This window comes from Candoia aspera, chromosome 1 (genome assembly GCF_035149785.1).
Source record: "Candoia aspera isolate rCanAsp1 chromosome 1, rCanAsp1.hap2, whole genome shotgun sequence".
NCBI lineage: Eukaryota > Metazoa > Chordata > Lepidosauria > Squamata > Boidae > Candoia > Candoia aspera.
This window is the reverse complement of record NC_086153.1, coordinates 182,314,893-182,459,071: the sequence shown is the minus strand read 5'-3', so window position 1 is coordinate 182,459,071 and position 144,179 is coordinate 182,314,893. Positions and strand designations below refer to the sequence as shown.

The 144,179-nt window shown below is 38.7% G+C and overlaps 2 protein-coding genes across 6 annotated transcripts; one reads left to right on the top strand and one right to left on the bottom strand.

Moving 5' to 3' along the window:
• The first annotated feature begins 32,517 nt into the window (after positions 1 to 32,517).
• GLS (glutaminase) lies at positions 32,518 to 108,821 on the top strand. 5 transcript variants are annotated; one of them, XM_063318056.1, is made up of 18 exons: positions 32,520 to 32,889; positions 48,116 to 48,212; positions 48,571 to 48,692; positions 49,022 to 49,151; positions 51,877 to 51,956; positions 53,988 to 54,151; positions 62,144 to 62,202; positions 71,805 to 71,837; positions 72,450 to 72,508; positions 73,982 to 74,048; positions 75,416 to 75,466; positions 76,424 to 76,600; positions 76,962 to 77,093; positions 77,610 to 77,702; positions 101,533 to 101,594; positions 103,517 to 103,593; positions 103,669 to 103,732; positions 106,896 to 108,821. In XM_063318056.1, exons 1-18 carry the CDS (start codon positions 32,552 to 32,554, stop codon positions 107,050 to 107,052), a joined length of 1,962 nt encoding a protein of 653 aa, XP_063174126.1. In that variant the 5' UTR covers positions 32,520 to 32,551; the 3' UTR covers positions 107,053 to 108,821. The 5 variants fall into 5 exon arrangements, with proteins under 5 accessions (XP_063174127.1, XP_063174126.1, XP_063174129.1 ...); XM_063318057.1 differs by lacking the exons at positions 101,533 to 101,594; positions 103,517 to 103,593; positions 103,669 to 103,732; positions 106,896 to 108,821 and adding an exon at positions 79,120 to 80,259 and having other exon boundaries at positions 32,518 to 32,889; XM_063318059.1 differs by lacking the exons at positions 101,533 to 101,594; positions 103,517 to 103,593; positions 103,669 to 103,732; positions 106,896 to 108,821 and adding an exon at positions 84,481 to 84,872.
• Positions 108,822 to 108,863: 42 nt separating this feature from the next.
• On the bottom strand, positions 108,864 to 143,760 carry STAT1 (signal transducer and activator of transcription 1). Its single transcript, XM_063318062.1, has 24 exons — positions 143,666 to 143,760; positions 141,058 to 141,186; positions 140,073 to 140,217; positions 139,081 to 139,179; positions 138,758 to 138,847; positions 137,997 to 138,075; positions 136,421 to 136,512; positions 133,942 to 134,093; positions 133,234 to 133,392; positions 132,230 to 132,322; positions 131,071 to 131,130; positions 129,071 to 129,100; positions 128,890 to 128,980; positions 127,284 to 127,322; positions 126,292 to 126,375; positions 123,727 to 123,825; positions 122,875 to 123,010; positions 121,035 to 121,084; positions 119,723 to 119,817; positions 118,469 to 118,608; positions 114,573 to 114,758; positions 112,932 to 113,004; positions 110,907 to 111,003; positions 108,864 to 110,511 (listed from the first exon to the last, which is right to left on the bottom strand). The coding sequence occupies exons 2-24, from the start codon at positions 141,183 to 141,185 to the stop codon at positions 110,488 to 110,490; spliced, it is 2,241 nt and encodes a 746-aa protein (XP_063174132.1). The 5' UTR covers position 141,186; positions 143,666 to 143,760; the 3' UTR covers positions 108,864 to 110,487.
• Positions 143,761 to 144,179: the final 419 nt, after the last annotated feature.

Here is a 144,179-nt window from a genome sequence, read left to right as displayed (position 1 = left end):
CTGAAATTAAAAGCTTACTTTGGTATGTACTGTATATGGGGGGGAATGAATAGCTGCTCCCACCCCCACCAACAAATATACTTTATTTGCTTGAATTTGTACATTTTACTGGACTGTGCTGAGCGACACACAGGGAAAATAACCTCCAAACAATACATGGAAATCTTGGTTCAACCAGTTTCTGTTTGAAATCCTGAAGGGGAAAAAAATCTCATAGGATTTTAAATGACAGATTCATAGTGATACCCTCACTGGGTTCCTTCACTAATCACTGAAGATTTTTTTTTCTTATAAACAATGTATGAATTCCATTGTGTCAAGTCACATCAATCATCTTGAATGATTTCCTTGTCATGTATTCATTAGAGAGGGATCCACATCAGGGTGATTGTCATGAGTAAGGATGGTGAGCAGCATTTCTTGGTTTTCTGAAGACATTTCTAAACGTATCTCCTTAATTGCTTGTTCCTCCCTCTTTCGATGGGAGTAGGAGTTTGTTAGGATTGATGTCCTAACGACCAGGAAACACACTGAGACATGGAACTGGTCTCTAATATTTATTGCTAGTACTTAACAGGAATCCTAACAAACTGAAGAAGCGTGGGAAAACCCAGACATATAACCCCCAAGGGTTAAGGCGGTCCCAATCTGTGTCTCTTTGAATGGCTGAACAATTCATCAGTGCTACGCATGCGCTTGACAGTCTGGATGGGAGCCCCCTGCTCGCCATCCTTACTCATGACAGTGATACTCACTACAATGATGAAACTATATTGGATGTCAGATCAGTAGTTTGCATAACAATCATGTTACATTAACTGATCAGTCACACCATTGGAGACTCAGATGTGAGCAACAGAGTTCATAGATTGCATTAAAGATCATGAGTTTGGCTTAGCAAGTTGTGTGAACTTGGCAAGTTGTGCCTTATTTTTAAAAAATACATGATTAAACAAGCCAAAGCTGAGCTTGCTGTATGGATCAAGTCAAAAACTTGGATAGGATCTTTCTGTGTGATGCCTTCAAAGCAGAATCTTCCAAGGCTGGCCCCAGCATAGATTTCCTATGGGGAAAAGCCTCACCTCCACAATTCAGCCTAAATTTAATGTGCAGGATCCCAGATTTAGTTCCTCAAAGCTGCTATTAAAGGACCTCTAATCGCAAGGAAAATCAGGAGAGAGTTTTGCCTTAACTATGGAGAGCAGCAAATAATAACAACAGCAGACAATATTAGACTAGAGGGACAAATAAGGTTCATGTGACATTTTCATAACTGAATCGCTCTGAGTCTAGGAGAACCTTCAGATATGTTGATCTTCACTGCAATTATGGAAGCATCGTCCACATCCCACCTTTCTGCCCCAAATGGCAGAACAACAATGGCAGAGCAGTAATGGAATTCAGATAAATTCAGGATGATTGTTGAAGCATAAGAACAATTACATGAAAAGCATTTATTTAAAAAAAAAAAGATGCAGCACCCAGTTGACCTTGTCCCATCATATACTTGGATGGGAAAATTCCAAGGAATCCCAGGCTGTAGGCTCAACTGAGAAGTCTGAAAACCTTCCCAAAGAAGGCAGTGGCAACCCCTTTGGTGAGATTGTCAAGAATACTGTGTGGATGTAGTGAGAAGTCAAGCTCTATTCAAGGGCATCTTTACTTGGTGGCCATCCCTCCATCTTTTATCAATGAGATATAGTTTAACCCTCTATTGAATGAGAAAGTACCTCTTTCCTCAACCTCCCACCATTTGCACTGGTTGATCCTGTAGGGATTTTCTGTATACCCATATTGCCCTTTTGTTTGCTGTCTTGCTAAATTAAAAAGGGCCCACACTGAGAGGTCTAAAAGCATGTAAGACAAATGTTTGGGGATAAGGCTACTTACGGTGGCTATATGTTACCTGTAGTATTGCCCATATATACTTTTGGTAGGTTTCCCACAGGTATCTACAGTATTTGATTAGTACAGGAATGGACTCAGTGACCTATAGAATGATAGAATGTATGGAAAGGGACATTAGATGTCATACAGTCTAACTCCATTCACTGTGCAGGAATCCATTGAACTAGCAGGTGTCTCTGCAACCCTCTTTTGAAAACTTTCAGAAAAGGGGAGATCATCACTATTCTAAGTTAGGCTGTTCCATTGCTTAGCAACCTCCAGCTGAGTCAAGTTAATTAAAAGCAAAAGCAATGATGACATGTTCTAGGCTGAAACTTAAAATAAGGGAATGCTGCAAAGGAGTATTTAATACAGGTAGTCCTCATTTAATGTCTATTCATTCAGCGACCATTCAAAGTTATGATGGTGCTAATGAGGGGTACTTATAATGGGTCCTTGTAGTTGCGGCCATTGCAGTGTCCCGTGGTCACGTGATCACCATTTGCAACCTTCACAGCCGGCTTCCAACAAGCAAAGTCAATGGGGAAGCTGGCAAGAAGTTGCAAGTTGTAGTTGCATGACTTCACGCTTAACAACTGCGGCCTGAACTGATGAGCTTACATCATAAGTCAGGTGCAGTCACATGACATTTCACTTTAGAACTGTGTCACTTAGCGACAGAGTTGCCAGTCCCAACTGCAGTCAATAAGTGAGAACTACCTGTAAACTTGATTGTGAATGACAATGATCTATTATAAAGTGGGATTGGAATGCATGTTATATATCTTGGCATTAAAGAAAGTTTGATGAAAAGGAAGTCATAAATGCTGTGAGAATATTGTAAAATGATACAGTATGGCTGCAGGTATGGATGATATTTATAACTGAATAAATGTTGAAGTAAGGATATGGTTTGTGTATGGGGTGGCTATGCAACTTTTTAACATATGTATGAAGGTTGCATAGATGTCTGATGATTGGAAGAACATGGTCATTGTATCTTATACAAATGAAAAGGCAGCAAAAGTTAATGCAAAAATTGCCAAGGGAGATTGTTTCAGTGTGCCCAAGGTAATGTATTGTTGAAATCTGATTGAGAGGGTACAAAAAATGAAAATGAGCAAAATTTGGAAGGAGCAGTAAGACTTCATGCTAGTCCGGGGATAAAAACACCGCACTTTTGCTCTTTAGCAGCTCACTGGGAATAAATGTGGACTGCATACAAAACTGAGTGACCAACACAAAAGAAATATGTTGAGGTGGCTGGTACATACAGAGAGAATGAATGAGGATCAAATTACAAGATAAGTAGATGAAGAAGAGTGAATGGGTCAAGAGAAAGGGGAAGACTAAAAATGCTGTGGTTTCCTAACTGGTTTCTCAGCCCAGGTCTGTTCTCTTCTCTTTTTGGATATGGGTTTACTCTTCACCAGTTCTGTTTTCAAAGGTTACAGTCAGCCACAATAGATCAGGAGACTGGTTGCACCTTTTCAAGCTAACAAATGTTATTAAAAAGCATTTGTGCTACCAGACTCCTTTTGATTTGTGGCTACCATACACTGACATGGGTCTCCTCATAGAAAGTCAGCAGCAGCAGTGGGGTTGCTAGATCAGAAAAGCCCTTGGTCTGATCTTCTGCTGAAGGATGCTGCAATTCCAGAGTGTTCCAGTGTGTGGCTTCTGTGAACAACAGATGGTTACTTCTAAAGGCATGGAAACATTATAGCTTACATAACTATTATGGCATTTAGAAAATCAAAGATTTTGTGAATAACCAAGATGACTAAAGGAATAAAAGTTGTAGATATATGGGATAAGTGTTACTAAACTACTGTATTATGATGAAGATTCCGCTGCTTTGCCAACCTGAACCATAAAGCCAGATCGTGTTCCAGATTAGTTCACTGTTTCCTCCTCAGAACTTGCTAAACTAATGCTGTAATTGAAAAATAGAAATTTCTGTATGGGAATATCTTTGTTGAGAGTTTAAAGATAAATTTTGATTTCTGGTGCATCCCACTGGCATTCTGATTCTTATTTATTTATGGAGGTGGTATGTTGCAGATTCCCAGAAATTAGAAATATTGTGCCTATCTATAAGAAAGGAGACAGAACTGATCTGGCCAATTATTGCCCAGTCACAGAGACATCTGCACCAAGCCAGATTTGGTCAAAATGATGAAACCTGCATCATGACGTCATGATGCAAATACCACCCTTCCAACTTTGCATCCCATCTTAAACAAGTAGAAGAGAAAAGGAATTTGCATTGCAATGTTGCAATGCACATATTGTCATTTGTTCCCCCTTGTCCCCCTGTGGACACCTAGGGTTTGATGAGTTTGGTTAACAAATTAGATGTGCAGCATTTTTACTGAAAATGGATAGAATGGGCAAATACATTGTCAGATAAGCAAACTGGGTATAGGAAAGAGAAATCCATGTCAAATCAATGTATTATTCTTCATCACATTAAAGCTCTTTATGTGGCTTTTGACTTGATCCCCAGAGATAACTTTGGTGGAAACTGGAACATTTCTACATCAATTGACATCTGCTACTGTTAATTAAGATACTACAGAATGACATCTCAGTGCAAGTTGGATGCGTTAGTAGGATAGCTTGTCAGCTCCTATCCTTTTATAGACTGGAACAAGAAAAAGATAGCTCTAGGCATATCTGCCATGGTCACGTTGTCCTCTCCTGGAAAATAGAAATCTGAATTCAGCCATACTTGTCTATAGTTGATGCATTTTGTGTTGGGGATACAGCTGCAGAAGCATCCACTCTTTGCACCATTAATCCCACCATTACAAGGGGCATTAAGAGTAGAAACAAAAAACATGGACACTCTTTTTGTTCTCTGGCTCACCTTCATGTTCTCACCACTGCAAGAAGCTGCCTCCATAACTGTTGAGGGGACATTTCTTCATGATATTGCCTCCATCTCTTACCCAACCCACTGAGAAGGCAACAAAAAGTTGTCTTTTAATTCCTGTGGTGTTAAAGTGATGTTTTTGCTCTGATCCCAACATAATTTTTTTGGTATAGGCAATCTTTTGTTGAAAATACTGGGGACAATGAGGTCAGGGATCTGCTCAGCTCCTACTGACCACTTACATTTGAATGCAGTCTCTGTCTGGTTGTGTCCCTCTATGCCCATTTCAGCTTGGACTGGAAGAAAGACTGAACACCTGACTTGTGCCTTCTGGATCTTTTGTCATCAAATGGGCTGGGTTCTACACATTCACATATGCTCTACTAAATACAGACCTCAGTGAATGAATTGGAGAATTCCACCCAGGGTTACCTCAATATCTGCCTTAAAGTTTGCTCGGTGGGGTCTTTCCTTGACAAGTATAGGAAAGGTGTGGGAAGCAGCAGCCAGTCTAGTTTTTAATCCTCATGCATTGGTTAATTGGCTAAGCCTATTTACTCAGAAGGGACTCCTACAGTATTCCGTAGGGCCGATTTCCAGGTAAATAGGAACAAAACCACAACCTTGAAAGCTTAAACAGCCCAAACCAATTATTCTCTCATATAGATATGGTTGGCTTTTCAGATACTTTTCTCAAGGATAATGTTTATTTAAAGCACCTTTTTTTTTTTTTAAAAAATGCTGTTTATCCAGAAAGGGTGAGTTGTAATAGTGTTTTCCAATTAGATCGGTGTCTTTTAGACACCATACAAAAAGTTGAACAGAGGGTAAGATGGGAGGAAAAGAAAACAGGCTGTGTTTGGAATTCAGGCACTGTCCTTAATGTTAGGAAGTTCTTGTAAGAACCAGATTGAATGGAAACAGTTCAAGAAGAGGCAAAACTGATCAGCCACCTTGCTAGAATGCACTCCAATGTCCACTTTCCCCCCTCCAGCATATAAAGTAGCTGCTACTAGATGAGAGAAGAAAGGCCATGTAGAGCTGTACACAAAGCCTATGGGAAGCACCTCTCCAGATTTCAAGATTTCAGAAATTTTCATCTCTTTTTTCCCCTTGTTATATGATAGTGAACATAAACTGCTTTGCATATCTTAAATTCATTGCATTATGCAATCTGAAAGGACTACAAAGAGCTTTTAGGCCAATTCCTTGCCAAGAGGGAAATCCGTTACTTTATTATTATTATTATTATTATTACTATTATTATTATTTTGCCAAAATCCTCCATTAGAGCTATCTCCCACACCGTCTAGTCTGCTGTAAACAGCTTGGACCATTAGGAAGTTTTCCAGAAATGAATGAATAAATCAATACATCTTGTAACTTGAAGAAATTCTTTTTCTTTTTGTTTGTGTAATATAGCAACCAAAATTATTATTATTATTATTATTATTATTATTATTATAATATTTATCCCACCTTTTGTAATATAATATAATATTACAAAAGGTGGGATAAATATAATAATATAATAAATAATTTTATTTAATACATAAAAAATATAAATAAAATACCATAAATTGAAGAAAAAGAAAATGACCCAGCTCCTTCACATCCTTCTCTCCAGATGAACTGGGTGTATATTTAGCATTTCTGTAAAAATTTGATAAAGGAAAGTGTGAATACACGTTTTATGTGAACACACACTTTGGAACATAAATATTTGAAGCTCATCTAACATCTATAGGAAGAAATACTCAGATATAGGAGGCATTTTTCATCTTTAAGAGGTGCCTTGAATTAATCTTGGTTGATTTTACGTGATGCTCTACTGCCATGTAGTGGGGTGATGATGAAACTGGCTATTTGGGTTTTACATATTAAACTATTGTGTTGCTGTGTATGCATAAGTCATTGAAAAGAAATATTATTAGAAGAAGTGGCTGATATCATGCAATGTAAACTTAATGGAGAGAGGATATGTTGTTGAGGATCATATCTCATTCATCCTATGAGTCATACAGTCCTTCTCAGCTAACATTTTTAGAGTGGAATCCACTGGAATACTGATAGAAATCTTTCAAATGGTGGAACCAGGAGGATGCCAAGTTCATGCCCCCAAATCAACTCCCAAGAATTAGAAAGCCCTCCAGAATAGAAACTGAGTACAGGAGGGAAGCCACAGGGGAAAGAAAGTAATCAAAAGACCCATTAAATAAGTAGACTTGTACTCACACAATCCCAGATCCCACACCATTTTCTAATCTCCTAATGATACATCTCAATTCTGACAATTGGAAGCACCCAGACTTTTTGCTCAAACGGAAAAATGTAGAACACCATGAGCAACAATAATAGCAACACATAGATAGGCGGTTTTGCTGGATTGTCATTCTGTACTACAGTATGTGTTCCTTTGTGTTATACTTTCCCTAGATGGGATACTGTTTAGAGACTGACTAATGGATAGATGGATTGATAGATGGATTGATTGATTGATTTTTAAATTTGATTTGATTTGTATGGCCACCCATCTCACCTAAGTGACTCTCGGCAGCTCACAACAGTTAAAACAACAATCCAATAAAAATCAAGTTAAAACCCAATATACGAATATATAAAACATTGATAACCACTTTAAAACACAAATAATCATGGTCAGTGGCCAAAGTCCATCCTTGTGTCAAGCTCAACAAAGCCACTGTAAAAGCTCCCCACCATTGCCAGACCCCAGGCACAGTGGCAGAGCCATGTCTTCAGGGCTTTTCTATCGGCCGGCAGGGTTGGGACTAATCTTAGTTCCAGGGGGATGTTATTTCAAAGGGCAGGCACCATGGCAGGAAAGGCTCCCTGCCTGGGTCCTGCCAGATGACACGTCCATAGATGGGACCTGTAACATACCTCTCCTGCTGGACTTGATGGGATGGGTAGATGGAACTGGGGAGAGGCAGTCCCTCAAATAACCTGGTCCCATGCCATATAGGGCTTTATAGGTCATTATCGGTGCCTTGAATAGAATCTGGAAGTATGCTGGCAACCAATGCAGCTTGTGGAGCAGAGGTGTAATCTGCACTGATTGAGGAATGCAACTAATTGTCTGCACCACTGCATTTTGTACCAGCTGCAGCTTCTGGATGCTCTTCAAGGGCAGCCTCATGTAGAGCTTATTGCAGTGATCAATTTGAGAGGTGACCAGGCATGAGTGACTGTGGGCAGAGCCTCCCAGTCTACCAGCGCACAACACAAAGTTGCACAAAGGCCCTCCTAACCACGGCTGAGTGCCACCCCTTCCAGAACCAAAGATGACACCAGAACAGGACCTCAACAGCATTGCTTAATTCACCAGGGGCAGAGACATAAAACTGGGTATCATCAGCATACTGATGATACCCCACCCCCATGGTGATGGATAACCTCACCCAATGGCTTCATGTAGATGTTAAACAGGAGCAGAGAAAGTACTGAACCCTGTGGAACCCTAGAAATCAGGGACCAAGGGTGGGATCTCTTGCTCCCAATCAACACTAACTGGAACCAATCCCGGAGGAAGGAGGAGAACCAGCACAGTACAGTGCTGTTCACCCCCAACTCCCAGAGTCAGTCCAGAAGGATACCGTGGTCAATGGTATCGAAAACTGCAGAGAGGTCAAGAAGAGCAAGGATGGATGCGCTACCCCCATCCCACTCACACTAGAGTTTATCCAAAAACATGACCAATGCTGTTCCAGTCCAATACCCAGACCTGAAACCTGTCTGAAAGAGGTCCAGATAATCCATTTCATCCAGGATCCTCTGCAGCTATTGCATGACCACCTTCTCAACAACCTTCCCTAAAAAGGGAAGGTTGGAAACTGGATGAAAATTGTCCAGTATGGTTGGGTCTAGCAATGGTTCCTTAAGAAGGGTGCAAACCAATGCCTCCTTAAGAGACAAAGGGACAACTCCTTCTCTCAAGGAAGAAATAACCACCACTAGAACCCAGCCATGTGTCACCTCCTGGGAGACTTTTGCTAGCTAGGGGGGGACATGGATCCAATAAGCAGGTGGCCAACCTCACAGTCACGAGGACTCTGTCCACTTCCTCTGGCCCAACAAGATCAAACTCATCCTGGATAACAGAGCAGGACTGCATCCTGAGCACCTTCAAAGGACCTCCACTTAGGCTGGCATCCAACTGGGAGCTGGTCCAAGTGACTTACTATAGTGACTAGCTCAGTTTCATGGGGTTTCCCTTAAACTGCAATGAGAATATTGTTTAATGCACCAATATATACCAATCCCTTTCAAAAGCCTTCCTTTAAATGTTTCTCCCATTGTCGACAGGATAGAAGAAAAGGACTGCTTAAGTCCTGCACATGAACAATTTTCCTAGGAGGTCTTACCTGGTGCCTAGTCTAATATTTTTTGGCACTGGGCAAAGCCATTTTACTTTTATCCTGGCCATCTCTCTGTATTTTCTTTGTAGCTTTATGCTGATTGTCTGTGTTGCTGTTCCTTTCATTGTATGTTTTTTTTTTTAGCTGCTCCAAAAATATTTTCACTGGGTGACAGGACATCAGATTTTAAGCTAGATCAATAGGGGTGGAATTGGGGCATGATTTAAGCATTTGACTCTCAATTTTAGAGTCTCAGTCCAGGAATAAATGAGACCTTTATCAACAATAACAGCAAGAAGGACAAACACAGCAGCAGGAATGTAAGGCTTGTCAGGGTGTAGATGTGAAATTTTCATTTAGGTCTTCTCAGGTTTTTGTAGATCACTGTGGCTTGACTCAGATTAAAAAGCCAAATCCTTTACCCTTTTGGTCAAAAACTGAATTTTAATCTGATCTATTTATTACTGTGGAATATGGAGGCCTGTTACAAGAGGTGGATTAACTAAGGGTCATAGTAGGACAGCAATAGAAAATCTTATTTTCTCAGCCAAATTAGATGTTACATAGCAAATTAATGTCCCCTGGCTCCCTTCCCACATGTAACACAGATAAATGGTCCCACTCTTAAGAGCTCATATTTCAATACCTATATTCCTTTTTGTTTTTTTAATGAAGGGTAGAAACTTGATGGCTTTTTTGGCATGACACATTCAAGTGTCATGTGAATCCATAATCTAGTCAACTAACTCATGGGGGTTGCTTTTAGTCCCAAACTCTCCCCCATTGCCTGTGTCATGTGAATAGGCTAAGGCAGTCAACAGATTGTTAACTTCGTTCCTGATTCTTAAACAAATTCCTAGAATGGCCCTGCGAAAATGGGGCTCTTCAGGCTAATGTTTCTTGAGGTATATTGGTCCCTTGCATCACCAAGTTGCCATGCAAATCTTTGTTGAGACAATTCACCTTGGCACCTTGACCAGTGCTGAAGCACATGGAGCAAGGGAATTACAACAAGTGCAATGGCAATGCCCAAGTGTCTTGCAGCAATGCTTGCAATGGCAATGTCTTCTGCAGCTGCACAGACTTCCATGCTTAAGGTGCTGCAAGGCACAGGATCACTGATGAAGGAGAAGCTGTTGAGACACCTTGATCTGCACAGCCCTAATATACAGCTGCAGCTTCCAACAGAGTGACAGCATGGCCAGGTGGAGGTAACAGCAACCAAACAAGCATAGCCAGCAACCACGGCTAACCATCAGCCAGCAGAGGGATCAGCCTATAGCTAAGCATGCAGCCAACACTTCCACCTACAGTACTCCAGATTTCTGGGCACTGTATGCAGCCCAAACTAGTGCCGTGGTATCAGCTTATCTTTGTGAGGTACTCTCATGATCTGGCTATATTTTTAGGCAGACGTTGGCCAGCACCCTGAATACTGCAAGTACTACATACATGTGAGACTGGTCAACAAGCTAAGTCCTGAATTTGTAGGATCTGAGGGGTTCAGTTAGGATCCTAACCTGCATATATCCTTCGTATGAAAAGAGTATTGCTAGCTTGGCTAAAAGTAATCAGGCACTAGGAATTCTCAGGCATGCTGAATGCAGTAAGCACTACCAAGCTAAGTGGAAATGTTAACCTCAGGAATGTAGACTAGTAGTCTGCTAAAAATTAATAATTAGAGCTGGGAAACTCAAGGCTTTTAGATAGTGGCTATGCTAAAAAGACATTTTAAAATTGATTGTTACACTACTTCAGGGTTTCTCAAGAAGGATCCCATGGAACCCTAGGGTTCCACAAGAAGTCACTAGGGGTTCACAATTTATTAAAAAGATTATTTCAAATTCAGGCAACTTCACATGATAGAGGTAAATTTCATTCCTTATTTTTAGTTTAAGAACACTGTTAATGCATATACTGTATACAGGCCCACACATGAAACAAATATAATCATTTTCTAACTTCTGGTCTATATTTGAGCCTGAACGTGCAGAGGTTCCCCAAGGCCTGAAAAATATTTTAAGGGCTCCTCCAGGATCAAAAGGCTGAGATAGGCTAGACTACTTTGTTTAAACAAAAGGATCCAATGCATAGGGAATGTATTACCTCATTTCCCCACTCCTTATTACCCCTTCCAATATGCATATAAATTAACCCAATCAGTAAGCTTAACCTTAACAATCACATTGATGGCTATTTCCTTTCATGTGAGAAATAACTATCTCTAGTTTTTTACTATAACTTTTAAAATAAAAGAATAATTTGCATATGGCTATAAAGTGGGCTTGTAGCTCCACCCCTCTTTAGGCTTCTTCATTCTGCCTCTGGTGCCAGATCTATCAATAAATCCATTTGTGCTTCACATAATTGTGTCTGGGCCTCCAGTTCAACGTACCCTGAGAAAATTCTCTTTCACCTACTCTTGCTTAGCTGGCTCCTTAATGAAAAGCTTTTGGTGCAGCTGCTGTCTTTGCTCTTGACCAGTGTTTGGAAGGAGATGTTCTTTTCAAAACAGAATGTTGGGTGTTGAAATGAGCCACTCTGCCCCTGCCTCTTTTCTATTTTTATTTTTGCCTTGGAGGGTTTTTTTTTTCAATTTCAGTTTTATTTTCTTCTTCTCAGTTTTATTTTCTTCTGATAAAAAAAAAAAGGCAGGATATGTCAGTTTCTTGGCCATTTCTGCAGCAGCTGGAAGCACTTCAGGAATGTCCACCACTTGATAGACTGAGTCATCTAAGCCTGCATACTGCTGATGCACGGGAGGGAATTAATTGCCATGGGGAGCAGCTGACTTTGTTAGTGATGTTGTCAGAATGGAGTCTAGATGTCAGCTTGCTTTAATGGATTGTAAGCTATGAAACTTAGAGTTCATACTGGTGTCAGCTATACTGAAGTCCAACTCCATCATGGGATTGTGCCATCCCTAATCAGTCTTCTTGGGATCTTTCCCCCACTACTGAGTTATCCATCCATCCTTGGGTCCCATTCAATTTTCTGTCCCCATTGCCGATCCCTATTCTGCCTCTGTTGTAGCTGTTCTGAGCCAGTATCAGATGAAGTCTGATTGGTAAGCATACCCCCCTTATAGGCAAGCAGATTGGTTTTCTCCTCCGGCTTTGCTGTTGTCCCCTTCCAGAATGCAACTAGGCAGTAGGGAAAGTTCCCCCAATTGGGGCACTGTGACGAAAACAGAGAGAATCTGGCTTGGAACGCTCTTGGAACTCTGCACTCTGCTTGGAAGTCTCTTGGCTGGTTTGTCTGCCCTTCCCCTGGCACCCCATTTCTGCATCTCCCAAACTTAAATTAATGTGGAGTAAATAAACATATGGGAATACACCAGAGCAGAAATAGAAGGGAGGAGGGAGGGAGGGAGGGGAGGGAAGGAACAGGAGAGAAGAAAGAGAAAGCTCTGCCATGACTGGTCAACAAGCTAAGTCCTGAAACTCACCAGCTGCTGGGCAAACAGTTCTTTTGCTTCATGGGGAAAAAGCTATGGAAACACAAATACAGGAAAGCTGGCAAATAAGCAATAAAATCAGTACACCTCTTCCAAAACTTTTATTCAAGACTAGTTTGATAGACCCCTGGGGAGGACATTTTTGGCAGGACTCCCACTTTTTATGAAACTGTGATATTGCCTAATCTGTGTGAATCCAGCCCAAGTGGTTTATTATACAAGTTACAGCCAGTTTGGTCTAGTGGTTAAGGCAACGGGCTAGAAACCAGGAGATTTTTAATCCCGCCTGAGGCGTGAAAGCCGGCTGGGTGACCTTGGGCCAGTCCCTCTCTCTCAGCCCAACTCACCTCACAGGGTTGTTGTTGTGGAGCAAGTAGGAGGAGGAAGGAGCATTAGGTATGTTCGCCGCCTTGAGTTATTTATAAAAATAATAAAGGCGGGATAGAAAAATAAATAAATAAATAAAATAATAACCGGGTAATTGTATTTATTGAATAAACCACACTCATAACACAATGTGTGAACTACTGCAGTTCTAAAAGTCCTGTAATGGATAATTCCTTATCAGCTCATTGGTGATGGTATATTTAGCATTGTAAACAATTATGAATTAAAACATCTTTTTGAAAAAATAATGATATTTCGTAGTTTGGGCTGTTTCCCCACTAGAAACCTATAGCATTTTCTAGTATCACTCAGCCACTGTTGAGGAAATATAAAACCTTTTCTCATTACTGTTACGGTGACCGTTTTATCAGCACAATTATAGTTGGACGTCTGCAGAAGATGCTGTAAGCTACCAGTGAAGATCTTCATGTTGCATTTACTTTAACTTTCCTCAGAATGACCCTTCAGGAATGCAAGTCAAGGCTTTGGGCGTGAAAGGTCTATTTGGGGGTGGAGAAGCCTTGGCTGGACTAGTTCTCACAGTAGACTGAACGTTGCGTGATGTTTCTGTATTTGCAGCTGACTCATGTGCTTTGATTTGCTCCTCCAGAAAGCCAGGCAGCGTTCTCCATGCCTGCAGAGGAATCAGAGGAAAGACGTGAAACCTTTCTGGCTCCTGAACAATCACAACAGCAACAAACCAAGCCCAAATCAACATTAATGTTGAGTTCTATTCTCTCAGCTTCAGTGGCGCATGTATATTTTGTGGAGCTCTGGAACATTTTTTTGATTTTTTAAATTCTTTTTGGTGAACAAAAATAAATCTCTTTCTCTTTCTCTTTTTGAACTGCTTCTGTGGAAGAGAGTAAACTTTATCTCTTTCCAACAAATGTTCTACAAAGAAGGACAAGGTCAGGGCAGGAAATAAGTCACTCCCAAACAATGATGTGAAATATTATCAAGTAAAAAGCCACAATAAGAAAAAGGCTTTGTTCTCTCTATAAGCTTTCTGACTGGGTAATCTTATACATGTCTACTCAGAGGTTATCCTCCTGTTGTCTCCAGGTATCCATATGGGGAGGTAATATTCTGTCTGATTCATCAACAAAATCCAATAAATTGATCCTCAAATTACATGATCAGAAACCAGATTTTAATGTGCAAATCAATTATGCACTGCATTATAATCCCATGTGGGATTATAGGGGTATGGGTTATAGGACAGCTATGTTGTCCCCCTCCTCCACACAGGAGGATCAAGAGAGATATTGACAGGGTTCACACATCATGGTTGATTTGGATTTGGTTTAAAGTGTTGTGTGAATCCAACAATCCAGTTGCAGTTAAACAAACCTTGTTTTAGCACAACATGCAATCTCAGTCATTTTTGCCCAATGTTCAATGTGTATATCATCTCATCTTTCCTTCTTTGTAACATCAAATAATGTAATATTCTGGTTTGTCTATCAACATTCTCTAGGGGGGTACAGTTGCTCTGTTTCTGTCTGCCTAATTTTATATCATGACCTGCATTCTTCAGTCAAATGTATTAAGTCTGCCTTTTTGACTCTGGAAGTCTCCCTTTTACCTACATCTTTTCTTCTTCTTTTTTAAGGTCAGTGCCTCTTCTTTCTAGAAGTTTCCTGAGGATCATTACTGATACATGCAAAAGATAAACTTTGCCAGGACTGAGTTGCAAGATCAAACAGAACTTCCTACAGGAGCTCATTTTCTCTGCAGGTTAATTCCTGTAATTTAACTGTAAGAAGGCAAGCAAAGACAAACAGTGGAGTTACTAAAAAATTGCCACACCATACTTTGATTGAATTAAAATATACAGTATGTGTCTTTATATGTGTTCACCATGTATTTTACAGCCATGATTAATCACAGTGCTTAAGTATCAGAGCTACTTATTATATTGTTATTAATCGGCACTGATTTTGATCAGAGTGTGGTGACAAAGTGAGGTATGTTTAATTTTCTTGAAATCTGTGGAATATAATGGTTAGATGGAGTGATCATGCTTCAGTTTCCATTAGCCAGGAAGTTTAGTGGTTGACTTCAGGCTAATCATTTTGTCTCAACCTAATTTTCCTCACAATGTCTTTATGAAGACAAACCAGGAGGAGGATCTAATATCTAATATCTATCTAATACAGAATGGTGTAACTATGACAACATAGGCAATCCTTTTCCTGTGGCAAGTGGGATGCTTTGAAATATGATTAATATTTTCCTGTAGAAGGAGTCAGAGTCACATATCTGTGAAATATATTCTGTACAGGTTCTTCTTGAGGTCAGTTACTTGCTGGATATTTTGACTCATACCTCCCAGAGCTAATGAACTTCAGTGTGGCCACAAACTTTACAAAGAACAAAAGGAAATCACATTTTTTACATTCATTAAACATTCAGAGTTGCCAGCCTGTGTTCCGGAGTCTGCCTGTTGCTCCCAGGCCCTCTGAGAAGAAAGAAAAGCCTGTAAACAAGAGAAAGAGGGGGAAGATCAAGATCAGAAAGGGATTTATTTCCTTCCCTTTCTGGACCTCCTGCTCACATCTCAAGATTAGTACATAGGTTACGTCAGAAGCAATTGTCAAACAAGAGTAAAGGTATAGGTCAGAGTGGTTGTCAGTCCCTAGCACAAAGGTTAAAATGATAGCTCCGTGGGTTTAGGAGAAGAGACAAATGATGAGCTGAGTAGAGGGAGCTTGAGGGAGCTTGCTGGATGTGGAGAGGAGGCAGAAAACTGAAATTAGTACTGTATGTGCAGGAAATCCTGTGGCAAAATTGGATGTGAGGCAGGATTCTTTTGCATTGTTTATGCTAGAAATATCTTATGATGTGCTCATCCTGCATATACCACCAGTCACCAGTGATCAGAAAACTTAACCTTAGGTGGATACCAGCACCCCTGAAACTTCTCACCACTTTAAAGTGTGGTGTGTATGCAAACAATTCAGTAAAGCCAAGTAGAATCTAAAAACAGATGAAAGCATCTTCAGAATGAAAGCAGTGTAAAAGCAACAAGAGGATAGCAGCAATTTTAGGGTTACAAGTGCAGATGTGTTTTTGAAACTGAAATACTTAAAATATTGTACAGTGTATGCAAAATAGAAACAGAGATTCAGTTCTGGCTGGTCAGAATATTTTGGTTTTCTAAAAGGTCTCTTCTGGTTCAGCTACTTATCTACTCTTGATGGGATTATTTCTCCCTACAGTGGCTCTCTTCTAAGTATATGTCTTTTCGTGTGTGCGTGTGTGTGTGTATATATATATATATATAGAGAGAGAGAGAGAGAGAGAATGAGAGAGAGGAGGTTTTGATCCATCTTAGTCTTATGAAGTCATTTATCAATGTTTTGAGATGTGACTGCATTTATTGATTTAAAGTATAAGCATGGGTGCAGAAGGGCACTCAGTGGGCTGTGTGTATGCAGGCCACCTATTATTCAAAATAGTGCCAGTCAGCGTATGTTATGCTGAGTGCTTGCAAATTTCTCTCCAGTTTTGTCAATAAGTAATATGTGAGCTATCAGACCTATTGAGCTGTTGCTTCTGGAACCAGTTTTCAAAAAGTTCCAATTTGCAAAAACAGAAAACCTCGAGCATTGATATATTATTAATATTAGTAAATAGGAATGAATAAAATAGAGAAAAACCATAAGCATGAGGAAAAAAACATGTTCTTCAGTATATTAAAGGATATACTCCTCTTAGATTGTGTAGGTGAAAGGTCCCCTGGGCAAGCACCGAGTCATGTCTGACCCTTTGGGGGGACACCACTTTTGCAATGTTTTCTTGGCAGACTATAGAGCGGGGTGGTTTGCCATTGCCTTCCCCAGTCGTCACCTTCCCCAGAAAGCTGGGTACTCATTTTACCGACCTCGGAAGGATGGAAGGCTGAGTCGACCTGAGCCGGCTACCTGAGAATCCAGCTTCCGCTGGGATCGAACTCAGGTCATGGGGAGAGCTTCAGTTGCAATACTGCCGCCTACCACTCTGCGCCACAAGAGGCTCCTCTTAGATTAGATTGAAGAATAACAAATTGTGTGTGAGTCATTTTCACCCATGATAAATATTGAATGCCTATTTGAACTGTTACATATTATTTGCTCGTTCTTAAGTTTATTTGTGATACCCATTGCTGTTTTATTGGAGATAAGACTTCAGGGCTAAAAATTTGCAGAACCTAACTGAAATCAGCAGGCTGACTTCAGAAATGAAATCCACACACAAATGTATCTCTAACCCACAGCTTTGCAGTATCTTAAGTGATAGAGCTACAGACAGTATTCTTTATCTCGTTACATTCACCTTTCAGGAATTCCCAAATGCTGATCTAGCATTAAGTATCCTGTTAGCTTCATCCTAAAGAAACTGCAAATTGTGAGCCTGGTGCCAAAGTGATCATTTAGCTCAACTGAGTCTTTTAAACCTAGCTTGATTAGTTATGAGTTCATTGAGGAGAAAGCTAGTCTAGATGCAGTTCACTGGCAAACTATTTAGGAATAAACTGATATCAAACAGATAATCTGATACTTGTTTTCTTCCTTGGGTCATAAAGTTAAAAATACATTTAATTTAATTCATAACTGTAAGAATCACTACTTCTCTCTTTGAAAGCACCTATATATGGAAATTGTTTCCTGCTCTTTGGACAATCTATACTGTTGGGTTGTCATTGGCAGGCAAGCTCTGAGATCACAAAGATATGTTAGAAAGACCTTATTGTATATAATTATTGTTAGAACAAGTGAAAGCATAAAATCAAATGCTTAAGGATGAAATTATGAATCAAAGACATTGACTTGGGAGTTAACCTCATAAAATGCAGTAGCACATATACTTTTTAAGGTTCAATTTTGGATTTTTGTTGGGGAATCCAAAGTTTAAGTAGTTGATGATGTTGCAGTTGCCCAGCTAAAGCATGATGATGGTTATGATGATACTATTATTACTAATGTATTAAAATGTCAAGTTGACACTTCTATCTGCTTCATGAGTTTGAGGCAAAGGAGTTTCACTGCATATGTGATGAAAGGATTCTAATTTGGTTAGATACAATCCCATAGCCTTATTCTTGGAGTAAACCTTATTTACTCAATGTGACATTTTAAAATTTCATTGGTAAGTAAGTGTCAATACCAAAAATGCTATATTAGTCTAATGTGGCAGCTAAAATCCATTCTTTTAAAATGTATATCTTAAATATCTTTGATTAGGCTGAATTAAGCTAGTAATAATTTAAGCACTGTTCTACAAATCGTATGAGGAAGTACATCCTAATCCATAATCTTCTACACCCACTTTACCAGATTGTTCCCCTTTTTGAGTCTGTGTGTTGGACTTCAGTTCTCATAATGATCATTCAGCATGACCAACAGATTATGAAAGTTAAATCATAGGGTAGTTCCAGACATATCCTTTCTGATGTCCAGGACTTTTAATTTCACATCTGCATTGAAGCAGGACATGTGAGGGCAGATCTGACCATCATTACCATGAATGCTATGCATACATCAGAGCTGTGAGGAGTGCTTGAAGTGAATCAGCACACAATCAGAAGGTGCCCTTCCTGGCCAATAAGTAAGCAGAGATGCTTCAACCAATTTGTGTTGAGCTGCTGACCAGTAATCAAATGCTTCACTCTGCCTCTTTGTTTTCTCATTAAAAAAACAAAACAGTAAAAGATAGCAAACAGCAAGCTTTTCCTTTGTCCACCCTGATGGCACATTCCCTACTCCTTTGAGTCTTATGTTGTACCTCTTCACCAGGAGACGATGCAAGAGCTGGGAAGTAGGATGCGTGAGACATCCTTAGTAATGGTCATGCAGGCTATCCAGTTAAAAGACAATACTGTGAGTTCCCACTGCTTTTGTAGTGACACAACTTACTGCTTGCAAAGAGAAATTCCCCATTTGCACAAAGCCTCACATCTTCAGCAGAAAACAGCTAGGCCCAAGTGCAATGGTGACTGGTCAGCAACAGCATCAGTGTCAGGTTATTCTATAATGTACCATTCACACACTATTTGTTCTCAGTTATTTAAAAGAATCATTTTTCAACCAAACTACCTTGTTTACCTTGATGCCCTTCTTTGCCCATCTTTTAAAACAGGTTGATAGGCAGAAGAATTTCTGATGATGGCACTACACTTGAGGACCTACCGGATTTATAGATTGGGTATATTTGAGTCCTACAGAAGAGTCCAGGCATCACAGTAATTCTCACTGGATGACTTCTAAAGGCTTTATGGGGATACTCGATAGACATTCTTTTTAGTGCATTATTTTTATAACTTTTTTATTTTAATTGATTAGTTTTGCTCTTTAGCTTTTATTAGTTAATTGTATTTTAATAGTGTAGGATTGGGGGTTTTAAAAGATTGTAAGCTGATTTCATAAGGCTTTTTGTCTCATGACAGCTTGCCTGCATTTTAAAATAAAAAGTAAATAAGCTTTATATTTTGAAGTTGATGATAGATATCTCCCTCTGGATTGTGTGGGGATTTTTTATTTTTTATTTATTTTTTTGCTGCACCAATCTCTTGAACCCCCACTGTAATGGAATAATTATGTAGCAGTGTGAATGATTAATCAGGTCAGGCCTGACTCCTTCTCCTTGCTATGCTTTGGTCAATGTCATAAATATTCAGTCATCGACAGAAGTGCTCACGCTTAGGCATGATTTGGAAGATCAGAATCTTGTTCAAGCATACATGACCTTAAAGTGCAATGGAGCATTGGGCGATGCTGCTGGTAGCAAGCTAGAAACAATCAAGAATAGTAGGTATCTTTTCCCCTACAGAGAAGAAATGAATATCTTTTAGAGCATCTATTAGTCATATGTGGCTGTAGTCATAGTCTTCCAAACAAAAGTAGCCACTGGAAAGAAAAGCAAGATTCATGCTCAGAGTTTGTAAAATGTTAACCTTTAAAGTCTGTGGTAGATTTTATTCTGAGTTCCAAGGATTATCTACATTTCTCAAGCTGGTCACTGGCTGAAATAAAGTTCCATCCATCCATCCATCCATCCAATCTATCCATTCTTCCTTCCCTCCTTCCTTCCTAAGCAAAGACCAACCTTCTCATATGATTCAGTAACTGTTATTTCCATTAATAAAATGTTGATTTTTTTTAAAGAAAATGTCCAGCAAGATGCAAAAAGTGTAGCTCCAAGAAATCATGTAACTGCAAAAGAGACATTCAAGTCATGCAAAAGTTGTATTACATTAACTGATGCAAAAATTATTGCTTAACTGTAAAAATTTACATTATAGATCGATCGATCGATAGATATTCATATTCCTTTAGAATTGATCAAGAATACTATTTCTCCTCCTCCAGCCAAAGGAATTCCTTGAAGATTCTCCAGGCAATATACATTAATCATTTTATAAGACAAAGGAAGTCATTTAAGGTCATAAAACTCTAGAGTTCAAAAGGACCTAAGAGATCATCAACTCCCTGCATGCTGCAGGATTCACTACATCACCCCCAATAAATGACTATCCAACCTCTGTTTAAAAACCTCCAGTGAATGGGAAGGAACCACTCCATGTGGTAACCCAGTCCACTCATTGACAGCTCTCACTGTCAAGAAGTTCTTCCTAACGTCTAATCTATATCTACATCTTTGAAGTTTCATCCCACTAGTTCTAGTCTTACCCTCTGGAGCAAGTGAGAATAAGTCCAAACCATCTACAACGTGACCGCCCTTCAGATATTTGAAGACAGATGTCATATTTCCTCTCAACCTTCTTTTCTGCATGCTAAACATGCTTAAGCCTTTTAACCATCCCTTGTAGGATTTGGTTTCCAATCCTTTCAACATCTTGGTAGCCCTTCTCTGGACTTGCTCCAGTTTATCAATGTATTTTTTAAACTGGGCTCTGCAGAACTGAACTCAGTATTCAGGTGAGGCCTGGCCAATGCAGAGTACAGTGGGATAATTACTTCCCATGATCTAGACTCTACATTTCTCTTGATGCTCCTCAAAATATTGTTGGCCTTCACTCCAGCTGCATTACCCTGTTGGGACATCTGTTAGGCTTTAACTGTTGGGTCATAACTTTTGGACATACAGTAACTAGTCATATACATTTTTTTGCATTATGATACAGGCAGTGGCTGATGTCAGAAATATGTAAACACAATGTTCTCATCAGACAACTTACAGAACAAAGTTACACAAATCTGTGTAATTTGTGTTTGAAAATATCATTACAGTAGAGCGGTCAGTCTGATTCCAAACAAAACACCCGCCCAGAGCAATGTTATGATAGGAGGGGCTTTTAAGCCTTAGGAATAGCAGTATTATAATTTCTTTGCCATTCAAGTGGAATCACATTTTTAATATACAGTATCTGCCCACATAACAGGTGAACAATTCCTGTATGTATGTTTGTATATCTTGCCACATGCATCCCATCATGATCTCCCCAATGATGTGAACAAGACACAATGGATTTTCTTGGTCTAAAATATGTAATGGGAAAAAAATGTCATTGTGCCATGCTGCTGTTTCTCAGCCAAAACACACATGCACACCTAAGCAATGGCTTCCTGTCAGTTGTGACACAGTTGCAGGAATAGCCACTGGCTCATGATTAGTTGCCTTTCCAGCACTATTCATGCCCCTTGCCTCCAACCTGATTTTTAATAAAAGGGATTTTTTCTTTTCAGATTCAGAGGCAATAGTGAAACCTTCAGTGTCCAATAACTAATTCTGTTTCATCCTGTTGACAACCACTTGTATTTCTTCTGGCTAGGAAACAGTCAACCGCAAGCTAGCACAATTAGCTGGTGGGAACTGTGAGGAATATATCTTTCCCCTAAGCGCCATGTCCTTACTTTGCAGCAAGCAAATACATCCACAGCACTCTTATAATTTGCTGGAACATTGCCACAACTGAGGAAGTACTGATAAGTAAAAGCAGAGAGATGGGGAGAAAACAGGTTACTAACCAAGTACAGTTTGGATAGGAAACCAAGCATGCCTAAAAGCCAATGAAAGTCAATACCTAGAAAAGACATATCAGCGCAGGGCATCTATCTGAAAAAGGAGTGCAATGTAGGAAGTGTTTTACAGTACTCTTTTGTTGGTTTTGTAAAGGTATCAAGAAACTGTATTGCCATTATTACTGCAGTATTCCGGCAGAGACCTGAAATTGTTTGAAACATTTTGATTAAAGGATGAATATATTTTGGTCACAATGAAAACTGCTATATTTGTGTGGACAGCCACCCCAGTTAGGAAAAGGATGGCCCAGAGTTTACCAGCTTAGCAATACATATACATGACACTGAAGACCAATTAAATATTACAGCTACATAGACACATCAGCAAAATTTAAGGCAAAACGAGAGCTTTGAAAGGAGTGTCAAAAGATTACTTGCAGGCTTTGTTCACATACAACAGCATTTTGAAGGCTAATTTGTCTAAAACCAATGTTAGCTTACCAGATGTAATCTACTTTTATATACACATTTAAATCAGTCTAGGAGTACAGGGTATCAGTGTAGGTCAAGTCGATAAGATAAATTTATCAATGTTAAACAAGAACTTTCCCAATGAATGGACTGTGTGACTGTCTCGTGTGCAGAATTGTTGCTACAAGAGTTACCTGTCATCGCTGTATAATACTTTCTCAAAGACATCTCATTGGATAGGATGCAGTAGGGGTTATGGTTATGGTTTGTTTGTTTTTACTCATGTCTGTTAATATTTTTAGAGTTTTGCAATGTTGGAAGTAATAGGATAAGCTTAGTTAACATACTCTTCCAAGGACTGGAGCTTCCTCGTATGTAAGATAGGCCCACAGATTTTAACTCCTCGTTGGCTGGCTATATCATCAAGATTGCTGAACCCAGGAGGAAAAAGTCCAGCATAATCTTAGCTTGCCAGGGCAGATGAAATAAGACAGCCAATTTGGTATTATTAAGCTAATTCAAAATATTCATATCTTTTGCCTCCCATGAACTTGATGCTGCTCTAATTCATTAGCCCAGCTAGGCCAAAACCAATTCCCTTGCTTTAAAATGTAAAACAAATCTTTCCCCAACTAAAATGGCACAATCTCAGCCTGAATAGCTACATAATTCAAGGTGACTGCTTGCATACATCTAACAATGATTGTCCACTTAAAATTACACTTGTAGAAAAGGTGGTCAAGATGTTTCCAGACAAGTTGTTTACTGTGAAAATGTTCTGGCCCATTCATGGAATTGGTGGGGGGGTGTAGGGAGAGGTCATAGTCTTTTACCACATACACTGTTCCTTTTCTTGCCATAAAAATGTGTTAAGGAGAGAAGGTCAGCATAGCTGCATCATGGTTTGATTGGCAGGGCTCCATCTGGAAATACCCTAAGCCAGGCCAGCAGAACTATCCATTTTTGTCCCAAAGCCAGAAACAGATAATTAATCACTGATTTTTCTCTTTCCCTTTGCCCAGGTTTGGATAGCAGTGTGATAAAAGCAGAACACTTGTTTTTTCTAAGAAAGACATTTATATGTTTACAGGCATTCCGTTATTATAGTTACAATTTAGAAAGTTTTGTTAAATTTTAATGACTTACACTGTGACCCACCTAGGGTACTTTTGAATCCCAGCTGCAGAATGCCTTCCTTCACCTGAGAACCACTGATCTAACTTAGAATATGGCACTTTGATGAACCTATCAAATTCTAACAAAGCTTTCACAAAGAAGTTAATATGGTAGTTATTAATGTGTCCAAAATTATTATTCAGGAGTGATTTTTTTCATTGAAGTATCTGACCTGGAACCAACAAGTCTTCAGCAATAAGACTGCATAAAGATAATTGAAAAGCCAAAGAACTGATATGAACATGTACATGAAGAAAATTCTTAATTGTAATTGAAGTAATAAAACAAATTGTTAATTCAGACTACGTCCAAAGACAGGGTGATAAAAAATTCCATGGCTCAAGTTTGAAAAAATGAATAAATAAAGTGACAGGGAATAAGGGTTGTAGTCTGCAAGTTTTCACTTCTCAATTAATAAACAAAATAGTAATAATAATAATAATGTGCTGCATAAACATCTAAAAGTTTGATATACAGATGTCTAGAAGAATCAGATTCTTAAGCTTTGGTAGTCAGGGTTGGGTTAGGTAGGTGTCTTCTCAAAATTATAATTCAAAATTAATTTTTGCTAGAGTGCTATGGGCGCAATCCTTCTTCGTTTTAATGAAAACCTTTGAAGGGTTAAGACTATGAACAAATATTCATGGGGCAATAGATAATGTTAGCAATGAGATAATATTTTAGTATATCATTCTGGGGTTTATGATATTGAAAACTGAAGCTTTTTCCTATAGTATGTGCAAACTACAAGATATGTTTTAGAAAAACTCTAAAATTAAGTAATGGATTCAGGGATGTTTTAGTTTGTAATCAACAATTACATTTTAGAAAACAGCACTGTACATTCTTCTATAGTCCTAACCCTAGCATTTCACTGGAAAATCAGTATGTATGTCCATCAAAGAGAAAATTTACTCAAAGATAATTGTAGTATAATTATAGTTAGCATGTTATCTAAATTATAAACCAACAAAGGAGTCTAGATGGACACTTTGCTTAGCCATTTGTATTTGATATAGCAAGGTGGAGAACCATTGGCCCTTTAGATGGGACTACAGATCCCATCATTCCTACAAATTGGTTACGTTGCCTGAAGCTGATGAGAGTTGGAATCAAGTAATATCTAGTTCCCTATCCCGCTGGAGATGATTTCTGAAAAACCTTACTCCTGTGCTGTGAGGAATTAACTTAAGGCTACCTAATAAAATTATAAACTGGTCAGTCAAAATAGTATCTGTGATACTCCAGAAAGACAATTTTTAAGTGTATGCAGATTTCTTGCACTGCAGTGCTATTCCTACTTAATCAGAATTATGCCATAAGTTGGGCATCCCAACATCCGGGGGCTGGTGGACACATTGGATTTAAAGATTAGGTTCTACTCTAGTAGGCACAATCAGTGACCCAGTATCTATTTACTTGAAGGCAAACTAGTGCAGTTGCTCCTGACCACCCCTACTAGGCTCTTTACCATTTCGGAATACTTTCCTGTTCTGCGCAAGTGGGCATACATCCCAACAGACCCTTGGACATAAGGGTGCCCTTATTTGTATTCCATGAGGTTCATTTCCCAGTAATAAGTGGGCATAGAATAGCAGCTGTCTTTGCCATGTGTGGTTGTATCTGAATATAATTGCCTCCGCTGACAAATAATATCCTGGGGGTAATGTCCAATGATACAGCTTTTATTTCTTCTTTTTCAAAATCTTTTTCTAACTTAAGCATTTAACTGATTTTAAAGGTAATTCCACCAGAATAAAGATACAAGAAAAGAAAAAACAATGGCTAATAACACATGAGTAAAAACATGATAGAAAAACTTTTTAGTGACACATTCTCCCCTTTCCTTCTATTGGTTTCCCCAACTGCTGACCACAACCTAAATATTTGTACTTTACGTTGAACATTGAAGGCTATTGCTAGTATCTGCTTAAGTCATTTCATCTGTTATTTTTTATGGATCTCATGGCTCTTTTCCTAAAAACCATCTTCCAAATGTCTAAATTTGCCTTGCTGTGTGATGGGTAGTAAATACAGGATCCATTCCTGCTTAAATTTCATTAGACTTCTATTGTGGATATATACTGTTTTTACACTTTTATTTGTTCTTTTGCACAAGGACTCCTCATTCCTTCCTTCATATATCCTATTTCAGTCTGGTTATTGGACTACCTTTCCAAATGTTTGCTTCTGATATGTAATTGAGGTTAAAATTGCCATGGTTACTGTTGAGGCTTCTGTTCTCTTTCCCCTGAGGAATCTGTTGAAAGGAACCATTCCCAGAAGAATTGGAATAATTCTGCCAGATAATTGTAATTACTACCAGAATTATGTGTACGTGTCTCTCTCTCTATGTATAGTTTTCATGGTGCAGAGCTAAAAGCAACTTCTAATATTAATATGCCCAGTGCATTTACTGTCAATATCCCCCTTGATAAAATGGATTTGACTGATGGATTCACATGTTCTGACAGCTATGTTCCACACTGAATGTGAGGCAGACTGCTCAAAATAGCAAAATAAAAAATTTGTATACCCTTTTCAAGTTACTTACTAGTTTCTGCAACTTTCTGAAGATTTGTCAAATAGATCTGTTAAGCAGATTTACAGGTAGTCCTCGCTTAACTACCACAACTGAGACCAGAATTTCGGTTGCTAAGCAAAGCGATCATTAAGCAAATCTGACCCGATTTTACATCCTTTTTTGTGGCAGTCATTAAACAAATCACCATGGTCATTAAGCAAACCACATGGTCGTTAAGCGAATCTCACAGTTCCCCACTGATCTTGCTTGCCAGAAGCCAGCCAGGAAGGTCGAAAATGGCAATCATGTGACCACAGGATGCTGTGACAGTCATAAATGCCAAATGCCCAAATTGTGATCATGTGATTGCAGGGACACTGTGGCAGTCATAAGTGTGAGCACTGGTTGTAAGTAGTTTTTTTCAGCACCATTGTAACTCTGAACCATCACTAAATAAATGGTCATTAAGTAAGGACTACCTGTATATTTTTTGTCCATCTATTATTGATGGCTATGCCAGAAAGACCTCTTCCACCTTTTTTTCCTGTGTTTTTCACTAATGAGTTAACAGTATTTTCCTTGCGCTGCAAAAGTAAAATGAAACTCAACCAAGGATAATTTGCAGCTTGGATTGCATCGGTCTGTCTGTGGATTGGACCCAGAAAGTCTTCCCTGCAATTAGAAAAGCCCCTTCCATCCTCCAGAAGCTTTTGGTCCAGTGGAATTCCATTGATGGACTGGAGGATTTGGCAGAATTAACCAATTCCTCATTTTTATGGTAGCTCCTAAGTTGCTGGGGGACTCTCTCAATATTATTGGATGCTAGTGTGATACTGAACATGAAAAAGGAGGGGAGAATTAAGAAAAATTACCTCACCTTGCCAATTTTGCTCAAACTCTATTCAGGGAATGCTTCTGATGTGGGGAAAAAAGTGGGTCCAGCTTAGAGTGAAGGATAAATGTACAGTTCATAATTCATAGGTGATGTGGAATTGTACTATCAATATTAAAGCCTGTGACGCTTATTAACACATAGGTGATCCACACAAATTAGAATCATGACATATTAAATAAATAGAGTCCAAGATGGCCTGACTGGTAGAAAGTTATGAATTTTATACATTTGCCCCATGGAACAAAGGGCACTAATGTTATCTCAGAAACAGTTGAGCCATTTCCATATTAATCCATACTACTGGAAGTCTGCGTATACAGCCTCACTCTCTTCCCTTTAGGGAGGGCTGAGAGATGAACAATGGCTGAGTCCCCTGGGGTCAGGGCCGCAACTAGCGGGGGGGCAACCAGGGCATGTGCCCCGGGCACCGTGCTGGGGGGGGGCGCCAAAATGGGCGCGGAATCCATGTTTGCCCCGGGTGACACAGACCCTAGTTGCAGTCCTGCCTGGGGTCACCACATCCTCCTTTCTTTCTGTCCTGCCCAAGTGCCAGTTGGTACACCCAGGTTCAGCTGCAGCCTCTAGAATCATGTTATCTATGAAGAGATGTTGAGGTTGCCAGTGAAGGGGGGACAAATTCATCATTGTCAGGAGCACTGCCTCCTTCTCCTGCCCATGGTGGTTCTCCATGTTTAAAGATAAACAAGTACTTTGTAGCTGTTTTTTGTGCACCACTTCTTAATGCAATAACCCTTTTCCTAACCTGATTCCCGTTTGTTTGCCCTATTCTGGCTTACTAGGTTGGAACTTTGGCAGAAGCCACTATTTCTCCCAAATTTTCTCAGAATGAAGTTGTAGGTGGCTGAAGCTTATTTTGAAGCAGGTACCTACTTATGAGAAGGTTCCCTGTTCCAGAAAGTTTGCACTCTGGGCTTCTGCCTAGGGGCTCCTTCTATTTTACCTCTGGTATTTCTGTTTTATACCATTTAATTGCATTGGGGAAACAATTTTCCCCCATTATTCTTCTGACCTGATCATGCATTGGAAATTATGGCCATTCATCTGGCAATGCATTTTAATTCTTGGGGTAATATGAGTATAGGATAGCTAGGCCCAGGAGTTATCATAACTATTCATAGTTTTTCTATTTACATAAAAATGCCCAAATGTCTTTCTAGCAAAAAGGAAGTTCAAGAGGGACATACATGGCAACATTAAGTTAAAACATTAACTTATCTGATGTAGTACATTATATTTGCATTAAAGCTGCAATTGCCATAGTGCACAAAGCCAGTGAAAACTGCTCAAGGGACTGGAACATGTGCTTATTCTGCCATGGCTATGTGGTCTGTCAATGCTGTGAGTCAATACAAGTGTAAAGTGCAAATAGCTTCCTCTTAACAAACAGTAATCTGTGCTAAAGAGCACCATTTATTCCACATGTTTTATAATATTTTATATATGGAATAATTCTCAATAACATTCTGCTAACTTTAATTAACTGGAGATTATATTTTTCCTAACAGGGCTGTCTGCTTTATAACAGGCAAGAAGCAATTTGCTGGCCTGGAGTTCTACATGGTCAATACAGGTAGTCCTCGCTTAACAACCATTCATTGAGTTTTGGTTCAGACTTACAATGGTGCTGAAAAAACCAACTTATGACCAGTTCTCACACAACTGTTGCAGCATCCCCACAGTCACGTGATCACAATTTGGGCACTTGGCAACTGGTTCGCATTTATAACCATTGCAGTGTCCCATAGTCACGTGATCACCATTTTCGACCTTCTCGGCCAGCTTCCAGCAAGCAAGATCAATGGGGAACTGTGTGATTCACTTAACAACCACATGGTTTGCTTAATGCTAGCAGTGATTTGCTTAATAACTGCTGCAAAAAAGGTCATAAAATTGGGTCAGATTCGCTTAATGACTGCTTTGCTTAGCAACTGAAATACCATTCTCAACTGTGATCATTAAGCAAGGGCTACCTGTACATTTCCTTTCATATTCTTACTTCTGTATTATAAGAAAAAAGGGGGAAAAAGCCTATTCCAAAACCACAAATAATATATACAATAATATTTCTAAGTGTATGTAGGGGTGCGTGGGAGGTAATGCTGATAAATTATTTTACAGATGATGACTGATGTGAGGACTTAAAAAAGAAATACTCAAAAATAAAAAGGTTTCATGCAAGTTTAAAAACATTACTAGGTAGCACCTCACATTGAAGCAATCCAGAAAGAATAAAGATTTGTCTGAATTTTGCAGTCTAATTTCCATGTTCCATTCTCAATTTTTTCCTGATTAAGGAAATGACTTCATATCATCATACACATCTTTTATGATATGGACCTGTTTGCAATCTGCTGATGGACTATGAATTTTTAATTGTTGGGTTTTTAATCTTTGTATGCCCATACTTCAGGAAATAAAGCCAGACTGCTCACTTGAGGGAATGATATTAACGGCAAAACTGAAATACTTTGGCCACATAATGAGAAGACAGGACACCCTGGAGAAGGTGCTGATGCTAGGGAGAGTGGAAGGCAAAAGGAAGAGGGGCCGACCAAGGGCAAGATGGATAGAAGATATTATAGAGGTGATGGACTCGTCCTTGGGAGAGCTGGGGGTGATGACGACTGACAGGAAGCTCTGGTGTGGGCTGGTCTATGGAGTCACGAAGAGTCGGAAGCAACTGAATGAATAAACAACAAAATGCCACCCAGAGTTACTGTTGTGAGATGGGTGGCCATAGAGGTTCTTGAAACAAACAAAAAAAATCAATGGCACTTAGTGATATATGCTCAGATTTTATATTTGGTCCAGTCTATAGAAATAACAGTAAAAGCTTCTGCCTGGCTTCCCTTAGTATGCAGCTTTGGGTTTTGTAAAAAGATTTAACTGATAGGGCCAATTTATTCAGAATTATATATCGAGTTCAACATGAAAAATGGTACAAACCTGAGTAATTGAATCTGAAGATCAACTAGCAACTTTCATTAAATTAAGCCTTATAATTGTTGGCCTGGCACTGTGGTCTTTAAAATGATGGTCCCTCTTTTCAACTTAGTTGACTAATTTGAAAGCTTTTCAATAAACCCAGGTTGATGTTAAGTATTGGATATTTATTTGATCAATTTCTCAGTCCAGATAACAGTCCTGGAATTTCTCAGTAGACCCTCATCCAAGTCCTGACCCTGTTTAGCTTCTAGGATCAGCCAACACTGTCTAGATGCCTAATTGCGTATCATAATTATTGTGTGCATTGATTAAAAAAGAAGTCTTACTTATAAAAAATGGCTAGATATATCATAAATAATCACTACCATTGTTTTTGTTTTATTGAGCTAGGGAAGAGATTTCATCACGAGGTATTGTTAATTATTGAATATTACCAAAAATTACTGTTGCCAATGGCTATGAGTCAACAATTTTATTTTAATATAGTAGAACATATCAATACAGTTTCTCCTTTTCCCCAGAAGGTGGCAGCACATTTGGCATGCTTTGAAAGTAAAACTGTAACCATGGTAACTGTAGCATAGTGTGACATTACAGCTGTTCTTTCTATAACACATTTTAAATCAGAAATAGAAAGTGCTACATATGTAATATGTGCTCAGATTAACACCTGCAGAAAAACATTAACTGTTTCTGATACCAAGATGTCAGCCCCACTACATAAAAGATGTCAGCCCCACTAGGTAGACCAGACCAGAAAATCAACTCTGCAGGAAGACTCAAACCATACCTTATTGAGTTAGCTATAATAACAGAATACAGTATTGCAAATCTGCTTGTGTTTTACTTCCCCCCGCACTTATAGCCTGGTTAATCAAGGATACACCAGCCTGGGTCTCTTCTGAATACTAACTTAAGGAATGTTTCAGCCCTCTTTGTTTATATAATGGTTCTTGCCTATTTCCCTCAAGGTCATCTTCCTGACTCTCTACACCAGGTGATAAACCAACATGAGATTGTGGACGTGCTTATTTGCAGTTTGTCTCAAGCTTTTTGCCAAAAGTCTTCTACTCCGTATATACAGCAGAATATTTAATACACCTTATGCCTGTAAACTTCGTCCCAGAACTGTATTTTTAAAAGTGGATGAAATCTGACACTTCTATTCTGCTTCTAAAGGATTTTCTACCTCTATTTCCAGACCAGCGAAAATCTGATCATTTAACAAAAGGTAGGGGGGAGTTTTAGCTAAAAAGAGAGAATAAAGTGTTCTAAGTATTATCTTCTTCTACTCAGTACCCTGTAATATGCAATATTACACTGTTCAGCAATATTGAGTAATATGCCCCAAATTTGCTCTTATCCCTGACTTTATAAAAGACTATACAGGAGACATTAAAATATCCAGTTGCTGTAAAAGTAATCTAACTGCAGTTGGATCCTAAAAGTGTCTGTCCAGTCTGCCTGCCTGCAGTTCCCCTGCTGGTATGTTCCGCTGGGCTGACTGATCTCCTTGGAAGATTTCTGTCTACCAAGTAGGTGGGAGTCTTCTTGTTTAGGCCTTTTTGTACTCAGTACTTCGACTTATCACCCTGCTCTGCCATAATCTTTCCCCAAAGTGATGCCCTCCAGACATTTTGTAGTACAATTCCATTATCCCCAGTCAGCTCACTTTTACAGCCAGATAGCATGTGTGGAGATCTTTTACCTGCAGCCGAAAATTAAGATTATGGAAGACAGTCTGCAAGGATAGAGTCTCGGGTCGCCTCTTAATGACTAATTTATTAGGGCATCAGCTTTCATGGATTGTAGAAAAGCTAATGCTACCATAAATGTAACTCTTGAAGGTGCCACAAGATTTCCCCAGCTTTCACAGCAATAAATAGGCATGATTACCTATCACGGTAATCATGTGGGGAATGGAATGCAGGGCATCAGGGACAGCATGGGTCAAGTATTTTCCCCTGACCCTGAAACTCTTGCTTGCCCGTCTAATCTTCTGAAACATTTTCTCGTGAAATACTTTGTTTTTATTTTCTCCTGTCCCCAGCGAAATGATGACCCAGAAACTTTACCATGTACAGTATTCCTGGCTTTAAACTGCATGTAACTTTACCATGTATTCATTGCCTCCTCTTCAGAGTGTGATATTAAAACAATGGTTCCCTGCAATATATTCCGCTGAAGGAATCGGCAGGAGCAAAGAGGAACCCCAAATTGGCTGGACGTCTCCCTCTGCTCCGCTCCCCTCCTCCCCCTCCCTTTCGCTCGCTCTCGCGCTCGCTCGACAGGCCAGGCTCCAAGTGCGCCACATCTTCCAGTCTCTGGGAAGGGCGGGGGGAGAAAGTGCTACTCTAAATGGACATGCTAGATGGCCAATCTCCTTGGAAAGCGCCCGGCGATTATGGCAGCCGCCGCCCAATGGGGTGGGTCCTGAGGCGGAGCCAGTGGGGTGTGAGAGTAAAGCGCGGTGGACTGGTGGCGGCGGAGGCACTTCCTCTCTTCCCCGTCGGAGCTGCGAAGCCGCCGGGAAAGGCGAGCGACCGCGGGGAGGCCGAAGGGCTATCATGATGCGGCTCCGTAGCCCCGCGCTGCTGAGGGACCTGCTGTGGCTCAGCCAGACCGGCGGCGGGCTTAGATGCTGCCATCGCCCGGCGCTGAGGTGGTTCCATCCCGCTTGGCCCGGGGTGGCCGGTGGCCGCCTACCCCTACGGCTGATGCCCGGGGGCGCCGCCGCTGCCCGTTCCTTGTGCACCGGCTCGGAGGGCATCCTGGAGGAGCCCGGCAAGGGCCCCCCGGCGCAGCAGCCGGCGGCCACGACGTCCTCCGAGATGCCCGCCTCGGCCGCCGGCCAGAATAGCCACAACGCGGGCGCAGGCAAGGAAGCAGGCGGCTTGGGGGAAAAGTGAGTGGCGGCAGCGAGGGGCGGGCCGGGGCCGTTGGCGGGACCGAAGGCCAGCCACACGGAGGCAGAGGGAAGGATGCTCCGGGCTCCCGGCTGCTAATAGGCGCATGCCTGCCTGTGCAGGCGTCTTCCTTCCGTTGACATGTGACAGGATGCTGCTCGGTAAATGTCAGGACGAGACAGCCACCGATTTGTGGGGGTCCCCCCGCGGTCGGGTAGATTTCTAGGAAAGCAGAACTGACGATGGGGCTGGGAGGTTGCCACGACAACCGTCCATGGCCATGCGGGGTGGGTGGGAGTTTCTTTACCATTCCCTCCTTCCTTTGATGCCATTTTTTCCCTTGGAGATTAAAGTCTCTTCCACTCTATTCAAAGCAAAGGGGTAGGGAGACGACTCAGTTGTGTTTTGGACATCATCAAGGAAAAAATGACCATTGGAAGGACCCTCTGGGCATTGATTTGAAGGGCTTTCTCTTACTGCTGGATAATTCCAATTAATTTATTTGCATCTTGAACTCTTAAGTTAATGGGCATTGAAACTGGAGTTTGAGAAACTTGCTATGATGCTTTAGTTTTGCTATATTTTACTTTTAAAATTAAACACTGCTATTATTTATGTGAGAATGTGTATTTGATATCTAAAATGCTTAGATATGTTATGCCTTTTAGCTAAGGGTCATAAGCTGATCCATGAAACAGGCCTGTACAAGGGTTCTGCTATTGATGAGAAATTGTCTCCCCATCTCTCCAGCACGGTCTGTCACTGGAGAACAGTGATGGGTTGACCTTTAACGTATTTCAAAATCCTTTGTAATTAATTCATAGCTCTGTTAAGAATTTTCTGACCCTCCCATAACAATCATCTGAATAGGGGATGGTTGGAGAAAGGTCTAAGAAAGAGAGAGAAAGGTCAGTCATATTCACTTTAGTACCTTCTGCGCCTTGCTTCTATTTCCACCCTATAATTTGTGTGTGCTCCTTCCCCCTAGACTATTCATAACAAAATGCAGTTTTCCTAAGGTTGAGGGAGGGGGGAACCACTTCCTGCCATACAATGTACAAGAGAGAATTGTATGAAATAATATGTTGGCTGAGTTTTTTAGAAGAATTTTCCTGCTGGAAAATTTATATCATTTATATTTGAGAATTAAAGTGTAGAGTAAGATAAAATAATTACAAAGCATTGTATCCAAAATATTGGATGTAGCTTTCAAAGCATCTTCAAATTGAATTAGTCATTTATTAACTGTTAGTCTCATTTAGAAAAGAGATACATAGAAATATCCTTAAATGAATAGAGTCTTGTTAAAAGTGCCTCAGAGGTTTTCTGTTTTTCTTCCCAGGAAAGCACTTTATAGCAGTCAATGTTTCTGAACAGAGGAATGTGCATTTTAATTATTGGCCCCTTCATATAAAATATGAAGCAGGGTTTCATTTTTCTTGGGGGGAAAAAAGGAAAAAATCAGTCTAAACCACTGACAATCAGTAACATAAATATTTCTGTATTGATCAGTATTTTCTAGATAGTACAGCTTTAAAATTAAAAAACTTTCAAAATTAAAAAGCCAGTTTGGTCTAGTGCTTAAGGCAATGTGTTAGAAACCAGGAGACTGTGAGTTCTAGTACCGCCTGAAGCTTGAAGGCCGGCTGGGTGACCTTGGGCCAGTCACTCTCTCTCAGCCCAACTCACCTCACAGGGTTGTTGTTGTGGGGAAAATAGGAGGAGGAAGGAGTATTTGGTATGTTTGCCGCCTTGAGTTATTTATAAAAATAATAAAGGTAGGATAGAAAATAAATAAAAAATAAATTTTGTTTTTATTTCTTTCAATGAATCTACTTAACTATGATTGCAATTGCATATAGGTATTTCTGGGATTCATCTTTAAATGGTTTACAAACCAGCTCATGAGCTGTGTTACATCTGAGGGGGAGGAAAAGCTATATTCTCAATTTCTTCAGTGCAGTTAATGATAGAAAATGGCTTGGGTGCAGTTAAATTTGGTTTGAGACTGTAACACCACTAACAAAACAGTGAGAGAAAATAACAAGTTTGTTAAAATTTCCAGGAAAACTATATTGGTTTTGGGAGAATCATAAGGCTTAAGGATTTATGGCCTTTGATTTGATAATTAGATGCAAAATTATGGCAAGGAAACTTAGAATTATAGAGTTGGAAGTGGCTGTTTAGAGTACTGAGTTCATGCTTCTGTGGGAATCCAAGCTACCATATATACTTGCAGATAAGCTGACCCTCGAAATTTTTGTATGTTTTAATTTTCACAACTGGCTTATCTGTGGGTAATCCATGGATTATCCATTTTTCATGGTATTTTGGTTAAAAATTTGAGGGTCAGCTTATCCACACATGGGCTTATCTACGAGCATATATAGGATATACAGGTACTTTTAAAAAGCATTACTGTATATACTCATGGATAAGTCCATACACAGATAAGCTAAACGGAATTTTTTGGGTGTATTTTGGCACCTAAAATTCTCAGCTGATTCGCAAGTATATACAGTAAAGGCCTGTCTAGCCTTATCTGAATACATACAATGAAGGAGAGCCCCCCACCCCTCTGGTTTTATTATATTGTTTTAATAGAGTGTGTGTGTGTGTGTGTATAAATAAATAAAAAGGTGTACCTGTTAGTGAGAGGTGATGAACTCGTCCTTGGGGGAGCTGGGGGTGGTGACAACCGACAGGAAGCTCTGGCGTGGGCTGGTCCATGAAGTCACGATGAGTTGGAAGCGACTGAACGAATAAACAACAAAAACCTGTTAGTGAGATTTTTTTTAGGGGCCTCAATGCTATTTATGTTACAGATTGTAATTTTGTTATCTATTTGCCACCTAGAGTAAATTTGGTAGATGGAAAGCCATTTAAATATGTTAAATAAATGAATAAAACCCAATACCAACAAAAAAAATAAGTGGCAGTTATACAGTGGAGACATCCCCCTCCCCTTTTTAAAAAAAAATTGTGTGCCTTCAAATCAGTGTTGACTCCTGGCGACCGCCTGGATTAGTCCCTGCACTTTTCTTGGCAGGTTTTTTTGGAAGTGGTTTGCCCTTGCCTGCTTCCTAGAGAGAGAGTGACTTGCTCAAGGTCATCCAGCTGGCTTTGTGCCTAAGGCAGGACTAGAACTCACTAGAACTTAAAAACTCTAGATAAGATAAATGCGAAAGAAAGAAAGAAAGAAAGATCACAAAAAAGATAAAAAATATCCATAGGTATTAATGAAATTAATTCAGTCCCTAAACATATCATTAAATCTAGACCATATAGAAACATTTTCTTCAACTTATTTTTAGAACTCAATGACTTTTCAAAAATAAGTAGTAGACTCATGTCCTGAATCCATTCTTTAAAATTAGGAGGACAAGTTTCTTTTCATTTATGTAAATTTATCCTTTCTGCCATGCCCCAGGCTGGATAAAGCCAAACCTCTTTGTGAAATAATGAAGTTCAGCATCACATTTAGGTTCTTAATTATAATATTTCTTTACAAAATTGTGCTGATATATGTAATAATTTGAAACCAAAATGAAATTATAGTTGGACAAGATCAGATCATATGACTTAAAGAGCTTTCAAATTTCATACAACATGAGCACAAACTGATGTCCAACCCTAATAAGAATTTCATTTTTAAATCATACAAAGTTTCTTAACATTTATTCCTATTTTAATTCTCTAAAACTGGATATTCTAGTTCTTTATTCCACAGTTCAGATATAAAGCTAATACTACCTTTAATTTTCCTTTTTAATTCCTTATACAATTGGATTGTTAGTTTCTCTTCAAGTGCTGCATTTCTTACGTATTCTAGAATTGCTAGTACCCTGCTGCTGCTAAAGCATCCAGGCCATTCTGTTTAATACATTTCAGTTGTATATACTGCTTAGCAAATGTTGTGAATAAGTTTTATTCAAAACACAATCTCTCAAAGTCTTTAAAACAACCCATTAGAAATCAGTTGATTCAGAGTACTGATCCATTGATTGGCCCAAGCATTCCAATAAAATATTTTCCCTGCTATTTTCAGATTTGGATTATTTTACAGTGTCAGTTTTTCATGTGATTTGGGATCAAAATGTAAGTACTAATCAATTAATGAGCATATCTGCTTGGCAGTTTTCAAGGCTGGAAACAAAGATACTTGTTTGATATACTTGGATCTAAAATTTCAGAAGTATTTTGCACTTACTCTTCAGGTAGACCCAAACAGGGGAATATTTATAAAAGGTCTCATTCCAGAAGAATATGGATATTAAAATAAAAGCGTTTGAAGAGAAAATTAGACTCAGGTTTTTCAATCAGTGGGATGATAAGTGTGAGAGTGGGAGGTCCTGCCTTATTTAAAGAACAGAATTCTAGATATTCACTATCAAAGTCTGATCTTCATAACACAGGTGTGTGGAAGTGTGTCATGGCTCGAAGAAAAGAGACTTCTGAGGACCTCAGAAAAACAGTTGTTGATGCTCACCAGGCTGGAAAAGGTTACAAGACTATTTCCAAAGAGTTTGGACTCTACCAGTCCAATGACAGGCAGATTGTATACAAGTGGAGGCAATTCAGCACCATTATTACCCTCCCCAGGGGTGGTCAACCAACCAAGATCACCCCAAGAGCAAGGCATGTAATACTCTGGGAGGTCTCAAAGAAGTCCCAGGGTAACATCTAATGAACTAAAGGCCTCTCTTGCATTGGCAAATGTCAATGTTCATGAGACCTCCATCAGGAGAACACTGAATAACAGTGGTGTGCATGGCAGGGCTACAAAGAGAAAGCCATAACTCTACAAAAAAAACATTGCTGCCCATCTACAGTTTGCAAAAGAGCTCGTGGATAAGCCAGAAGGCTATTGGAAGAATGTTTTGTGGATAGATGAGACCAAAGTAGGACTTTTTGGCTTGAATGAAAAGTGTTATGTTTGGTGAAAGGCAAACACTGCATTCTGGCATAAGAACCTTATCCCATCTGTGAAACACAGTGGTGGCAGTATCACGGTTTGGGCCTGCTTTGCTGCCTTTGGACCAGGATGGCTTGCCATTATCGATGGGACTATGAATTCTGAATTGTACCAGCAAATTCTACAGGAAAATGTCAGGGTATCTATTCATGGACTGACAGTGGGTCATGCAGCAAGACAAAGGCCCAAAACACACAAGTTGTATGACCAAAGAATGGTTAATAGTTAAGAAGAAAGTTAATGTTTTGGAATGGCCAAGTCAAACCCCTGACCTTCATCCTATGGAAATGTGGAAGGATCTGAAATGGGCAGTTCATGTGAGGAAGCCCACCAACATCCCTGAGTTGAAGCTGTTCTTTAAGGAGGAATGGGCTAAAATTCCTCCAAGCTGCTGATCAACAGTTATTGGAAATGTTTAGTTGCAGTTATTGCTGTCCAAGGGAGGCACACCAGCAAAGGTTCACATATTATTGCCACACACAAATATGTAGCTTTGGACAAGTATAATGTTGCTGACTCTTGTTGAATTGGGTTCTCTTTATCTAGTTTTAGGACTTGTGTGGAAAGGAGATAACATTTCAGGTCATATTTATGTAGAAATACTGCAAATTCAAAAGGGTTCACAAACTTTTAAGCGCCACTGTATCTGTCTAAAGCATCTAATAGGGAATACTTCTTACAATAAACATTAATCTCAATGTAATACTTATTTTGATAACTTTAATCTTGCCTCAGAGACTTAATGGAAGTTTTAATCATCAAATTATGTCTACTGAAATTGCATCAATACATTTAAACATGTTTACGTCAAACTATTAAGATATATTTTGAGAAAGTTATAAACCCAAATAGTGTATACAGTCTCTACAAAAATTGTAAATCCTAATCTCTTGCAGTAGGCTGGAGATATAGTGTGCCCCAAAGACAGCAAATTAGATTTTTTTCATAGTTAATAGTGTAATCCGAGCATAAACCATATTGCTGTATAATGTAAATAAGCTTTGGTAGTAGCATTGAAAAATATCCAGAATAGCCATAATACCATCAGCAAATAAGAACAATTTATATTCACTGCTGAGTGTCACCTCACCCTTAATATCTTGAGACTCACTAATAGAAGAAAATTAAAGGCAGGGGGTATCATTGGCAGGTGTCCCAATATAATTTGATAGACTGAAAGATAAATCTACTGGGTGAAAATAATAAATTGAAATCCAGTGAGCAAAAGATGGTAGAAACCAGTATTTCTTGAATAGCTGTAATATAAGCCTCATAAAATGATAAAGGAAATATGGAGAGAAGATGATTGATTGTTGACCTGCAACAAAGTCCTAGAAAGTTTATGAAAATTCTGTACTATTCAACTGGAAATTCATATCAGTTTTTAAGATTGCTGTTAAACATAATATTGAGTATCACTAATACAGCTTTCTCCAATCCACCTCCTAGGCCACAGAAAGAGTTGTACATTAGGGTAGAATATGTCTTTCTTGCAACATGATATCAGGCTGTAATTTTAACAACTTGTTGCAAATTTGTCTCTTTTTAAAAATCTGAGTCAATTTACATACTGACTACTATAAGTACTGTACTTCCTTGTAGACAAAATATTTTTCAAGGTTAGTTTCCCAGGGTTAGAGACATCTTCCACTATAATCTTACTAAAGAGCAAGTACACAAAGAGAAAATGTTAAAATGGTGAATATAGATCTAAACTGAAAGAAGTTAAGCATCCAAAAAAGAAAGTACCCACCCCAATTGTTCTAAAGTCAAAAGAAAAGTATAACTCAGTTTTAAATGTCCAATTTGGCTTGGGTTACTGCCCCCCACTTTCCCCCTTCCAACCTTGGGAAGAAATACATAGAATAGAAATGCCCCATCAACTATTAAAGAAAAAGGAAGATCTGGATAAATCATGATTTTGAATCTATAGTATTTCAATTTAATAGCTTGTCTTAAAAGTTGTAAAATATGGTCAATGTACTGGACTTCAAAAATTTAATATATAAAGACACAAATATATATATATATATATATATATATATATATATATATATATATATATATATATATATATCCCTGTAAGAGATTGCCTCTTGCTTTTAATCTGTAAGTATTAATTACCTCAAGTTTAACATCAACTGGCAAAGAGAAGAGTTCCTGAATGCATTATTCCATATAGTTTAACAAAGCCTTCTGCCACTCAGCATCTTGAAGGTAGGTTAATTATTTTTAAATTATATCTGGTTAATTGCCCATGTACTTTAAGTAGTTCCGTTTGTAGAGTAAAATGAATTTATCCTCTGAGGTCTTAATTCTGGTTTCATGAGAAATAACAGGGATTCCCTTGAGTGCTTTCAGATCTTTATCAAATGTAGGAACTTGAGCTTTCATGATTTTAAGGTTACCATGGATCCCAGATATGCCAGTTTTTAAAATTTAAAATTTAGTATTTGTTTAGAAATGGACTGTAAGTCAATGCTAGTTTTCCGTTCTTACTAGGAAAGCAATACATTGGAGTTAATATAGTTCTGTCTAATCCATTGACTTGAAGAAGGAGTCATTACCTCTTCCTCTCTGTCTGGGATTGTCCCGCTTTTTTCCCTCTCCATTATCTGGAGAGTATCTCTTGCCTTGAGATGATTTAGGGGGAGCTGTCTTCTTCATTTTAGGAGGCATATTGCTAAAATGTTATGTCAGAGTTATTTGAAGCAGCCTGAAAGTGTTTGAGCATAAATAATTTACCATTCAGCTATCTATATGAGCAATTCCATCCACAGGATCAGAGTGGGGTAAAGAAAGCAACTACCTAGGTAGCCATGAAAGCTAAAAGTCCACTATCTCTCTGGGTAATTAGTTGCATTGTCAAAGTCCTCTTGTTGATTTTTTCCCCCCACCTTCAATTCCAATCTACCTTCCTGTACCTTAAATCCTTTTTTTCTACATTCCACAACAAGAGTGAATAGGTTTTGACCTTCTTCTATGTGACATTCCCACCACCCCACCCCCAGTTGTCTTTTGTCAAGGCTAAATATTCCCAGCTTCTTTAATCCGTCTTCATAGGACTTTGTTTCTAGCCCCTTAATCATCTTTATTGTCTTCCTCTAAATCCTTCTTAAAGTATAGTGCCCAGAACTCAACATAGTGTTCAAGTTGGGGACTCATCAAAGCAGAATGAAGTACAATGATTAATTCCCTGTGATTTGTAATCTGTACTTTTGTAGATGGAGTCTAAACTAGCATTTGCCTTTTTACAGTCACATCACACTGCTGAGTTATATTCAGTTTGCAATCAAATATTAATCTGAGTACTTTTCACAAGTACCATGACTATCCCATATTTCCCATCATACCCGTGCATTTGATTTTTTTACTGAATGAAAAACTTAGGATTTGTGTTTCTTAAACTTAATTCTGTTACTTTTAGCCCATTTCTCTAACCCAGCCTTTCTCAACCTCTTGACCCTGGAGGAACCCTTGAAATATTTTTCAGGCCTTGGGGAACCTCTGCATATTCAGGCTTAAATAGAGGCCAGAAGTTACAAAATTATTGTATTTGTTTCATGTGTAGGCCTATAGATATGCATTAATAGTGTTCTTAAATTAAAAATAAAGAATGAAACTTACCTCTTTAATGTGAAGTTGCCTGAATTTGAAATAAGTTTTTAAATAAATCATGATCTCCCAGGGAACCCTTAGTGACCTCTCACAGAACCCTGGTTGAAAACATTGCTCTAACCTGTCAAGATCATTTTGAATTTTGTTTCTCCCCTCTAATACATTCAATTTCCCATCCAATTTTGTGCTGTATGGCAACTTTGATAAGCATTCCCTCTATCTCTTCATCCAAAGCAGTAAGAAAAATATTAAGAGTGTTAATACTACTTCCCAACGTGATGAGGAACTATTGATGAGCATTTTAGTATGATTTTTGAGCCAGCTACATGTCTACTGAATTATCATACTGACAAGCTCACATTTACCTGGTTTGCTAATCAGCATTTTGCTGAAGTCAAGATATATTATTTCTACAGTATAGTTTTCCCACATCTATTAAGGAAATTAGCCAATCAAACACTGAAATAAGATTAATTTGACAAGATTTATTCTTGATGCTGACTCCTTATAAATAAATAAAACATTTAATCAATTAAATGTTTTAAATGATTATGACCTGCTCTAGAATCTTTCCAAATACTGTAAAGATGGCAGGCTAACTGATCAGTAGCTTGCTGTATCTTCCTTTTCCCTATTTTTGAAGATAGAGACAACATTAGCTCTCCTTCAGTCAGTTAATGGCACTCACCAGTTCCCTGGGATTTCTCAAAGGTATTACCTAAGAATTTGGCCATTCCATCACTTTCTTTAGTAGTCTACACTGAAGTTCAATATCCACATTCTGTTAGGCTTTATTATCTATATATTTGTATACATTAAGAATTCTTGAGATCAACCAATAAATTCAGATATATAAAAACCCTGACATCTCAGACTCACCCCTAAAGTGTTTTGGTAAGTATTTGATGTTGCCCGAATAACTTGAACACTGGAGTTCTGATACCTCAAGGTGGAATATTTTATTGTTATACATTCAATTAGCTTATGCTTCCTAGTATTCAGCTTAACTTTGTCTCGTAATGGACTTGAGATCCTGTTAGATCCTTCATCTTTAAATCTTTCTTGCTGTTCTTTCATTTTATTATTGTGTTTTTTTCTTGTAATGCTTTTCACCTAGTTGAATTCATTATGCTTTCTCTATAAGGTATACTTTCTAGAGAATATAACATTTTTTTAAAAAAAATCATCTTTTTGTGTAGTATGAATTCAGTAGCATACAACATAGCATACAACATTAATCCTGGAAGAATGCTGATGAATAGCTCTTTGAATGTTATATTGATGCATTTTATTACTGCCTTATGCACGTAGTACTTTGAACTGTATAACTTTCTTACCAGGTTTCTTTGCTACACATTTCTTATATTTGACAATTATATGTGGACCTAAGTCAAAATCTTGCTAAAGACAAAGCACTGTAAATTACAGTATTGTATTTCCCTTGATTATTATATATGCTGCTTTATTCGAGTGCTACCTGGGCTGGATTGGTATAATTTTGCTTTATTCTAGCTACCCTGGCAGCTTCTAAATGTGTGGGGGCTGGCAGCTCCATTACTTTCACATATTTTTGTGTATTGAAATGGAAGCAACACTATCATAATCCTGACTCACTATGGTTAATTTACATTCTAAATGTTATTCAAATGAAAGAATCATATGTTTACAAAAATATTTCTCTATTAGATATTTCTAGTACTCTAAATTCATTAATATCTGATGTTTAAAAATATATTATTATTGTACATATTGTTTACATATCTCTAAGGAGTTTTTAATGACTATACTGAAATAGTTTATTAAGAAAATAATACAAAATTATATATTCTAATCTTCAATTGGAATTAATTTTACTGGATTGACTTGCAACTATTGAAAAAAAGATTCCACTGAATGCACCTTATTTGCATTTCAAATGCATTCCTAAAGCCTTGTGTTTTGGATGTATAAATATTTATAGTTACAATGACTTTCAAAAAAATAATTTTTGAAATTTTCCAGTTTGATCAATATTGTACCCGTATATTATGTGACTAAATTTTTGAAAAAGTATGCTTTTAGGAATGGAAACATTTCAGCAGAATTTAATAGTAGAAGCTTTCCAGTATGTATCTGTCAGGTTCCCAGTTTCCTTTTCCATGTGGATGTAGATATAATTGTGCCTACATTCTACCCTTTACTGTTAGTTCTGTTATATTCCCCCGTGGCAGCACATAAATATGAATAATCTCTGCTGAGGTTTGTGGAAATCTCATTTACAAGTTCTCTAGAAGAGATTCTTTTATGCTCTAGCATACCTTCCATTTTGGTTTATCAAACTCTTGTGTGTACAAGGATCCAGTTTAATGGATTTCATATGCAATGGATCAAATTTGCTTTGGATGTTATCCTCAAAATAAGGAATATGTCCATTATTCAGAGTCTGTCCAGATCGTCGTTGGTTCTGCCCATGCATTGATGTTTTCTGTGTAACCCTGCACTGCTGCTCACCTTCTTCCCCCTGAAGACAGAGATGGGAGAGAAGGGACCCTGAATTGTCCCTTTTGCCTTCTTAGTTCATGTGGTCTGCTATCTACATGCCATGTTTCAAAAGCAAAACTCTGTTTCCTTCCATTCATTTGGTTTGACTCAAGTTAGAATGAAAAAACTATCTTCTTTCTTCTTCCCCACCTCACATATTTTTCCCATATTTTTCCACTTTTAGATTTAATGGACATAGGGCTTCAGCAGGTGTCCCTTTCTCCCAAATAATCTGTTAAATTGTGGTTTCACTGTAACAAGTTTCAAAATTAGCCTGTATTAATATTTACATTAGAATTAGAAATCTGTATTATAAATTTTGTAATGTAGCAGTTTGCCAGATGTTTATTTAGAATGTTCACTGCAAATGAAATTGTATATAGATAAAATAGATAAAATGTTCCCATGCAAATTATTCTAAAGTTTAGATATAATACCACCCCCAGCAAGCCTACTTGCTTACAGTCTGAGGTGAGATCAGGAAGGGAAGTTGCATTAAAAATGCTAAGTTAACCCAAGAAAAATTAGTTGAAGTAGATTACTTGAAAAATAATATATTGTCTAGTTCTGAATACGATTCAGGGTTCTTCCTTTTTTTCTCCTTGCCTGTATAGGAATACAGCACATCTACAGTACTGTAGTTATTAACCTGGGAATATAGTACATAGTAGAGCTGTGTATGCTTTGAAAATGATAGGCAAGCTTGTTGTGGACCTCACATGAGCACAGCACCTCTCTGTCGATCATTAAATCAGACTGTCTTTTTTGCAGTTTCTGTGTGAAACTTAAAATGTTTTATCTCCCCCGAGGCCTGTATGGCCTCTGTTAAGACCTGCCACAGATGTTGGGTTAAAGATGAAATATGAACCTGCTAATTTTAATAAAATTGTGACATAGTAGAGGTTGTTCTGCTCCCTTGCTGCAATGCTTTTATTGTTATTCTGTTTTTTCCTTGCTGAAAGAGCCAGTTTGGTGTAGTGGTTAAGGCACCAGGCTAGAAAGCGGGAGAATGTGAGTTCTAGTCCCCCCTTAGGCACAAAGCCAGCTGGGTGACCTTGGGCCAGTTACACCCTCTCAGTCCTAGGAAGCAGGCAAGGGCAAACCACTTCCGAAATCTTGCCAAGAAAGCTGCAGGGTCTTTCCAGGCAGTTGCCAGAAGTCAACACTGACTCCAAGGCGCGCGTGCATACACACACACACACACACACAAAGCCAACCAAAGTTGTTGGAGAAAGGGTGGCCTTAGAAATTGACTGAATAAAAATTATAAATAAATTGAGCAAATAAGCACTTCTTCCTAATCATTTTAAGCATTACAGTCCTAGTGCTTCATTGCATGTGTAAAGCTCCTTTCAGTGCCTTTTTTTTTCCTGGAAGAACTGCAGTCCCAACCTCCATTCTATTTTGAGAATACATTATTTTCAAATATTTCTCAGTCAACAAGCTTCTGTTGTTCCATTCCAAGTGCAGATTTGTTTTGATAAATTGATTAACTTGGGAAAAATATAAGACAGTTTCACGTTTCCTCTCCCCCCTGACCCAAACCAATCTCTCTTTCTCAAATAGTATTAAAATTTGAACATCCATTTGAGATACTGTACATTTGGAAATATGAGGACTGATAAAAGGAATTTCCTGCCCTTAGATGTGTGATGGCTACTGATTACAGTACGTTGCAGAGGACTATTATTTATTCGTTTGTTTTCTATCCTGCCTTTATTATTTTTATAAATAACTCAAGGTGGGGAACATACCTAATACTCCTTCCTCCTCCTATTTTCCCCACAACAGCAACCCTGTGAGGTGAGTTGGGCTGAGAGAGAGGGACTGGCCCAAGGTCACCCAGCCGGCTTTCATGCCTAAGGTGGGACTAGAACTCTCGGTCTCCTGGTCTCTAGCCTGTTGCCTTAACCACTAGGCCAAACTGGCTCTCTTATTATTAGACAAATTCATGGCAAATAAAGCTATCATAAGCTACAGTACTAGTTTTAATGGCAGTAAACTGGTTTCAGAACCAAAGGCAGCATGCTTTAAATATCAGTTGCTAGGGAGCATAATTGGAAGTGGACAGTTGTTTTTATGTTCTGCTTGTGAGCTTTCTTGATGCATCGCATTAGGAACTGTGTGGCACAGAAAGCTGAATTGATCCTGCAGGATTGTTGTTAGGCATAATCTTTATTTCTCAGCTCTACTCACCATGGAGAGGGACACAGAGAAAGAAGGTAAAGTTGCTCAGGTTTTGCTGCCATTAGTGAAACTGGAGTGGATGGGTAGGGAGAGGGGTATGAATTGAGAAAAGACATTTGTATTTAATTAAATTAATTACAATGTATATGCTGGTCTATGACCATAATAAAGATTTGATTTGATTTGATGTATATTTTATTAAAACATTAACTGGGTTACTATCCTATGTAGCATTTTGAGATTGTAGTCGGATACTTCCTTAGAACCCCAAATGTGTTTCTGAGCCAATGTGATTGTCTAAAACCACTCAGTGTGTATGCTGTTTTCAAAATACAGGACTTTCTAGTTCCTGAATTTTATAGTCTTTTCTGTTTGGCTAACATTGACAGCTTACTAACAGATCTTGATGTCTCAGTATTAGCTTAATCAGTCTTCTGTGGCAATCTTTGTCATAAGGCCCAAATTTGTTATTTCTTTCCTTGGCTAAAGCCATAGTTCAGATGCTCTCAGCTTTTAGAAAAAAAATGTTTAAACAATTTTATTTCTTAATATAATTCAAATTTGCTATTTTGGAACTTGGTTCTAGTATAGATTGTTACGTCACAACTCTCATTCTGTAAATTAAGAACTGAGATTCAGAACTTTAAAATTCACTTTATGGCCTTGTAATGGATGTTTGAAGGCCAATATTATCTTTGTTGTACCAAAGTGACTTGTCGTGTCTTACGGCTTCAAATTAGCTTCTCTCTGTATTTTCTCAGTATAGACTTTGCAGTGAATAAACACTCACTTCCACGTAGTAAAGATAATGGTTACAATGCCATGTCCACTTTCTGTCTTAGTTCTTTTTGGCTTATGCTGAATATGTATTTTTCTAAGTATTTAATGATGCTAAAACACTGCTGTTAGGCTAAACAAATATTACATAACATTATTGAGCTGTGAAATAGGGGAAGAAAAAGCTTATACTGCAGTTTAAACTGATAAGCTTTACCCAAGATAGTCCATTTGAGGTATTTTCTGTAAATAAATTGAATGTTTGCCATGTTCTCTGTAGTTCAGTGCCATAGCTAAATACTGGGCTAATCTGGTTGATTTAACTGCAACAGATGTGAATGATATATAATCTGTAAGGTTATTTAAAAAGTATTTTAAGAAGTTGAACTAAACCTTAATGTTTGAACACTGGAGGTTATAAACATTTCTTAAAAGTATATGATGTATATCTGTATTAAATGTTCTATGGAATTTAAAGTTTATAAATTAATCTTATATTTTTCTGGTTTTTAATTAAAAATCACAAATTGCCTCTTGCATCAACTAAAAAACCCCAAATTCATAAAACGTTTTTTGTTTTAGTTAAATTATTAGCCTTAATCTGTGAAGTTTTAGTCTTACGTTTTCTGTACTTGAGAAATGTATCTGAAGTCTGAGTACTTTTTCAGAACTGATTAATATATGTACCATTAAATATTAAGAAATATTAACAGACCAGAAGAAAACTTTGTGTACAACTTAGTTGTATTTTTAAGTTACCTGACAAGCAGGCACTGATTGAAAGGTTGAACTCATGTATTAAATTGGAAATGAACTACATAGCAAAATTTTGTTATGTTGGCAATACAGTAACTTGTGTCTTAACTTGATGGGAAGAATTAGTAAAAATGTTCATGGAAGAACAAATACAGTACTTAAGTAATCATTAATGATACTTAATTCTATGTATATGTGAAACTATGTTTCACTGTAGGATTTATGTTCCATTGTGTGTGTATGTGAAAATGTGTTTCACTGTAAGATTTAATTCAGAATTTGCATAGGAGTATATTTTAAAGAATTGCATTGATGAACTTTTACAAGTATGAACAACTAAGAGTGTGACCAACTAATACGTGGTTTCTCCCCATGTCTTTGTTCTCCCTTAGTAAAACAAAGCAAGGCCTGTTGCCGAGCTTGGAGGATTTGCTCTTCTATACTATTGCAGAAGGACAAGAAAAAATACCAGTTCATAAGTTCATCACAGTAAGTTTTTTTTTGTTTCTAATAAATTATACACTAAGTAAAATAGCCAAACCTCTTTTTATTTTTGAAAACAGTATATAAGACAGGTTTGCTAATGATCAGATAACAGGAAGGTTACTAAAATTGAGTGTTGTTGCAGAAGTGTTAAGTTTTAAAGAAGGCTTTACTATCACTTTACTCACATGGTCAAATTGAGGGAGCGTGGCTATATGTATTGTAAAGCAAAACACTGAAAACAGAACTGTCAACTACCTATTATACTTCATTGGAAAAGAAGATCAGATGGGAATCAGAACCAATGTTACCTGAATTAGTGTTTAGAACAAGAAATATTCGTGATACCTTCTTTATTTTACAGGCTTTAAAATCTACAGGTTTACGCACATCTGATCCAAGACTGAAAGAATGCATGGATATGTTAAGATTGACGCTTCAGACAACATCAGATGGTGTCATGCTAGATAAAGATCTCTTTAAAAAGTTAGTATTTTAATTGATTTGCTACAGCTTGTTTATAGCATGGAATAATGAAGCCAGTAAAAAGTGATGTAAATGAGCAGTGATCAGAAATAATTTTCAAAATACAATTCCCCCACATCTTATTTCAGGGAAGGAAGAAGAGCACAGAGGAGACCAAAAGTATGCATTATCTCAGTAGTGGATATCTTTGTTTCACTAAATTGTATCATGGGATACCAATCTATTGTCTAGGTTTTAGAAGCACTTTTAGTACCTCTATAGTGAAAGGCAGTTTATTATGATATTATGGTATTTTCACTCATGTAATAATAATTTTTCATATTTTACAGATGCGTCCAAAGCAATATTGTCTTACTAACGCAGGCTTTCAGGAGAAAATTTGTCATTCCTGATTTTATGTCATTTGCCTCTCATATTGATGAGTTATATGAAAATGCTAAAACACAGTCAGGAGGAAAGGTAAGTGTCATACTGAAAATAATTTGTGGTGATACAAGGGTGTCAAGCTGCAGTCCACAGGCTGAATTCAGCCTCTAAGAACCTTGTTTGTACTCTTCAAAACATCCTGAGATCACCAAAATTTTGTGAAAAATACAGAATTTTTTCTGTGTGGTTTTCATTGATCTATGGACTCGTGGACAGTTTTTACAGATAGTCCTTGCTTAACAACCACTCATTCAGTGACCATTCAAAGTTACGAAAGCACTGAAAAAGGAAATTTACAACTGGTCCTTGAAGTTGCAGCCATTGCAATGTCCCCACGGTCATGTGATTATGATTCCTTAGAGGGGAGATGGACGGTGATAAAATTTGACAAAGAAAGAGAGAGAGAGAGAGAGAGAAATATATATAAAGACACGACTTTCCCCCTTCATCACAAGTAAACAATTTTAGTGACTTACCACCTTCTCTTCAAATACAACAAATGATCTCTTCCCATATCTACAAACAAATCCATAAAACCTCATCATTTAATGTCAGCAAAAGTCCATTAAGGGTTACCAGAGATAACAACATTATCTCTTTTACCCTTGATCAAATAAACCAACTTTATAATCCTTCCTTTTACTTCTAACGATCTTGATCTTTAGTCCCTTCAAATAATGTCCTAGAACTTGATTTCTTTTCATTTTTTTCTTTGTCCCTTCTCATAAAATTCTTCACAGCTTTAACAAGCCTCTGTTGTAAATCCAATATAGGAAAATTATCCATGTCACTCTCTTGGTTTGACATTTGTATATCCCTTTTAATTATTAAGACATCAGTCAATTTCTTTTGTATGTCCAGTGTAACATCTTTTTCCATGTCATTCTTGTAGTCTGTCATTTTTAAATCCACTTTCATATCAGTCTCAATCATATCAGATAATACTTGTTCCTCTTCCATAGTATCTTTTAAACACCGTCTATCTATAGAGGCAGATGATCTTAAAATTAACTTTAATTTTAAGGTTGAGGGGGTGAGGTCCATTGTTCAAAAATATCCTTCAATATGTTCAATGTTAAAATATTTTGCTTTATTCTGTATTAGTAAGTCAAGTTGGAGTGTTGTTCTCATTTAATTGTAATCTTTAGTTCCTTCTAGTTCCCTCCAGAGTCCAGTTTTTAAAGTCTTACATTTTTTTAAAAAAAAGAATTCAAACCAAAAGCATTTTCCCACAGAAAGGATTCTTTTTAATTAATTCCAAAATCTTATTTCAAATGTATCTGGACCTTTAGTCCGTTTGTAACTTTCAAAAAAGTTTTAATCACCCTTTTTCTGTTTATTCCAGAAAAAAAATTAAGTCCTTAAAATTGTATTTAAAACTTCTTTTGCTAAGGACGGAAGGAAACTCACCTGGTGCTGTAAAACTTGTCGATCCAAAGGTTCCTAATAGCTGAAAAGCAGTTAACAAGCAATTTCCAAAAGTGATTAAGAAATGAAGTATGCAAACCCAGTGTCCTTTTAAAAGGCACCAGCTGCAGTTTGAGCAAAAAGATAGCTATTTCCTCATCTCCGAGAGCTCTAAACCTGCCGGAGACAGATGTCTTGCAGTCTCCTCATGGGGAGCAACTGTCTGGTGCTCTTGTGGGCGATCTCACGTCCTCTCCTTGTCAGAAGAATTACAAAGAGCTGGTCTACTCACTGGCTCTTTGTTCCGTCTTCAGTTCACCATTCCTTCCCCAGAAGTCTGAAAATCTTCATTTCCAAATATTATAATGAAAAATAGAATTTACCGACTTACTAGTACATATAAGTACTTTGGCATTTTTTACTTTATGAAACCACCGCAAGTATTTGATAGGAGTATAAATACTTTGAAGGTTAATATATGATTCAAATGCTGTATATGGCAGTATCAAGAATTATAAGTCTGTCAATATGCAATAATCTCTGGAGTCATATTAAAAGCAAAGATGCATTTCCAGGGCAGGGAGGATCTTATTTGTACTCACCAACTGGTTCGGAAGCTTTGGCATGCTGTAATTGTCAGTTCTTGGGTTTAACATACTACTTGTGCCAGTGACTCTTGCATTCCTCCTCCTTAGCTTTGGCCTGGTAAATATAGGAGCTCCTGTAATACGTTTGGCGTTCCTCCCACTCTCCTGAAGGGAGTCTTCTGCTTGTCACTATAGGCTTGTTTTGTCTGGATTGTCTGCATGATACCTCCGCAACTAGTATGCAAGCTTAGAGTGGTTTGGAATTAGCATGCTACATTTTTTACCATGGTTTTAGGAAGCCATTTTGGGCCTATTCACATAAGTTAAACTATAAATCATGCCTTATAAAACATACTAGTTGGGATCAAATATTGACTGCACCCATATCAAACTACATTACTGTGATGTGTAAAACTCGTCATCGAGTGGCACATGCAATTGGGCTGATAATAGAGATAGTAGAGATTTGACTGTTTGCAGATAATTCAGTTATACGCTTGCGGAAGAAAAAGTACATCTAACCTCCAGTGACCTCTTAAAACTAGTTTCCGTAAGCTTTACCCTTTTTCGTATAAAGTAGGCAAGAGCAAAACTATAGGGACCTGGGTTTTTTTGTAGATCCTGCTTAAAATAATTTGGGATAGCTTGCGGCAGAGGTTAGGTAAGCGTTTTATTATTTTAGTAGCTTTTTAATAGCGGCTTTATATATTTGTTATTTGTAGCTATACAATCTAATCATTTTACATTGGCCTTGTTTTGTGTAGGTTGCTGACTATATCCCACAACTGGCTAAATTCAGTCCTGACTTGTGGGCAGTGTCTGTTTGCACAGTCGACGGGCAGAGGTATTGTATCTTAAATATCTGAACTGACCAAATAATTTCAGCTATAGAAATAGAAGCAGAAACTACCTTTAAGGGATTACATTTGCTACAAGGTAGTTCTGCACAATCCATGATGTACTGTATGTTTCTTATGGTACTAGATGAAAGACATAATTTTTAGTTATGTTCTGCTTAAGGCATTCCCATCTTTAGTAGAATATAGGATGATACTTCTGAAGTTGAGACTTCCTTTTTTGAGGCTATTGTTTTACATTCTCTATTTCTCAAAACAACATCGCTATTAGGTAACTTGATTCTGTGCTTTCATGCATTGAATAATCCTGATTTAAATGCACAGTGCTATGCTGAAATGGTTAATATAAATTAGAGTTTTATAATCCATTGCCAGAGGTTACACAAAACTCTTTTTCATGCACCCATAAATGGGTTACTGTGATCCCTTGGCCCCCTTTGTGATTTAGTGATGTTACAGATATTGCTGGATTTTTTGACATGCCCAGTTTCTGCAAGGCTGTCAAGCACAGAGTTATACTTTTCACAAGGTAAAACTCAGTTTCTGACAAGAAATGGATTGTTGCAAATAGTGCTGACTAATTATCTTTGGAAAACGTGTTTTAATTCTAAAAAATAGAAGATGCAGTGGAATTAGGAAGTACTTGTTAAGGAGGAGTTATGACAGACTTCCATGAGCTATGAGAAATGAAAATGTATCTTGTCCACTTAATATTTCTAGATATGATCTGGTTTCACAGGCTCTGAGCCACATTACCCTGGCTCACCAGAGCAGGTCTTGAGAATGAAAAAGGTGTCAATGATGTGACAATGTTTAAAGGAGAAATTAAAGCAGGAATTAACATGAATCTAATGTAAATGCTCAGTATTTTGCCATTCAGAGCTTCCAGCATACTGTATATTATGCAATTCTTGAATAGCCACTCTAAAACCATAAAGCTTTATTTCCATAAAGATTTGAAATAGCACTTAATCTAAACATATTCTTTTTAGCTTGAACAGATATTTTGTACAGTCTGGAGAAAGAAATTAATTTTTTATTGTTTTTAATTATAGAAACTCTCATTTGCTTATGTTTTATCTTATTTAAACAAGCTATTTTAAATGTCAATCTCTGCTGTTCTATATAAACTTAACATGTTAGCATATTTAGCAAATACAAACAAAAGCTAATTTCCTCTATGGATATCGAGAATCAATACCATCAGAATTAAATAGGATAAAACCAAAATCTGTAGAGTGTTACTTAAATAAGGGATTAACATGGGAAATTTTAAATAAGAAGTTTGAGAATTGTAAATTCACTGATGGATGCTAACACCTCATTGCACCACATTGTGCAAGTCGAATTAAATCAGTAAAAACGTAGCCTTTGAGATCATAACTAGTGGCCACAGAGGTCCTCCAATTGTCTGATCTGTCGTATAAAGTAAATGCTGTATCTTATGAAAGAAAGTCTCATACTAGAGTAAGATCATATGTATAAAAGTATTTTACTTTAACTGGCTGAAAGAAATTACTGTTCAGCTTCATTGGATGACCACAATTTCGGATAATACGATAAAGGACAATAATGTTTCTCTCTCCACATTATGCATGCTTCCATCAAGTGATACAAATCCCATATTCTTTTTACTAATATTTTGTTTTGTTTTGTTTTGTTTTATTGCTGAATGTATACCCTACCTCTCTGTTTGTACCATCCAAATACTCTGGATATTAAAAAGATAAATTAATTATGTATTTATAACATCATTTGCTTATGTTTACTCTTAGTATTGCAAGTCTCTCAAATAATTGTTCAGGTTTTGCTAAGGGGTTTTACTTTTGTCATTAATATGGTAGAATTTGCTTCTAAACAGATGACGTTAATAATGAACAGATTCTTACTAGGTGATCTTTTGTATACCAGTGATTCATAATAGAATCTTTTTCTAAAACCTCTGCCCCAGGATGTACTTTTTTATTTCTCAGGACAAGTGTGAGTGAGACCATACTAAGACCGTATTTATTTTACAGGCATTCGGTTGGAGATACCAAAGTCCCATTTTGTCTTCAGTCCTGTGTAAAGCCTTTGAAATATGCTATTGCTGTTAATGATCTTGGCACTGAGTACGTACACAGATATGTTGGTAAAGAACCTAGTGGATTAAGATTCAACAAATTGTTCCTCAATGAAGATGGTAAGTTATTACCATTTCTTAATATTTTACCTAGTGAAATAGATTAGTGTGTGAGAGAAGGAAGAATTATCTATGGAACTTTCTCCAATATGGCCCATACAGTTTTGTAGATGGTCTAACTGAAAATCCTTTACGTTTAAGAAATGCTGGGAAATGGATGAAATGCCAGATGACCGGAAAAGGGCAAATATCCCTATTTCAAAAAGAAAAAACAAGACTGTCCAGGGAAATATAGACCAGTCAGTCTGACATTGATATCTGGAAAGATCTTAGGATAGATTTGAATATTTTAAGAACAAATCTTGCCAGATTAATTTATGATTTTTTTTAAAAATTGATTATTTGTTTGAAACATTTAGGGAACAGAATAAATAACTACATAAAGAGAAAAAAAGGTGGAAAAAGACGTACTGGATGAAGAATACAATATCAATAAATAAACGACTTACAATTATAAAATTTAAAATTCATTATTTCATTAATTCATTGTATAAGAACTAGATTCATTATATCACCTTAAGAAAGAACTAAAAATTTCTGTAAAACTCTGGACATAATGTTAATGTTGACATCACCACTGTTTGTCATTGTTCCAAAAATAAATGCACATAATCATGCAAAGAAAAGGAAAAGAAAAGAAATTGAAAAAAAGAAAAAATAATAGTTAAAATAAAATAAATAATAAAGGAGAAAAAAATCAGTAAAAACAATATTAGGTTCTAAATTCCTTCTCATTGTACCCAGCTGGTGATTGCCTCAAACTATTTATGAACATTGAAATTACTTATAATTACTGTCTTTATGTCAATTATTTCCCTCTGATATCTTTGGCAAAGTGTCTCTTTTCTAATGTTGGGCCAAATTTGTCCTCTGGCCATCAGCATGTATGTTAATAAATTGTGATTTTTTAAAATTTATTAGTTCTGGAACAATCCTAGGTTTTTAATTTTTAATTTATTTTTTCTGGAACAACCCAGGTTTCATTTTTTTTAATTGGGCAACTTTCTTTGTTGACTGGGAATGCAGTGGACATAATATAATCATAATAATATTGATTTTAATGAAGCATTTGATAAATTACTCTGTAATATTTTTATTGATTTATTTGATTTATTTGATTTATATTTTAGTTACTTACCTAGAGTTGTAAGGCTAAATGGCCTGAATGGAACCGTAGCTGGCTTGAAAGCAACTCAGAATGTTTATGAAGAGTTTTTAATCAAATTGGCCTTAAATTTTAAGAGGAATGCCCCTTAAATTTGCAATGCTACAAAACTGTATGATACTAATTCTCTAAAGGACATTCAAAAAGGTTGTGATAGGTTAGAGAAGTGGACAAGAATAACAGAATTAAACATATTAGAGATAAATGCAAAGTTCTTCACTCAAAAAAAGAAATCAGATGAGATGAAGGATACCTGGTATATCAATAGGACATAGGAAGAGGATCCTGGAATTGTAGTTTGTTGCAAATTTAATGACAGTCAGCAGGTGATGTGGCTGCAGAATGGGCAGATTTAAGCTGTATCAATAGAAACAAAGTTTCCTGATTCTGGTTAGTAATTATTCAGTCTGCATTGGTCAGACCTAACCTTGAATATTATGCCTAGGTCTCAGCAGCACACATTAAGATATTATTTTGTGCCTTTCGAGTCAATGTTGACTCCTGGCCAATTCTTGAACAAGTCTGCAGTTTTCTTGACAAGATTGTAGAAGTGGTTTGCCATTGCCTGCTTCCTAGGGTTGAGAGAAAGTGACTGGCCCAAGGTCACCCAGCTGGCTTTGCCTAAGACAGGACTAGAACTCACAGTATCCTGGTTTCTAGTCTGGTGCCTTCACCACTACATCAGACTGGCTTTTTATACCTTAAGAAGATTTTAGGAAATTGAAACAGGTTCAGGAAAGAACATGACAGATTATTGGGGGACTAAAAATAAGTCTTATAAGGAGAGAATGAAGCAGTTGGGAATGCTTAATCTTTACAAGAGAAAACTTGAGGGAGTGAAAACACTTTTTAAATAACTGGAAGGATGTCATGAAAAAAATGGTCAAGACCCATTCTCAAGTGACATGAAAATGGATTCAAGTTATAGGAGGGCAGATTCTGATTGAATGCTGGAAAAAAACTTAATGAACTGCTATTTGCATTTTGTGTGAAAGGTCCCCTGTGCAAGCACCAAGTAATGTCTGACCCTTTGGGGGAATGCCGCTTTCGTGATGCTTTCTTGGCAGACTATAGGGGGGTGGTTTGCCATTGCCTTCCCCAGTCATCACCTTCCCCAGCAAGCTGGGTGCTCATTTTACTGACCTCAGAAGGATGGAAGGCTGGGTCGACCTGAGCCGGCTACCCAGAGAGAATGCAGCTTCCTCTGGGATCGAACTCCGGTCATGGGGAGAGTTTCGGTTGCAATACTGCCGCCTACCACTCTGCGCCCCACGGGGCTGACTTTGCATTTTAACATTAATTTTATTTGTGCTCAATAAATGCTATAAAGGCTTAAGAAATGTTTTTGGATTTTAGTGAATGTGTAGTATTGGAAATATTTTCTTCCTTTTCTGGTGTCTCTCTCTTTTTGTGTGAGACAATTTATATATACTTTAAGTGTTGGATATATAGATTTAATGGAATATAGGAAACACTCATAAGTTGGCTTCCAGAGATATCCCCATAATTCTAAAATGAATCTGACACTTCCTCTTTTTGAAACACTAAATATATTCCTGGCAGATATTTGCTAGTTCTATATCCTTTTTTCTTTCCCTTTACCCCACTCCTAAAAGCCCATGTATGGGTATCGTTAGCTGTTGAATGTAAGCAACTGTTCTGTGCTTGTAGATATATTTCAGCCTTGAGTTCCAAGTCATTAACTTCTTATAACTAACTAAGCTTTTGAAAGCTAGGATACAATGACACCCTTGGCAGGATTCCATGTGTGCAAGGGTTTGCAGTCTGTTCCAAAAGGAGGATGCATCAACTGTTGTGTCTAAAAATTACTGTCACATGCTAGCTCGTTATTTCATTAGGACTAGAGTGTATACTCTTTCATTGACCAATGCTAAATAAAGTATACTGGTATTTCTATAACAAAACGTCACCTCAGTATTCAAACTACTGACCAAGAGTGCAATCTTGAAAGCAGCTGAAATTCAATTTTTTTCTTATACTTTAAACCCTTCAAAAAGTTATAAGACTTTTTCAAAGATCCTTGAACCTGTTCTGTATCTGCTCTCATCTTAACCACTTGTTACCAGCACTTTTATAGGAAAACTAGAGAACAGGAGGTTTTGTACTTGATGTTGTGTCCTAGACCAGTAGAAGCTCTTTTTTTGCATTCAAAATTATGTCTAATAAATAAATCGAATAAATCTAGTTGAGCAATCTGATGTAAGTAATGCATTAATTGCAGTACACATGAAAGGTCACTTATCATATTAAAGCTATCTGTTTAGTATTTTGTAGAATTAAAAACTAAAAAGTAATGTTGTATATAAATTCTTTTAATAATAGCAGTAGTAGTATTTATTAACCAATTCAAAAGAAAAAAAAATTCTGAGACAAAGAAAAGCATCATAAAACTTAATTATAAAGTCGATGTGATCAAAGTATGGCATATTTTACGATCATCAAAACAAAATGTAGCCATGTTCAGAGAAATAAAATTACATTGACCAGACAGTAACAACTACAAAATGCATCCAGGTGGCCTGGAATCTGACTAGATGGGTAGTTAATAGCTGCTCCAACTGGGCATCTTTACAATAAGAGCAACATAGTGAAACATGCATTAGTGTTTCAGGAACTTCTTCACCCAGGGACAAAGTCATTGTTTGAATGAGATATCCCATAATTTTCCCTCAAAAAACAGCTGTTGGAAGGGTATTAAATCTTGCACGAGTTAAGGCTGTTCTGAATTTGGGAACCATTGTTTGCCTGAAATACCCGGCCAGCTTGAAAAAGAGTGAGCGACTAACCAATAATACGTCCAAGTCCTGTTTCAGGGCTGCCACTGTGCACTCATATCCCATCATCAATTGCATCAGAAACTGTTGCATTTCAGTTTCTCATGCAGTGCCCGGTCCCAAGATGAAACAAACTCATCATTCAAAATCAAAGTTGTTAAACCACAGGGCAAGGAAGTAATTTTAGTCAACAGGAGAGAATGTATTTGTCCAAATACGAGTTTCAACTTTTCAACCAGATGCTACAAAATAAGAGTGTGATTTAAAACTGAATGTCCAGCTCTAAAGCCTGCTCGCTCTTTAGTGAAAATGTTTTCTAATTTACCCAATCTGAGAGTTTATTATATAAATGCCTAACCTACAATTTGCTTATTATGCTAAGGAGGCTAAAGGGCTGGTAATTAACAGACAGATCCCAGTTGCTTTTCTCACAGATTAGAACTATCAGAACTCAGTTCCACTCCTTTGGAATCAGTGCCCTGCTGTCTATAAATGTCAGAAAAGAGGCCAGAACAAGGTTATTGCCTGGGGCTTTGCTAGTGTTAAGATATTTAACAAGAAGTATTGAATGAATAAACAACAAAATTAATGCTGAGCCTGTTAACAGGGGCCACTGTGGGAGCAGACTTATATCTAAGTCAAGCTCGGTGGGATCCTTCTGCAAATCTAATGCCTTAAAATGATCCTTCCGGTTTTAATAATTGTAGGGTAGCTTGCATTCAGTTTTTTTTTAAAATTGTAGGCAAAGCAGAGGTGTTACTAAATCAGGCAACAACTGGCTCTGATTATAGTTGTTGTCTTTCAGAGCAAGGGACAAGCCAGAGTCAGCCTGAGAGATGGAGCCCTTATCCAAGTTCCTCCACTGAAAACCTGGAGGAGGATGCAACTCTGGGCTGACCTGGTGCCAGTTGCACAGGAACACCCAGCTCAATACAATACTGCCAGCTGTGTGGGACCATTGCAAGTGCTGCTACTTCAAACTGCTGCTGTTCTTGCAGTTGGTGAGGTGTATCCCCAACTGCAGCCAGCTTAGCCTCTGCCTCCCATTGATCCTGGAGCAGGCCTACACCATAGAGGCCAGTGCTAGTGGGCCCAGAGGAACAAACACGCCAGGGACACCACTGCTGCCTGAGGTGTCAGTCAGAGGTCCTTTCTCTGGAGGCAGTGCCCAGCTTTGCTTTGGGTTGTCAATTTAACAGCTAGTTTTCATGAACCAGACCCAGTAGATAATTGTGGAGCCCTTAGTGCTTTCTGAGCTTAGATGTTTGCTTGCAGATTTTTCATTACCTGCCTAGGTAACATCATCAGAGTGAGTGAGTGTGGGGTTAGCTCCCTGTTTATATAGAGTAGCTTGCCTTGCCGGTGCTGGTGGGGGTGTAGTTTTCTCCTTGGTAGTTCCTTGATTAGTATTGTTTTCTGCTTGATTGTTTGTCTGGTGTTAATCCCTGCTTATCTGGGTGTAGAATGCTGGAGAGGATGGGTTCTGGTCTTTTTGTTTCCTTCTTAACTTTTTTATTCTCTCTCTTGAATGGTGTGTAAATGTGGTTTATCTGTATGTGTCCATTGATGGCTGATTTGTCTGACTGCCAAGGTTCTAGGAATTCCCTAGCATTCTTGGATCTAGCTTGGTCTGGGATGCTCACAGTTTCCCAGTTGAAACTATGCTTGAATCTGTGTATGAGTTGTGAGATTAAGGAGTTTTCGTTGTGTCTTCTAACTGCTAGTTGGTGTTCATGGATGTTCTCTGCTAGTCTTCTACCTGCCTGTCCTACATACAGGTAGTCCTCAACTTACGACCGTTCATTTAACAACAGTCTGAAGTTACGACAGCCTTGGAATGGGTGCTTTACATACCACCACTACCGCAGTCACATGATTGCATTTCAGGTGCTTGGCAACTGGCTCACATTTATGACTGGTTGCAGTGTCCCACGGTCATGTGATTGCATTTTCCAGCAAAAAAACACCCACTGGCAAAGCTGGATTCGCTTAATGACCACAGTGATTCATTTAATGGGTCCTGTAAAAATGGTCGTAAAATTGGATCGGGTCACACAGTGACTTGACTTATGACCGCAACGACTTACAATGGATATTCTGGTCCCGATTGTGGTTGTAAGTCGAGGACTACCTGTAGTGGCTGTTAGAGTCCTTACCCTGTATGTTGTAGATGTCTCCTGTTTTTCCTTCCTGGACTACTGGGTCTTTTGGTTTACTTAAGATGTTTTGGAGGGCTTTAGTTGGTTTGTGTGCTGTGGTGATGCCGTGTGGTTGTAATAGTCTGTTGGTAGTTTCTGAGAAGTTTCTGATGTATGGCAGTGTTATGCTTGTCATAACTTGTGTTGGTTGTGCTGTAGTGGGTTGAGTGGTCAGGGACTTTTTGATAAAGTTGCGTGGGTGTAGTTAGATAATTTCCTGGTTATAAGGAATGCATGTGTAGTTTTATTTCTGGCCTGCATACATACTCTACATATGTTAAAACTGTTCCATTTTTCTGGTTTAGAAATGGTTTGTTCATACTCCAACTAGGCAAGCTATGACCCTCAGTAGTCTCTGGGGCAGTCTTTTGTGGTTTTTATCCATTATATATCAGCAGCCTGCCAGTTAGTTAGCTAATTGTAGGGGAGCACTTATTTGACCCTCCCCGTCCCAAAACTGTTAACTAGGGGGCTGCCTGCAGTGTGCTAGAGTTACTGTAGTATGACAGTAGCACACTATACCAGTAGAGTACTGTATTAATATCACATTATTGGGGGGGGGGGAGCTGTATAGTTGAGTATATGCAATCTGCTCCCACTAACTTGCTTTAATTAGTTTTTAATAAACTATAACAACCAACATATAAGAAACAGAAAAATAATAATACAACAGTGAATATAAAGTCAAAAAAGAAATTAATGCATACCAGTGATTTAACTGAATTAAATCTATTACAAAGAAGCCTCACCTTTGGGCCTCTTCACACTGTACCTCCTGGTGAGTGGGGACACTCAGGAGGCACTTTCTAGTTGTCTGGGTACGGACAGGCAGAAACTATTGGGGAAAGGTGGTCCCTAAGATACCCTAAACCATATAGAGCTTTATAGGTAGCGACCAGCACCTTGAATTGCGTTTGGAAACCTACTGGTAATCAGTGCAGTTCCTGCAGCAGAGATGTGACATGACAGTAGTGTGACTGACCGCTGAGCACTTATGCCACTGCATTCTGGTGCCAAGATTTCAGGAAAGGTTGAGGAGTCCAAATATTAAGGGGAGGGGTGTTGGAGGTTGCAAGGCATCAGCCCCCCTCTAGTTTTGCAAAGGGGTCCTTGGGAGAGGAGGTGGAAAGGGGGGTTGAGAAAGGAGAAGCTGGATTTGGGGAACGAGGTGCTGGTGGTGCAGGGAGAGTTTCATTCTTTATTAAGTTTTAATATTTTAGTTTCAGAACACTGTTAATGCATGTGTGTGTGTGTAGAGAGAGAGAGGCCTACACATGGAACAAATAAGATAATTTTGTAACTTCTGGTCTATATTTGAGCCTGAATGTGCAGGGGTTCCCTGGGGCCAAAAAATATTTCAAGGGTTCCTAGGGGGTCAAAAGGTTGAGAAAGGCTGGTTTAGGGTATCTTACCATGCCCTGATTTTGATAAAGATCTCCATAATTTTAATCAAATGTTAAGATTAAAAGGATTAAAATGTATGAATTAGAAATATTTGAGAAACCCTGAATTGGAGTGAAGTAGTAAATAATTATGAAAAATCACAGTTGCTATTTCATTTTGGGATTGGATGTACAGTAATATAAATGATAGAATAAAACTGGAAGAGGACATAAAGAATGAGCACAAGTTCATGTGATACTGGAAATCAGGTTAACGTTAAGCAAAGAAAGAAAACATCAGGATTCACCATCCTAATTAGATGAATGCATGACATCAGCTGACCATGAGAAGGATAGCTATGCAAAATATGACTAATTTGTGCTGAAGGTTTGTTCGTTTAATTTGTTGGAAGGTACATTTCTGTGATTAGATACATTTTTTTATTTTACAGACAAACCTCATAATCCTATGGTGAATGCTGGAGCAATTGTGGTCACCTCTTTGATCAAGGTAAAATATGTACAGTGAATATTTCTGACAGCTGCACTGTAAATAGTTTGTGAGAAATGATGAGCAGAATTAGATTCCATACAGACATGGAAATATTCCTAAACTGCATCTTGCAGACCATAGAAGCATGTAGTCATTATCACTTGTGTGCCTCTGAAATTGTTTTCAGTGCTTGTTTTTCAGCTGCCTGTTGCTCCCCAAATTCAAAAAGGAGTTTTGGGATATGGAGCAAGATAATATTTAAGGGGGAATGTTGCTGGTATGTTTCTATTTCTCTTTCCCCACCTCCCTCCCTTTTACTTTAGTTTGAAACACTTGCATAAAATCCCAAACTACTTTTGAAACTGGGTTTGGTGAAGAAGTTTCTTTCTCTGAAAAAATTGATATAAATGTATTGTGTATAAATGTAATCTTTCTAGATTGTGGAACGGAATATTATGAGGTGAAAATATTATATTAAGCAAACTAGGGAGTATTTTTTTATAAAGCATGCCACTCATTTTTAAAGTTATAAATTGAATCTTTTAGCAGTTTTAATATGCAATTTAATGTTTTTATAAACTTATTTTAAGAATGAGTTGGAGTTATGCTTCCATAGAGAAAACAGTTTTTCATTAAATAATTCTTTTTATAATTCAATTTATACCTTCACCAGATACAAAGTTAAATCCCTTAGCATTTCTTTAATATTAAATATTCTTACTTTTTGAGGTAATACTTTTTTTCCTTAGAAAAATATATTTTTAAAATGTTTGACTTAATAATTAACAGTGTACAGCTTTTAGTCAGATTTCCACATTCCAAGTATACATACTTTGAATTGCAGGATTATTGTTAATCTTTAAAAGTATATATTTATATATATATATATATATATATATATATATATATTCATCACTAAGATATCTGACTTCTAATGAACATATTCCCTTTTCCATAATTTTGAAGTAGAAAAGTTAAAATGGAGATCTTAAATATTTGGTTACATCATACCATTCTTTCATTTATCGTCATAACTTTAGTTACAAAAGGCTATTTTAGTCTTGGCTCATGGTTTTCTGCTTCTTTTTTATATTGAAAAAGTGTAAAAAAAATCCTGCTTTAAACATTTATCTTTAATAGCTGTAGGTGAAGGAAAATGGCCTTGACAGGTAAATTTATTTATGTTTATTTTTTTTTCTGGAGGTTTAAATAACTTAAAATTCAGCTTGACAATGAGATTTTAAAATAAATGGTAGACAATTCATCAGATAGCTAAGTGCATTTCTTGTTCACATAATAGCCTTATTTGCAGTAATCCAATATATCATCTGAAGTGCATACTTGTTTGGAAATTTATTTTATTAAAATTAATGAATTGCCAATCAAATGTGTATTTTATTGGTGGGCAAAAATCTAGTATAGCTTTCAGGCTATTACAATATATTGTAGCTTTCCTTTTTACTGCATGCAGTTGTAATATTAAAACACAACAACGTTACAAGTCAGTATTGATTGCATTGAAACTTTGCATGTAGTATCTGCATGTCTAGCAGACATAAACCACCATACTGCATCATTATTTGTTTATAGTGATTGTAAGACATTTTATGTGTTCCATCTTCTGGGAAGCTATTTCATGAAAATAGTCTATGAATTGGAAAATCCAAGAAATTGCAAATTAGAATTTCTAATCACATCCCTAAGTTGATTTAAAGTCTCACTGTCATAAATTAATCTGTTTTGAAGTAATGGTGCATGACATATCAACAGCCTTACAAATAAAGTTATAGAACTTAATAGTACACTTTCATAGGAAACACTCTTGTAAATCTTCTTTGTTTAATTAATTAGCTGAAGGCATTTCTGTCGTGTTCAGATACTGCACAAATTACGTGCATTTTGCATCTTCAGTTGAAGATTAAATCTTAGAAATCCAGTAATTTATCCGGAAGGAAATCCTAAATTTATAACAATCCTTCCCAAAAGGAAAAGTAGGCTTCGTTTGTGTGAGTGTGTGTGTGAGTGAGAGAGAGAGAGAGCATGTGCGCGCACACGAGAGAGCGTGCATGCACATACACACACATACATAAATTCTGTGCAATGCCCAGTTTTCTCATCGTATCAACCCAAGGTCAATTGTGTATGCATCTTTCTCTCTCTGCCTAAATCCGCACTCCAAAAAAGGTGTAGGTCAGGACAAAACAAAGCCCTACTGATTAAAATTAATTGTGTATAAAAAAGAATAATCATTCTGCATATAGAAACCATTTCCTCTCACCCTCAAACTGCTGTCACACATGCACACATTAGTAAATGTATAAACTTATTCGCTTGTCTTCCTCCAGCAGAAACTGCTTTTTTAAAAAGGACAGCAGAAAGAAACAGGATGGAGATGTTGATGTTGATGGGGAAAGCATAGCTGGACTAAAGAGAAAAGTCTGTGGAGGGGGAGAAGAAGTAGAGAAGACGTGGGGCAAGGTATACCTGTGCCAGAAAAGAAAGGAAAGAGAGAGGCCCTATTTAGTTGTTAGAAGAGGTTAAATTCAGTGGGCAAGAGCTTCTGTCAAGCAATGGGATAAATTTTAGTCTAATCTCCAAAGGCATTAAGGTTTTTCAGCAGCGGTGTCTGCTGTCATTTATATCTTCTGCTTTTCACAGTTTCTTCTGTTCTTATCAATAGAATGTGTGAAAATTCCCTCAGTTCACAGATTTGCAAGTTTAATGAGTAATCTGCATGTTAGTTGTGCCACAAGTATAGATGAAATTCCTAGGTGTGCACAAATATAGTTGTCATTTTAGACTTATTAATTCTTATCATACTAGTGTACCTTCTTGTTTTTATTTCATGGTAGCTTTTTCAATCAACTGATATTTGAAAATAGCAAAACAAGGCCAGTTTTATTCTACTCATTTTGAATTGCAATCCAGGTAGTTATACAAAGCCTTGGAACTTGAATAGTTCATCTGTCTGTGATTCTTATATTTATGGTCTGTAGCACAGTTAATAGATAAAAGACAAAAAAAAAAGTTACTTCCTAGGGCACGGGTGAGGAACCTTGTGTTTTCTCAATTTTGGACTAAGCTTCCATCATCTTCCATGGTGACTGAGGCTAATAGGAGATGAAGAGCCACAGGTTAATCCAACCCTATTCTATAAGATTATTGTTGTCTATTAAAGTGGGGCCTACGTGCAGTCACGCATCTTCTCCCTTACATGTTTCTTGCTACTATTTTGGAAAAGGGAGTTTAATAGCACTGCCTGGCAGACTGCCAGCCAGCTGATTGGCAGTCTTTCAGTGAGCGATATAACACTGGGGAATGACACCACTGGGATAGTGGTATCAAGCTTCTCATTAAGGCTGCAGCAGAAGCCTTCTTTTTCCAACTGCAGTTTGACCCAAAATTACCAATTGCAGTTAGCATGTGGAGGAGGTCCCATTGGTGCCAATAGCATTGTTTCTGTTTAGGATTGTAGCTGGGACAAGCATGAAAGTCCCTCTCTCCTGTATGCTGTGGTACCAGTAAGAATTGTGTTCCCTCCCTCTCCACAGCCAATAGTAAATTAAAAATTAACCTGACCTGTAACATAAGAGCTAGTGTGATTTATAGATGCAAGATGCAGGTGTATTGGGGTATAAGATAAAAGGTGGGATAAAATAATAATAATAAAAATAGCAGCAGCAGCATGACTAGGAGGCTAGTTTGTAAATACTGTAGATATTAGATGGGCCTTTGATTTTAATCTGGAAAGATGTTCTTACTCTCTTAATTTGTGCATATTTTGTATCATTTATTTGTTAGTTATGATAGTACATTGTGTCAGTCAAGAGTTCTGAATAATTATGTCCTTACTGGCAAAGATCTCAGTAACACAGAACATAGCTTTTATGATGGCATTGGAGTTCAAAAAAGGTTTAACGTTTAAGTAGCCTCACATTCCTTGTGACAGCTGTTAACAAAACAATATGAGGTTGTCCAGAGAAGATGAACACTTGTGAGGCAGTAAAAAACGCCTCTCTTAAGAAATCCTGCTCAATAAGATTACAAAACAAATACTGACAAGGGAATGCCTTCTTAACTAGCATTAAGTCCACATTACCCATAATATTACAGGATGAATGTTTCCTTTGATTTGGCTTTACAAGTCTGTCTGTAGTTGAGATTTATACATATAAATTCATTCATTCATTCATTCAATTTGTATGGTCACCCATCTCAACAAGTGACTCTGGTTGGCAAACAATCTTAAAATAATTTAAAAACAATAGCCATCATAAATGCAAAAATTAATATACACAGCAGCCAGGGAAGAAGTCAAATCAACAGTTGTTAGCACAACCAGGAGACAAGACTCTTCACACCCTAGGGGCCCCAGGCTCAGGCACAGAACCAGGTCTTTAGGACCTTACAAATGGCCAGCGGGGTCAGGGCCTTCCTAATCTCTGGAGGGAGAATAATCCATAGGGTGGGTGCTATGGCAGAAAGGGCATGCCTTTGGATCCCACCAGTCAGTGTTCCCTGGCTGATGGGACCTAGAGCATGCCCATCCTGCCAGACTGGATCAGATGGAAAGAAACAACTGGGAAAAGAAGTCACGCAGGTAACCCGGTCCCAAGCCATGAAGGGCTTTAAAGATGACAGCCAGCCCCAATATATTTGTCTTGTCATTGTTTTCTTTTTCTTTCTGTGTTACTAGATAAACAGAGTTGAGAGGACTTAATATTTTTATTTTTGGCTTCTTAGCATATGTTAATGTGCAAAATACATGCTAAGTAGCCAATGATAAAATACTGTTTTTTAAATATTACTATTTCCTGTTATTGTTCATAAATACAACAGTTATAAAGAATTAAGGAACAGTTAATAAAGTTTGCATAAACATGATTGCCCATTGCTTCTATCCCAGAACATAATTTCCTATTTCTTGAGCAGGGCTTTTTAGACTTTCAGGCCATGGAGCATCTTTCTTGTGGTCAAAGACCAATAAAAAATAAAACTCAACAGTAAAAAAGCAGGTTGCATTTAAAAAAGAACAATATGTAAAATTAACTGAGTTTATCAATCATTCAGCTGTGCATTTTGCATATGAGGTAGCAGAATATAGCTACATTTAGGGTAACAGAGTCATAGGTATCTGAGAGTAAAAGTTCTAAGTAAAATTGACTGGAATGATCAGGAAACATGCTTAAATGCAGGGTTAACAACTCTGACCATGTGCCAGGATAAACAGGTAAATATAATGTAGTTCAACAGTTTCAATAGCCCCTTTAGCCACATGGACAAAATCTTAGAAAACCATGCAACCTTTTTTTTTTAAAATCCTGAAACCTCTGCTCAAGAGGCAAAGCTCTACTGATAGAAGATTAGCTGCATTCAAGTCAACTCTTTTTGCCCTTAGTCTCTCATAGAACCCCATCAAATTTCTCACAGAATCTTACGGTGCTGCTGAACAGAGTTTGAAAAACATTCTTCTAAGGAGGTTCACCCCTTAATTCATGTGTGGATCCTAAACTATAGCATGCATATATATGCACTAATCAACTCTGTGAATTCCCTGTGTTATCCCTAGATGTGCAGCTTAAATAAAAGTGAAATAATCACTAGCTTTAAATACAGATAATTAAAAACAGCAGTTGGATGTAAGCCACCGTTGTTGAATATAACACTTTCTAGTGAGGTTGTAGAAGAACTTGATAACTAACTAGAAGTGCCTAAAATATGGTGGCAGTTCTTGTAATTTTCTGTGATGGTATTCAACTATTTACATGGCATGGTCAGTACAGGATTAAAATCACAGGATATAAGATGCTATTAGAGAAGAAAATTTCAGCACTATCAGTAAAGCCTTGAATACTGGTGATTTCATAGACTTGTCTATAGTTTTCTTGCAACAGTATGGAAGTGGATTTGTCATTTTAAAAAAATTTTTGCTCAAAATTCTATTAATAATATATTGATATAGTGGATTTGTATATAGCCTCCCTTTAAAATGTATTACTTTTTCATCTTACTTGCAACTATCAAAGGGATTGTTGCTTTCCATTTGAGGACAGGCCTTTTTTTCTTATATAGATGTAAGTACATCTATATGGAATTGAACTGAATCAAATTATATAAATTATATAATAAGACATGGGTTTTGTTTTTTTAGCAATTCTTCATTGGACAAGTCATTGTGGTTCAAATATAATGCTAAGTCATAAATCATGAGTTCGAAGCCACAGGAAATAGTTCCATATCTGATGTGATATTTAGTCTAAATTCAGACACACAAAATTTAAATGCATGTGCAGAAAGTGTTTACAGCATTAGATGTGAAGTACAGTACAAAAATTAGACAGTGCAGTCCTGTATGACTGAAATTTTCTAGCCCATAGCTACAGAACCATTTTAATTGGTTTTGAGGCTTATTTGTATGCTTTAAATGTTCCAGTCAAATCCTGAACATAGGTCATCTTAAACATGATAAAATGCCTGTGTCATATTTGGGGAAAGCTCCAGTACACATATTGTCTCTGTGACAAGCTTCTGATACTGAAATACCACCACGTAATTCCAGTATGTGCTTTGTATTAGAATGGTGATTTAAAATACTGGTAGGGTAGGATGTATACTATTTGACCATAATAAAACTAATTTGTTGAATAAGTAACTCCTCAGAAATCTGTTGCCAATTTAGAAAATTCACATGATTAAATCACATGAACTGCTAAAATCAGTACTAAGCACAAAACTTAATATAATTTTATGTTTGGTATGTCTCAATAATAGTAACCTAGTATCTTAGAATTGAAACAAATATAATTCTTGTATTATTTTTAAATTTCAATTGCATGTTGGTAGAATTTTGGCATAAATAAGATATGATCCCTACTCCTTATTTAATACTGACATGTGTATACCTATATAAAATATGCATGTGTGATGTGTCGTTGGATTGTTTCAGTCTTAAAATATTTTGTGTTCTTAGGTGTATAATTTGTATATACACAATAGTGTGCATATACACATAAATATACATGTGAGCATGCACACTGTAAGTGTATATATGTGTATATTATGTTTGTGAAGTTAAATATTGCATGGTACATTTTGTAGATAGATTAATTGCTTGTAAAATTTCATAAATCTCCACAGATCAGAAATGTAGCCCTTCCAAAGTAAAACTTGCCTTTGTTCTTTCTCATATTCCATCTTCAAACTGGAAAAATATCTTCCATATTGCCAGGGTGGAGGGGAGAAACAACTCTTGCAATATTTGGCATCTTGTTTCTTGTTATAATGCTGACTTGACTTTTATTTGTTTTCTTTAAAGACAAACTTGTCATGACCAAATGAAATGGCATTGTTAAGAACATGGGTTTTAGGTGCGATGGGAAAAAATCCAGTATTTGAATGTTTAAATATGCTTATTCACACTTTTATTACTGAAATTGTAAAAAAAAAAAATCTGTTTTTCTTGTGTGTTGAAATACTCCGGAGCTTAAAAACAAGAAAATTCTGAATATGATAAATGCTGAAATAAGTTTGCTTTGCTTACATGCTCAGTCTCTTGTTTGGTATATTGATTCTGCTAATGGCATCAAAATAGTGAAGGCTTTGGGGGTTTTTTGTTCTGTTTTTTTGGAGGGGTGGGGAGAGAACGAAATGTTATGGTAGTCTTGCATTAAGCATCTTTCTCCTGTTGCCAGATGTAGGGGAGAAATGCAAAACTTGTTTCAGTTTAACTGTTTTAACCATACAACAATGATCGGTACAGCATCCCATAACTAATGCTGACCCCCCCAACTTTCCCAAGCAACATTCACTGTGCATTTAAAAGGTTTTTGTGGTTTAAATGTTGTTACATATTTTACAGCATTAGGATCTATGGAATATTTTGACAACTGCAACAGTTCAATGAAGTTGGTAATTTCTTCTTTTAATTATTTTTCATTGAACAGATTTGGAGTTACACTTTTTAAAAAAGTTTGTTTTTCTAATGCTTTTCAACACATTGCATAATCTTTTTAGCATATTAAATAGCCTTTGACTCTATGGGTAGCAGCATTTTGATTTGATTGGTACATAACATTGACACAATAGTATGGTATTCTTTCAGCTGGTGATCATACGTGAATGACTGTACATCACTAGATGAGCTGGTGCTTGTGGCTTCACGGATTATCTGCAAGGTCCTAATCCACTGTAGAATGGGAAATGAGGCTGGCTTTATGCATTTCATTGAGTAGAATGCGGGTACATACAGGCTTCAAGGTTTTTCCCCCCCCTTAAACTAATATTGTGCAAGTAACGTTTCATAGATTGTTTAGAGACAGCCTTTGGATTTGAGAACTAAATGAAACATTAACCATGTTTCTCTGACATTAGCTGAGGCCTTTAAATTTGAGTCTGTCTGCTTTAAAAATGGTAATTCCAATAAATACTTGTTTAAATATCTAGCTGCTTAAACTTTAGGGATACAGATAAAGTTTCCAGAATATTTTTATAATAAACACGGAAGTTTGTTTGCTGTGTCACTTAATCTCGTTTAAACAATGAATCTGCCTTGTTCAAACGGTCTCACCTTTATAGAACTTTTTAGCTACATTTTCATATTACTTATTTTTGAAGTTTTTGATCTGCAAACCTTAGTATTTCTGAAATTAAAATACCAAATGTAGAAGGAAATGGCACGTGCTATTTAAGGTATATTTTTACTTGAAGAACTGTCCTTTTCAGTATCCAGGTAAAAATGAAATGAGATTTTGATCCTCTGGCCTCAGCGTAGGCATTTGGGCCTTTTCCCATTTTTTATTGAAGGCTTGCTTCCTTCCAGCATGTATTTATGCAGACTTTTTGCTTCAATCAAGGTTCATTAATACACAAGCATGCCTATACACACAGAATTTTAAACTTTACACATTTGCTATAGAATATTTCGTATAGCAGTAGTCAGTTTGTAGCATTTTCTTTATACAGTCCCTTGAGTTTAAGACCAGCATTATGTTTAGCAGTCCACAAGTCCGTCTGGTAGCAAACTGGGCATCACTAAATATTTGTCACTTTATGACATTCTGCCTTTAAGAGTTCAGTTCAACCACCTAAAAATAGCATTTTTCTTATCCCAGTTTGTTAACATTGATGGCTGAAATATAAAGATATTCATGGATGGTTTTTAAAGTGTGAGAAGCATGCACACACAGAAGTTCCCAGCAGCACATTTGGTCATAACCAAACTTTTTTTAAATGCAGTTGTCTTTTTATCAGTGATAAAACTGTTCTACCTAGCGTTTAAAAGCTACCTCCACAAAATAATTAGTATTAAATTATAAATATCCTTGTAATTCAGCAAAATGTAAAAAAATCGTGGAAAGTTAATGGATTCACTGATTACATTTCAAATAAAACTAGGTTCAGCTCTATTCTTATACACTGATAACATTTTTAACAGGCAATTTTAAAGTATTTTAATGCCTTGTATAACAATTCAGTAATCTAACTCTAGGTATATAGACTAACAAATAAAACTCTAGTCTAATAATGAATAATAGCATTTAAGTAGTGATAAAAGGAATTAAACTAAAACTAAAGTTTCCTTGTATTAATAAACTTTGTAAACGTGTCTTCTTTCCTTTCAGCAAGGAGCAAATAATGCTGAGAAGTTTGACTACGTAAGTGACACTTTTAATTCTTACGGTTTATTTCCTGTAGTTTTAAATTTTACAAAACAGAGTAGGATTTTATTGCTGCGTTCCACATTTTTCTCTTCATGTCTATTTATTAACTGGATTCTAAATCATTTGGATTGGAATTGAACACTGCTACTGATTGTAAGGAACAATTTAATGATCCATTTTGTATTTAATGGTAAACTATGGTGTAGCCACTCTGGAGGTAAGCCTCAGTCTCATACTGCAAGTCTTTCCTTTTCTAGTTCAGCTGTGAAGTTTAGAAGCATTTGCTTCCCAGTTTTAAACTAACCACAGAATGTCATTGCATTTGGAATAGACTGAAATGTATCTCATTTTTTAATTGAAACAAATTAAGATAAAAAATACTAATTTCTAATTTAAACTAACTATAGTTCCTATTTTAGACATAGCAATAATTAGCAATTTATATTAAAACAGAAAGTGTCTTCATTCCTTCTTGTGGAATACATTTGTTCTTACAGAATGACAGTATTGTTTCATATCTAAAGCTAACTCAGTGATTTGTGCTCAGTACCGGCTGTGGAGTGCTTCTTGGTACATTTTTAAAAAATAATCCTGCTGTCTTAATAGGTGATGCAGTTCATGAATAAGATGGCTGGAAATGAATATGTCGGTTTCAGTAATGCCACGTAAGTATGTTTCCTAGATTAATTCTGACACTATGAGCTAGGTAGGAAAAGCGAATATCAGTCGTGTACGTATTTTCGTTTATCAATCAAATCTGTTCCATCTGCTGACGTACACAGAGCCCATGGGTGCTGGAGAAGCATTTGCCCTCATGCTGGGTTTCTGTAGAAGTACCTTATGGCACTGTCTCCTCCAAAATTTAATCAGAGAGGGAGGGAAAAAACCCTGCTCCTTTCCTCCACTAAGCGTTGAGGATAGAGGAGAAAGAGAAGTTAATTCTCTTCTACAGGTTTGGTTTTGGTGAAAAAACCAGTTTTGCCTCACCACTGTTGCCCCCTTCAGACAACTGTGGCTCCCTGTAGAGAGAAATTAGTAAGTTGTTTCTTCCCCTCAAAGGGTTTTTCAAGAAGCAGCAGCAGCAGCAGCAAGGCATGCTTTTCTGCGACAGCTGAGCTTGTAGCACTGTTTGCTGTGTAGTTTCTGTTTGTTGGCGTGATGATGGTACTAATGGTGAAGTTTTCTCCTGAAAAGAATCGAGCTTCTGGAGAACGTATCACGAATACCTTGCTGCCCTACACAGTGACTGAACAAAAAGTCAGAGTTGACTACTTTCTTGCATGAGGCAGTTTCCTTCCCATGATGTTTTAAAAGAAGCAGCAGCGAAGAAGCATGCTTTTCTGGAATGGCATCAGATTTTCAGGGGGAAAAAAAAATTTTTTCCCTTTCCTCCCACTGAATGATGGAGGAGAGGGAAATAGTTGTATCTCAGGAATACATGGGGATGGAAGCAAAGAAGCAGAACATATTAGCAAAGAAATTTATAGAATTCTGGTTAAAACATGGCAAAATATTCCTTAAGAAATTCAGAAATCCTGTTGTTTTATTGATTTAGATGCACCCCCAAATTACCACACATAAAACGTTTTGACTGTTTTTTAAGAGGCATTTTGATCTCAAAACCACTCCTACAGTGAAGGTTTATTGTGATGTGGCAGCTTATGACAGAATGTTTCTCAGTGGCCGTATGTTCTCATTATACGGTGTTATTTTGTCTGGCTCAAGTAACTGACTATTGGATATGTGAGCCTCAAGTTGTTAAAAACCTTACAGCTTTCAAACAGAAAAGATGGGTAACATCTTGAATGATGTTTCACAGGCAGTATGGGATGAAAAACCTAAAACAGTACAGCAGTGAACCTCAAGTGGTTAGCTTCTCTGGTAACATCTGCTATGTCCTCTGCCAAAGAAAGCCAGTTCTAGCTTTGAAGTTCTCTGACAATTACAGCTTGCTGTTGTCTTGTCCAGCCGCCCTCTGCAATGTATATACAGTTTAGAGATGATGAAATTTGCGTGATGCATCTTGGGAAACTGTGAGCAAGGAATGCAGAAATAGTTTTGCAGATGTCTGTAAGCATGTCTATTATCTTATAAGCATTTAGTGCTTGATATCCATTTCTGCCCCTTTTCTCCCTTAGGTTCCAGTCTGAAAGAGAGAGTGGAGACAGAAACTTTGCAATAGGCTATTATCTGAAAGAGAAAAAGGTATGCTTTGGGGTTATATTTACCCTACTTCCTTAAATATATGTAGTGTCAACTGAACAAACTACACAGAACATTTTATTTCCTCATAATGACTGTAAAGATAAATACAATACTGAAATACTAAAAATGCAATGACAGTATATTCCTCAATTTTGGTCTCTATGATTTACACAACTGGCTGATGTGCCTGCACAAAACCCCATTTGGAACTTTCTAGAACTTACAGAAACATTTGATGGGAGCCTCATGTATACTGCTTGTTGAATGTCATGCCGCTTAGCATTGTTTACACTGAACCCCTTCAGTTTGTTTTCGAATAACACACTTCCCAATCTTTCTGGATCTGCGTAGAGTTGTTTTTGCACTTGTTCGCAGGTTCTCTGTCTTCAGCATTATGATCTTTAGGGCCCTTTTTGTGAGTGCCAGGGCAGAGGGAGCAAGCTTCCCTTTTTAGGTGGGCATAACTTGTGTCTTTTTGCTTCATCAATTACCTCTTGTTCTGGATGTTCCTTCAAGACAGATCTTGTATCCAAGCTCTAGCCTGACTCAGTGCCTCTGAGGTGTCAGCATTCTCTGGAAAATCTACCCAACTTTCCCATTTCTGGTGCCTATGAGGGGAAAGCCAGGAACCATAACATGAGTACAGGTGCAAAACCTAAGTGTACAATGGCACAGATGACCTCTTAAAAACTCACAATTACAAGCAAGCAACCTGTCCTTCACCCACAGAATAAATCTGTGGCAGATGCTTTTTAATATGCATGCACACAACAAAAAATAGATTCCCCCATTAGCTTCAGAGAGACACTTACTGAAATCCTTGTAATAGTACTCATTACATTAGTAGTAATTAATGTAATACTACTTTAAATTTAACCCAGTGGCCTTATGTTCTCATTAGATGTTTTTGTCCCATTTGGATTACTGAGAAGTAGTTGGTTTGGGCGGGGGGAAGACATCATCTTATTCATCTGACCTCCTCCTCCATTTGGTTTAAATGACAGAGGAAATAGGAATGGGACAGAGAAAGAAATGTAATATCTTCATATTATAATCTCTCGCAACCCTCTTGTCAAAAGCCTGCAATGCTCTCTTACTAAACTACTTGTCAGAAATACATATTGTTTGATGGTTTTGTAATAGAGCTAAAATATTTTGCTTCAAATTTTCACAAGAAGGTAGAGTTAAATGTCTGGAAGATAAGGTTTGTTTTAATTCTAAATAATTCTTCTTTTCTTAGTTAATCCTCTTCTGAATTTTCAGGAATCAGATTTTCTCATTTTCTTTATCAACCAAAAGTTTTAGTTTTTATATGATAGCTTTTATTACTGTGTCATAATGTACTAAAATATTCTATTATTTTCAAGTGTTTTCCAGAGGGCACAGATATGGTTGGCATATTGGACTTCTACTTCCAGGTAGCTAATTAATCTTCAGAATATTTGCAATCCTTGAAGAAGTAAAAGAAATATATAGCAATTACATGTTAAAATTATATTTATACAAGCACAAGGGGTACAAATGGTCCATTGCACAAGCAGACCTGTTTTTGTATAGCAGAGGATCCAGTCCTTTGTTTGGGGCAAGTGTGTTAACTAAAAGGATATTCCAGTTGAATATGTTTTTAATAAATCAGCATTTCTCATTCTCTGATCTTAACAATTGACTGTCATCCTTGGCCTAATAGTTATATATTTTTGTAATGATAATATATAACTTTTGTGCAGCCAGTTTTGTAGTACTACACTGAGGAGAAATGGTTGGTCATATCCTCAGAGCGTTCACACTGACATGTTAACTGGAAAATCACCAACATATTTGCTTATCCCTAATCTTGTTACTGATGAAAATCAGAGATTTTTTCCAGTCCTTATGTTCAACTTAAGGCAACTTTGAATTTTGCACACTCTAGTAACTAATGTGAACTGTCCTGCTTTTTCTGCCACACAATTGGACTGTTGTACTGTTTATCTCTGCAGTAACTAGATAATGTATTTTTAAAATGTTTCTTTTAAAAAATGTCAGTCTTCCATCAGAACAAGCTTCACTATTGCACTGATTAGAGAAAAGTTCGAAAAAAAATCTCATTCTCCCAACTGTTTTACAAGTTAATCTTGCACCATGATAATCACTTTCATAAAAATACTTCCTTGCCATCAGTTCAGAAGCAGGTGCCCATTTCATGCTCAGATAGGGCTTTCTTCCCTAATCTGGAGACAGATTCTCTCTCTCATGCTGTGTTGTTCATAGGGTAATATGCTCTTTATGGCTTCTGTCTCCCTTTTGCAAAGTAGTCCTTTCATCCTTTACATAACCTACTGTTTGCATAGGTTGATCTATGTTTTCTTGATCTTGTTGTCTTTATTCTTCCTAAGCTGTGCTCCATCGAAGTGACTTGTGAATCTGCTAGTGTCATGGCAGCCACCCTCGCTAATGGTGGCTTTTGCCCCATAACTGGTGAGAGAGTCCTGAGTCCTGAAGCAGTTCGGAACACTCTAAGTTTAATGCATTCCTGTGGCATGTATGACTTCTCGGGACAGTTTGCCTTCCATGTAAGTGTTTCATGCTAGCACTTAATAGAGGGAATCTGTATAAAAAATGTTCAGTTATTTTTTTTAAGAAAGAATTATCTTTTTATTAAAAACGGTGATTGCTGTTAGCAAACCAAATGTAGGTGATAAAAGACATTCCATGTCATATAGACTAGTTAGGACTCAAATGATGGAAGAGAATCCAGGAAAACTCACAAGATGTTCTGAGTTACCAACCAAATAATCCCTGGGATGTGAATTTACATCAGTTGATACATTTTGGAAAAGTACTATTACCTTGACAGATAATACAGACATTCCGTGAATGCCATCTAAGTATTGATAAGTATATTTTAACTGTTTAAATTATGCTTTCATTTAGGTGGGTCTTCCTGCAAAATCTGGAGTTGCTGGTGGCATTCTCTTGGTTGTTCCTAACGTTATGGGCATGATGTGCTGGTCACCTCCGCTAGACAAGATGGGCAACAGCGTTAAAGGGATACACTTCTGTCATGTGAGCAAGTCTTCTTACTTGAATTGTTACCAGTTTGTAGCAGAAGTACAATAATCATCAGTGTTTACACCTGTCTCAGTGAAGATGGGGAAGCTTGCATTGATCTTGAGCAGAAATGCTTGTATCTTCATGGTTAGAATCAAAGCAGATAAGGACTGAGTATTTTAAATGCAAAAAGATTGATGATCAGTACCCCAACAAGCTACAGTCAGTCAGCTGACCAAAGATACAGAGGATGCATTTTGAAAGTGGAGGAAATGCTGACAAAGTACATGTATTTCTTTTCAGCTCAGCTGTACAAGTACTTCTCCTGGTTGCCAAAATAATGTACATTCCTTTCTTTTTGTTCCCCTAAATTTAAAACTTTCACTTAATATTCATTTTAACATAGGGCTTTACTTATGAGTTATATGTAATCAGGTAATACCAGACTATAGCTGAATGAAACATAGTAAATTATAAATTACGATGGTATATGTGCATAAATATAACAGAATGGTATTTTTACCACTACAGGAACTGGTTTCTTTGTGCAACTTTCATAATTATGATAACCTGAGGCATTTTGCAAAGAAGCTTGATCCTCGCAGGGAAGGTGGTGATCAGCGAGTAAGTTGAAAGTATTTTATAAAATTAATGTGTAACATGTACATTATGCTTAGCAAGTTCCAAATAGGATTGGCCAATGACATGTATTGCATCAATACTCTTAAGTTCTGAGTGTTCAGATACAATTCAGACCACATCTGTCACATCTAGAACTTCCTGCTAAATGCTGAGCCTGTATTACAGTACTCACTGGCTTTTACTGATTTGCTCACTTACTAGTAATAATGTGGCATTTGGCCAAAACTGTGTTTAGTATAAATAATTGGTATTATATAAGATACCTGAGTTTGGTATATTTAGATTATCCTTAAATGAATCTGAGAGCAGTTCATGTATCCCTTCTAGATGGGTCTAAAATCATGCTGGATAAAATGCCATGAAGTGAAGCTAACATATTCAGCAGTATATGTTCACTTCATAAATGTGATGGGACAAAGTTCTTTGTTACAGAACTTGATCTTGCAAGAAAAACAAGAATGTATATAATACAAATTACTTTTATCTTGGTAACACTGTTGATCGAAAGATTAGTGAAGAAGTATCTCCAGTACTGTTATTGGCTCTCAGAGTAGCAGTGGGTAATCTCTTGCTTGTTGCTGAGAGATATAGTAGAAAAATTGGATGCTTCTCAGCCAACATTTTTTAAAAATGTACTGCCTGAGATAACAGAGCTCTGTATTAACTTCCAAGCTTGTCAGTCACCTTACTGATCTGATCATGGCTCTGATCCTTAGTGGGAAGAAGTCTTGTGTTTTTGAATGGCATTGATACCATTCAAAAGACCAGCAAAATACCTAGACTTTGGTATTCCGTTTGCACTATAGCTTGTGTAAGTTCAGGGGCAATTCTTACGTTTTCGCACTTGGACCTGAAAAAAAGTTTGGAGCTTAGGGTTTTGACCCTGTACAGTTAAAGTGCTCCAGTCTTCTACCCATCTTTCTAACACTTATAGTAAAGCTTAGGCCTAGGTAATGATTGCCCTAGCAGTTTGGAAACAGTCCATGTCTAAGGGAGGATGTCAGACTTGAACTAAAATGGAAGAACCTGGATTGTGGGAGTGGTGTCAGTAACTCAGTGATTAATAGAACCTCAAGAATTCTAGTTTACTATGAAAGTTCCTGTATGGCTAATTAATACAATCAGCATCCTGTTATGAATGAAGTTGGTTATGGGTCCCTCTGGTGGGAGGAGATGGGCGGTGACAAAATAAACAAATAAATGGGAGTCTTTCTTCCCCTCCACCAAATTAAATAAATTATTCACTGTGGTTTGAAATTGAAAAGTCTGTCACATAATAATGTCAGGATGAGAGTGATCGTTGAGAACCGTCAAGCGCTAATTGGTAAATAAAAATAATGCTAGAATGTTTTGTTCCATTGGTAATCTAATACATAATATATGTTGCTTAAACAATTAGCATTCCTTTGGACCATTGGACTATGAGAGTCTTCAGCACGAACTTGCATTAAAAGAGACTGTGTGGAAAAAAGTGTCACCCGAATCAAATGAGGACATCTCCACTACTGTAGTGTATAGAATGGAAGGTCGGGGAGAACATAACTAGTGCAATGGACTCTAGTTTCAGAGAGTTTGATTCATCTTTAAATACACTCCAGTTTGTCTAGATTACAGTTCCAAATATTTTAGTCTTATTCTTTTGATTTCAGTGGTTTGTATATGTGCATGAGACACCAAAAATTGGTATACCAATAATTTTATACTAATTGCTTTAATATTTTTTTTCAGAAAGCAATTTGAAACAAAGCTTAACATGTGTGCTATCTAAACTTGTGTCGTGCTTAAGGAATGAATTCAAAAGGGAATTTTTAGGGGTGCTGAAAAAGTAAGAAATATTGCAATGCATCAAGATGCAAACAGCGTAATAGTTAACAAAGAACATGAGAGCAAAAGATATAGGAGAATTTGAGTCCCAGACCATAAGTAGGTATTTTTTTATTGCCAAAATACCTTCCAAAAAATTACCTTTTGTCTTTTCCATAAACAGTTTAAAAACTTGATCCCAATTATTTGGATTTAAGTTCAGTTAATTTCAATTAACCAAATGTAAAGGAAGTTAACTATTCAACTTCTGCAACACTGGCAAAAGAATACAAGACTTTTAAATAAAGCATGTTATAAATATATATTGATAGACAGAAATGTATTTAAGCTTCTGTAAACATATTGGTATGTTACGATATGAGTTAAGGTGAGAAAGTCATGCTGGATTAGACAAAAATCCTATTTCCAGGATTCTGCTTTTTCAGTGTCCCCTTAGCATCCTTTTGCCATTTTCCACCAGCAGTTGAATCATCCAACTTCTGATATAGGAGGTAGTGTATAACCATTAGGAATAGCACTCAGGTGGTAGCCTCATCCTTCATGAATGTTTCACTTTCAAAACCATAACAAATTTATGATCATCCCTATATCTTAAGTGATAAATTCCACGGTACAAATGCTCTGTGAAGAATCACTTCCTTCTGTGATTGGTGACCCTGAGTTCTAATATTATAAAAAGGGGAAAATAAAGCTGCTCTCTCGCTGATTTTTTACACCCTCTTTATTTTTATGCCCCTTTATCATGCCTCCCCTTACTTTTACTTTTCTAAACTCAAGGACTCCAAATATTAAACCCTTTCATTGTAGGAGATTGACTTCTTATAGTAAATCTAGTAAAAATGTGCTTCTGTTGAGCCTTCAGCTTTGAAAAGAATGATTGTCCGATTTGTTTAGGCGTCAAAAATCAGGTACAAAGGCCAGATTCCACTACTCAGCGTCAGTTGTGATTGCAGCAGCCTATAACTCTATAAAATTGGAAACCTGCTGTAGGTGAGGTAAGGATATGTTCAGCATGTGCTGCAAAAAACTATGTGGAGATGACAGAATTTTAATACAGTTGCTTCTGCATTAGAAACCTGTCACGCTGCTGAAGGATAGCTTTCCTCAGTTGATCAAGCACAGGAGTAAGTACTGTGTCAAACCTTAATTTCAGTACAATTTGAGGGAAGAGTCATAAACTCAGTAGGCTACAAAACAGATGATAGTCAGTGTAGGTAATACTGTACAATATGGACCAACAGTCTTGATATGAGTAAATATTCACTATGCTCATTTAATAAATGGTATCTGTTCTTATAGTCAAGTTCTTTCTGTGATGCCTCTTCACACGGCTTTGTTCAACAACTGCATTTTCTTCTACAAATGAAAACTTCTTGAACTCAAGTTCAGTATTATTTGCTAGATTTTTAAAAAGATCAGTATGGCTGTGGTATTGGTGGCTTTTTCTTATTTAGTCTGCTAAATATCTCAGAAAAATTCTAGGAAGGAAGATAACATTAGAATGTTCTAAGCCAGAAGTGGGGAATCTGTGAGTCTTTTAGATGTTGCTGAATTATAACTTCTAACATCCTTTGCTATGGGTAATGTTGCCTGTGTTTGGGGAGTTGTAATTCAATAACGTTTGGGAGGCCAAAATTTCCCTATTCCTAGAATGGTAGATTTGGAAGGGATGACAAAGATCATCTAGTCTAGGGCCCTGCAGTGTGCCGTTCCAACACCCTTGAGAGGTGGCTGTCTGGCCTCTAGAGACTAAGAACCCACAACCTCCATAGGCATAGTGTTCCACTGTTATACAAATCTTATTTTCAGGAAGTTTTTCCTTATATTTAAACAACAGTTGGAACTGCAACTTCTGCCTAGTCCTAATTTCTGTGGCAGTAGACCATCTTCCCTGGAGCACCCTTTTATACATCTGAACATCAGTACTGTATTTTCACTCAATTGTCTTTTTTTCCAGGCTGAACATCCTAAATTTCTTAAGCCTGTCCTAATAGGACATGTCCTCCATTCCTTGCAGTGTCACCTTTGTTGTCCTCCTCTTAATATTTGAACCTGTCAATATCCTGGAAATGGGGTGCCCAGATTTTCACCATGGAAATTGGTAACTCTAGTTGGGTTCTCACCAGTGTAGAATAGAGGGGAATAAGGATATCATGTGTCTTTGGTACAATGCTTCTTCTAACGTACCCAGAACTGCATTGGCCTTTCTAATAGCTGTCTCACACTGCTGTCTCGTGTTCAACCTGTTTTCAATGGCCACACTCAAGCCTTTCTTTGATGGGGTTCTTCCAAGCCATGAATCCCCATTGTGTATGTGTGCCCTGCATTTTTATTCCTTAAATACAGTGTAATAGCCTCCATTTTTCACTGTTGAAGGGCATTTTGTTCCTTTCAGCCCAGTCCTCCAGCCTGTCCAGATTTTGCAATCTCATTCTGTTGTCCTGGGTGGTGGCCAGACCTCCCAGTTTTGTCTCATCTGCAGATTCAATCTAAACAAGAGGAAATTTTGGGTCAATAACAGCGCTAGAATGTGCTCTTCAAGCGCTAAGTTACATTTAAAGAAATCGTCATTTATCAATCTCTCCAACTAATGTTTTTAGAAAAGCGTTTATATTATAATGACTGCAATACCCAGATTATCGTGTTATTGGATTGGAAGCATTTCAGGCAGATTGATAAGGTTGAAGCTGATCTGATTAGTTGATAACAGAAACAATGTCATTTCAGTGGTGTCTCTATACTAGTGGAATTCTCTTTTTGGAGAAATCTGCTTGGCCCTTCCTGTATTTTAAGCAGAATCAAGCTTATGCTGACATATTGCTGCCCCCCTCCAACATACCATTTTTAATTTGTTGCTTTTTAATTTTGGTTATTGTTGTAAAATATCTCATGAGTCCTTGTTTTAAAAGGCATGGTAGTAGGTGTAGGGTTTCTGTTTTTTGTTTTTAGCATAAAAGCATCAAAATTTTATTTACAATCCAAGACCAAAAACAGAAAAAAAAAAACAGCAATACAATATAATGAGTGTAAACAGGAATAAAAATAAAATGTGAGAAAATACTAAGACAACAGCCAAGAATTAATAAAACGAGGGAAGAACCAGACGGCTTCTAACAGCTATAGCAATTGATAAACATGTTGTAACCTTCTTAGAGGTTTCTGAAGAGTGGTCACCTAGAAGGAGGATAGTGGCTTCCTAGTCGCAATGGCAGTTGTTAACAATTGGAAGTGTTAAAGTGTTAAATTTGATTTCAGTTGGGTGTACAGTGGACATTTTAATAGCACATGTAAAACAGATTCTACCTCTGTGTCTGAACAAAAGCAAGTTCAGCTTTCATATGGGAGACTTCTGTCTATACCGATAGTTGCCCTAATAGGTAGTGGCCCAGTTCGGGCCAGAGTAAATAGTCTCCTATGAGGAACATACAAGATGTTAAAGAAATATCTAGGAACAGTCCAGGGCGGAGGCGCAATTGTGGGAATTGCTCCTCCACCCTGGAGGAGGATGGGAAACATTGGCTCTGTCATTTTGGATATCTGAATCCCAAATTCTCTGTCTCAATTCAGCCAGAATTTTATCAAGCTCCAAAGCAGGTAGTGCTGACAAGGGAAGACGACAGTATGCCAAATCATCATTAACTTGTCTTCTTAGGGTGGAAGACAACCTGCCTAGCAAGGTGAGATGGACTAAGGCAGTTCCCGAATAGACATGCTTCAGACTCTAAGATGCCAATGTCTTAAGTGTGCCCCAAGGGAAATGCAGCCGAATTCCAGTTGTGTTAGAACATTAGAAGTTGAATAAGGAACTCATAGTAAGATTTTCAAGAATTTTGGTTGGATTGCTTCTAAAGTAGTAGACTCCTTATAAATACTTAGCTGAGCACTATATAGCATCAAACCCAGAACTTTGGCTTTAAATAGTTTAATAGCTGCTGGGACATAATTCACCTGCAAATTTAGCAATTGCAAGGGATGTTTGGGGAGCTTATACTAGAAGTTCTTTTGTGCGAATAGACCAGCAGGTAGAAGTTTGAAAATAGACAGCTAGATATTTAAAGAATTATCCCTGCTTGATGAGTTTGTCATTGATCATACATCCTATTGACGCCTTAAGCATTTCCTAGAAAATACTGATCTTTTGTTTTAGAACCCTTTAGTTCGAGGTGTTCTCTAGAGCAGGAGAGTGATAAAGCTAGCAGGAAATAATACTAAAAATTATTTTGTTGTCCTTATTTGGTGAAGGTGGTTTCTCTTTGGGCATTCTGGCAGCTTCTGTGCTACCCCATTTTCCTGCATATTTCGCTTCTTGTATACCTTAGGGAGATCAGGTTTGAGGAAAGTGCATAAGTCTCACTTAATAAATGGCTGGTGGGTAAAAATGAAACTATTAATCTGTGGGAATGGAAGCGACTCTTACAAAAATGGGTTTCAGCTTGACTGAACTAGATTGGGGCAGAGATAAATGTTCTCCTACTACCTATGCCATTTCACCAAGCAAATGGTTTCAGTTAACTTGGGAATACCATGCACCTCTGAAGCATTTGGCATATGCAGATTTTTGGTGTCTTTGTCATTACTGCATTTAACATATGTGAAAATGCATTATATGACCTTGGGAAATGGGACCAAAACATTGATTTGTGGAGATTATTACTGGGCAAGGATGGGCAGTGAATGGACCATGTGATGTTACTGAAATTCTGCTCTTTGTAGTGCTAGACAACCTGGCCCAAAGTGACCAGTGATGGGAATGGTAATAAAAAATAAGGGTGTCATTACTGTTTTGAAATCAGAAAACACCGTCTGAGTTTAAAGTACTCCATTTTGAGCTTGAAAGACTTCCTAAACTATTAAAACAGTCTTTTTCAGACTTGACATGGGGTGTTTTGAGTTCAGGGTAGTTCAGATTTGAAACATTTCACATATCTCTGTCTAGAGTCTTCTACCACCAGATTACACCCACCAGAGAAATGGCTACATTCCAGGAAGAATCAGCTGTATGGGCAAGGCCACAAACATGATCTCAAATGTTGACAAAATATTGTTTTTAATATGAAATTAGTAAAGCTTAGTGTGCATTTGTGTTCATAGCAGTATCAGTTCTTCGTATTCAAGCATTTATCTTGTTGTATTCTCCCCTGCCCTTTGACATAATTAATGCTTCATTAAAAATATGTGTTTAAACTTTGCTTCACCATGTGTTCTATGATTTTTTTTCTCCTCAGTTTAAATGATTTGTCATGTGTTCCATTTTTCATTTAAACTGTATGTTATTTATGTACTTTGAGCACATACGCTTTGTATTATAATAAATTTTTATTTTAATCAGATCATTTTGCATTTTTGTTCCTTTTCATATGCAATCTAAGCCATGATTTGATTCTGAGAATGAAAAGCAGTCTTGTAGTGTTTTGAATAAAAACAGGGATAAAGATGAGTGCCCACTTAGCTATTTTGATTTGTTTGTTTGTTTGTTTGCTGTATGACTTGCATTGATTTCTGTCTTTGTTTTGGTAGTGTCTGCTGTCTTCCTTATCTCACCATCTTACATCAGCTTTGGGTGGTGGCTTGAGAACACATTTGTTTGGGCCCATAGTATGGCATGCTCTTGTTAGGTAGACAGCCCTTCCACATCCCCACGACTGCTGCTCTGGTGCTGCTCTCCACTGTGCATGGGCAGAGTGTTCGAAGCACAGTGTGTCCAGGCAGGGAGGAATATTATCCTTGCAGAGGATTACGGAAGCATATATTTATACATACACATACACACTCATATCACAATGCTTAAGTAAAAATGCTTTGCATACACGTGCCTATTGAGCATTTTAGATCTAAACCTATATATTGATCTTCATTCATGCCTTTCTGAGACCAAATGCACATGGATTAGACCAGCTTTGTAGGCTACAACTTATCAAAGCTATTTGCATGAGTAGGTAAGAGCTAATCTCACATGGAAAAGTTTCTTGTGTTTCTAACCAAGCAGTTTCCAACAGCTGAATTTCTCTCTCTGGCAGTGAATGTCCCTTTGTAAAGCTTTTTTTTTTTTTTTTAATCTTGTCTGCCTATGCATTTGTGTGCATAGATACAGTATATTTCTTTGACTCATAACCTTAGGACCAAATCAAAAGAGAGTTGTCAGTGCTTCCATCCCTTTGAAACTATTGTAATAGCTCAGCTCAGTCACAGTTAAATTTGAATATGACTGATGTTTTCTGAATGAAATATTTGTGGCATCTTTGTAGCTTTGTCTATTAATTGTGGTTTGCTTCCACTGTGGAAAACATATGAACTCTAGAAAAAGGAAACGGGGGGGGGAAAATGAAAGGGAAGTAGTGTAGACACCTTGTAGCGGTCACAGCTTACCTGTTTTGTGCCTTGATTCGTACATGTCATTGAGGTTACAATCTTGTGCCTGCTTATCCAGGAACTTCTACGCAGCTCATAACTAAGAAAGCATATGTACAATTAAGACACGGAGTACTTTGTGGTATTACTCTCTTTATTCCAATAAATACTTGAATTTAATATCTGTTAGTTTCATTATTTACTTTGCTTTGTTGAACTAGTTGTTAGAATGAGGAGGCATTTGTGAAATATTATAAACCTAGGCCTCTCTTTCCCCCAACGAGCTTTTAGTTGGCGAATGAACGAGCGCTCCTGAAGTTCTGTCCTGAGATCATAGTCGCTTTAATTATTTGTGCTATGCCAAGTGCAAGAGGATTCAGTGGGCACTGAGTGTATGCCAGGAGGGGGGGCAAAGAAGCAGGTATAATCAACTAGACCGGCACCATTGATTTGCAGCCCAGAATCCCATAGACAGGCACACGTATTGCTTTCATATGCCGGATTTCCCTCTTTATATAAATAGCAAGAGTAGTTCTTGCGTGGAAAACGTTGAGTCTGTATTGCCGAGGTTTGTCAGGCAATTTCTCCCCTTCCCGTGGTTCTCCTTTGTCGCCACCTTATTTAAGGGGCAACTAAGTGGATCAAAAGCTCACTTCCAGTATTGGATGTTTAACATCAGTATTCCCGTTGAATACTGGGACGCGATGGCGCTGCGGGTTAAACCACTGAGCTGCTGATCGGAAGGTCGGCGGTTCGAAACCGCGCGGCGGGGTGAGCTCCCGTTGCTCGTCCCAGCTCCTGCTCACCTAGCAGTTCGAAAACATGCCAATGTGAGTAGATCAATAGGTACCGCTTCGGCGGGAAGGTAACGGCGTTCCGAGTCGTCATGCTGGCCACATGACCCGGAAGTGTCTATGACAACGCCGGCTCCAAGGCTTAGAAACGGAGATGAGCACCGCCCCCTAGAGTCGGACTCGACTGGACTTCTCCGTCAAGGGAAACCTTTACCTTTACCTATTCCCATTGAAGGCAAAGGTAGGAGAAACTAGTCCAAACCAGCTTTTAATCATATGACATCCAAGGACACTGGCTCAACTGAATAAAGACTTATGGCCCATTAAACTAGGCAGTCCTCGGTTTGACCATGCAGCATATATTTTAATTTTTTTGTATTGACACCTACACCTGGAGATGAAGTCTGTGAAACTCCTGCGTTCTTACTTTGTTTTTACTTTTCAGTTAAAGGGTGTTCATTTACTTGGTGTTCCTTTCATGTAATTGTGGCTGTTGGAACTGGGAAGTCTAATTTTATGCCATGCGGTCCAAATAGACTATCGTTTTACAGCGGTTTCATTCTTGATACATTTTTTTCAGGTTTTCTTTAAGCCATTGATTTTGTTTACACTTGTGTATATTTTCCAATTATAGATACTACTTTTGCTTTCAGTAACATTTGTTAGTACTCTTCTAAGCAGTCACCAAATTGCAAATTCAAAGTGGTGTGTACAGTCCTGCTTAGGGAGTACAATCAGTGTGATAGAAACTTGTGCGAATTAGGCAACTTTTTAAATGCAAAGAATTTGCATATTCTTAGTATCACAATTAGTCATTGCCTTTAATTCTCAAGACAAAAAGTGGCCTATGAATGCAGTAAATAACCACAGCATCGTAACAGTTTTCTTTATCAATACTCTGGTCAGACAAAACTTCACAGCAATGCAAAGCACAAAATCATATTTGGATAAGAAGTTAATAGAATTATATCTGGGGATAATTTACCATATTTTAGTACCCATTAGACTTGTCCGTTAATTTGAACAGCTCTACCATATTTGAAGACAACCTTCAACTAAAGGAATTTCATTTATTTTTTCTCATACTGGGGCATTATAGATGCTTGCAGCACAGAATAAATTTGTCAGATCTGACATTTCATATTCAATTAGACATTTCATTTACTTCATTAGGGATATGATCAGGTATGTGGATGGTCATGTCTGGATATTGCTGGCCTGATATGCCTGTATGGGTTTAATGTACTGGCTAATACAGTCTTTTGGTTTCTGATTGCGTTGCCAGCAGTAAATATCTTCTGGCTAATAAAATTGTATACTTAATGTATCAAAAATTGAATTAACATTTTATATTCACCTCAGTGGTTACACAATAATTAATGTCACGCTTGCCACCAGGAATTTATGTCTAGTGAACAATCCATTTCTGTATTGTTTAGAATTAGGCGGGACTTGAACACAGAGGCAAATACAGTCCACATATTCAGCTGATGAACAAATGAACCAACACTTTTTTCTTTGAAAGCACAAGAACATTTAAATAAAAATTTTCTACATAACAGCAATTACAGGGAAACTGTTGTCCGGTGGTCAGTACTTAGATACCCTCTAAATAATTTCAACAACAGTTGACGTGGTTGACTGGGAATTACAGCCCAAAAATATTGGAAGGGAAGAAAATGGATTATCCAGCCATAGACAAATTGTGATGGTAGATAGCTATAGATAGCTGTGGTAGATAACTGCCCTATACACCAGCATTTAGGCACTACATGCTGTAGTGAAGTTTGTAAAAAATTGTCCCCTACAATTATGAAGTTCTGTTAACAAATAGCCCTTCCAGTCCATTAATATTTTTTTTCTTGTAAGAAAAGAATAGAGAGGGAAATTGAAATTTTTAATACTGTTTCATACTATCCATGAAATTTTGTCCATCGATAAAGCCTGTTCAATTTTGTGAATGTATTTCAAAATCTTGAAGAAGATCACAGAGCTAAAGGGTCACATCAGAGTGGACTAATTCAGTCTTCCTGTTAGGAAGCAGGGAATGGGTGTATCCTTATTACTTCATCCAGATCCCCATAATTAGTTAAGTGGCAGCTGTCATCCTAGCCAAGAGGAATGACCTGTGGACCTGAAGTTGAAAACTACTAAGATAAAAGATCTGATAAAAAATGCATTTGGCTTAAAGCCTGTCCAATCCAGAGACATGGTTAAGTGTGTTTAAGTTATTTTGCCAGAATTTACTGTGAATTAGAGTCACAATTATGAGCTTTCTTAGCAAATGTTTTTGAAGAGCATTTTTCTTCCCATAATTCTCATCTACCTTGATATATGCCTGCTGATTATAGTATATATGCATATTTATTGTATTTTCCTGAAAAAAATTGCTTTGAACCCCAAGTATGGTAGATGTTTGTTGGAAAATTCTTTCCCCCCACCCCAACCATCACACATATGCAAAACAAACACTCCTGGAGTCATGAATGGATCTCTGATCTTGATATGAGATGGCAGGTATAAAAATATTTGCAAGCTAAATTGAGACAATGGACCAAGACACCAGACATGCTCTCCAAACAGATGACTTAGTCAAGCCACTATGTTAGGAATAAACTGGGTTTGATATATCTCCTGCTGAATGCTAATTGCATATCTAGACTCGTAAATAATCTCTTTTCATATTCCAAGCCAGAGAATAATTCTTTCGGGAAATGGCACTTGATTTATAACACAGCTGGCCATTACAATCTGGACCAAACTTGTTTTCCAAACAAGGTAATAGTGAACTTCTGCAACATCACCATGTATCTCTCTTTGACCCTGTTTTCTTACATAATTTCATAAATTCCTGGATATGGTCTAAGAGGTTTGGCAGATCTTTATGTATGGGGGTGTTTTAAATCACAGCTATCCTTCCAGCTTTTCATAGCATTCAGTGCTAAAACTATGCCTCTAAAGTAGTAGCTTTACCTTTGTTAGTATCTTTAATAATCAGCAACTTTGTTGCTTATTGCACCTCCCATTAATATGGAAATAATTGGCATGTGTTGTCCTATTTGGCATCTCAAAATAATTACGTATTTTGGGGCTAGTGAAGAAAAAAAACCCTACTTTTAGTGAATTGTTTTCTAGGTAACATCTTTTCTAAAAGGAGGTGGGAAGCTTCAGCTAAAGGGAGACTTGATTTTATGCTACAGACTACATAAACAGTTTATATTGCTCAGTTACATATGTTATTTTCAGGATATTCTGTCATGTTTAATCCATATGTAGTAATTCTTCAGAGCACTATTTAGGCATACAAAAATTGGCATTGATCAGCACTTGAGTGCTCTGGGGACATCTTGCTGACCTTATTCAAGAGAGAAGCTCCTCCTGAAAATGTTCACACGGGAAACAAAAATGTCCACAGAAGAAAAAGCTTTGAACGCCTATACATGCATTAGGACTGCTTGTAGCACATTAACGTCATTTGAATGACATTGGCATAAGGCATAGCTAATTGTGCCTATTCACACATGAACACTCCAGTTTTGACTGGAGTTCCTTAGCTGAACATTTATTAAGTTTATTAAAACACTGGCCACTGGGTTCTCTGCAATATACAGTAAAATGAAAAAAAAGTAATATCAAACATGTTAAAACTAATGGAAATAAATTAAGAACTTGTTTTAAAAAGATGTATTCTTGCCATTTTAAATGGCAAAAAAGGTGGAACCTTCAACCACAGGATGCGGTCAAAAAGCCAAGATGGTGGCCACCACAGTGCAATTGAAGCTCCATGCATTTTTTTGATGTGCACTGTGGCTGTCCTCTTGACTTTTTTGACCATACCCTGCATCCTCAATTCAGTGAGGCCTACATTCCAAACAACTGGGGTAGCTACAAAGAAGTCTCACCCCTAAGTTACAAGATGAATAGGGGGAACCTCCTGGGATGGGGGGGGACTCCTCAGATGATCTCAAAAAGGCAGTGTGGTAGAGGGGGGAAAAGTCTTAATTGATAGACAACATTTGTAAGACAAATACAGATAATCTTAGCATTAGTTTGCATACTCTAAATGAAATGCAGAAAAGGTTTGTGGCAGGGGTATGAGAGAGAAATCATCCTACATTTCATCATCTCATCCGATGGTACCATGTTAGTGAAGTCAAGGGTGATGATAAATATAAATTATTTCCAAATTTTATTTTTATTCATTTCCAGACTTAGAGGCCACCTGATTTCTTGAAGACTCTGGGTGGCTTACAAATAAAAAAGAACATTCAGAGATACAAGTAAAAAAAGAATCTGGCTGACCAGAAAAACAATCCACCAGCCTGTTTGGCAGATAAAACAAACATAATGAAAAGACACCCCCACCGTAACACAAGGCGTGGGAGAGTAACCAGGTTTTTAACTGTTTTCGACACCACAAGGGTGGGAGTTATCAAAAGTCATCAACTTACGATGTATTTCTTGGCAGATCTCCAGAACGTGATGGAAGGTCATAAAAAGAGCCACAGAGAGTTGCTTAGAGCACTCATTTGTTGAGAGAGTGATTTTACCTATACTGATTTACTTCAAGAACCTATACATTGACAAAAATACTAGACAAAAGAATGACCTGGTTTGAGAAAAAAGGTAATACTTCAGGTTATCTCTTCATGACAATCTGCCAAACATGAGAGGTATTTTCAAGTGAATAATGGGGTTATGGAAAAGAGCCTACACAGCTATTTCAGGAATCTGAAAAGGAAAGGTCACTCTTGTTTGCATCTGAGTTCAGATAAGCAGAGCATTTATTCTGACGGTCCTCCATATAAAACCAGGTTATTTAATTGTGTGAGGGCCGTGCTATGATAATCTACTGTTTAAATCTTTTGAAATTATTCTGGCATGTTTGAACCTGTGATAGACTTGTATTTAGTTAAAGAGAGAAAGGCATTACAGGTAATCCTTGCTTAATGACCATATTTGGGACCAGCAACTCTGTCACTAAGCGATGTGGTCATTAAGCAAGACACCACGTGACCATGACGTGCCATTTTCCTGCTGGCTTCTCCACTGACTCTGCTTATCAGAAGCCGACTGAGAGGCATGCAAATGGCGATCACGTGACCATGGGAATGCTGTGACAGTCATAAGTGCGAGGACCAGTCATAAAATTACTTTTTCAGCACCATTGTAACTTTGAACAGTCACTAAACGGGGCAGCTGTTAAGCGAGGACTACCTGTATTTGCCTCAGGTAATGAACCATTTTCTTTTTAAAAATTGCATCTAAGATCCCTTTCCTAGAGAATATTGATGATGTACTTTAGAAACTCTACATTTGTCTCATCTTTTGTAAGCTAACAGCTTGACTAAAACAGAGTTACATCACAATACATATTTTTGAATAAAGAATAATAATTCTACGGGGGTGTCATATAGAAAGAAGCATTCAAGTAGCCTGGGTCCAAGCTTTATAGGGTTTTAAAGATAATCTGCACTTTATTTCACCCCAACCAAATTGGCAGGCAGCACAGTGCTTTTAAGGTTATTTACAGTGGGCTCTCTGAGAGACCATTCTATCGCAACTGGGTTTTCAGAAAAGGAGTAAGTGCTACGTGTTTGGAACTATGACCTTTCAGTGAGCACCTCTGTCTTGTCTGTATCCAATTTCAATTTCCTCCCATCCGTTACTGACTCCAGGTAGGTAGGGATTCAGGGAGGCACATTACAGAGAAATAGATTGGGTTCTCATCTGCATATTGACAGCACCCTGCTCTAATTTCATGATTTTCCCCAGAAGTTTCTTGTAGAAACTAAGTCCTGTTGGAGATAAAATGAAGCCCTGAGGGACATCTTATCTCCTGTTTAAAGCAAGACTATCTAAACTCTGCCCTGAAAGATAGAAATGGAACCACTCAAAGCATTACCTCTTATACCCAAATCTTTCAGGTAATCTGTAAGGCTAGCATGGCCAATGATACTGAAGGCTGCTGAGAAACTAGGAGTTACACCTCCTCTGTAGATCCTCAGACAGGCAGTCCATCAGGTCAGCCAAGGATACTTCAGTCCTGAAACCCCTCTGAAGTCAGTCTGAGATGGGTCAAGATAATCTGCCTTGCAGCTGAGGGACTGCAGCCTTCTTGTCACTTTATTGAGCCATGGATGTTTAGACAGTGGTTTATCACTTCCTGGCTCTGAAATAGCCGATGTAAGCTGCTATAGAAGAGAACTAACAATTGCCTCCTTAAATGTAACAACTTGCCTTCTCTTAGGGATGCATTGATGATACTACATCTGTAATAGTTCCTTTGTAAGAAGTTACAAGCCACGTTAGACAGAGCTCCAAAGGACAGGTGATGAAAAGTGCAGCTTGTCCTTACCTGATCAAATCTGAAGTGATCCAGTTTAGCTACACAAGAGGAGTTGCAAGATGCCCCTTTAATTAATCTTTCATTGGTGGCATCCAAACAGACTCATCACAAAGCCTGTGTAGATATTGTAATGTTTCTGGGAGAAGATGGTGAGGGTACCCGTAAGTTTACGACCTGCAGCAACTCACAGACCCTGAGCTTGTGGAAGCAAAATACAGAGAAAAAGCATTGAGCCATATATTCTGTAAATCAGGATATATTTGGATTCCCCAAAGTGGTCAGTACTGACCCTCAAGAGTTGATAGGACTATCCAAGGGGTTGATTATTATTGTCATTGGTATTGCTAGTACTATTAGTTTAAAGTAGTATTTATTAACTTACGTTCATATAATAAATGTTAGGGTCAATGAACTATCTGAAACTTTGTGAAGGTGTCAATGAGCTGAAAAGTTGGCAACCCCTGCTGTAATAGCATATTCCTTCAAAAGGTTTTTATATTGTGTCTCAGCTAATTTTGAGGTGCATCCACCTGCTATCTTTCCATCAGCCTTGCTGTTCCAACTCCTGCAGTTCATGGGACCACCTTTAAAGCAGGTCAGAGAAGATGCTTAGAAGCAATTTAGTTACCAACCAGGGCAAGTTTACCTTAGCTGTTCTGCCTGCACTCCTATTGGTAATTCACTGGTAAACATTTAAATGCCTTTGTCTAAACCTCCATAATAGTGAGACTTGTATTTCTAATACACTGAGAAGACAGATGACATAAATACTATTTTTTTTAATAAGAACTTCATTAGAATTTCAAAGTAAAGTTAAAATACAAAAAACGGAGTACAGAAAAGCTTGAATACAGAGTTAAAGAAAAAAGGAACTAAGAAAGTGCAGAAATGGCAAGAAAATATAAGAAGGTGACTTCCAACCTGCTCCAACACAGAAATGCTTATTGACATAAATACTATTTTTAACATGCTGCTTAAATGGTGGATCCTTTGAAATCTGCAGTTACCATTGGAGATACAATATTGTTTACAGCAGCTTTTGCTTTTTTCAGAGGGAGGGCAAGCAGTGGTTTTTACTTTTCAGTTAAAAGAGTATTTCTAATTTCTGTTTCTCTGGCTGCACACTCATAAGATTCTACATGGCCAACAAGGGTTAAAACCAGCAATATGAACAGTTAAGACAACAATAAAGATGGCCACATTGGGAGATAAAACTACCAGAGTACATAAGAAACCATTCAGACTGAGGCTCACTTGTGTCAGGGGGATGTTCCAGAGGACAGATAGCAGCAACTGTGACAGCTTGTATACTAATTTCCCACATCTGCACTCAGATTTCTGCCTTCTCCTCCTCATTTGGGCACACCATAGAGTCCCATTACATTCAAAGGGAACCAGAACCAGTCAGCTCCAAATTAGACTTAAATATGTTTCAATTCTGGGTCTAAGGCACATACTTAAATGTTCATAATGTTAAGCTAGGATTTTTTAAAACCGTCGGTTTTGGAACAAACTATAATAGTCTGGCTTGCAAATATTGCCAAACCACAGTGAGTCAGTTGACAGAGGACACTGTAATGTATGTAACGTGACCACAGTGCCACTTCTGTTGGGACCAGATATTTTAGGTCATAAAGCATACTTCCTTATTCAGAAAGTCCAAAAATGAAACTATACTTAATGCAATATATTAAAGAATATGTGAGGCTAATGGCATGCATTGCAATCCAATAATCATTTATTATTTAATAGTTGCAATTAGCAATTTGCAAGCTAACACAGTCCGGAGGCTAACCGCAGAGATCTTGGGCTTCCATGGTCAAAGCTCTAGATCAAGTCTGCACAAATAACAGCCCATGGGCTGTCTGGGGCCTGCCAAGCAGCCTTGTGTGGTGTTTTTTAAAAATAAATCCATTGCTGCCAAACATCATCGCTACCAGGAAGGATCCACCACCCCGAAAAGCTGCCAAGTGCCTCCAATGCCCCAGGCCTCATCAACACTGCCAGCTCCATCACTGTTGCAGTGCCATTAGCTGCTAAACAGCTGATCAGCACTCCAGCTACTCTTTGTTGCTCACAATTATTTTTAATTTATCAATGTGGCCCTTTTCCCTTTACGAGTTGTGCAGGCCTGCTCTAGATGGACTAGAAAAAGTAGACAAGGTAGAACAAGAGAGAAACGAGAGGTTTTTGCAGAAGTCAAAATCATTGGGAAGACTTTAAAAAATGACATTCAGAGAAGAACTTGATTAGTTTCTGCATCAATTAAGAAAAGAAAAAGGCACTGCCTATCCTTGTCTGGTGTATCTGTTTCAGCTTCTTTTGGATTATGAAAGAGTGTGTACATTCCTTGGGAAGCTTAGCAAATTAAAACAAAACAATTTGGGAAAGGTATCAGCCAAAAAGGGGAAAAAAGGAAAAGTCTTCCTGGACTGGGGGACATTCAGACCCAATTGAAAGACTATGACTCCTTGTTGGATATTGAAATCAAGAATTTTTTTTTCATAGTTCCCATGTGGACATGGCTGTAGTTATTCCTGGGTTTGTGGCTTTAGACGTTCAGCCGCAATAGTGGCAATTGCTGTTGACGCCCTTGAAATTAAACCTGACTTTTTTCCCACAATGCTTCTGAGCATGTGTAATGAGGAGCACATTTGGGGTCAAACAATAACAAAGCAGTATCTCTATTAATGGCGCAGATCTTATTCTAGCACAGTGTTTCTCAACCTTAGCAACTTTAAGATATGTGAACTTCAACTCCCAGAATTCCACAGCCAGCCATTGGAGTTGAAGTCCACATATCTTAAAATTGCCAAGGTGAGAAACACTGGTCTAGCTGCTTCAACTCCAGAGGCCTTCTGAAAAAGCTTATCCTGGGGGATAAGCTCTTCCAAAAGAGGGGAGTGGCCACCAAGAACTGTCGCCTCATTGCCTTCTCCCATTGCATGTCCTTACAAGACAGGACCTTCTCAAGTCACTTGGATCAGGCAATCAGGACCTACATGGTTGTTCTCAAAGTTTAAGAGTGCCATGTACAGAAGTTTCAGACAACCATAGGCTACAAATTCCTAATTGCTTTATGATTCCTGAAGTACATAATAGGATCAGCCATCTTTCTACGTGTAATGAGGCAGACGTACATGAGGATGGAGCTTCTTCACATAAATAATAGGGGTTTGTCATACTGAGACATGCCATCTTTATCCTTTTGTCAGTAGTCAGTAGTTCTCAAGAGACATTTCGAATGAGCAAAACGGATTTTACTGTCTTCTGGCCTTAATGTCTAGCCAGCTATACAAGAGATTTAGAAATCAAAAGGGTTGCAATCTCATCCTCTTGTCAAATATTCTTGGCTTCCAGAATTCTGCTCTACTTTCATTAATCTTATTGAAGGCCAGAAATAGCACTATAATCCACTGCGACTGATTTTACTGCATCTCTTCAACTGGCTTTCAGTTTTCAAAACTTTTTTTTAAAAACAATGGAGAGCAAAGACCCTTTCCCCCATTTTATGGCTTGACTGCACAGTAAATGCACAGAAAAATGCTAGACAGTCTTCCTTTCCAGCTAATGATCAAAAAATACAGTAAATGCTAGGCGTTTCCAACTAATTCTGATTTTCTACTTCCAAAATAAACTCCCTGGAAGCATCTTTCCTCATGAATAGTGCAGCCAGGGATGAGAAATAAAAGCCCCCCCAACAGCATTTTAAAGTGATAGCCAGCACATTTGTAGGGAAGCTGAGGGGGAGACTCAAACTCACAAGCCCCATTGAGAGCTCTGAATAGATGCCCCCAGGCCAGGGTTACATCCTGCAGAATGTCAGAATCCACCAGACAATGGGAAAGGGTTTGGGAGTGGTTCCTGGTTTGGAATTCATTCAGTTTCACCAGCTAAACAATCCAGGAATGAAGGGGTATCATGTGCAAATCTCTATTTAGGCAACCCATTGAAACAATGGAGGAAAAAAAATAAACCCAAGAAGCCTTTTGGATGAAATCACTGGTTTTCAGTGAAAAGGCAGCGAAGGTTTTCCTGTTTTTCCTCCACTCTGTCTTTGCAGCACTGCAAACAAGTCCACATATGAAGAAGCTGAATGTTAGCCTAACAAGCTTTCTTTAACTAGTCTGACTCCAAACATGGATGAAAACTGCCATCCCTTAATCCTTGTATTCAATGCACAGGAAGATAAATTCTTTCCTGCATTTCCTCCTTTTTAAAAAACCCAAAGTAAGTACAGTATTGCTCATTAATGTCCTGGAGTCCTCGGGGTTTGCCTTTATTCCCTGTGGGATGGAGAGACTTAATTAGGAATGCGGAATATTTGCAGCCGAACCCTGGGCCAGCATCACAGGAAACGCATTCGTCTCAGAAAGGACGGGGTCTATTCTTTGCATATCTGAGTTAATCCTACTTTGAGCTGGATTAAGGAGGGCATCTCCTGTTAATAATAGGTGCAAAGTCCTTGGGAGGCAACAGCTGCTGAAGCATTCTGCTTTTGGATGCTTGCCCCTAATGCAGCTCATTTAGTTTACGTTAGATCACGTGACAGCTTATGAATTGGGCTGTGGGCTTAGTATGCCACTGGAATCAAGGATTATTTTGTGAAAGGGATGTCTTTAAAGAAGGCCACTGTTTTAAATACAGCCAGTCCCTGCTCTCCGAGCTGTTCTCCCTGCGTTTGTGGCCCAAGGAAAAAGTTAAGAGTGTGCAGCATATGGCAGAGAGGGACAAGCAAAGTGGTGCCCACAGCTGACTCTCCAACAGGCTCCTTGTCCTGCTTGACTTCAGTTTCTGAAAGAGGCTTTTGATACTTTTTTTAGAAGGGAAACTGGATTCTGCAAAACAAAGCACTAACTTAACATTGTATTTATTTACAAAAATTCTTCTGGAACCCACAGACATTGCCCATGAGTGTCCATGGGGGAGGTCAACCAAGTCAAGAAGGCAGCTGCAACCCCACAATTGAAACCCCGCCTCTTTTTTACACATGTGCATGCAACATGCGTTAAAGAGGGCTACAGCTTTGATTGCACGGTCACGGCCACCATCTTCATTGTTGACCATCCCTCCCTGCAAAAGCCCCTTCCTACTTGTATGGTTGAGGATAACCTGAGGAGCCAGTTTGCCTTCTGATAAATAGTTTTGTGACTCACTACACTTCCATCACCGTCATTTTGGGAATAGGTAAGCCCCTTGTGGCAGCCATTTTGTGAGCACAACCACCAGAACCCCCAAATGTGCCCCAACCCCAAACAACAGTATGTTCTTGGTCAATGAATTTAGTTAATTGGGCCAAATTATAAAATTTTAGAGAATGAACACTGTTCAAGAACAGCACATTTTCTTAATAATGAGTATTAAATCTTTGGCATGGATTAGGGTTCCTTTGTATTGAGAGAATTCTGGTGAATGTTACACCATTCTCTCTCCAGGAGATAAGCATAAATTCCTCAAGTCAGGCATTTATTTGTTCCGCTTCCCTTCATCTGACAGAGTGACGAAATGGAAAATCTGGTTTCTACATTTAATCTGAAATCTAAAGGACTGGAACATTTTCTCAGAGCCAAGAAAGGAATTGGCAAGAAAGCAAAGCAATGATTAAACTGCTGAGACCTCAGATATTAAATTCTTAGAAAATTAATTCAGTAAATTTACAGCCTTTCCCAATTGCTTTTATTATTTTAAAAATTTCTAAGTTGGAAATCCAGTCATGGCTGTCACACATTTTATCTGTTATTGACTGGCAACCTTTTAATTGTGTTACCGCTATTGGATTACCAGTATTTGGCATCTACACATTATTTTGACGTCAGTTGTGTTCTTTGGGGTGAGCCTGCTTCTACGTTTTGGCACCTATAATCTTTTTTATTAATTCCTAGGAGGGACTGACTTTCCATAAAACAAAGTAATGCTCTTGATCCTGATGAGAAGGGAATGTGTAGCCTGTTCATACAATTCCACTGCAAATAGCATCCAAATAGGTCCTCCACCACTTTATTACATCCATTAATTTTTCAAAAAATTCTGTACAGTAATTATTTCATAATGGTATTAAGAGGAGATACTTTGAAAATGCAAGAAAATAAACTAATGCTAGCTGATCATTGGTTTTGTATATTGTGCTTTGATAACTCAGTCTGTCTCAATTTCTTGTTTAACGTGTTACTTTCCATATCTTTTTGTACCCCTCCTTTTTCTGTTATTCCCTTGCAAATTTAAGTACCCTGCCAGTCAATTGTTTTGGTTGTTCTGCGCACGTACAGATTTTAATTTTGATAGATAAATGCATTTCCGAGTACAATTTCAGTTGAACTAATTAACATTAATTCTGGGACCAAATTTAATCCAGATTTGTCAAATAATAATATTCAACACCTGCCTCCTTTTATAGCTTACTGCACTTTTAGTATTGTTGGTTGGTTTTAATTTCTTCATTATGGGCTTGTTCAACTAGACATTAAATTACACTATTATCTTGATTTATAAATGCCTTTGATGAGATGTTTCCAGTAAGATTCCTGTTTCATAGGAATCGCAGTTTTCATAATTTCTGTTCTCTGAGCTACATAAGCAAAGAAGCTACTAAGTTGCTATTCCAGAAGGTTAGAAAAGGTTGAATTACTGGGCCAAGATTGTTTTAATTAACTTGATTTCTGGGAACACTAAACCTTTGTGAATGTATTGTTATCTCATATTCCTCTACCAATTTCTCATAGACTTTGGGTATCTAAGGAAAAAAGGTCAAGGATTGTTCTCTCTCTTATCTGTGCATGCAAGTAAATAAGCCATATTTTGAATCATGCTTACAAAAAGATCTTATTTTGGTTGTGACAGTATAGTAGTTCCCCACATCCTTGGATCTCATTCAGTTTATGAGACATAAGACAAAGAGCTGAGCTGTTTAGGAGCTACAAATTCTTTATGACAGGAGCTGAATCCAGGCCACACCAATTGACAATTCGACAGCAATACAAGTAGCATTTTGTAGAAATGCCAGCGAAGACGCCAGCCCCAAAGCCAATGTGTTAGAAGAAAGTTTGGGACACAATTCCTCCCAGCCTCCCTTGATTCCACATTGGTGGGGAGAAAGGCAACTGGATGTTGTTTATTCTGCATGGTCACAATTTACATGGAAGCCACTGAAGTTTCTTTGACAAGTAGACTCTATCCAGATATAGAAAAATGAAGGTGAGATGACATCAAACATGAGGTGGTTGGACTTTTACGTTCTCAAGCTCCTCCACTCAGTCTAGATGGCTTCATGTCTTTCTGTATATTTGTCTGTGCAATGAGAAGCAGAGCGTGATCTGGCATTAAGGATAGGGCTTCATGGAAGGGAAGGAGATCTATCTGGCTCTGCATGCTGCATGCAGCTCACAGCCAAAGCGTTCCTCCAAAGAATAAATGAAAATTGGGGCCTCGCTCTAAGAACCGGATATTTCTGACTTCTCACAGTTCCGCAAGACTGTTTTTCCAACCTTGATACTGCGTAGGTCTTTTAAAGCTCTCAGCTAGAGCAAAGGTCTCAGCTGATTTTTACAACCTCACACAAACTCTCAGACAAGTTAATGAACTCTCACAAGATCATTTAAAGATTTTTGGTGATTCTGCATGTGATTTTCTCCTTTTAATGCCCAGACCATTGATGGAGGTTATCTAGGCATGGGAACAGCTGCTGATACCTGCAATTGCAAGCAGGGGTGGGGTGGGAGGGGTTCTGCTTGCATAAATTATCTCATTTTCTCTAAGTAAAAATATTGTCATAATTTAGACTTCAAAATGGTTTGGAAGCACAAAATGGCCAAAGTTAAGTAGATCAGTTCTCATTATATCAAAATCTCTGGACCTAACGCTTATATCCTACACTGGAAACAATTTTTCATTGTGCTTGAAGAGTGAATCATCTCTTGGTTTTGGTTTCATATTTATGGAAGAGAACAGATGAACAAAGGGTGGTTACTTTGTGTAATTCTACAGTGATACCTCTGCACCTGAAATGCTCTGGACCTAATCAGATGGAATCATGGCAGAGGTCTAGTATATGTATCATATATGGATATGCAGAGAGCTAGTTCGAGTTGTATCACTCTACTTTTTAAGTGAAATTTGGGGACGGCACAGCTCAGTGGCTTTGAAGCTGCCCAGTCTTTCTGAAGTAGTAGAATATGTATAGCCCTAAGGCCCTAAATTGGCCCTTAGGCCCAATCAGATTGACAGAATGGTTTCGGGTATTTCTCACAATGGTTATACCATACCTCCTTTCATGTCACCCCAAAAAGGCTGCCCCAAACACCTGCCCCAATACCAGAGGTCTCCAAAACAAAAGCAATGGCAGCAAAATGACACAACCTTGATGTGTTAGTAAGTACTTAAGTCGCAAACTTTTTGGGATGACATTATCACTCAAACATTTGCCCCCTGCCCCTGGACACCTATGCCAATAACTTTGTAAACAATTTTTCTTTTTTCTTCTCTTCTCTCTCTTTCCTTTCAGGTGAAATCTGTAATAAATCTTTTGTTTGCTGCATATACAGGAGATGTGTCTGCACTAAGAAGGTAAAATCAGTCTTAGAAGGAAATGTTTGCTTGGGGAGGCTACACTTAAGTAAAATGTGTCTGCTGTAATTCTGTGTATCTGTATCAGGCATTCTCAATTCATACATGCATGTGCACATGTCAAAATGAACATGGAATCAGGGGGGCCTTTTTCCAGAATTAAAGCAACCCCCCCCCCCAGCACACACAATATTCTGATTCACTGAACTGGAGAATCCTTTCTTCACATGGAGACAACTGACTCAAGCATTTGGCCAGAGCGAACAGGACAAACTTTATCCCAGAGCTCTTGCAGAAGATAGCAGTGATTTCTTAACATGCCCCCCTGCAACTTTCCTCCACTATTTGTGAAAAGCGAAAGACTGCCCAACTCAAGCTTGACTTCTGCTAACAGCAGACATGCATACAGACAGACACACACAAGATGATTTTCTTGGCAGCAATACAGAAGTTTTTGCCTTATGGGGCATTTTAATTTCATTCCCAATCTACTACCCTCCTGGAATTGCCTAGTCCTCTCCTATTCAAGCACTGTCTGTATTTGATCTGCTTTGCTCTGGGGGAATCCTGCCAGCCTTGTGAAGTACTCTAGACAGGAAGCACAACCAGATGGACTAATTCTACTTTATTGTAAGGTTACATTAACAGAATCTTGCAAGTCTCAAAGTACATCTCTCCCCCCTCCTCACTTTTGAAAGGTGAAAGGTCCCCTGTGCAAGCACCAAGTCATGTCTGACCCTTTGGGGGGACGCCACTTTCGCGACGTTCTCTTGGCAGACTATAGAGCGGGGTGGTTTGCCATTGCCTTCCCCAGCCGTCACCTTCTCCAGCAAGCTGGTACTCATTTTACCAACCTTGGAAGGATGGAAGGCTGAGTCGACCTGAGCCGGCTACCTGAGAATCCAGCTTCTGCTGGGATTGAACTCGGGTCATGGGGAGAGTTTCTGTTGAATACTGCCGCTTACCACTCTGTGCCACACAAGGCTCTCCTCACCTTTACAGCCCAAGAAACTAGGGAGAGGCCCTTCAGAGAGTTTGCCCCACCCCCATTCCTTCTGCAGGCTCAGCTGCCTCTTATATGACCATTCCCTGGCTGTGGCTCTTCCCCCAGTCTCCCAAGGTCATTTCCACATACTATTATAAATCCACCAAGATAGTCTAGATGCTGCCACCTGCTGTCCACAGACTGCTTGTAACTGGTGGGGGAATTGGTATTGGCCAAATAAGGCAGGAGAAGGGTCTTCGGAAAGAACAAAGCCTGGCTTGGAGGGCTATGTATCAAGTGAGCTTGAAGCTGGGGGTGTGAAGTGGGACATTTGAAGAGCAGAGCAGTGAGGTCAGAGGAAAATCCAAGGAAATAGAAGGCGGTAAAAATGATGTGGCCGTACTGGCTGTATTTCAGCACCTTAGTTGATCAGGCTGCCACTGGGAAAAAAAGTGTGAGAGAAATACACTGAACAGCTAAAATGGCTGCTGCGTTGCGTGATGCAGTTCTTCAATTTCCCTCTACCCCAATTTAAGCATAGGGCTCAAGAATTAGCAATTCCTCATTCTAATTCTTGAGTCCTACACATAAGAGTGAAGAAGTGAAGAAGTTCTCCAGTTTTAATCAGGAGTGAACAATAGTCCAAATATCAGTGGCCGAGGACTATGCTACAGTGCAATTCCCATCATGGAGCCAGTAGCCACCAGTGTAAACAGAGACTTCTCCCTTGGCACCCTCTGGGCTCCATGCCCACCTGACATTTTGGTTTGGTGGCTGTCAATGCCACCATGGCAGTCATTTTCCTAATGGGCAAGTACCCCATCCCATGACAACCAGCCTTCAAAATTCCTGATGTGCTCACTGGGCCAAATGTTTAGGGACAGCTGATAGTTTAATGCTATGTTATTTCTGATCAGATTCTTCTTCCATTTTTCAGATTTGCCTTGTCAGGCATGGATATGGAACAGAGAGACTATGATTCTCGGACCGCATTGCACGTAGCAGCTGCAGAAGGTTGGGGCCAAACTAGCTGTTATATTTGGGTCTGGGGAATGAGAGTCTATCCACTTATTTCTTTTTGTATTTTAGGTCACGTAGAGGTAGTTAAATTTTTGCTGGAAGCTTGCAAAGTGAATCCTTTCCCCAAAGACAGGTGAGCATCTGCATGAAAAGTACAGTAGAGAATTAACTGTGTTAAAAATGATGCCAGCACTGGCTTCACAAGCAGTATGCTCCAAGGACTTCATAGGCTGAAAACCTGATACTTTACATAGAGTGCGGTGAGACTTTTGCCCATTTAAGTTAGCTGTCTGTTAAGTCTTCCAGTGTTGGATCAAGATGTAGGAGTGGAATGAGCCTCAGGCTTATTTACAGAGCGAAATGTAGAGTCCTTTGGGTGGGGGGTGGCAAGGGATCAAAGCAACAGTATAATTGTGTGTGTGTATGCACACGCGTGCACCTTCAAGTCAGTGTTGACTCCTGGTGACTGACTGGACTAGTCCCTGCACTTTTCTTGGAAAGATTTTCAGAAGTGGTTTGCCATTGCCTGCTTCCTAGGGCTGAGAGAGAGAGGGACTGGCCCAAGGTCACTCAGCTAACAGTAGATCTTAAATAAACATGCTCCAGAATATTTTTGTCAGCATACATGACTCTTTAACACAGTTACCCCATTTTTATACAGTACAGGAGGCATGCCTAAACCGCCTGATTTCCCTGGATTTAAGTTCATCTCAGTGCAATACTATAAACCCTGTGTTGGAATGCCCTACAGTTAACATTCCTGAGATGAGTGTGTCTATTTACACCATTCTTGGTTTGCAAAAATTAATCATTAACTTTAATTTGAATTTCTCCTTTAGTTTTATGGCTTTTCAACATTACTACAGACAGAATAGTCTCTTCTAGACTCAATTCAGTTAGCAAATAGAGTTCAAAAAACGAACTTGGAGACTTTAGGATTGGGTCAGATACATTAAGACTTCTTTTGGAGATAGTACCCCACTTTGGAGAGAAAAAAAGTAGTCTGCAACGTGAATTGCGAAATGGGATTTTCAGGCCTGGTGCAGTTCACATCCTTTTTCCTCTTTCTCTATTTAGCCACCAACACAAGCTATTTCTCAAATGTCTGTTTCAAAACAGGTCATGATATTCCTAGAAAGGCAAGGTATTTTAAGATGCTACCATTTTAAACTTTTTTACCATTTACTATTAAAGAATATTCTTCCTTGCCACTATTGCCAAACAAATAATTCAAAATATGGAAATTGCCCTAGTGACCATGAGAAACACCGGCTACTTATGATAACAAGACTAGAATGCTTAAGAAAACCGGAGCATTAGGAAGCTGGTGAGGAAAGAAGATGCATCCCTTTGTGCTCAATGGTTTGGTCTAGCCCGCACTGCTCAGGCAATAGAAAGATAATGAAGGTGTTGGACTAAACTGCTCTTAGCTATATTTGGACTAACACAAAGATAAGACCCCAGCTATCTATCTGCTTTTCAAATATGCCACTATGGTTCTCATCTCAAAAAAAAAAAAAGGCATGGGGGGACACTCCAGCGACAGAAGAGTTTTGAAGATAGGCAGGATGGGGTGGGTGTTGGTGTAGCCTTTCTCCTACACTATGCTCTGTGAGAATGGGGAACTGAGATGTTGCAATTAGAGATAAAATGCCAGAATGGGGAAGGATAAACTCAGGGCTAGGCTGCTAATCGTTTGGAGTATCGCTGGGTGCCTTAGTTGGGAGAAGTCAATCAATTTGGGAGGGACTAGTAAGGAGCAAAGTGCTACCATTGCAAAGATAGGACGGAGGGAAAAATTGTAATGGCAGACTGACTGGCTGTAACCGAGAGCGCAATCTAATAATCTTCTTGGAGATCCTAAAACCCTGGAGATCTGGGTAGCAATTTCGTCAAAATGAAAGGAGGTACTCTTGATTGCAAGGACAGTGAATGCCAGCTCAGGTGTATTCCCGAAGTCCACAAGACTATAAGACTGTATACAAGACTGTAATTCTGGGCGACTTCAGTCTCCATGCTGTGCTGAAGCCAATCAGCCTAGGATGACAACCATTAAACTATCTCAAATAATATCTGGAGCCAGTTTGGTGTAGTGGTTAAGACACCAGGCTAGAAACCAGGAGACTGTGAGTTCTAGTCCTGCCTTAGGCATGAAAGCCAGCTGGGTGACCTTGGGCCAGTCTCTCTTTCAGCTCTTGGAAGCAGGCAAGAGCAAGCCACTTCTGAAAAACCTTACTAAGAAAACTGCAGGGACTAGTTGAGGCAGTCTCTAGGAGTCAACGACTCAAAGGGCCAAAATAGTAGTAGTAGTAACATCTGGCCTTGTCATCTGGCTGCAGTTAGTTTGCTTCATTGTCCAGGATAGGAAGATGGTGATCTAGACATAGAAAGACAGTATGGGTTGGGTAGCGAATCTATTAGAAACGTCTGCCCTCAAAATCAGAATGGAATAGTTTTCTTGGCTGCTCTGGGTCATTTCCAGCCACAGCCAATGATACTGTTGAAGCCCTGATAGATACCTGGGGTAGAGAAATGATCTGGGTAATCACTCCTGCTCACTGAGTCAAATAGTCCTTTGGTTTTCCAAGGAGGTCAGGGCAACGAAAAAACAGAACCAACTACTAGACAGTAAAAGAAGATTCAGAGGAATCTAGTCAAGTATCAGCCAAAACATAAGTAAAGCTTATGAAGACAGTGCAGCTGCCTGCAAAGTTGCATTTGCTAGAGCCTCAGATAAAACTGCTCCAGTTTGCTCCAACCTGGACTGCTTGGCAATAGCAGATCCTGTGGTATTACCTATGTTTGCTTGTCCTTCTATCACAGAAAAATACGACTTGAAATGCATTCATACAGCCTGAAGATGAGACAGGATATTTGGTAGCATGAAACAAATGTTTTACCCTTGACGTCTTGGCTAAGCTATCCAAGACTGGTCTGGCCAAGTGAGTACAGAGTACTGGAGGAACGAGCTGAACCATCTGGTTTTAAGATACCTATTGTAAAGAAGCCCATCAAAGTGCACAACTACCAGTCAGCCTCTAATATGTGAGGGGACAGGCTCAGCTAAGCTCTGAAACTCCGTCTTGGGAAGCCAGGTTGGCACCCTCTATGCCATCTTTACAGGAAGGAATTTTCTCCACAGGCAGCATTCATTTTAAAAGCTGCCCAGAGAGATGCAAATACATTAGAAGGGGAGGATGGATATCTTTGTATAAATGAATCAGGATGTTAGTTTAGAGTTTGTTAGAGATTGAGATGCCTCCAACATACCCACATCTTGTTAAATTTTCTTCCAGATGGAACAATACACCTATGGATGAAGCTTTGCACTTTGGACATCATGATGTATTCAAAATTCTTCAAGAATATCAAGTTCAATACACACCTCCAGACAATTCAAGCAATGGAAAGGAAAATCAAACTGTACAGAAAAACTTAGATGGCTTACTATAACACTCTTCTGCTTGAGCCCAAGAATCAAAGTTAATGATCTATTTAATTGTGGAAAATGGTTATGAAGAGTGTGTGTGTTTCTGTTGGATAGTGATGTATATTTTCCAGAATACAGCTTTGTTCCAATGTTACAGCAGCTTTGTTTGTTGCACACAGAAGACACTAGTTTCTTTTTCAGAAAAAACGAACTATTCATAATGTGAGCAATATTACCTTGTGCTACGTGCAAGTGATAGAAATTATTGTTCGCTATATGCACAATTGGGAGGGGGGGGGTTCTCCATGAAGCTTTACTCCATAGTCAGCTTTTCTGTCCTGCTTGCTGTGTATATATACACTCTTTTTAAAAAACTGTTTGCAAGTACCCCTGAGCCAACGTAGTTGTCGTCTTGCTAGATTTCAAGTCATTGCTGACGTGGATTGTCTGGCACCTCGGAACATAAAGCACTCAAATCTTTTCCCACAACACCTGCTTACAACATGTAATTTCTTCCATATGGACTGATGGATGCTGTTAGGGTTAACTTTTGTTCCGGGTGTTTTTATCAGGGAATCTCTTCCAAGCTTTATTTGACCAAACAACGTAGGGGAACGTAAGTAGAGAATACTGCACCTGTAGACTCTTCGTCCTCCCCCCCGCCCTCCCTCATTCACTGGTTGAAAGTTTTCCTCAAGATGGACCTATGGCAAAAGGCATGTTTTCCTTATGTGATCAAATTGCATTTGTTTTGGTCATAGGCTGTAATGTATACATGCCAAACTGGATGTTGCTCAGTAAAAAGTTGAAACTCACTTATGCTAAGACAATTTTTCAACTGGGAATTTACCTTTTAAGTAGAATACATCAGAAGATCAATGTTCATTCTCCAACTTTTTTTGTTTTTGCCCCTTTTGGCCTACCATTTCATCCACAACGCCACCCTCCTTTGCATTTGTCCTTTCAGTTAAAATGTTTGGCCATATTGACCCTGTAGGATTAACCCCTAGAAAGTTAATTTGCAGAGACCAAAAGGACTGCAGCTGACAAGTTTTTCTCTAGAACGGAACATCAGCCAACTCTCATATCCCAAATGCCTCATACAACTCCATAATTCGTACCCCGTGCAGCCCACACATAATAGGGTATTACTTAAAAAGTGCTATCGATATTGTGCAAATACAGGAAATGTTGCTCCAGACACAGAGCCCCATTTTAAAACGTTAGAATGTATGCCGACCACGCAACATTTCAGTACTTTGTATTTTATCATTATTTGCTTTAAAACCAAATGAAAATGCTGAAAAAATACCAACACATAAACTAATGGCCATATTACCCAACAGCTTCTTTTTCCCTTAGCCATTACACAGAAACTACTCGGCACCTACCAATCTCCTGCAACCGTAGTATGGCTTTTCCTCCTTGTAAGGGGAACTTTTATTTTGTAGTCTTTGTAGCTACTGGAGACAGCTTATTTATATGTGGATTTACATTACTCCTCAGTTCAGTTCTGCTGTTGCCTTTCATGGTTTCATTCCCCTAACAGCGCAGTTTTAAATTTTAAGTATTTTACTTAGTACATCTAAAAGTGAGCTTTATTTGTACCTTAGTATTACAGTCATCTTAGTCTACTATCTCATTTTTTGTGCGTTGTTTGTGTTAGAGTGGACTGGCATCCTTTTTAGCTTCAGGGCAGGATTATCAGTGACTTTACTGACCAGATGAGCAATTGTGACTGATCTGGCTTGACATTTGGCTTTATTATAAGGAATAAACCATGTTGAATGTATTCTTTGCTTGTCACCATTTTCCCATGACTTAAACTTGAGTGTAACCATTCTGAAGATTTATTTTCAGGATTACAAATCCAAATGCGTTGCATTTTGAAAATAACAGACAGGCCAATCAATCAATAAATAAATAAATAAATAAAATGGTAGTAAGCTTGGATTGTTCTTTTCACGTCCATTCTGCATTCTGGTGCACTTTCCACGGAAGCATATTGTGAGTGAATGCTTGCCCTTCATGGTGCCATTGCCCTAAAACTTAGTTGAGTCTACTCTTCTGTTCTTCATATACAAGGGGGCAATGTTTTTTTTTTTAAGAAGCATTTTGTAAATACGGAAGTGGGCAATGCGCACTGCAGTGCTGTAAGTGGGGACAGCATGAAAAATGTCCATAGAAGATTGCAATAAATGGACTTTACTAATCACTTACAATAGCCATGGTCATTACTGGCAACATGAGACAAAACACTCCCCATTCTGAAGCATTGTCAATTCCCTAGCATTCTGATGACACTTGTGGGAAGAACATTCCCCCCTCAGTAAGAAAGACATTATACATGGTTGAAAATTACACACCCAGTGGTGCTTACCCTGATTGCCTTTGCCAATTTCTGGAACAGCAGCAAGATAGGAAGGGGTTGTTGGGTGGGATGCCTAGGCTAGGAAAAATAGGTTAAGCATACCATCTGATAAGTTTGATAAATGGCTGAAATTATCTGAAGAAGCCAGAGAGGTCCAGTGACAAAGCAGCAAAGGACTTTGCTACAGGATTCAGGTTATCTCTAAGGGACAGATAATTGCTCTAATTAGACGTTGCGTTAAATTCTAATTTCTTTCGTGCATGTGAGAAACCTTATTTTCTTATCCCTATTCTCTGCACGTGTAGGACATTCTCTGTAATTTCAGACTAAGTTCAAGATTTATTTTATTTTTGTCTTTAATCATTTATTCGGAGCTGACAGATAGCTTGACAGCAGTCTTTCTCTCAAGATCACTACTGGACAAGGACCCTTCTATGATCTGCCAAGAGAACTGCATGTACTTTTGTAAACTGGGATTCATCACAGTATTTGAGTTATCTTAAAGAGGAAATGTAACTTAGATCAACCTCTCAAGCAGTAAAATCTATCTCCCAAAAAGGGGCGGGGGGGGGGGGCAGAAGGAGGTTGAAATCACTAGTCACAAGCTTTCACGTTACAAGACCAGGAAATTGCATTATAGAAATTATTTTTACCTTTTATTTGTCAGAAGGGCAATGTAGGTTGCGGGAACTTACTCATAGGGGAGGACCTCAGGAGAGGCAACCCCTGGAAGTTCAGTGGTGTGGCAGCAATAACCATCAAGCATCTACACTAAGGTGAAAAGATAATCCTAGACCTTCAGCTGAATCACTATACAACCTTATACATAAAGCTTGAAATAATACTCAACGTGGTAGTATGGAAAGAGTTACGTACAGTACTGCTAGATAAACAACTATTTTTAGTAGCAAGTAAGCATTTCCCAAGTTTCAAGCTGCTCTTTCAGTAAACCAGGGTACATAACACAGTAACCAAACACTACAAGATATAAAACCTCTTAAGGAACCAGGTGCTGAGGCTCCTATGGGTTCTAGATGCTGCAGGTAAGGACACACCAAGTCTTTATGTGAGCTGGCCTAGCCAGCGTTCATGGCGTATATTCTGTGCACATCTGTAAGAGAAAAAGCATGTATCAGCCACCAGGTTAAAAAGTCTCACAGCTGTATGTTTTATTGCAATGAGGTAGCAGCATCCAAAATAAGATCAAAGGGCTTTCAGGATGAGTGAGATTACAGTGCACTTAACATACAAGCAGGGTTGTAATGCTGACTTCAGGCAGAAGGCCCAAACTGGCAGGTAGAGATGGTTGAAACAGTGTGCCTGCAGGCTCAGTAACTGCCTTGTAGCAAGAAGGATGTTCTTGTATCATAAAGACTATACTATTTTTCAAGAATAGCTACAGTGCTTCTTAGGCATCTCCTTTTCTTGAAGATGACAAGCTTGCTTGTTACAAAAGCACTTGATACGTCGTTAGACCACAAAGCAACCCAATTGTTATTTACTCACCATAATTTCTGCAGGAGTTATCTCTTGCGATACTACATCAAATTCTTCTGGAGACATAGGCAAAAGGGTCTCAGGGCCAGGCAGTCTGGAAGGGTGGCTGCAGGATGGCAAAGGACAAAAACAAGAAGTTTCTAATGAATTGGGAACAGGATTATTAGTCCTGGCACAAATTGTCTCAAAGTCACAATTTCTAGGCTTAGCCTGCTGATAACCATCAATATTGCTTACAAGCAATTCTTAATTCAAGAACAGAGCCTTCTTGCCACACTGAAACAATCTGCTTGCTTTGAGGCAGGAGCCTAGTCAGCTTGCATCAGCCCAAGTACATACTGAAATCTGCTACTAAGCTTTTATTAAAGGAGCGGGGCAGGCACACATGCAGGGACATTTCACGCTTGAGGCAACACTCACATCTTGCGTTTTAGGCTTTCACATAAAAATTCAGCAAGGAAGCAGCAAGGACAAGTACCTCTATTCCAGAGGACTCACTATCACCTTGGCCAATTCAGATTTTAAAAAAAAAAGGGTGGGGAGGAAGATGTTAATGCTGTGTGTGTGAATATTCTATCCCCAAACCCTGCATGGACAAAATGGGCAGGTGAAGACAGCTGTGTTCTACGGTTGCTACATCTGGTACAGAACTTCCTCCATTTGGAACCCTACCTCCCAATTCCTGCTTGCTTAAAGGCCCTGCAATGCTGAACCCGCCCATGACCCGTGGGATTGCACCACGCAGGATGAGCTGCAAAATAAATGTATTAATATATGATTCTATACAATATACAGGCACTCATTTAGGTTTTCTTCCTTCACTGTCATACAGGAAAAAATACCTTCTTTTAAAACACTGCCTACTGTAGATTATACATGGAACCCCCCAAATTGGAAAATTAACCTTTTCCCTCTAAATCAGTTAAAACCATATGCTAATTTGATAGATTAAATCTCTTTTTGGTTTCCTGGCAGATTTAGAGGGGGTGGAATTTAAGGAACATTCTGAATTAAAATCTCTCTGCCCACCTATGACCAGCAAGATCATCCAAGGAAACTGTAAGGAGCTACATCTCTCCGCCCACTCCCCAAATCCACAGATGAAGAATATGTTGTTGAGAGAAATGACTTGCTGTGTAATAGTTGGAATTATTTTCCGGCCAATTGCCTTAAGGACCTTTGTGATGGAAAAGCAACTTAAACAATGTTATTATGATCGCTACACAAAAACTGGACACCATACAAATGCACTGTAGACTTTTTTTTGCACAAACAGAAGCCCTGTCAATGAGCCTACAATCTAATTTAACAAGAAAAGGGAAGGGTTTTAAAAAATATTTGCAGGAAGGGGAGAGTTGTATTGGGGTGATATAATCAGGAACATTGCCAAAAGAATCAAGGGACGATGTAGCACAGGAAGAAAAGTAAGGCCAGCAGTAGAATGGAGGGAAGCAGGAGAGAGATCTGATAGATATGGGAGAAGCCTGGAGTAGGCAGGGAAGTGTTGAAAGCAGGGAAGAACTCTGCCTGAAAGCAACCAGCCAGCCTTTTCAGCTTGAGTGCTCTGCTCAACCACCTTCCTCCCCATTAAGGACCCTGACCTGGGACATCTACGTCCCACCCCAATTCCCTTCCTTCATCCTCTCCCCAACCCACCTCTTCTCCAGCCAGCAGCTTATAATACTGCCACCAACTTTATCAGCCCTCCCCTCCCTGATAAACTGAGGGAGTCCGCTGGTCCTTTCCAATAAAAACACCTATTAAAAACCAAAGAGGCACATTATACCATTATCCAAAATCCACAACTTTATTTTGACATGTTATGCAAGAACAAAGTGTGGGCAAGCGGAGGTAGAGTCCTGCAGACTTGATTACCAGTGCTTTCTCAGAGGCCATGCCGAAGGAGCATGGCCAAGCACCTGAGCAATCATGGGAAGAAGGCTTCTATTCTGTCACAGCATGACATTGGGCTGTGCTAAAAGTGACACCCCAGTACTTTCAAAGTGTATTCAGTGCTCTTCTTGGCAAACTCACACTTCGGATACAGAAATTAGCTCAGTTTTGATGTATCCTTTGCCTCTGCCATCCACATCCATGGGTTCCGAAGCTAGAAATAAGCACATAAAAAGTTTATTTGTGAGTCTGGAGAACAGGAAACATTCAGACCAGACTAAACTAACATCTTGACCAGCAATTCTCAACCAAGGGCCATATGGTCCTTTGGGGGCCCTAGGATATTTCAAGGGGACACTGGTGAAAAACATGTGCCAGGTGGTATGGCACATGCCAAGGGTGCCACAGAAAAGCAAGGTGTATTATACCGCAAATAGTGTCTTGCTGATGCCAGATGATGCACTACTTACTATCCCACGTCCGCATCAGAGACATGAAACCATGTGTCACTGCCAGCCTAGTCACCTGGCAGATGGTGGAAGACCTCAGCAAACTGTTGACTGGCAAGGGGCCGCGCTGAGTTCCAAAACTCCAAGAAACTCCATTGCAGCAACTCACGGTAACATAACTGGCTGTTGATCTGTCTTTTGATTCTTCCTAAGCAACATTCTCAAAAGCCTGGATGATTTAAGCAGGCCGCTGGTCACGCAATGCTCTTTCTGAAGATCAGTTTCCCTGTGAACTTCGCTCTAAGAAGCCTGCCCCTACTTATTGTTAACGCTTGTTATTGCACACAGCAGTCCATGGGTTATCAAAGGGTAACTGCCTTAGTCATTTTGTTGCTTTGTGGGACACGGTTGTGGCATTTTTCAGTAGTAAACCAATCAAAAAAGATAACCTCCACTAAATGCGACATATTTTACCTGTCCAATATTTTCAAAAAGCTTAATTTGTTAAACAAGAAACTTCAGGGAAGACACTGTGACCTTTCATCATGCAAAGAGATTAGTAAGGGATTTCCTGGAAAATTGAAACTGTACACAAACAATCAGGAATTTGCCCAGTTTTCTTATTTGGCAGGAATTAGTCTTGAGTTGAAAGGTGATATATTCATGTGTGTGAATCCTTTGAAGCAGCTGTATAATGATACAGAAGTTTGTTCCCATGACCTGCTGGATATGGATATTCCAGCTTGGATAGGAAACCCATTTGCGGAGAATGCTGCTGATGTTGATGTTACGTTGTAAGAATCGCTAATCGAACTACAGGGCAATATAGAATCCCAAGCAAATTTTAAACGAGACATTGTTTTTGGTCAACAGTGCAAGCCAAATGTGTAAAGTGGCAATCTTTTTTACCGGTAATGGCACCTGGACAAGGGGGCCACAGGCAAAAAAAAGATCGAGAAACACTGGTCTAGAGGCCTCTGCCAACTTCTATTTTATATCAACATCTTTCAAATTATTCTTGATGTAGGTATGAGCCAACACCACTTTTAAAAAGCAAAACCAACAGCAGCTGTGTGCAAGAGAGCCCCTGGGCCGTGGAATGATTTTCAAATGAATGGCAGTGGCATGTTTCAGATGGCTCCATCTTACCCCTTGCCCACTCCCAACCCTAGATTTCACAGGACTATTGTCTGATGTGGGGTAGGGCAGGGGGAGCTGACATTCCTAACGTAGTCTCTGAGAGTACGCAAAAATTAAACCCCACACGCATGCACATCTGGACGTGAGTCTATTAGCCTTGTGAAAAGCAGGTTGTAGAGAGAAAACTACTCACGCTCTTTGTGTCTGGAGTAGTATTTTCCGAATGCATTGTCTTTGGGAATGTGTGGATACAGGAACTGCAGTGGGTTCTCTGGAATATTCTCTGCCGCCATCACTTTGTAATTGCGAATGATATCCGGAAGGCTGACTGCAGTGAGTTCCTTTCTCGTATAGGGCTCCACAGAGTGAAAGGATGGATCTGGGGTGGGGCCAGGTGGGATGGGGAAAGAAAGAGGAGAGCGTAGATGTTAAAATATACAACGATTATATACATATAATTGTTGTGATATACATATATTATATTGTTATATACATATAATATAATATATATGTATGTACATATAATTGTTGTACATAAAATATACTATTATATACAACAAATATACAATTATATACACACACAATTATATATATAAATTACATACAACTATTATGTACATTCAAATATACAATTGTTGTATGTTTTCAAAATACAAGAATTGTTCCTTTCCTTAGGGAAGCCCTTTCCTTAGGGTTCTCAACTTTTTTTATTTTTCAGTTATATTTTATTTGGGGCAGCCTTTAAGAGACACTTGACATAGAGAAATTCAACAAGGAAAACTTTTCCCAGAATTGGAGAAATGACATTTCTTTCTCTACTTTATTTTTATAGTATAGAAGTTGCTGGAAAGTCTGTAGATGGAGGCTGGGAAAATGACAGGATTACCATTGTTCCCTTTAACTCCCGATTTAAATGTTATAGTCTCTTTAGAATTTCTTGTAATCTGTCACAGTTTGAATCCTCTCCAGCACCTTTTCTGAAATTCTGTCAGAGGGCCCTTCATCTGTAGCAGACCACTGCCGTCTCATGGTCGGTCCAGAACACTGTACTTTCTTAGATTTTTCTTTTTTAATTAATTTGCCATCTGTTGTATTACTGTGACCTGAGCAGCATGTATTTATATTCTTCCATGCTGAATGTTTGCAAGTGAATATTTAAAGAGTTTTATTTTAAAAAAATAAGGTTTATTTCATTTATGTCCTGAGAGATTGGTCAACTTCCTGAGGGAAGTGGGTAGAACAAGCGCACTTGTCTACTTGAAGCCCAATCTACTTGAAGCACACTGCTTGAAGCCCAAACCCCAATGCTATACAACCAGGGAATTGCACTCTAGAAATTGTTTCAACTAATGCATTTTGACTTTTTAATGGCCAGAAAGACACCACAGGGATAAGAGTCCAATCTTATAACTGGGGTTATAAATAAGCACCAGATAAGGTGCATCCAGAAGTAAGACACAGCAGGAGGAACAACAAAGTTGGTACCCCAATACAGGAGGTGGGGCCACAGTGTGAAGACCCCGACAGCTTCTGACAGAGCAGCTCTGAGACCTCCAGCCTTTCACCCTATGTCCCTTGGCAATAATTTTGGATTTATGCAGTTTACATGCACAAGCTTATGTAAGGACTGCATTTGGGATTGTTAAGAGATTTCCCTCCTACACAATATTCTATTTAGGGAGGTCTCCAGGTCTAGTAGAGATTTCCCTCCTACACAATATTCTATTTAGGGAGGTCTCCAGGTCTAGTAGACCTTTCATTCTAATGACATGATTAATTAAGTAGCTCAGTGGATTTTAATCTGCCGCTTTTCCTTGGTAGTTTTATGTCTGTTCCTCCTTCAATAAATATTGTGAAGTACTCCTTGCTACTTTTTATTACTGAATCTACTATGTTCTGTAAGGGGCATCTGGAACTCAAATTGTCGTTGTGGCACAAGTAAAACAGTTCATTGGCCTGAAAGCTGCAATACCGAAGTCTTTTTATACAGTATGTTGAAAAGACACAACTGAGCCAAAACAGAAAGAAAACAAAGAGTACAGAATGCCATTAAATGTGTATGTTTTATTTTTAAAAAAACCTTTATGATGAAACCAAGCTACTTTTACACATTTCACTTTGGCTACTTATCTGGCAGTACTTTTCCACAACCGGAAGGCCAATATTTGGTTTGGTTGTTGTCAAATGTTAGGAACATATTTTGTACTAGAACAGGTAATGCTTCAGTTAAAACCTAAGTTCTGATGACCCACTTCACTCCTTACTGTCAACAATCGCCATACTTATCTGAAAGTCAACCCTAAAATCTAATCCCATCTCCAAACAAAAATTAGGCAAGAAAAAACAACCATCCATGTCTGTCTCCTCTTTCAGCCGATCTGACAACTCTTGCATTTTAAGGGTGTCTGGGGGAAGCTAGTCTCCTTTCAGTTCAAACTCATCAGTTTTCTATTTTTTTTTCCAAAATCAGGTTTAGGCTTGTTTGTACAATTGAACATTAATGTAAGGTCACTGGTTTTGTTAATGAATAAAAAAGGAACACCTATTTATAGCAAATATACATACCACTTTGAGATCCAGAATGAACAGCAGGATATAAATCTAACCAGCCAACCAATCAACCAAGATATAAGTCTTGGAATCTGAGAAAAGCATCTTCGTACTTCTTCCAGATTCCACATCTCCATCTTCCCTTAGCCCCGAATCTCTGAATCGGTTTTGAATTTTGTTTTTAGGTATACATAGAAAAACATTACTTAAGTTGGCGATAGGTACTCACTGCCTACCAAATACTACTAGACCAAAATTCCCATCGTCCCTGATCACCGGCTGCACCAGATGGGGCAGTCAAAAAATGGTAGTCCAACAACTGAAGGACCACGGGTTTCTTACTTCTAAACTGGGGAAAATAGTGGGCATAGAGTGGTGGTAGTGGGAATGGAATGGCTGGTAGTATTTATTTTTTGTAATTGCATACTGAATCTGTCTAGTGACACGTACGTGTCTTCTCACTACTGAAGGAATTTGATCGCGCCTCACCCCTTACCAGCACTCTCTTTGCAAGTAACCTAATTCTAAACTAGGGTCGGGTAGGAGGGTGGAGTGGAGGGCAGGGAACCATCTTGGTTAAAGAGGACTGACTTACAGTGCCTACACTGTTAACTGAATGCATGGGGTATTAGTGGGTAAGGGATGGGGCCTGGTAACATCCTCTGGAACAGCAGGAGGTCACTCCTGTTGGTGGCTGAAGCTGCAGTGGGAAGGATAACCATGCCGAATAGGCAAGACTGTTGTGTACGTGAGCAAAACTTGAGATTTTCAGGGCTTTTTTCTCCCTGAGGGCAGGGGAAAAGAGTGCTGTTATAAAACTATGTTTAGATTTTTACTCTTGTTTTCATGTGTTTCCCACCTTCAAAGGGCAGGAAATCAAATTTTGGAAATGTAGTCAAAGGCAACTAGGGAGCGCTAAGCAGGAAGGCAGGCAGGCAGGCAAGGAGGGGGAGGTTGGACATATATGTTGATTTAGGAATGCAGATTGTCCACCCTGGACTTATTTTGGGAAATGATGGCTCTGCATTTAAATCAAGGCATAATCCTAATCAAAAAGAGCACATGAAGCAAAGTCAGGAAATCTGGGAGGGAACAGAAAAGGAGTTCTAGGGAATAGGGAAGAAAAGGGAGTGTCAGAAATGAATGGCTCACAGGGCTGGAATGTACACCAGGAGAGAAACAGAAACTGAGATGAAATACACCAAATCTAGTTATCTCTAATTCTATAGCAAGAAAAATGATATTCATCAACCTTAAGCAGATAAAGGGAATGCTATCGCATCACTCCCCTAGGCTGTTGAACATGGGTTGTTTTTTTTAAAGAGGGCAACTGGGTTTTTGTTCTGAAGAGTTGTGGAAATCAATAGTGACTTCACTTACTGGGAGAAACCAGGGCTGAGCCTGTCTTTAAAGTAAGCTTAAACTATGGATTTTTCCAAGTCAGAAACAGATTTCCTTTCTAAAGCACAAGAGCCCCCAAGCAGAAAGGGATTTGCAGGTTCCTCCCACCACAAAGCCTTTTCTCCAGGTTCTGCTTACCATTCGCTGGCCCTTCCACCCAGGTGAAAGTGATCGCTCCATCTCGACTACTTTCACTGAACCTCAAAAGGAATGTACCACTCTCCTTATCCTTAAGCAGGATGCGCTCTTGCTCTTTGCTGACAAAACCCATGATGTACCTGCAACATTGGGAAGAAGGACATTCATATAAAGGGAGGGGCCCTGCTGTTCCGGGCAGAACTAGAATCTTCTGCTGAGAGGAGGAAGCGGGAGCATCATTATCTGAGGACTGTTACCTGAATGACCCCCGTGGCAGAGCTCCCAGTCCTGGGACCCGAGAAAAGACCCGCCCCCTCACCCTGAGGCCATGAGGAAGTCCCCGCCCTCATGCTTACCAAAAGAACTTGGCTCTAAAGGGAAAACAGAAGAATTCCAGCAAGGGAACGAACACTCCTACTTTCATCTTAACTAACGTTGCTATTGAGAATTCTGTACAATTTATGCTTGGGAAAATAATTTGCTTTTGGTTCAGGCAGCTGCCTACATCCTGACAATAGATTTTACGCTGCACCGTTAAAAAAGCATTTGGCAGCATTTGCGGGCTTAGCAACAGAGAGATTGCTGTTTACTTCATTAGAAAACTGTCTTTTAGATGTTGCAGAGATCTACAAGCAGCATTCAAAAAACAGCGGAAAAACACTATAATGGTTCTTTCATGGTAATGTCAGCTTTATAATCCATTCCAGAATAGTCTGAAACTCCTGTATTGTTTCTCTATTTCTTCTTAAGCCTTTTTACATGCAGCAGGTGTAGGGAACGATACTCTTTCTTAGGCACTATCAAAGCATAACACACTGAAGGTCCACAGATTCCAGGTGGAATCAAACTCATATGGAAGAACCTGATAGGTTGCCAGGAGCAGTTTCTATTAAGAAAAAGGAAGCAGGAGGAACATTCCCTTTCCTTGAGACAGCACTCCACGCACTCTCCAAATCTGCTATGAAGCCTCAAGTCTGAAGGAGAAATTTTCAGAGCCAATGGGGGGAAGGTGCGGGGAAAGAGAAAGAAATCTCATCGTGCATGCAGAAAAACAGACTTCCATTCACACAGTGCTGGATTCTTCCTTTTGGTGTTCTAAAATTAATAGGAAACAAGCAGGCCACTTTGGCCAAATTGTTTGTTTTACAGACTGTAAATATTGCTGGACTTCCATCTGCTATGAAATCCAACTTGAATCACTCCAGACTTGTTTAAAATGGCTTATTATTTGGGCCCCAGGCAAAAGATGCTTACCCGTCATTCCAGAGGAAGAGCAAGTGTTTCTTAATCAGTTCAAGGATCCCTTCAACCCACAGCCAGAAGGGAAAGTTTTTATCATTTATGTTCTCCTGAAATCAAAAGAGACAAAAGGCTGGGGTGGTAAAAGTTGCCCATTTATCTAGCATCAATTATCTCAAGGGTGTTAGTTTTTAATTCCACTTCTTGTCACCGGCTCAGTGTTTTCACATTTGTTTTCTGTACTTATTTTCCTAAATATTTAACACAGGGATGCCCTAAATTATTAGAATGGGTAAATTACAGCTTCAGGGCCTCTATGATCCCACAGATCCTTTCCTTCCATCTTTTGAACCCTGCCCCTAGAAGGAATCATAGAGTTTCATCAAATTAATTGCTGAAATTAACAGTTATTTCCTGCTTCTCTGTGGAGTAACATCTTACCTTAGGTGTATTAACATCCTACCTCAGGCTTATAGTTAAAAAAGCAAAGACCCCCAAATCCTAAGGGGGAGGCAGAATGGAAAACCACAGTCTGTACATGTAGAACACAGCCCTGTTCACTTTGCATCCTCACCCTGCCCATCATGGCCTTGGTACTGTAATGGAGATGCACTCAGTGTTAACTGACTGCATCTTCAATGGCCAAAAGCTTTCCTACTCTTTGTTTACACAGCTTGCAGAAGACCTCCTATGCAAGCTTCCTTTCTCCTGGAAAAAGACCCCAAACAGTAGAGACTTTACTAACATGCCATGGGCAGTTTCTACTTGCCATATTGGAGGGCAGGTGGGACACCAACTCCCCTTTCATGTAGTCTTCCATGACAAGCAGCCAGCTAGTATGGAAGACTGTTCAGTAGTCCAATGGCTGGGCTGGGAAGCCAGTGCTCCTCCAGATAGTATTAGATCCCAAACTCCTATCAGCTCAAGTTGGCATGGATGCCGGTAAGCACTGTTAGTTGCTATAGGACGTCTTCCCAATTCTAGCTCTATTCTTTGTGCCATCCATTAGTTTGTTCCAAAGCCACAGTGTCCTGTTCTTGCCGTAACACTAAGCCATAATGGGTGGGTCTATACATCACATGAAGCCTAAAGGAGACTACACCGTAGAGGCCACAACACTGTACATATATTACTATATGGAGCAGCCTGTGATCTTTATAACTGCTCCAAACTATTCAGGAGCAATATTTTTTTTCCGGGCATGATTCAGCCAGAACTAAGAGGAATTCAGGTCCATTATTTTGTAATAAAAGAAATCTAATGAACATAACTCTTAGTTAGGTTATATTGATCTCCAAAAAATTAGCTGAAGCACATCAATTCCTACCTTGCAGAATCTTGCCCATGAAATAAGGCCATCTGGAGTACATCCATTTGCTAAAAGAAACAAGACATTTCCATCAGGTTACTGACTTTTATGCATTTAGACTGTACCTGTGTAGAATGCAATCCTTTGATTAAATCCTTTGATGCAAAAATTGTATTTTGAATTTCAAGCATCACTGTCTGGAAAAGGTCTGAGGAACATGCAGCTTCAGGACAGCTTTCCTCAACGTGTTCCCATCCATATGTGCTAGGCTACAGAATTCCCCAAAGGTATCAAAATTTTGTGCAAGCACTACTGCAATTCAACACAGGATTGTGTAACTGTATTGCTCATTACTATGAAGGATGTACAGAATTGAATTTCAAATTTGTTTCATAATACAGCCTTTAAGATAATGTATGTCATATAGTTATTAACTGCAAATAAATTAAATAGAATTGTTTGAACTATTTTCAAACTATTTTGGAATGCTTTTATTTATTCATGTATTAATTTGCAAACTAGTTAAACTAGTATCTCAAGATATCTCAATGTTTCCAAAACTGTGTGTCAAACGTTTGTACTTTGAAGGTATCCAAAGTATATGTTTTCTGTAGAACTGTTTAGCAAATATGACTTTTTTCAAACATTCTGATCCAACGCATTCCTATATACAAACGTCCATGTACAAACAAACACCAACTCTCATAGATTTTATTCAACACGTTTCTTCACCTCTGACTTCTATTGTCACTGAAAATGTAATAAATCTGATAGGAAATTATCATATTTGCAAATATGGTAGGAAATTATATTTGTATTTTGAGAGGAAATGAAGTATCCAAAGAGATTAAATCCAGTCTTGAAGTCCAGGATGCTAAATCCCTTGGCGTTTCATATTACATATTTGCAGCCATGTTCTATTTATTAATTACTTCAACTTTTTTTTTTTTTAAACATATGAGTTGATGTGGAAGCAGCTTGTTGATTTCTAGTGAACTGATACATTCTGTGGTACCTTTCATTCACCGACCAATTTTTTTAGTGATTACACCTATGCTATAACAGGGGTTGCTCAGGTCTCCCATTTTAGTAATAAAGGGGAACTTGACTGTATAGTAACATTAATTCTTTGGTGTCAACTCTGCAGATGTTGCTTGCATTAAGTTGGAGTCTTCTGAATGGACATCCCTCCATCTACTACACTCACTTAAACATTGTAACAAGAAACACCTCCTGTAAAATTTCAGTGCTATTGACCATTATTCCCCACTGATTAACAGGGCAGGAGAAGACTCTGTGCTGTTTGGAACTTTTACTTCAGCATTTCCTCTGCTTGTGTGCTTTGTTTTTGTTATTATCATGGGAGAAGGCCTACATGTTCCCTGCCCAAAAAAATTAAGGTCACATAAAAAACTGAAAACACCATGCCTCTATGCTACACAGCCAGGAGGTTCTACTCCTGAAACTATTTTCATCTTTTGCATGTTGACCTTTTAATCACCCAAAAGTCTGCGAAGGACGCGAGAGCCTTCTCTCTCTCTCTCTCTCTCTCACACACACACACACATTATGAAGTGGACACAAGATGAGGTGCCGCCTGGAAGACAGGTGGTTGCCAGCAGGAGCCATCAAGCAGCTACTCCAAAACCAGAGGGAGTGTGAAGATTCAGAGGGCTTCTGGAAGTGATGGTTTGAGTCCTCCAGCTTTTCACCCTACAAGTTTAACCATCCTCCAGCACTGAAAAAAAGGGAAAAGGGAAAGGAAAGGAAAGGAAAGGAAAGGAAAGGAAAGGAAAGGAAAGGAAAGGAAAGGAAAAAAAGCATGCTATGGTAAGAAAGCATTTGTAATGCCACTTACGAAGCAACTTCTCCCCAATCATGTTCAGCTGATCTGTGCTGAGTCCCCTTTTTGTGACAGAAGAAAACTGCCAGCTCAGCACGTCAGAAAGCTGTGACCATCTTGCACAAGGTGGATTAAGAAAGAAGGACAAATTCTAAAGAGGTAAAAAATGGAAGCAGATTAGAATGTGTATAGCAAATATCCCCCACCATTCTTTCAAGGAGCTCAGGTGGCATCTCTCCACTTTCCTGCACTTTACAACAATTCTGGGAGGTGGGCCAAATTGACATCCTTGATCAGAGAAAAGACACTATCTAACCTTATTGCTGACTGGAAACCCCTTCTAGGCTTTTTGCGTGAAACAGAAAAAAATGAACTTATGATTTGTGGTTTTGATGATTAGAAAAAACTAGATTATAGAAAAAATGAAAGTCATGTTGTAACCATAGAGTAAGAGGTAAATTTATACTTATAACTGAGATAAAGAAAATCGGAAGCTATTTATTATTTTTTCTTTTTTCTACACTTGTCTTCGTCTTATTTTCTTTTCTTCTTTCTTTTTATTATTCTAAATATTAGTCTCCATTCCTTTTTCTTTATTAAAATCTTAATAAAGTTATATGAAAAAAAATTCCTTGTACTCAATTGCAAAATCAGAAAACTCTGCTCATGCAGTCTCTGTTCTCTTATTAAACAGCGCCAAATCATTTGAAGCAATCTTATATACAACTGCTTTGTTGCAAATTCCCCTGTGTTCAAAAAGACTAATTTTTTTGTAAAAGCATTTAGGGCTGAGGCTTTAAAGGCAGCCAGTCTGAACACAGTGATTCTTAGCAATTTCAATCTTAGAAAAGGTGCTTGTTAAGTTACCTTGGGTTCATTACTCAGCATATTGTACCACAAAATGGAAGCCCATCCGCTTGGCAATTGGCTGACATTTGAAATCACAACAATAGGAAGGGAAGTGGTCTGGAAAGGGAAAATTGCAGAGACAAGTTGAGCAAATATTCATAAATGGTGAATTCCATCTAGAGACAGAAAAAATGAAGCTAGGTTCATACACCACATTAAGCCAGGATTTCTCAACCAGGGTTCCGTGGGACCCTAGGGTTCCACAAGAGGTCACTAAGGGTTCCCTGGGAGATCATGATTTATTTAAATAATTATTTCAAATTTGGGCAACTTCACATTAAAGAAGTTTCATTCTTTATTTTTAGTTTAAGAGCACTGTTAATGCATATGTACAGGCCTACCCATGAAATGAATATAATAATTTTGTAACATCTGGCCTATATTTGAACCTGACTGTGCAGGGGTTCCCCGAGGCCTGAAAAATATTTCAAGGGTTCCTCCAGTGTCAAAAGGTTGAGAAAGGCTGCATTAAGCCATGGCTTTTTTAATGGTTTGTTGAATAAGCCAGGGGTGCAAATCCACTTTATGGCTTGATATGATGTGTGTGTAATCTGTGAATTTAGCCAAAGCTACAATCCAGTCTTTCCTCAAAATATTAGTCTATAATTCCATCCTCCTCAGCCATGCAGAGAAGATGGAAGTTATGGTCCTAAACCAACACATCTGGATGACGTCAGTTGTGGGATGACTGTTAACTCAACAATATACAACAGTGTCATTTCATCATTACAGCAATTCAGGATTTAGAGAAAACACAGATATTCTCATCACCCAAAGATTTGAGCAGCAGCTATAAAGAATAGGAATCAACTGATGCAAAATAAGTAGGAGGTCACATTGTACATCCTTAGCTTAGCTCCAAAATACAAAATACAAAACAGGGGTTTGGGTTTCAGCTCCAAAACATCCCTTACTAATCAATACACTAAGCCAGGCAAGGACAATCTGACTTTAGATGTAAGGCTGCTTCAACCACTCAGGACAAACAGCTTGTCCTGAATCACCACATGCCAAACTTCTCTTAATTTTACTTAAGACATATGTCAGCATCATACAGTCCAGCCACAAGGACTGTGCACTGGAGAAGCAGTGATTATAGCTGCTATTGCTTCATTTTCCATTGATTAATTCAATGAAACTGGTATTGGATGAAAACAATCAACTGAACAAAGAGTAAGCATCCTGCTGCCATCTAGCTGCTTTGGATTTTTCAGGACTTTGATAAGAGTTAAAAACTTCCTTAAGTACATCTACTTAGAAGTAAACCTCAACAATTAAATAGGTCTTATTTCAATACATCTCTAATATCTTAATTTCAAATGTTATAAAACCTGATTAATGAACACTGGGCTATGCAGAAAAAAAATCAAATACATTCCAATTCTCTGTCACTTCTGGTTAAGGTACACCACAGCTGCTGCTGCCATAATCAAATGGACATTTCTCCAAAGCAAAGGATAACAATGAAGAACTGCTATCTTTATCCCCACTGAAATACAAGGGCTATAAACCAAAATACAGTAGCCTTATTTGCTTTCTTTTAAACAGGGGACCAGCTCCAAGCAGAATGGGAGCCACACCTGCTCTGTCAATCACAGGCCTCACTTTATCAAAGGCAGTAGCTCTCTTGATGACAGCAAGCAGACATGACTCAACCATGATCTGCTATCAAGGAAGTATCTTGCATTCAACTCAATGTGAGTAGAAACTATTCAAACCTTGTTGTGTTGAGGAGACAAAAAGGTGAGTTGGCAGAACCAACCTATACAGGGAGCAGATTGGGCCAGAATGCACAATGATGGACCTTATCATTTGGAGCCCTTGTGTACTCTAACGGGCACAATACAAAACGGCCTCTTCAGTCATCTGCTAGCTTCTATTGTAGCATAAGGCTGAGCAAAGATTGTACATGTACAGCTACAATATTCTACAAAGCACCTGAAATGCATTCAGATGAACTCACAGCCTCCCTTGACAATACAGACCGCAGGTGGAGCAAAAATACATATCCCTTCTCCTGTCCGCCATTATGGTACATTTCCTTAAATGCTATAAAGGTATCTACATTAGAATTATATTGCAATCAAGACACAAAGCAGAGCATTGGCCTGTTATATCAACTGCTATTGGATTCTTATAACTGGAGACATCAGGAACAAAAAAAATAAGTATGAACAGATTTATAATGAAAAATCCTTTTAAAAATACATAAAACTAGATCAATGTGTGTTTCCACCTCAGTCCCTTAGGGTCACCACAACAAACAGAGTCTGACTGAAAATCGGTAGCACAGCTTCCTGGTATTTTGAACCGAGACGCTCATAAACGTTGTAATAATCCTAAGACAGTCCTATTAAATGTGTGTTACCTACAAGTGAAACGACCACCCTTATCTTATGGTCTTCAAGCTCTCTCTAAATGTTAAGGGTGGCCCTTGGCCACCAAAAAATTGCCTGCTCCTGCCTTTGAAGATGAAGTGATTGATATTCTATTCCATGACTTTTATTTCTTTAATCTACTTACTTCCAATTCAATTATAAGGCCATTCTGTTCCAGTGTTGTCTCAAAACAGAGGGAATGGAGTTCTTCAGTTACAATGAGAGGGCCCTTAAAAAATAAAAGAACTTCAGTTCAACGTATTTAAACAAGCTCAGCTATTTAACAGCTTTATATTTTATTCTGATATTGCAACAATACGTTTAAAGTAGTTTATCTATAAAAAGGGACAAAATGCAATTCCAGCTGAGACATTACAGAAGTTAAACACCCCCTTCCAAAATATTAAAGCACCAGTTACAATCTGGAACCCTAGTCAGAAGAATAAAGGGGAAACTTGGGCTAAATAAAAGGACCTTGAGGGCTTTCTTAAGTGCTAGTTCTGATGGCACCCTATCAGCTTCAGGTAACAAGACATTCCATTACCTATGAGGTCACTGATTAGTTACTTCGTTAAAATTTATTACAGATCCATGGGGTCATTACAGGGAAATCCCTCTCTTGTTCCTGATCCTAAAAGTGTGAGCAGGCTGCCAGTAGTATAAACTGCCTTTAAAGACATTTGAATGACTTTTAAACTGGGATTAAAAGGAAGTCCAATTCCAAATTGGCTAAGAATAGGTGATTGGCCAATATATTAGATAGCCAAAATCCTAGATTTGTCTTAATTCAGATGGGAATTCCACCTGCAATTTATTTCACTCAGTGCCACTTGGAGTCCTGAAATTTTGCATCTCACTCCTGAGATGGACCTCAGGATTCCTGTAAGCTTAATCACTGGTCTCTCCTGTTCTAAGCTACTTGCATGTTCAAAACAGCTAGATTAAGATCCTTATTCTACACGAAAGGTTAAAAGGCAAGAACCTACTAATCTTTGGCTGCTATACAATTAGTTACACAATTATCGGCTTTTGCTTCTGTAGCACGGAAGTCTAAAACAAGGAATTCTGATTCAGGAGTTTTTAAATAAGCTATATGGACTCACTGAAGTGAAACATGCTAAGGCATGTTTTCCTTACCTCATTAGTTCTTGCAACATTCTTCTGCTCTTTTAATTGCTATAAAAGAAGAGAACTTGGTTAAACCACATACCTATCAACACTTTTTGTTGTATGGTTCAAGCACTTCCTGCTCGTTCTAGCCCCTTTTGCTGACTTGCAGGTGAAACGGCTCTATTTCTTCATACAGGAGCATCCCACATAAAACCATTCCAACTATGTAAGCGACTCTTAACAATTCTTCTAGAATCTCACCAGATGGAGGTTCACCAAGAGACTTGACTGAAAGCTGAACTGCAGCTGATCCTGTTGGCTATGTGTATTATAGAAGTATAGCATGGAGATTTTGATTTTCAAACCTTTTAAAATGCAGAGGTGGCGGTGAGGAATCTTGACATTATCTCACATCCTCACCATCTGAACTGGCAGATAATATTAGTGAATCAGATACTCTCCAAAAAAATTGCACTTGGCCTCAGAGGGTAAGTGTGCTTGAGCCTGGGGCCCTAGGTGTGAGTTAGAGCCTATCTCCTAGTTATATGGATGATAGATTAGATCATGCCCAACTGCTATATGTTTTTGTTTTATATTATGTACTTCGTGTTTTTGTTTGTTTATTTGCCACCTAGAGTCACATAAAACAGATGGGCAGCTATATAAATTGAGTAAACAAATAAATGGGTTGTCGAACATGAGACGTGAATTATGTAAATAACAGCTAAAGAGGTTACAGGAGCCTTTTAACTAAAAGTCAGTTCAGTTATCCCTCTTGTAAATATTAGACCTGCTAAGGTTTTTTTTAAAGCCATGATGTACAAAATGTGAGCAATCTGATTATGTGTGCACTAGACTGTGTTAACCTACCTTTGTAATGTTTTGATTTTATTTTAGCCTGTCTCTAAACTGTAATAGACTTGTAAGTTACCAAAAAGAATGAAACACACTTTTCATTTAGAGAATGGTTAATGATAAATACTATGCATTTCAGACCCCAGGAAACACATGTTCCCCAAAAGTTTGGCAGGCTACTTAAAAAAATAACTGCAAATGTGTCCAGTAACTAGTAAATTGCTAAGAGAATCATGTTACGAGATTTTTCAATCTAATGCAACAGCTTACAAGCAATTATTTTAAAAAGTAAACATCTACTGTAATGATACTAGTACTACTACCAATTATAATACAAGAGTGGATGTGATTCAACAAACAATGAATTCTGAACAAGGGTGAATCCCCAAGGTTAGATCTCCACTCAAGGAAGCTGTATTTCAATGCAAAATGGTCAGAGCACCTCCAGTAGAGGCATTTGTAGCATAAACTGATATCCTCGTCTCAATCAGGGATTACTAGGATAAAGTGCTTTCAACTGGAGCTGACTGTTTAGTGGAGTACACTGTGGGGTTTCTTTTTCTTATGGTTTTCATTTCCTGTTGTCCTTCTTTTTCTCCACATCTGTATCCTTATTACTCTGTTCAGTGCTTCCCAGTGTCTACAGATTGGGGTGGGCTACAAAAAATATAAATAGCTTGATAACAAGCAAACTTAAGTGCAAAAAGATAGCCAACAAGGAGATAAAGCAGTTTCAGCATATCAGATCACACACGCACAGATACCACAAATATCTCACCAGGTGTCTAAATTCTGCTGATAGGCTCCCATTTGATTCTTCCATGTTCATTACTTTGGTATTTGTTCCCAAGATGTTAAATTTTCTAAATCTACAAACAAGACAAGTAAAAACAAATGACATAACCCTATTTGTCATTTAACAAAAAAGGCAAGAACAGGCACAAATTGACTGAACATACCCTTTCACTGTGACCCTCTCGCTGACGTCTCTGCAAAAGAGAAAAGGGTCATTTTACGTAGTGACGAGGCAGCCATCTTTCTATGGGATTTCACAATTATACCACAGCATTCTCTGAATATTGCTCCATTAAACTTTTTATCAACTTATCCCTTTGTAATCTGGAAAAAAAACCCCACCTTTTCCCTTTCACACTCAGCTCTTCAGATTAAGAAAACTCTAAAAACTAGAGAGTTCTAGGGAGTTTTCAGTAAGCTTGCTCATGCATCGTTCTCAATTAAAAGCCTGCTGTGAAGTTGGAAGCTCTTTCACTTCCTTCTACAAGGATCACTTTTCAAACATTTAGCATTCCAGTACTAAGTGTGGTTGCTTTTAAATAAATTAATGAGTCACTATTAATACAAATACCAGGTTGGCTCGTTATGTATTTATATTCTCCCACTTGGGATGGACTTATTTACTTATTAAATTTGTCCCTGCTCATCTCCTCCCATTGGGGGGCTCTGGGCAGTTACCCAAAATGATTCTGCCCATCCTGAAAAAGCTTGAGGGAGGGTGGGCGTCCTCACAATCCCAGCATCACAAGGTGGAAGGGGCATGAGACAGAAGTGAGGCTTCTCTCTGTATACCCCAACACTGTGGGACCTGTTGCCCTGAGTACAGCTCCTGGTATCCCAGAAAACCTGAAGACTCTCCTTTTTAAGATGGCTTTAAGTTGAGTGACTGGGTCGCCATTTTTAGTTTTTATATGCTGGTTCAAGAGGGTGGAGTTTTCATTTAGAGATTGCTTATGACTTCATTGTTAAGCACGCAAAGTCAATTGATTGGTGGGTTACAATTTCTTTCACAAAACAAATCAGCACAGCAAAGCTTACACACACAATACAGGTAGTCCTCGCTTACCAATGGTAATTGAGACTGGGAATTCCATCACTAAGCAGCAGAGTCATATGGTGTGACGTCATGTGACTGTGCCAACTTATGACGGCAATCCCATTGCTGTTGTTAGGTAAATCCTGCACGGTCACATGATCGCCATTTGATACCTCCTGCTGGCTTCCCCATTGACTTTGCTGTCAGAACCAGGCAGCGAAGGTTGAAAATGGTGATCACACAACTACGGGATGCTGCAATGGCTGCAACTATGAGGACCAGTTTAAGTACCTGTTTCAGTGCCACTGTAACTTCGAACAGTCACTGAACGAGTGGACGTTAAACAAGGACTCCCTGTAGTTTGTGAACAGGTATAATTCAATAGCTGAAGTAAAAGTGAGAGCTAGAACCTGTGACCAAACCCTCTTCCACTTATTCTGGGCTGCCTTCTTTGCCCCTTAGCTCATTGCAATCAGAATGACAGCCCTAGGGTTCGTAGCTATGACTGTTGCATGGATGGGTGAAATGCTATTCCTGTTACGGCTTCCAAGTCACATAGCATAAAATAAAGGAATGTTTTCTTCAAAGCAGCGGGCTCATGGCACCATAGCTGTTAGCAGCAAAGGAAGTAATTTATTTTCATTTAAAACAATGGGGAATCACATTTTGCTGGGACATCAGGAAAAATGTTAAGAACAGTTCAACAATGGAAAAGAGTGCCTTGGGAGTTAATAGATTCTTCTTAACTGGAGGTGTTTAAACAGAGGCTGGAGAGCCATCTGTCAAGGACGCTGTAGTAGTGGACTCTGTAACTGAGCAGGAAATGGTCTAGATGATCTCAAAGGTCCTTACAAACCCTTACATTCAAGGTTTTCTCTCAGGTTCTCTTGTGCTAAAAAGAAATTAATAGTATTTACCCTTGATGAGCAACCAATGAAAGCAGGTAATTAAAAGTTTAGATAGGATAACAAAATAAATAAAAACTGCACAACTGTAAGAAATGGTGAAGAACTGTCAGACAGATGTTGCAATGGAGAGCAGAAAAGGGCAAAAGTAAAAGTGCTCTACAGCGGTGTAGAAGTCAAGATCAGCGACCTTTCATCTGAATGGTGGTAACATATCACTTACTTATCAAACTGAACTTGCACTTTCAATTTGTAATTCAGCTCTTGTAGTTTCACCAGCAATCTGGAAATACAAGTGATGCAAAGGTATGCATAAAGAAAAATTATTCCTTTTTTTCTTAATGATCTTTACATTCTTAAGCCCTTGAAGAAAAGCATTTTCCTTATGTATCAGCATAAAGTCTAATTTGTATCTTTGTAACATAAGGTTCTTTGATCCTTGGAAGATCACGGTAAACAGAAATGGGAGGAGGTAAAATGATCAAATTCCTTTTTTCTTTGGCTAACAAGTGCTGAAGATTATGGGGAGGGCTGCAGAAAGACTGCTCCTCCCCTTCTGCTCAAATTCCTACCAGATTAAAAGAAAAATTTGTCATCAGAGGAGACACCACTGGATTAAAAAGCCGTAACGCACATACCAACTTAACATTCTGAAAGGGTTCCACTTATAAGACCAATTGCAAGGAGCCAATCCTAGTCTGAGGTGGCATGGGCAGGAGCTCTTTGAGTTCATTCAATGCAATCCTACACGTATCTACTAAAAACACACAGAAGACAAGGAAGTCTTGTTCCCGTGTAAATAGTTACAGAATTGTATCCCATGATATGGATAGGGTTCACATATCATACTAAGCCATACTATGTTTGGTTTGGGTTTCATGTTTTGTAAAATCCAGCCCTTGTGGTTCCCAGTCAAGATCTATGACTTATCTCTGCTTGATGTGTGAACCCAATGAGTGGGCCTAAGAACCGGATCTTGGATACCGCAGTATCTTCAGCAGAGAAAACAGCAGAATGAAGAATCAGGTCTGCAGCAAAATCTACCTCTAAGAAGAGGTAATTTAAAGATACTAACTTATGCTCTAAAATACTGGCAATTATATTTAAAATGATGTTCCGCTGAGAAACACTTTTTCCTCAGTATGTTGTTAAGATGTGGCATATTGTTCTCCCTAATTGGCTAAACTAGGAAATCATAAAAATATTATGAAAGAAAGCAGTGGCAAACCACTTCTGCAATCCTTCCAAAGAAATTGCATGGATCAAACTCGATTTGAAGGATTCTTTCCTTTTATTTTAGTTTTGAATTATAAGAATCATCTCTTTTAAAGATCTTAAAAAACCACCAGACATTAATCATACCAGGTATAAAAGCAAATCACCTCAACTTTACTGTAAATTGGACTCCAGTCTTCAAAACCAATGGCCTCTGAGGATGCGTAGGCATGCAAGGCTGCCTTTCTACGACAAAGGAGCTGGACCAGAAAAAAATGGACAGTTGAATTGTTTCAAAAGGGGAGTAGAATATTATGCCAGAAATGAACAAATCCCCAATATTCCATAACAGAAATATGCCCATTAAAAAAAAAAAAAGAGGCAAAAGCTTTTTTTTTTTTTCAAATCACTTATTTGGACCAGACATCTAGCATGCTATGGACATTCTCAAAATTTCTAAATAGTAATCCCTAAGTAATTAAAAATAAAAATACCATTTAAAATCAAGTCACGTTAGCACAGCTCCATAGTTCTCTAAACCAACCTTCCCCACCCACAAACCTTTATCTGGGCTGGGGAAGCCTGGTCCAACCTATCACAATTCTTTGGCATTTTTCTTCTAGCCATCTGAAATTTTGCAAGCTCTCTGTAGTTGGCAAGGAAATCACCGACAGTAGGAGATCCCCTTCAATTTCTATTAAATTCGAATCATCTTTCAAGTGAAATCTTGATAACATTTGCTATTTGAAATGGAAAGCGACATTTGCTCTTGTTATGAGAGTTACTTTTAGCTAATGCACAGAGGAGATATAGCAAGGCTTTGGCAACTGGCTGCCAATTTCCAAAAATGGAAAGTAAAAGTGGTGTATGCATGCACGTGACTGACATCACATAAGATCACTGAACCTTGTAAGATTTTGGTAAGTCGGAACAACAAATCTGTATGATTTCAAACAAAAAATAAGTTATTTCATTAGAGGGTTCTGCACACATAACTTCTGGGAATATTGTGGCTACCCAGATATCAACAAAATAATTTAATCAGCAAGATCAGAGAAAAGAGGTAAAGTAAGGTAAGATAAGGCTTGGATGGGAAGATGAAATATGCTGTGTATGTTTTTCTAAATGAGGAAATGCCCTTTCTGACCCACTTAAACACAAGAAAAAATACCTTTGAATAAGTTGCTTAAAGAGGCTCAATGTCCGTTCATACAGCCCTTTCTTCTGTTGAGTTATGGGATCAGTGCCATAGGTGAATTTCTGCTCCAACTCCTCCAGTTTTTTAAGCTGCTGAAGAATCTGCTGAAGACTCTCAGCTACTGTAGTAAACCTATCATTGCAATGATTATATGTGAACAGCGCTACATTTCTCCTTCAGGTAACACACACAGAAACCAGCAGTCTCAACTATTTAGGGGCAACACTAACTTTACAAGGCTCTTGAGGCATGTTCCTCAGAGCATTCATGGTATGCTTTGGATCACATGTATGTACAACCATTTTGACCTTGGATTCCACTCCTAAACCAATAGTACTTCCCAAGCCTTCTCAACCAGCAGTAATGCCTACCTCCTAGGCACGTAAGCCCTTAAGAAACTTGCCCAGCTGCAGAAATACAACTGTTGCAACGTTTGCCGAGAAGAATTAGACCCGGTAGCATCGGCCCTTCCTTAATGGAGGAATGTATCCCATATACTTTAAAAATGTGGGAAACTCACAAACACGACAGTGGGAGGGAAACAGCAGAATTCTGGCACTTCTGAAAGGCATTGGTTTTCAAAACGGGTAGTTTTATGAAAAATTATCAAGTACTTTTCCCCTTCGGCTTGAATTCATTCTGAAAATTCCTGATTGCGCTTGCCATGCTTCAGAGCCCTACCAGTTTTGAAGCTGATCTAGGCATGCGTTGGGTGGGCCGCCAATACAAGCGATCTGTTGACGCTGCTTCCAGTCAACCAGCTCTTCTCTTATCAGAGCATTCTGCGTGTGCTCACTCAGATGCAATGAAGAGGATATCAAGCGAAGCACATCCTAGAGAGAACAAGGATCCAGTATTCAAATGTATTCAAACGATTACTCCGCATTTTAGATCAATCCCGATAAGATCCATTTGAGATTTCATAGAATCTCTCTCTTCAACTAAAGAAAAGAGCTCTAACATTCACATGATACACAGTGGGAATTTTCTAGCACACAGGGGGCTTATTGGAGTTTTCAGCCAAGAACCACCTTCGTGTTGCAATAAATGCATCCAAAAGGCAGGTTGCAGATTCAACCATGAGCATCTATTTGATAGGATTGTTATGTGGAAAATAATACAAGGAAGGAGCACCATGTATATCTCCTTAAGTTCTTGGCTGAATTGCGGAATATATATCTAACAAACAAACAAAGATAAACAAGAGTTCTGCCTACAAAGTAAGCACCCTTTCAATTTTTTAAAGCTATGGCAGCCAAAAGCAGCAGTGGCTAGTGCAGTGACATCAATAAACAAGGCAGGAATGGAAGTCAGAGAGGGGAAGTCATTGTGTTAAGCCTAAATGAATAACTGAAATTAATGATTTTTTTTTCCTATCACAAAACACAGTTAAGTTCCACTCCTGTTTCTCAGCAGTTTGTAAATGAAATGGGGGGGGGGGGGGGAGAGAGACCAAAAATGTCCCTGAGGGCTGCTTGTGGCTTGACCACCTGACATAGAGCATGAATACAATTCTAATGGTAGCTCTACTAGAGCCAATGAGCAGTTTAATAGAGAAATCTGCCTGCTACTTTCACAATCTTTACTGGTGAGAATCCACAAGATACTCCAGAATATAATCTAAAAATTTCTATTTGTCAGCCCCTGTGTGTAGACCAAACCAGGAAATCAACTCCACAGGAAGGCTAAACTACCTTTTTAAATATTGGCTATAGTTAATAGAGTATTGCAAGTCTGATTGAGCTTTACTCCGCTCCCCCCCACCTTATAGTCATGTGAACTAAGAAGGTGTCAGCCTGAGCTGTTTTCATATACCTTCTGCTTGTTTTGGACTTAAGCCATGTTTTTCCCCTTGTTTTGGTAATGGATCTGGCCTATCTCTGTCAAGGTCTTCTTCCTTATCCTCTACACTAAACTGGAGATAGGCAATGATAGTGTCTTACACCACTGTGGTATATGGATTTTAGTGGCCTGGCATGAGCCAGCCAATGGAGTAAAAGGGGAGAAGCAGTTCCATTCTGGCCTTGAATGGCAGCTGTGCTATCACAAGGCCTGATGAACTGTGGCTGCTAGCCAGGGTTATGGTGGTGAGATTTTCAGACTGCAGGCTCACTGGTCCAGCCTCATATATAGGACTTGGGGGCTAGAGCCCTGGGGGGACACCCAGCTCCTCAGTTGCTGAGGGATATGCTGCTGGTCTGACTAAATATTGGAGAGAGAGGAGAGAAGAGAAAAAGTCTACACCAAGTGGCTAGAGAAAAAAGATAGAGAAGTTAAGTGTTGTTGGTTCCTGGTTGGGAAGAGAGAAGGAAGGTCCATGGGTGGCTTCCTTGCAAGAAGGGAAGACCAAGAGAGCTCCATCCAAGAATGGGAAGGAGGGACCTTTCTGTCTCTGGGCAAGGACTGGGCAGAAGACCCTGAGAAAGGTTCTTTCCCCAATGGAGAAGCAGTAGGTGTTCTGCTGAGCAGAAGAAAGTCATGCTGTGCTGAAGACACCACAGTAAAATTCCAGCCCATTTCTTTCTTTTCACTTTCTCCTGCTAAGCCCAGAAATGGTGTGGGGGGAGTGAGTTGGAGTGAAAGGGGGAGGAAAACAAAACAGCTAGCAGGAGAGCTAGAGGGAGATACAGTCTCTGGGAGGGAGACCTAGGAGGAAACCCGACACTGGGTAGACACTGGGACTGTGCTGTAAGTATTTGTTGTAAATAGCCTCACTGTAAATAGGAAAAAAGCCTCATGTGTCAATTGCCACCCTCACAAAAACCAACCAACCTCCAGTTCAAAAAGAACCCCTCAAACTGTGACACCCGCCTTCAAATCAATTATTCCTTCATTGCATGCATATCCTCTTTTCACTCCAGGAGCTGAAGGTGACGTTTGTAGCACTCCATCCTCTTACTGTATCCTCTCCTAGCAATGCTTGGGTTAAACTGAGGCAGTGGCTGAGTTAAGGTACCCAGTAACTTCCATAGCCCACGATAGATTAGAATTCAGGTTCCCCTAACCACTAAACAACCCTGTCTCACAAACACTATGGACTCCAACCACCATCAGTCCCAGTCCTTCAAATCACTTAATGGGAGGGGGAAACAAAAAAGAATGTCTACAAATCAGACAAAGGAACAATCACCGCTCTCCACAAAGAAACCAGCTACACCACCTGTCTCATATTGTGAAGCTGCAAATACATGGTGTGGAGCTGCACTTTTTCCTTTTTACAGTCATCCTGGGTCATGCTGTTGGTTTCACCTTCTGCAAAACAGATCATGCCAGAACTGTCAATTGTCTTTTATGTTTAAGAATACAGAACTATAAAAAGCAAGTAAATAATCCAATAAATACCGAAGCCCTCAGGCATAAGAGGACATTTTCCTGTCCTGCATATTTCATTCATCTCTAAAAGCAGTACTATGAAAACTAGGACCTCCCCCTGCCTTTGCGAATCAGGAGTATGAAAAAAACTTCTAATGCTTGGCTTTCTGGTCAAAGGACTTCTAACAAGACAATGGCAAGGCCAGCATACAAAGCAAAGCATTAGGGGGGAAATATACTTGAATCTAAGCCAGAGACAGGCAATTTGTAGCACTTGATATTGATGATTGGAACTCCCAGACACGTCATCTTCCTCACAGGAGGATCTGGCTGAAGAAATACTCCCAGTAATTCCAAATACTGAAGAGCCAAGGCCTAGTACTAGGAAAAGGCCAGATCACACTGATTCTGACAGCTGGAACAGGAATTTGATGCCATGTCTCCCAGCCTGGGAATGCAGGAGGCAAAAGTATCTTTCTACCTGGTGAAGAGAACATCACCTCACGCTGGGAGCTGAGGCTCTGCAGGATTGGATCCCAGCAAAATCCAAGCAGCAGACCATCAACTGAAATTGGAGGCAGGTGGAATACCAGAAACTGCTCTATTTAATACTATTCAGAAGGCTTGTGCCTTGCTGGATCAGCCTTTGATGATAGCTTATGCTTTGTGCTGGGATTTTCTTGCCTGCTTTGTGTTAACCAAGTCCTGCATCAAAACCTTTGGGGCTCTGGTGAGAGAATGGCTGCTGGAACTCTGGAGGCTGCTACTGCTTGGCTCTGGCAGCACTGGTGAAAAAGTCTGGAATGATTTCTGATTTTACAACCTGGATTGGCTAATACATAAATTGATTTACAGCAGCTTGCCAGGACCCTCCTGGCTGTGAAAACATTCAACAAAGGGGACGCTGAATACTCTTCAACAAAAAGAGCTTAACTACTGCTTCATTGTTTGCTATGAACCTAGGATGAAAAACGAAGAAATGAGAAGCTTGTTTGGAGTTCTCCATCAAAGAATATTCAGAACAATTCAAGTTTCATTCCAGTTGGACATGGAACATTCAAAACTGGAATCTTTTGAGGAATTGCTTTGTTCTAAGCAAAATGCTGGGAGTGTGTTTCATGTCTACCCCAGCAACCTATCCCCAGGTAACATACAGCTGGGGGATGATGAGAGTTGCAGTCCAACACAAGTGGATGGAAACCAGGTTAGGGTAGGTTGCTTTAGGGCAATATGAGTGCAAGCAGTAGATCTTGATGCTTTAAGATCTGAACTTTCACAAAATGGAAATCAAGTCTATACCAAATTTTTAACTTAGACTAAGACTTTAACTTAGCCTCAACTAGACATGATTTCATCCTCAGGGCTTAATATCTAACATAGGACACAATGCATTTCATTAAAAATGCTAGAAACTGACTCCTCACCTCTGACTTGAAAGGTTTTGCATTTGAAATCGTATTCATCTTGTGCATCCTCCAGATTTTTAATAATTTGCTCTATTTCCTAGAAAAACAAATGACCTCATCAGATATTCGAAGTCACTTACTGCAAAATGGTATTTATGAAAAGAAGTAAATGTCATGACTTCAATGACTTATTCATTACAATGCTATCTCAGCCTTTGCTCCCCTATTTTATCATTATGGCAAACTCTGAGATTGGTTAAGCCAAAAAGTATGACCAACCCAAGGTTGACCAGTGAATCTTCTGGCTTAGCAGAGATGATTTGAACCAAAGTCTCCACTGTCCCAGTTAAGCCAAAGTATTCACTGAAATAGTCAGGAATAGAAACCTGGTGCTGTCTAAGTATCAACCACTGGCCACACTATCTGAGATTTGGATAGGTTTAGTTCAAGACCTCTGGAAAATGCTACCTTATAATAGGGCCTGGTGAACTCAGTCAATACCTATCACCATACCATAACCAACTGGTGATAAAATATGGTGACTACTTCAACAAGTTTAGGTCATGTGACAACAGCAAGGGCAAAATTCTGGTAACAGCTTTGAGAGACCAAAACCTGTACACTGCTCAGAGAGTGCCACTCAATCCTTCTCCAAACATAACTCTTCATCTTTGCATGTTCCCCAATTTGTGCATCCAAACCAACAATGACTTCTCGTATGGGTTACAATATGGCTAAAAATAAAAAGGAGCTTCCAAGTGCCAGCTCTTTTAACGTACTATGACACTGTCCTTCACGGCTTTGACTTTTGCATCCATCTCTTTCACCTTGCTCAGCACTGCAGTATTCTGTACACTGTCCATTTGCATCTGGAATTTGAAATGGGGAAAATCAAGAATGAAACCTATCAAGGTTCAGCATCCCCCTTAAAAAGAAACCCTCTATGGCAGAAGTACTTTATGATCTTAACTCTTTGCTTTCCATTCTGAAAAATGCTAACTTGGACATGTTAACATTTGAAATTTAAGACCATGACCTACACTGAAGCTGCACAATGTTCAACACAGGATGTTGCTTTCCCAGCACATAGAGAGTAACCTACCTGATCTGTAGACTGTGCAGCTTTAAGGATTTTCCTTTCTTCTTGTAGACACTTAGAGATCATCATGGCCATATACATGGGGTCTTCCACAAAAGTATTCTGAACCACAGCATAAAAGAATGTAAGTGAGGGAATTCCAGTATTTTTTTTAATATGCTCACTGTCCAGAGATTGCTGTGGAAGCAGGTCTCTAGCCTACACACTCTGTTCTTTATTTCCATTAAATAAATGGGAGTCAGAATTCTATTGCAAATCACAATTATTTGCCAATCCTAGTCTACCTTTTTTCACTTTTAAGCTAAGACATCCTTCAGCCTCAGAGGTGGTACTTGATATTCAACTGCTACATACTAAGAAATGTATGTGTGCACTTGTAATTGCTTTCTGTTTCTGTATCTACTTCTTACTCAAAAGGAACTCAAATTTAAGACTAAAAACGGAACGTATCCACCATGCCAGAAAAAAAGTGAATACAGACAAAAATCCTGCATAAGATCTAGCTTCCCACATTCCAGCCACTCCAGCTGGAGATTTCCTTCTTCATAATAAATGTATGCATGTATCACACTTGGAGACAGTTATTAGGAGCTACATTCCCAAAAACTTAAGGCCCCAGACAAAAATGAAAAAAAAGGACAAAACGCTGAAGACTCAGAAGCTTACAACTACACGAACACACACATTCCCTTTCTTCTGCCAGTAAAAATTATGGTAGAAGAGGTAGTAGCTACAATGGGAATGAAAGTAAGGAGAATTGGGTGGAGATGAAATGAGTGCATGCAGTAATTGGCAGGGAAGGAAGGAAAAGAGAGAAGCCCCATTCAGGGGCTCATACTTATATTCTGCTTAGGGTAGCACAGCAAATGTTCAGAAAAATGGTTCCATTCATCAGTAACTCTACAGGAAACATTCATACAATATCAAACATAATTATTGTAAGGATTTATGATGTTTTCCCAAAGACAAATTAGAAAATGCTCTTGAACACTGACATGCAGGTTTCGTTTACTCTTCCTGATGTTGTGCTGCAATAAAAAATTGTTCTCCTGGGTAAAGCGGCTATACTGATCATCTAGCTGTGACAGGAGATTCTGGAAGAGAAACGTGGCCATGGAAACATCACTGGCAGCGTGGTCCCTAGAAGAGGAAGCATGCAAGCATTAGCCTATCTTCCATTTCCACTCTCCATCTCTTTACATTGCCCAAACCCACCCCAACACACTTGTAAAACCCAGTTGATTTTTCTCTGCCCTTCGGCTTAGGTTAGCAGTCACAAACCCACCCAACTTACTAATAGTCCCTAAAGTACTCTACATCTGGCAAGGGAAACCACAGCGAAGACACCTGAACAACATAGGCTGCTACACCAATAACAGACCCAGCTTGGTGAGCAGCAATGGAGTAACACCAGACATTGTGATAGGCAAAGGGAGTATTTCCAATTCAGTTACATATACCTCTTTGCTATTATCATGGCTGTGCTCTTACACATCAAGACATGGATTTGGGGTTAGGCATATGACTAGGAATTACACGTGCAAACAGTAACTCAAGACAAATTCTAATGTACTAGACAAGCCACAAAAGAGCTCAAGAGTTAAGGTGGAACTGCAGCATGGTTTATTTTAAATACACTGGTCTGCACATTAGCAGAGTTTTTAAGTGAAACAAAATGCTGATTTACACCAGCTGCTCATGCTGAGCACTTTCCTCCTCAAGCACATTAATTCAGAATTACGTTTATTGTTATGTGCTATTATGAGATTGAGGATGTAGCTTCCAATTTCTTTACTCACAATGTTTTCTCTTTAAGGATATATAATATAGTATGAAACAGTGTATATTCCAGTGGAGCTTGCTTCCTAAGCAAACCCAGTTGAGCCGTAATTTAACTTCTTGTGGTGGTTGACTGGATCCTACCCCTGCTTAGAATCACAGCCTTATTTCTGGACATCTTACACAAATTAAGCCACTCACCAGTCTTGGCTTTCCAGCCACTGTGCCAGGTATTGCCTGATCTCCATAGGAAAATTATCATCATAGAGCTGATGCACATGCTCCAAGAATTTAGAATCCAGTTGTTGCAGTTTACACCACTGACTCATCCTGTGGAGTCAAAGTGCCCATATATGTAATTAAATGTATGTCTCATTTATTCTTCCATACAATCAGTAAAATTTCCAATTAGTTAAAAAATTGCATTATCTGAGAGCACATTTCCCCCCTTCCTGATTACATAATTCTACATCACACAAACATACAACCTCCCCTTCTCTTTCATTAATGATGCTAACCACTGATGTCAAATTGGGTCAGCATAAGTTATCACTAGCCAGAATTTATTTCCAGAACTGGCTTATTTGGAAATAAGGCTAATTCATTATTCAAAGCAGGGGTGTACAAGATCAGGGTAGCAAACTACCTCTTAAAATAGCTAATGGTTCTTATTAGTGTAAGACAAGAAAAGTATTATATACAGGAAGTCATTATATTAAAAACCTAATCAATTTAAATTACTTTCAGAGGCCAAGTACAGCCCTCAATGTGAGATAAAGCTGTGCCCAATTCAAAGTTACAAGAACATGGTTGTAAGCTGCTACGAGTCTTTATTGATTCAGTGGTATAAATGTAGAGTAAATGAATAATAAACATGCCCATGTGAGTTTCAGGCTTATATGCATCCTCTGGTGAAGCCCAAGAATACCCTTACAAACTATGATTTATTCAGGGTTTATATAAACTGTAGTTGATACATCAGTGACAGAGGAAGAGACTCAAGAAGGCTACAGGTAGACCTCACTTAAGGATCACAACTGGGACCAGAATTTTGGTTACTAAGTGAAACGGTCATTAAGGGAATCTGACCTGATTTTATGACCTTTTTGCACTGGTGGTGAAGTGAATCATCATGGGCATCAAGCGATCCATGTGGTCGTTAAGCGAATCACATGGTCCCCATTGATTTTGCTTGCCAGAAGCTTGTAGGGAAGGTCAAAAATGGCAATCCCATGACCATGGGACACTGTGACAGTCATAAATGCGAACCGGTTGCCAAACGCCCAAATCATGATCATATGACCATGGGGAATGCTGTGATGGTCACCAAGACCTTATTTTTTTTACTCTTATTTATACTTATTTATTACAATAATCTATATTTGTATATTTCATTGTGTGGTTATTGTTTTGATTATTGTAAACCGCCCAGAGTCCCCTGACGGGAGGATATGGGCAGGGACAAATTGAATAAATAAATAAAGTGTGAGGACTGGTTGCAAGTCGGTTTTCCCAGCACTGTCGTAAGTCTGAACCATCACTAAACGAATGGTTGCTAAGTGAGGACTACCTGTAGTTTCCCAAAACTCATGCTGAAGCCACACTCTAGTATACTTTGCATGTCATATGGATCCAAACATGAAGTTTGCTTCATGCACCATACAAACCTTATCAATTTACTACACAATTAAACAATGACATGCACATACAGATAAGACACGTTCCTGCAATGGAAACCACATGTGACATTAGTCTCTGTCATGAGAATCAAATTATCTAGGAACTACAGATAGCGATGTCAATGTAACAGTAAAACAATAATCTGTCTGTCAGGCTTTAAGTACCGATTTTTCCTCCAATAACCAAGAAACCCACCTACTCCAACAAGATGTAAGGCATCATTATGGGTACAAAAGAAAAGGGGAGCCAATTGATCCAACAGTCATTAAGTGCAAGCTTGATAATGATAAAACAAGGTTGCAGTCAAATACCAGGTTTTAGATTCCCCCTAGTAACTATTCCCAAAGAGCTCTGAATGTTACAATGCTTTCTCCCAAATTATTCTTCAAAATGCCACGTTCAAAAATAATCTGCAAAATTCAACTGCAGCATAGTCTGGAGAAAATGTTTCAACTAATCCTGGCATTTAACAGTTCACCAGGACTGACCCAGTATTTCAGGCAGGTGACCGATTTTTTTTTTAAAATCTGTTCAATCATGTCCAATTCTCGGAGACAGCCTGGACAAGTCCCTGCAGTTTCCTTGGCAAGGTTTTTCAGAAGTGGTTGCTATAGCCTCCTTCCTAGGGCTGAGAGAGAGGGACTGGTCCAAGGTCACCCAGCAGGCTTCGTGCCTAAGGTGGGACTCTCACTCCCGGTTTCTAGTCTGGTGCCTTAACCCCTACACCAAACTGGCTCTCGAAAAATACTGGCGGACAAACGGCAAAGCGATCCTTCTGTCCTCTTGTTTGGCACAGAAGCGTCTCAACGCGGACGTGGACAAGAGGAGGTCCTCCGCAGCCAGCATTTAAGCAGTCTATTCCACTTTTAAAATCAAGTGCAAATGTTTGCAGAGTGCCAAGAATTGCGCACCCGTCTGCATCACTACCCTAACTTGTAACAGCACATCTGACAAATAACCAAGCTTCGCAGTCGTAATCAGAAAACGAAACAATTACGTGGCAACAAATGCTGGGATTTTGACGTCTTGAGATCCCAGTGCTTAGATGCAACCCGTGATCTTGGAGGGTAGCATGGAAAGGTCTCCTGCACAAATGCTACCTGACAGCACCGACTTAATGCAAACCTACCTCGCGCTTCCAGAACCTTCAAACACACCAGAGCTCCCGAACCCTCCCCGGCTTCCCTGCTTTCTGTGAAAACGATACTACCTCTAAGCGGGAAGTAGCAAAGCACGACAGAATGAGCACCAATCCCCGACAACCTAGTCTGACGGAGTAGCCAATCAGAAGCATCCGCTCTGAAGGCACTACGGCTGTTACGAGGAGGCGTCCTCCTCCCTCTTCCTCTCATATAATAAGCAGGCAGGCATGAATTCTGATTGTAAGTATTCTTTGAAATATTTTCAGTGGCACCGAGTCTTCCGAAGTGAGCGCCGCTCTGTAAGATCCTACTCAACATATCGGCGCCTCTAAATAATCATTATCGTCTTGAAATGCTTGGTTTCAATTCTGAACTGAGTGAAACTTCCTTTCCAACTTGTCCCTGGGACAGGATAGCTCTGTACGTGATGCTTACTTGGTAGTTTCAGCCTTTGGAGGATACACCCCTATACAATAAGGCCATTTTCAACCTGGTTCTGGT

Coding starts and splice junctions, on each gene's coding strand:
- GLS (XM_063318056.1), top strand. CDS start 32,552: ATGATGCGGCTCCGTAGCCCCGCGCTGCTGAGGGACCTGCTGTGGCTC. Junction 74,049..75,415: donor ATTATCTGAAAGAGAAAAAG/GTATGCTTTGGG, acceptor ATTATTTTCAAG/TGTTTTCCAGAGGGCACAGA. Junction 101,595..103,516: donor GATGTGTCTGCACTAAGAAG/GTAAAATCAGTC, acceptor TCCATTTTTCAG/ATTTGCCTTGTCAGGCATGG.
- STAT1 (XM_063318062.1), bottom strand. CDS start 141,185: ATGAGTCAGTGGTGTAAACTGCAACAACTGGATTCTAAATTCTTGGAG. Junction 138,848..139,080: donor CTGCACAGTCTACAGATCAG/GTAGGTTACTCT, acceptor TTCAAATTCCAG/ATGCAAATGGACAGTGTACA. Junction 114,759..118,468: donor GGTGGAAGGGCCAGCGAATG/GTAAGCAGAACC, acceptor GCCCCACCCCAG/ATCCATCCTTTCACTCTGTG.